This window comes from Caloenas nicobarica, chromosome 9 (assembly GCF_036013445.1).
Source record: "Caloenas nicobarica isolate bCalNic1 chromosome 9, bCalNic1.hap1, whole genome shotgun sequence".
Classification (NCBI taxonomy): Eukaryota; Metazoa; Chordata; class Aves; order Columbiformes; family Columbidae; genus Caloenas; species Caloenas nicobarica.
The window spans coordinates 18,078,057-18,215,870 of record NC_088253.1 but is presented as its reverse complement, the minus strand read 5'-3'; the positions used below and the strand labels follow the sequence as shown (position 1 = coordinate 18,215,870).

Sequence of the window (137,814 nt, the reverse complement as noted above, 5' to 3'; positions counted from 1 at the left end):
CTTTCTTCACCTTGCAAGCAGCTTCCATTATTTTTGGATACAGCCAGCTCACCCTGCATTTATTTAATTTCCCTTTTCTAAACAGACAGAAGTAATCCAGGAAAGCAGCGGTCACAAAACCAAACATCCGGTTCCACATCTCCATGTTACAAACCCTTGCAGCCTAACTGGTCCAGGGCAAGGGATGTTTGGGGCTGAAAGTGCATTTCCTGAATGTATTTAACATCCATACCGGATGCACTATAAAAAGCCAGATTTGTGCTGGTGAGGGACATGGGGGTGGTTGGAGGAGAATAACTTAAACACTTGGCTGTAATTAAAGCCAGGAGTACAAAACAACCCACCCAGTTCTCTCAGCAGGCTTTGCTAGAAAGGTCAGAAGCCCTTGGTTCCCAGGGATGTGATCGTTTCCCAGCCTTGCTATTGTGTCCCCTTGTGACACCCACGAGGCAGTGGTCTGTCAGCACTGAGTATGGGTTTGTTGGAAGGGTTTGGGGCTGATGCTCTATTCCAACCATGTTTCTGTTGTGCTCTTGGGTTGCGTTGGGCTCTCACCGATGCTCTCAGAGGTGTCAGATGTGATGAGGGGAATCTACTGGTTCCTTCTAATTTGCAGTAAAAAAAAAAAATATATGTGGAAGGCTCCCGAGATTCCAAATAAGCCCTCTACCCACCCCGCTAAGCCTTCTGTGTGGTTTAGGGCTCATTTTCTATCCATACCACCACTCCTGGGCCTTTCGGGGGGCAGCAAGAGTAGCTCCTGGCTGTAGGTAACATAACCTGATGGAGGATCAGTCAGTCCGTGGGCATCCCTGGAGCGCCGAGAGATGCTTTCTGCCCCCTCCCTGGGCCAGGTGCGACCTGTGAGCTGAGTCCATCCTCCTCTATGCTAGTCATCTTATTTTGCAACACCGTTTCATATTTGGGGGATGTTGAGGCAAATTAAATCCTCTGCACAACTTACTGCAGAATGACTGTGTGCGTGTACTTGTGTCTGTGTGACTTGAGACACGACAGGAGGGTTGAGCTACAGGCTGGGAAATACCTGCATGGATTTGTGCCCTTCGGCATGAGCAGCTGTGATCTGCCCATCGGTCCTTGACGCTTGTCAAAGCACAGTGCTGTTGCATATGGAACAGTGCTGCTCTGGCAGTCCTGAAAATGAAAAAAAAAAATGCAGTTGCTGAATCTTTTTTGAGATTTTCCTCTAGGCAGCTGTTTCTACACCGCCTGAACAGGAGCCAGAAATAAAAAGGGAGGGTTTTTTACTGGCTTTGTTCTTGCCTTTGCTTATTACCAAAACCATTTGCAATTAAACGTGGACTTGCTCACTCAGCCCAGCTGTTGTTTTTGTTTGATCCTGCCTGAAATTACAGTGGTGGATGTGTGACCTCCTAGGCCTTTTCATGCCTTATAGGCTGGTATAAACATAGGGTAAAATTTGCCTTTGAAGCGAACGGGCACCACTCCTACGGAGTTCAGGAGGCGCGGTGCTTGCCGACCCCCGGGCTGAGTTTGATCTGCGAGGCTTTGGACCTTGGTGCAAGACCCAGCAGGAAGAGGCACTGCAAGAAAGCTCTGACCCAGAGACACATACATGCCCTGAACAAAGAAAACAAGGTAAACTTGAGCCTGTTAGCTGTGGATGCTTTCCTCCCCTGGTCTACAGTAGAGCAGTTCACATGGACTGACCATTAAATGGTGTGAAAAGCTTCAGGCCTTTGCTTTTCGGAGTCATTTACTCAGCTGCTTGCTAGTGCTGGAGTAGAGGGGCTCCAGCAGGAAGACATCTCTCCATGGCTTCTGTCCCACCTTCAGGGTGCAGGAGGAATGGTCACAGTCTTCCTGGGAGGATATTGGTGGTGGGAGAACTTCAAACCTGTTTGCAGCATCCTGACCTGTTACTGTAATTTCTAAGCTAAGCTTCCTCTCCTGCCTGGTTACTCCTAGGAGCTGCTGTGTATCCAAAGCTTTTCCTTGCAAGAGATTCTCTTTCTGTGTGAGTTGGCTGGAGCTCATGGGATCCCTTTGCTGTCATGACCAAAACTGGTTACTTGAGATCTTAAACGGACAGTGATGAGACGGGCTCTCAGCTTCTGTAAACCTTCAGATGATTCAGAGCAAGTGCTGCAGCACTCGCATGCCTCCAGGGAGATGTTTCATTTCACAGCAATCCCACGGGCCTTTTTTATTCAGAAAGTGGGAATTTACAGTCCAGTTTCAGCTCAGCATCAACTGCAAGCGGTTACTTAACTAAACTCCTGCAGATTTTGCTTGCGTGGGCTGACCAAGGATGCAAATAAAGCAAGTAATTGAGACCTTTTGTGGATCTGGAGGTGGGGGTTTTTCCAATAGTCACTTAAGTAATGGAATAGCTCAGTTCTTGCTAGTGATTTCAAGGCTTCTCAGCTTTCTCCTGTGCTTCCCTTGCTGTGCTCCAGAGAGTGCTGTTTTCCCAGATGGAGAGATCCAGCCCCTTGCACCATAGCCAAATGTCTGGGTGTGAGTAGTACATGACATATTCTGTGTACAGGATGAACCAGCCAGGGGCAATATCCTTGTGCCCTAGAGCTAGTTTTACTTCTTTCCTATTCATACATCCTGGCTGTGAAAGATTAAATGTGGTGGTAGCTGTTCCAAGTGAGTAATTTCTCTTCAGGGCTTAGATCCTTTGTTTGTTTTATTTTTAATTATTCATTGTTAGTGTCTCTCTACTAGCTTATCTGTATCCATTCCTTGAATCAGCATGGTGACAAGGCTGGATGATTTTTTGGGGAATCTTGGTTTTATTTGCTAGGTGGACTGAAATGAATTACCCCATGGGGATCTGTGTGGAAAGGTGTTTGTATGTGCAGGGAAGGGGTGGTTTGTCATTAGGAAAAATGATGGCTGGTTCAGTATTGAAGAGAAGGGTTTCCATCACCCGTAGTAAGATGCTGATAGCTGCACACTTTGTAAAACGTGCCAAACTGCCTTATCCTCAGACCATCTGCCTCCCCTATGGAAGTTGATGTGGACTGAAGCTTCCAGTGTCACACAGAATCAGGCCCCTTCTCCAAAGAGTTCTTGCTCTTGAGCTTATGTGAAGCCTTTTCTGATAAGAAACAGAGCTCTGAGTGTGGGAAATTTTGTATCCACTCTCCCGGACTCCAACCAAAACGTGCACTAAACGTTCTTTCAAACGAGTCTCCCAGGAGCAATCCTTTCTTGTTCTCAAGCTAAATGAGTCAGTGCCTTCTGCCCCAGCCTCTGTTTTGCAATAGAAATGAATGAGATTTTTTAGCTCCATTCCATGCTTTCCTGTGGCCATGCTAGCGAGCGTGTGGTTGCTTTTGCTTGGGGCAATGGCATCTTATTGGAAAGAAATTTAGTGGAGCCTGTACAGCTCCGTGCCTTGCTTCAGTCCTCTGTCTTGATGTGGCTAAGCTGGATCCATGGGCTGGACTAACTGGGATCAGCTGTTCCTTTTTCTAGTCTTGTTGGAAGCTCAGCAGAATGGAATCTCAGCTATTTGAGGACTTATACTCTCTAAAGCATCTGTCTTATAAAATACAAACAACCCCAAACCAGTCTGGGGCCTTTGATAATTCCCCAATGAAAGCTGTGGGGCAATTTTCCCTTAGGGCAGTACAGGTTTTATGAGGCTTATTTTCATTTGCTTTCATCTCTTGGATCATGAACATTTCTCTTTCTCCCTCTGTGAAAATGATTGAGGAAATTAACTGCTAATGGAGAACAAAGCCAGCTGTATTTTTATTCCAGACCCCTTGCAAGGTTGCGAAGGGAAACCCCTGTATCTTCCCACGTCAGCCGTGGTCTGGTTGGAGTGAGAGGTGAGAGGGGCAGCCTCATTTTACGGTGGAGGTGGATGTTGAGAGCTCCTGTTCCCTGCTGTGCCACGGCTTGGGGGTGTGTCTATCAAGAAGATTTGTTTCCACTCCTGTCTTGTTTTGCTTTATAGTTCTTCTTTGCATATTAACTGAGCTGCACCATGTCCCTTGAGTGTCTCCCCCATAGCAGATGCTTGTGTTACATCCTCTTGCTTTCCCACACTCGTGTTCCTCCCTTTTTCTCACATCAAGGAACAAGTTCAGCTGAATCATTCTTCATAAAATATGAACCAGCTAAGTAAGGCTGGGGTGGCAGAGCAGAGCGATGCTCCCTGCTTTCAGGCAGCCTTGTTGCCCCAGGCTTTTCACATACTAGTGGCTTCATTCATGGAAAATCACATACTGGTGGCCTCTTTCATGGAAAATCAGCACACTAGTATTTTCCAGCACATTTGTTAGCCAAAACTTTGATCTGCACGCTAGGTTGTCAGCCTTGTGCAGGACTAGGCTCAGAAAGCGGGCATGCCCAGGCTGGCTGGCCTGATACCAAGATGTGAAGTCAAGCAATTAGGCTTACTTACCAACTAAAATGCTGGCTTTTTCCATTCCTCTTAAAGGAGATGTTGGTGTGACTCTAAGCTCTTGAAGAGTGTGTGGTCTCTCCTCAGAGCTCCAGCCTGTTTGGATGGCAACAGTCTCTGCAACTATTCTTGTTTGTTTCCAGAGAAAGCCCAAGAGAAGCTGAGGAAGTGTCTGCCCTGGCTATGGGGGTTTCCTGGGCTGGTTTCTGGCCATGGGGATAATTGGCATGACTGGGGTTTGCTTGGGCTATTGCTGTCCTGGCATGGAAGTGACAGAGCCTCCTTGGTTCTTGCACTCCCCTTACTTATTCCTGCCCAAAACTCTGAACTTTGAGTGAACTGGTACATGGGCCAAGCTGAAAGGGCACCTTAAACAAGCTCCAGACTGTCTCAGGCCCTCCAGGGTGCTCTAATCCAGTCTTCCAAGCCATGGAGTACTTTGATTTCCCTATCCGAGGAGCTTCAAAGCCTTCCAGATGCGTTGGGTTACAGCCCAGTCGGCTTTGCCCCGCAGCCGTTGCGCTCTTCAGATCGAGCGCGGTCCTTGGGGCGGCTGCAGCACCGAGGGACCCTCTGTGGAGGCAGATAACTGGTGTGGCGTTGGCAGCAGCTGCGCAGACATCCCTCCGGGTGCGCGAGGACGTGTGTGAGATGCTCCTATACCTGCTGAGGCAGGGAATGGAGGGAAGTGATTTATTTGAAGTTTTCTGTTGGAGACCACTGGTTTGTGTTGGTTTTTTTTTTTTCTGGGAATCTCAGGGGAAAATACATTTTTGTGCCCTCTCTTCTCATAGCATCTACTGTCGATTATCAGCAAATAACTGTGGATATCTGAGTTTGATCCGACCTTGTGTGGCAGCTTTGATGCCCGTTTGGGAACTCCTATTTCAGCACTGTTGCTGTAAGCCTCCAGGCAGCCAGTGGACAATACAGACGCCTGTTCATCGCCTGGCTTGAGAACAATGATGGCATTTCTTGAAGTAACAAGTCCTGGGCATGTGTAGGGTTGGATTGTAATGCTACTTTTTTTTTTTTTTTTTTTTTTTTCCTTTAAGCTGCAGGCTTGAGAGCAGCAGGCCAGATTGCAGCACCCGTGAGTGTAAGCGCAAACTTGCACCTTTTGGAAAATACTCACCAAAAGAATGCAAATGGCTGTTCTTTAGGTGCTTGCCTGCTTTGTCTTGTGGTTGAGTATGCATGTGCTGTGTGTCGCTCGTATATGTATGCTGGTGCCAGGTCGGTTGAGACGCTTGTTTGGCAGCAAGGAGAGGGTTAAAGCGAACCCGCAAAGGCTGGCTGATCGCAGCTCATGGCTTTCATAATGCAAAGCCAGTGGGAATTCAGCCGAAGGCTTCCTCTCCCCCTGCCCCCTTCCCCGCTGCAGACTGACCTTCCTGACTGCTCTGGAGCTGCAGCCCTGCCCGTACAGCTCGCACAGGGATGCTCTGCAAAAAAACAGCAGAAGCGTAAGCACATGAGAGATGAGATTATTAAACTTTTTTAGGAGAGCGTTGAAAAAGTAATTTTCCAGTGAGGTCGTGCTGTTTCCTTACACGGTGGCTGGTACGCAGCGCGCCTGCCTCTTCCTCTGGGACCTGCAGATTTCTCATTGCAAGACGGCTGAGGAAGCAGCTGGTACATACGATATCTCAAACTCTCTGGAGACTGGTATGCGGGGACGTCCTTGGCTTTGCTGTAGGCTCTGGATGACGCACAGCAGAGTCTCTTAGGCCAGAAAAACGTGAAGGTGGTTTGTACCGCACCCACACACTGACCTGTGCTGCAGCCAGGAAGGGTTCTTGTCATGGGCACCTTGCTACTGGGGTCTCCATCTCACCATATAATACCTGTTTTGCGTTAGAGGAGTGCTAAACAGACAATACAGCCCAGAGCCTTTTGTTGTACAGCGTTCGCTTTAAGGACGAGCACCATCACACTATTTTTCCTAATGTGTAAAATCCTTTCTACCTCCCTGCTGTTTGCCATAACCCTTTGGAAAGCTGGAAGGGCTCTCTGTTTCCTTTCCCGCTCACATGCGTGCACTCGCGAGCCTCGCCAGCACTGCTTGGCTGTTTGCACTGGGGAGAGGGTTTGGTTTTTTTTTTTCTACTTTCCCAAGACGAGTGTGTAGCATTTGTTTTGGAAACAAAACCACTTCTAGAGAATTACATAGGCTCTGCAAACAGATCAGTACAAAACAGGTCAGGCTGACTCTGAAGACTGTACAAGATAGCTGTCTCCTTCCTCGCTTTATGATTTCATGGCCGTTGCATTTAATGAGGGCTCTTAAGAAGCCTTTGAAGGAGTAGTCAGCTTTACTAGTCCTATAGGACAGTCAAGATGCTTACCAGCTTTCCACTGGTCAGTGCTGTGATTGCAGGGCGGAGTTTCAATCTTTTATGGGGGTGGAATATCTGCACTTGGGCAGATGAGTACTGTTTTTCACACTGACTTTTCTCCAAAGTCTTTGGGAATAAAGGTGTTGGTGAATATTAATAAGAAGTTGTTGGTTGTAGCTGTTGAGGGATACTACAGAGCTGTCTTCAGCTTCCTTTGTTATAAACAAATGTCTTCTGGAAAAAAAAAAAATTGCTTTTTGCCTCCTTCCTTTAGCACTAGTGAGCTGGATGGGAAGCAGGTAGCCCTGCGGTTACAAGGAGTGCTTTCCTGTCCCTGCACGGCACAGGGATGCTTCAGTCAGCTTTGATACCTTCTTCTTCCATGAACTGCCGTACCAGGTTGGTAGTTATTTGTGCTGTATTCTCCATAGCTGCTGAAGTCATCTTTAAAGAGTGTGGGACTCTGTCAGGTCTGAGAGCGCTTGGGAGGGACGGCATTGGCACCATAGACACCTGTGAACAAATAAATGAGTGTTGCCTTTGGCCATGGGGTTTCTGGGCACGCTTTGCCTTTAGGAGGCAATGAGATCATGTTGACAGGACTGAGAACATAAATCCATGCAGGCTTTGCCACAGGTTTTGGAAAACCTTGAGTGCAGTGTCGTGGGGCTTAAAACCCAGGCGGAAATTGGCACATTCCCTACATGCTCTTGTCTTTGTGCCAGAGCTTCTCCTTTGCTTGATATATGACAGGCTGGGAAGCGAAGTGGCTGGATATCAGGCATTGCAGTTGTGAAGTCTTCATTTTCTTTATCAAACTTACAAACAGAAGGGACCCTGGGACAGTCCTGGAAACTCCCAAGTCATTCTCCATCTACGATTCCCAAAGCAAACCCTGCAGTTATCTCCTTTCCCATTTGTGGTGCTTTTCTTCCCCTTTCCACACCTCCTGTGTTGCATTGTAGTGTTGATTGCCAGTTAACGTATCCCCACTCTGTGCTGGCTATAACTTTACTATAGGGCACAACCCTGAACCAGAAGCCTGGGAAGAAAAGCCAGAGCAGTTTTTCAGCAATCCTGTCCTCAGGCTGACAGGGAAGGCTTGGAGGGTGCCTGTGCATTTCTTGGTGGATTGGCTTCATGTTTTACAGCTAAGAATAGTGCACAGGAGGAAAAAAACTTTCACAACATACAGATTTATTGCCGCTACCTGCTCTGTAGGACAGATGGCTCGTGGAAGGAGATCTGAGCTGCTGCTGAGCCGCGTTGGGAGCTCTGAGAGCTCGTAGCTGGGGATTCAGTGGGGTGAATCCTAAACCTTGCTTATATTGGGATGGGGACTTCAGACAGCTTGTACGCTTTTCAACCAGTAAAAGTGCAGCGTCCCAAGTCACTCTAAAAGTAATTATTCAGAGTCAGAGCTGTGCCTCAAATGAGAGCTTTGAGCGCAGTCCGGTTTTGTCCACACTGTCAGACTAAACCATCGCAAACTTCTTGGCCTGACGCAGCTCTGGGCAGTACATATAGCTGCATTGGGAACACGACGCCTTTACAAACTCACCCTGGCCTCTTGCTGCTGTTGTGTTTTGGGTTTTTTTGAGAAGCAGTGAAAACAATGCAAACTCTCAGTGCCCTTTTTGGTTTTTTGCTTGGAGCTGTGCTTTGCAGGAGCAACTCCAGACTCTAGCATCATTCTCCAGGCAAGTTAAGCCAAAATAATGTTTTCATGACATATGTTGAAGGTATTGATACTGTAACTGGAATAGGTGAAAACGTTTGGGACCAACTGTCATGCTTGTGTACCCCCATGGAGATGCCCTTTGCCTGGTCCTCATCTCTGTGGTGGGGTTAATCCTGACCGTTAAATGGAGAAGTGAAGGCACCAGCAGGTTACCCGGGAAGTCTGGCAGCGGAGGTTTCCCACATCTGAGGCTGATCCTGAGCTTCTGGATTGCCTTTCTTGTAGCACTTGCTTTCCGTGCAGCCTTCGTGCCTGCTGGCTTAAATGCCGCTGGTTTTATGCGAACAGTCTGGTTGTACATGGAAAGAGGTTTTTAATTTAAAAAAAAATAATAATTATGAAAAAATACCCACACCAAAAAAAGCCTGAATTGGGCATGCCCGATGTGTCAGGCCTGCATTCAGCTCCAGCCTCTGCCTGGCTGCTGGAGCTGAAGGCCAGAAATGCTCATGAGTTCATCTGGCCTAAACTCTTGCATGACACGCTTCTCCCCAGCCACCCCTCTGCCAAACCAGCAGCCTTTGTTTGGCCTTTCTGGTAAAGGATTTTAGCTAATCTTGAGCTGAAGACTTCCATAAATGAAGAATCCTCTCCTTTCTATGTGGTTAATTAACTGCGGCAGCTAATTGTTGAACAAATTGTTTGAAACAGTTACAAATATGCCTGAATTTCCCAGAATACAGTAAATTGCTCGAGCTCTGCTTCTGTGGGTTTTAGTTAGATGTCACTAGGACACGGCTGTGTTTAATTCGGAGGAGTCTGCTGCTGCCCCTCTTGCTCTCCAGCTCTCTCTGGGTGCCCACCTCTGTATTTGAGGATGCACAGTGGCTGATTTGACACCTACGAGCCTGACCGAGGGCAAACTCTGGAACCATGTAGCAGTGATTCATCTTTCCTCCTCATACATGGAGATAAAAATCAGGATTCAGGATGGATGTCAGCTGTCTGGCTGATGTGTGAGTGAATCTGGCTTTGTACGTGCACCTTGAACTGAGAGTACGTGCACATGGTTTTTACTGTTTGTGGTAAACCTGAAAATGCAGATTGTGTTGGAGGAAGAGAGCCTTTTGGTTTTAAATATTCATACCAATATAACAGTGCTGTGGCTGTGACAATCTGGGAGCCTTGAAGCATTACCTCGGAGATTGCACTAAATGCCGTGGGGAATTCAGTGTTGTGCAAAACAAAAGAAAGGGCTTTGCAAAGTGATAACGTGCTTCAGATGCAGAAATAATGGACAAGATCCTCTTGGGTCCCCACAGGCTGTGGACTTGTGGGGCTGAAAATGGGAAAGGAAAGATTCAGACTGAGTCTTAGGAAGAGGCCCCTGACAAAGTATTTTATTAGCTGTGATTTGTGATGTAACTGAAAAGAAAGCAGCTGTCCAGAAACCCAGGCGCCTGTGGATTGATTGCTGTGGAGGAAGAGGTGAAGACCCTGTTCCTTGGAAATGCTGGAGGCATGGTGAGTTGGATGTGGTAGGTCGTCATCATCTCTAGAGCCTCGGATCAGAGAGTACCGAGTAGTTCTGCTGTGTGGTTCTTCGTCAGCTAATCAAGTTGAGCAGTCATCCAGAAGGCACAATAAGGGCTGAGAAACTTTTTAACGTAGCTTTCGGTGGTGTTCTCATCTCTCTGATCCTTTTAGGACCTCGAGCCGCATGCAGAGTTAATAGGCAGTGAGAACACGCTGAGTTTCTTGCGGGTGCCGTTGTCCTTTTCCCAGCAAGGGACCCATCACGTGGCTTGCAAATAAAGTAATGGGGCCCATGGAGCCCTGGGCTGACTCCACACAGAGCATACCTGCCACTGCTTGGAGGGCTTACTAGCAAAGGCAGAGCTTTGTGCGGGCCCAGCTATGCTGCTTCCAGATCCGAGCTGGCTTTGTGCCTTGCTGTGCCTGGTCTAATAAGCTCTCTCCGAATAGGATTTGCTGGGCCATGCCTGTTGAGGCACGCGGGCTGCGCAGCAGCGAGCAGAGGTCTGGTGCTTTGTCTGAGCTTTGCAGTCCCTCTTCCTCCCCTGTGGCTGTGAAGATGAGGAGCTGACTGTAGGATATTTTCTGCATCTTAACACCAGCTTTTACATTAACTGGTTGTAATAAATGCAGTCTACAACATAACTAGTAGTCGATGGTTATTTAATTTTTGCAGGCTGTTTCAGTGTAGGGTGTATAGCTATTGCTGGGAGAAATATTCCAAATATAGGCGTAATTGTTGATGAGAGAAGCAGAGGACAGCACAGCTCAGACTCATCTGGGCAAGGTGACACTGTGCAGGAGGGGACCCACCTTTTGTGCTGTGCCAGAGGGGTCTCAGCATCTGATGCATCACGTGTCGACATGAGTACATGGTCATGAGTTAGCATGCATGCATGCTACATACGCTGCCCTGTAGAGCTTGAGCACCTGTAGAGCACCTTAGCATGTTTAGTCAGTAAAGGAAGAACAAGTGTATAAAACTTCAGGGTAACTATCGTCATGTAAAAAATGCAAACTACACAAAGAGGCTGCAGGGGAGGGGATGGCAACCCAATCTTTTAATTCAACTGAAGGTTCACTTAATGTGGCGAGAGTAAATGAGAGGAAGTGATTTTTTTCTCTGCCAAGTCCATTATTTAAATACAAAGGCTTTTCCTGGCTACTCACAAACAGACAGTTTGCAGAGTGGTCCTGTGCATGACATTTCTTTCAGGCTGAGGCTTCACTGCAACATCAGCCAGAAGATCTGGCCACTGGCTGTTGTGATCCCGCTGTTCCTCTCACATCCATGCTTGTGTTGGATCTTCTTGCTGAGCTATTTTGAGGCACTCGGCTGAAACTAGCCTGACTGCCAGCGGCACATGCTAAAACAGCTCTGCAACAGCTGGGTGCTGAAGCCCACGTCAGGGAAGAAGTGGATGAGGTTGAAATTGTGAAGGAACTTCAGTCTTAAAGATCTTCGTCTTTCCCAAATGAGCTTGTTTCCCTGAGGTGGGCAAGATACACTGAGGAAGGATCATCTTACACTTGAACTTTAATCTTTCCCTACGTGTGTGCTCTTGGGCAGTGCTAGAGACGAGGTCCTGGATTAAACATAACCTTTGGACAGCGGATGACTTGCAGTATCTCCTGTTCTGAAAGCTGCTCTACAAGCATGTCTAGTAAGGTGACTATTAGGATAACATCATCATTTGTCATGTAGAGTTGCAAGAAAAAATATTTCCTGTCCCAGCAGAGCATTGCTGCAGTCACACATGTGCAACTGCTAATGCCCATGGTCTTTGCAGTCATAGCTCACTCAGACCTGCAACATTGTCATATAATTTTCTTCAGCTTTTTAATTAAACAGAGGCTTGAATTTCATATATTTCCATGTTTTTTCAAAGCTCTTATACTCACCTCTTTCCCCCCGCTTCAGCTTTCTCTGGTAGGTTGTAGCCTGCTGGAAAACACAGAACACATTGTGAAGCCCAAAGCAAAAGCTGACTCAGCGATCTTTCATATTTAGGCTGCCGCTGTTCACGGAACACGAGGTTAGCCTTAAAATACTTCTGCCAAAAAATACTGCTGCTGTAATGGAACTGATGCCCATTTTATTAGCTGTTGCTGCATCCTTTAACTTAGTTTTTTAAAGAATGTAGTCTACTACTGCCTTAACGCTCTGAGAAAGAGAGCTTTCTTAGGCTGGAATAATTCTGATTTTTCTATAAGAAGTATTTGGCATCTCTTCTCCGTATTTCATGAGAAAGGCTCTGTTCTAGGCACAGCTCATGTCGCTAGCTGTGGCTTTTATCCTCCAAGGATTTCACTGAAGTCCTGGGAGCTGCTGTGTGGAAGTGAACTGGCCTTGCTTATGATATGAATGGCAGCACATGGGCCTGTCTTTACAGTTGAGGCCCACCTGCGGTCCTGTAGATCAGGTCTTTCTCTCACCCATGGGGCTTCTCCATTCTTCATCTTTCCCACCATCCTTACTACCTGGAGCAGATCCGTTCGTGACCTTGGAGCAGACGAGCGTCAAGTCTTGGTCTGTACGCCCAAGTGTGATCTCGCTAATGTGTATGAAACTGGACGTGGACATGGCAGCAACGCGGGACTGGCCAGTGCAGTGAGGTGCTGCTATTAAGAGAAAAGCAAGTATCATCAAGTTCCTGCATTCTCCATAAAGCAATTGGTAACAACTTGGGGTGATATTCCAGGGACAGAGTGGGTTTTGAGAAGGGAGCTGGCTGGAGAGCAGGGCTTCACATGACAATGGTGGGAACTGTGGGTGTCTGTCGTTCCCGGAAATACACTCAAGTGCCCTTTTTCCACCAGGGAATTAAGAAGTTATGCAGACTCAGCCTATTTTCATTAATGGATTTAAAACAGGTTTTGGCAGAAGGCAGCCAAGCACATCAGGAATGGAACAGAAAATATTCTTCCTGAATCCAAGAGCCTGGAAAGTGCCTCTCACAGCATCTAAAGCAAGTGATAAATGCTGTTCTTGTTGTAATCTGAAATCTTTCTCTTTTCTCCCTCCCCGACATCCATCGTGTGTATGAGTGCATAGGCTATTTATTAGGAAATTTAAAGTCACAGGTATAGAACTATTGTGGAGTCACCCTAGGACTCCTGCGCTGGAGGAGGAACGTGTTGCATTGCAAGGTACTCACCAAAGCAGCTGAATTCAGTTTCTTGATTGCCTTGGCTGCAGCTCCAGGTACTTGTTCATATTTTTTCCTTTTAACCCTTATTTCTTCTCCAGTCTGATATGCATTTTTGACAGGTGGTTATTATTGCTGGAAGAGCTGACAGCTCTCGTAGTCTCAAGTGTTGCAGAAGTCCTGATGCCAGTTGTAGTGCACACAGATTGTCTTTGAATATTTGGAAAGAAAGGCTGTAGAAAACTTGTACTATATGAAGCTTATCTGCCCTGGTCCCAGAGCACCCATAGGATCACGGAGTGTCTTGGACATCAATGGGGAGCACTTCTAGTCATGAAAGCTGGAGCAAAGTGAGGCCAGTGACAGCTAGATCACTCCTTCTGTAGGTGTTTTCAGCATTTCCCTGGTTCTGTCTTCAGTGCTGTTCTCTAACCCTCCACATTTGGGGTGACTGCCCCTCCTCTCTCAGCTTGTCCTTCTCCCAGCCGGGCTTCCCCAGTGCCAGTGCACAGCCCTGGAGCTTTACATCAGTGACCCAGCTCCTGGGTTTGTTTTGCACAGCTGATGCCTCTTAAAAAATTAATCTTGTAAGTGGGTAATCTGTGACTTGTCCAAGTCCAAAGGAGAAGCTCATCAGCGTCAAATCCAGGCTGTCAATATGCAGATACCTTCCTCCTGTGCTGAAAGACTGTAGCGATGCTCATATGCTCAGGATGTCTCAGTTGAACCCTGTTCAAAGTTGGGACAACTCTACTGTACAGGCTGCCGTGGTACTTTGAGACTTGTTGATGAGAAGAAGAATATTCCACCATGATGGACGATGGGGCTTGTGGTGGAAAGCCCCATGTACAAGGTTTGAACAACTAACAAATACTAGGATGAAATTAATTCCATAAATTGCTCTATTTTTGACTCCCTAACATACAAAATTCTTTGTGGTTGTAGTTGCAGTTTGGCAGGGTCCTACCTCTTGCAACAAGGGGTCACTACTTCCATACAATGCTAGAGCTGGTTTATCGTATTTTTACTAAGCTGCAAAAAGTTGTTTTTCTAGCCTGCTGTGACTCTGCTTGCTTCCTCACCCTTAGACTCCATCTGTACACTTCAAAATAGTAGGAGGAAGAGGGCAGAGAAAGAACAAAGCCTCATAATACGAATGGAAGGAAACTAGGGAAATTCAGGAGGAAATGGACAGTGATAAATACAAAAAGATCCAGCTGGGCTGAATGCATGGGGTGTGAGCGCACAGGGATGCTGTCTGCTTGGCATTCAGAGCTCAAGACCTGCATTGTGGAGCTGAACTTTCCTTTGAGTCAGTGACCTATTCAGCCACCTAACAATATCCATTATGTACAGTCAGCTTGTTTATGCCCAGTGCTGGCGTTTTGTACCTTTTGTCATGTACAACTAAACAATATCCTACTTGCCAAGTGGCCAAGCCATGCTAGATTTTGCTGTGCAAGCGCTTGATGGTCAGCTTTCAGGAAGCACCTTGTTACTTAAAGATTTAAGAACGCAAACTATGATGACAAAATGCTCAAGGAGAATACCTGGTGATGAGAACACCGTTCTAGATTGATGGATAGCAAAAGTCTCTTTTCTTCGAAGGATGAGGTGGGGGGAAAGAGAGGTAGCAAGAGGTGGGTCCCTGCCTCTCTGGAATTGTAGTGATTAAATTGGCAGCCTGAAGAGGTGAGTCCAGAACAGCGCTTGGGCTTGGTGGCAGCGTGGGACCAGGCTGCCCTCGATGCTCGGGCATCGCTGCAGGGTGAGAGCAGCCAAGAGGCGAAACCCAAAGAGATGGGGAGAACATCTGCTGCGGAGGGGCAAGTGGTGCTGCTGCAGAATAGGTGGGCCTGTCAGCCCATGTGAGAGTTCCGCTTAGATTTGTTCTACAGCTGCAGAGAAACCAGCTGGCCCAGGTTTAGCAGCCAAGGGGATCCCCTGAGGGGCTTTGTACGTTCTCTGTGGAGTTCGGGGCAGCAGCTGTACAAGTGCTGAAGTGTCCTCTGCAGCGGAGATACCCCCTGCGACCTTGGGCAGCCCAGGGTTTTAGCCCTGTTACTTGGAAATGGCTCCCACCTCTGCTACACAACACAAGTTGTCAGATCACGTGGTGTTTCTGATGAACGTGAGAGGTGACGTACAGCTTTGGGGTTAGAAGGAATCACATACAGCACGACTTGACCTTAGCCTGCAGTTTTCTGCACCAGGCCATCATTCTCAGTTGAGGGAGGTGCTCCTTAACCCAGCCCACCAAGAAGCAACTATAAGCAGTGATTGAAAGAGCCAGAACTAGAAATAAGATGTGCATTTCGCGGTGAGAGCAATGTGGGCATTGGAGCAAGTCTGTGCAGGCGATGGTGCTTTCTCCTCCTATTTCAAGACAGGGAAGTGTTTTGGCAACTTGCTTGTTCTGTCTTATGCCCTTGTTTAACCATCGCTCATTCAGTTTACAGCCACTTTGCAGCTTTTAAGATCTTTCTTTAGGGGAAAAAATGAATTCTGCGCATTCAGGGAAACATCTGTCATCATTTGGAGCAGAAACTGTAGTTAACGCGGTCCCTGGAGTGTGTGGAAGAGCTCCAGTTCCTCACGGCCGTCATGCAGTCGTTTCTCGGAGAGCAGAGCTGGCTGTGAAAGGTGAAGGTGGTTTAGCAACATTGCCCGACATCTAGAAAAATCAAGCGGTGCCTCTTTGAAGCCTCAGACATGCGCACAGCACATAACACATGAGGAGTGTTTTAATTCATGTCCTCAGGAAATCGTGTTGCTTTGTAAGCTGAGCCATTTTAAATGTCTTAAGTTTGGCACCCTGAAAGCTGGGCTTTAGCAGGCACTTCTGGAAGATGTCAGCCTGAGCTGTATTTTCCTGACTCAGATGCTTGCAGTAAGAACTGAGGAATGGAGCATTTAAATAGGAAAAAAACCCAGAAGCTACAGTGCAGCTAGATAATGTCAATCTTGTAGTTGCTTTTAATATTCATTGGCAGGCACAGCGATCAAACTTTGTCAGTTTTAAGTTAAGCAACCCTTAGTCCTCGTCAGCTTCTGTCTCTGTACATGAAAGGGATGACTGAGCCCACAGCTGCTAAAAGCATCTCTCAATTACTTATATTTCACTAGGTATTTAAAGATTAGGTCGAGGCATAGAGGATGAAAGGGTTTTTTCTTTATCTTATAATAAGAAACTTATATTTGCAGATGTGAAAAAGACCTAAGACTGAAACATCTAATATGCTCCTCTCTTCCCCGGTGCTTCCTCCGAGTGGGGTGGGGGTAGGGTTGCATGTGCTGATCCTACAGGGAATAAAACCATGTCCCTCTTGGTTTGCTGCTTACCACAGCCTTGCTCTGCTTCCCAAAATTGATGGGTAAGGATGTGCTGTGCTGGAGTTCTCATGACATAGCCTTGTTTGCAATGCAGGAGACTGAGTAATGTACGTGGGAATTTAAGTGTACAATGCCTCGTATATTTAATTTGAACAACAAAGGGGAGGATGATCTCTCCTGTCTGCCTGTAATGCAAGAAGCAAGATTCCTGTAGTCACTTGCTTTTGCTGTCTTCAGTGACTATCAAACCCTTTTTGGGGAAAGGATGTCTTCATTGGTCTTGTGGTGCTCCAGCCCTTCAATCAAAAAATAACCATCCCTGAGATCTCTAGAAAATTATCTGGCAAGATCAGAGAGGACCAGATTAACATTATCCTAAACAAAACAAAAACAACAACACCACCACCACAAGAAATAAGCAGAGGAAAATAGTTTGGAGAAGGGCTTGCAGCTGTTTATATTTAAAAATGCAGGAATGGGGGAGAAAGCCATGGATCCCAGTGTAAAACAAAGCCAGCAGACTTCACGTCCCCTTTAAGGCAGAGATGTGTGGCAGGAGCAAAGATGCTCCCCTTGCTGTAGCCCCATGATCACAGAAATGAGGAGCGTACAGGCTGCATCCGCACCAGCGTGTGCTCGGGGGAAGGAGGTGAACGGTTCCCACACAACCTTCACAAGAGCAGCCTGAACCAGCATTTAATGTCCTCCTGCCAGTCCATCATCTTTACGCCAGCAGGCTGGAACAAGGAATGGAGTCGCTTCAAGGGAATTCGGTGATGAGCTGGTTGTGTGTGGCATCACAGACTTAACTGGTGTCTTGGGGTGCTTGCTTTGTTAATAGCTTAGCTGGATGTAAAAAGCTCTGAATTTGCGATCAGTAGATTCAAGGGTGTGGAGGAGAGCTGGGCACAGCAGGCCCAGCACCTTCTGTGTCACCAGATAGACGTGATGTGGGTGAGGGGGACATGGGGAGCTTCAGCCCAAGCCGAAGCTGCGGAGTGTGGGGTGGTGGAGGTGCCGAGCAGCCCGGGCACAGCGCTGCTTTGGGGACGCACGGTCCATCTCTGCATCCCGCTGGCGCGTTCCAAACCAGCTTGAGTTTTCCACATAGCTCTGCGAGGGAAACCCTGCTGCTGAAAGTGCCCTTTGTTATTTGTCTGATTTTTAATTTGGACTGTATACTACCTGTACGCGCAGCTTGGCTGAGAAAGCCTGGCCGTGCTGCGGAAGTGCCGGTAACTTAGTTGCGTGCCTAATCCAGATCAGGGATTTTCGTTGCTATGCCTTGATCCCTTTTGCTTTTTTAGCTTATCCAGTTGTAACAGCCTCAGGGCGCGAAGGCAAAAGTTCAAGGTGAGGAGGAGGTGATCCTGGTAGCTGTGGGTAGCCAGGAGCCAGTGCACATCCGCTCCCCTTAGCCCTGCCTCTGAGTTTGCTGTGAGACTTCATCCCTCTGTACTGCTGTTCTCTCCCCCCTCATTCACACCCATGGAGGGCTGAGGGGTTGTATCTGTTCTTTTCTGACGTGCAGCATCATTCCTTGTGATGGTTTAACTCTGAGAGTTAATATGTCTTGGTCACCCTTCCTGGTATAAACCAGCATCACCTGTAACTTTGGTCCCTCTGTGTTCGTGCCCCAGCAGTCCTTTGCTCCTCCTGAGTTTGAAAGAATTTCCTGGTGCTTCACACCTTCATCTCAACCAAATGTGCAAGGTCAGGAAGCCAGCAGGGAAATTCTGCCTCAAACTCAAAAAGCAGAGGAACCAGGTAAAATAAACACTCGCCTTATGAAGTGGTTACCTGGGATCGTACCAACGCAGACTTTCCCATCTGCTCTGTTCTCCACAGAGCTGGACGTGGCAGGGTCTGCTCAGGTAAGCATCACCCCACCTGGGAGATGTTCCTGTAGGATTTTGCTGTGAGGGAGAAGAAAACTGAAGGGGTTTTTTGTTCATAACAGAAGAATCCTGCTTCTAAGCTGTGCCTTTAGGCATTTATTTAAGTGGCAAGAGCTGTCAGTTTTTCTTCCGTCAGAATTTGTTCTTCTGTTGCCGCATTCAAGCGAGAGTATACTGTGAAAAATGGTCGTCTCTAGTGGCAGCTTCACTCCACAGCCTTTTGCCATTCAGAATTAGCCTTCTTTAGCTCTGCTGCTGAAAAGGGGCATTCAGGCAGTCTTGCTTTGCTTTTGTTACCTCTGTGCAGAGCCAGCATGGCAATGATAAGAGGAGAAAATAAGCTTCCATTTCTCCTTGCATGTTGTAACCAGACTGCCTATCAGGCTTTGGGCATCTTTGTGTTCTCCCCTCTCTTCAAGGCAGGAGAATAATTCAGAATCCCCAGGGTAGGTTTCAGCCTGCAGAGATGTTTGTGGTAACCCGCAAGCTAGGAGGAACCCTAATTTGACATGCAGACCTTTTTGTATTTCCTCTCTGCTGTGTCCAAGAGTTGTTTGTGCTGCAGCAGAGGAGTGTCTTTCTGAAATCTCTGGGGTTTCAGTTCTGTCCATACTGCTGTGCCAGTATTGACATCTTTCCTACCCTGCTTTTGCTCCTTCTTGGAGGATGGCACTAGTAACCCTGTTTTTCTGCAGCATGACCTTCCACTGCATCTCCTCCAGCACAGACGATTTTAGTGGGTCATTCACATGGTCCATGGTCATTCAGAGTCCACAGGCAGTTCAAGCCTTTAGTCTTCCTGCTGAAACTCTTAAGGGACTTGGTGAAGAGTACTGATTTGGTGGCATAAACCTTTCCATCAGACCCCAGGCTGGGTTGTGGACAACAGCTCTACTCTACTCTTAGCCAGCTAGCACAAGCCTCTTGTTGCAAATCCAGAGTCACCCAGTGTCACGTTGATTGATTGTGGGAGGGGGCGATGCTAGCTTTGAATGAACAGCCAAGTCTTAAAATATTTAGCAAATTTTCTTCCAAGTGTTTAAATCTTGGAGAAAAGCAATCAGGTAAGAACCTCAGCTTTTGAGCAAGGAAAAGAAAGTTTCTGGCTCTAATGGCTGGAAGGAAAGTACGGCCACTCTGGCTGGCTTAACCTCAGGCTTAGAAACTGGGGGCAAATTAATACTGTTTTCAGTTTTCTTACTTTTCTGCAATGCCTAGCTTTTAAGCAAACCTCGACTGGAGGGGGTGCGGGGGCTGACTCATGGCTTTTGAACACTGGGGTTGGCAGCTCTAGAAAAGAGCTCCCATGTGCTCTTGGTTACGCTGGTGTCCCGTGTGTCCATGAAATCTGGGTGTGTGCTCTGGTTTGCAGCGCTGCTTGTTACCAACATGTGGCTGGATGTAGGTGGCCTGCCCTCATCTGTAGTTTGGCTGGTGCTAATACATCAACACTATGCAAATCTGCCTTTAGTTAGCTGTTTCCTTTTCCCAGCTATATGACAGTGCATGTGGGGTTTTAGGTATTTAGGTCTGCAAGCGGAGTTGCTGTCGGAGGATTGTAATTCACCCTAGTTTAATTACAGGCTCAGAGACAAGGGTTTGTCTTGAAAAAAATGGGGTTTTTAATTTGGCTTCTGAGTCCATTCAGCCCCCCTCTAGTCTAAAAAAAAATGCTTATTATCAAGAATTTACTGTCCTGGTTGGGATAAAACTGCTGGGTGACTTTTAGATGCATCCCAGTCTTGCCAGTTAATGATGGGCTGAAAGAGTGTATCAACTGCCTTGATTTAATAGCAGAAGTGGAGGAAAGCTGATGGTGGTGCGTTTTTTTTTGTCTGCAGTGATCTTTAGCTCAGAGGAGCACATCTCTGCTAATTGACTATTAAACAAGATTGCTTGCTGAGGTGCACTGTCTTGCCATTTCAATCCTTTAAGGAATAAGTCTCTGATCAGCTGCACATAGAGCTCTTAAATGTAATCTGCCTAATGACTGGAGGGCTTTGACCTTCTGGTATTAAGGCGCCAATGTTTTGGGTTCTAAACCAAACCTTTGGGGTGGGGGGCCAAGCAGGGGTGTGTTTTTTTCTGAAATGGTAATGATCCAAACAACAAAGGCTGCTTTTTAATCTCGAAGTGAGACTTGGAAGCAGCACAGAGTCAGTCTAGAGATAAGTCTCTTTTAGCTCAAGATTTCTAGGATCGCACACAAGTTACTGCACGCCTGGACCACCGGTTAGACACCTACCTGGCCACAGATCCTTTGTCCCAGTTGCTGTGCATGCAAATAAAATGTGTTTGCATGTGTTTACCCAGTTTGGAAAAAAATCTGAGCCCTGAGGGATCTGAGCTTCCTTCTGTGTTATGAAATGGGCCACACTGAGAGGCAGCTGAAGCCAGGCTCGCTGCCTGCTTTGCAGGCTCCAGGACGGTTTTAGAGCCGTTGCACTTGGTGTTGGAGAACGGATGGTTAGTCCCGTGTCTTAGTGAGGATTCCCGCTGCCATTTTAAAGAGCTCTGCTGACAGATGCCAGAGGGAATCCCGGCCCAGGCCTGAAAGAGAGCAGCGGCTTGGAGTCAGAGTCCGAAAGGGCCAGGCGAAAGAAGGGGTGAGCTGCGAGCGGAGGCAGGCTGGCTCTTTCCCTTCTCAAATCCCGCTCTGGTTTGTTCGCCTAGGCCAGACTCTGGCACCATCCTCTGCAAGCGTGGATGCAGGGGAGGAATGTTTCTTGTCCTGGGAGGCTCGGGGCACCCTCCCCGCGATGTGGGAAGGGTGCGGATTGCTCAGATGCTTTCTGGTCCCGTTCTCCCCCACCCCAGTTGGTTGATACACATCATCCTAAAGCCTTAACATCATGTCGTGATTGACGCAGCAGGCTAGAAATGGGAAGGGGGATGAGACTCATGTTTGCTCTGCTGTTTCAGAGTAAATGCTGCAGGAGCAGTTGTTGGTATTTCATTGCTGGTATTAAACCTGGATGTGGGGGGAGAAGGCAGAATGTGGCTAACACAGAACACCTGCCTCTGACAGATGCCCAGACCTCTAGAGACCCTGCAGTAATTTTGTAAATCACAAGCAGGTTTTCAGCCTTCCCAGAAACTTGCATTTCTAAATGCTAACCACCGAATAGCCTAAATTACTGATCCGGCAGGTTAATCTATAAATCGACAGGCTTATAATAGCCGTTGGAGAGCAGCATTTAGTACATGGTATCTAGTTCAGTGCTGTCTGTCTCTTGTTATTCTGACCTGACAAATAATGCAGCCTCTTGTTTGTGTTGCAGTAAAATATATTGTAGGAAGGCCATTTAAATGGGGTCTTTCTGACCTGTCACACAGCATGTGTCTCTAGGAGAGAGGGCTTCAGCCTGCAGCAATGCTGCAAACAAAACGAGTGGGAGACTGAGTAACTGACGGTGCCTAGAGCTTCAAAATCTCGTCTGCCTGCTTTCCCTGCCTGCCTCTGCCTTTCTTGCACCAGACACTTCTAATCAGAGAATATTGAAGGTTTGTTGTATTGCTCATAATGAAACCTCAAAGCAAGGATCAGCTGTGGGAGCAGTAATTCCTGTTGTGACATGAAGTGAAAGTAAAGCTGCTCTGTGCTGCACGTCCCACTGAGACCAGTCAAGTTGCCACCTCTTTCTAAGGTGACATTACAGGATGTCTGTCTGCAGACTTTGGCCTTTTTTTTTCAGTAGGGAAGAGGAGAGAGGTGGTTTCCTTTGCAGCAGCAAGGGCAAAATAGGCTTTTAATAAAGCTTAAATTCTGCAGCTGCTGGCTAAGTTAAAAAAAGAAGTGCTGGCACTCTGTCCTCTGGGAGATGAACCTTTTCCAGCTCTCTGCCATGACCCAGGGATGCGAGCCATCCCTTATGGTCTCTTTTTCCTTTGTGCCGCTTTCTTGGATAAGAATAATGGGAGAGCTTCATCCCTTGGCAAAGCTTTACCCTGCGTGGGCTCTTCTGCTCACAGAGATGGTTTAGGTTGGGAATGGAAGGAAAAGTCTCAGAAGGAGAAGTGCTGTAGCAGAGGCAAACTGGAGGGGGCTGTCACTTTTTATCAGGTATAAATCCACTCCTCAAATCTCCAATTATAGATCCTGAGGATAACTAGAAATTCAAAAGCCAAGAGAGAAGAAAAAGAAACAGCTTTGTATATGATACAATAAACTTTTCCACCAAGGTGCACGTGTAGATCAGCTGAGCACTGCCAGAGATCTGAGAGCACATTATAGCCCAGTTACCCACAAGAGCAATTTATCCAAATATTACTGTGATTGAGGCAGATAAGGGAATTTTTTTCTTCCTGCAGAAAGTTTCATGCTGGTCTCCTGGGATGTTCAGTGACCTCCTTGCCGATTGCAGAGCCTGGTCCTGGCTCTGGAGAGCCCTGTAGCGTGGTTTGCAGGGGGATGCACAGCATGTGGCTGCTCCAGCTTCCTGATGAGCACAGGCTGGTTTAGGTGAACTTCAGTAAAATGAAGCGTTATTCGCACTTCTCCCCTGTTTATTCCTGCCTCTCGCCTCCCTTCAAATGTTTTTTTCTTCCCCTTTGTTAACAGTAGCCTTTGAAATGCATCGAAATTGTTTGCAGGCAGGTTCTCCACTGCAAACCACAAAATATTTTGGAACAGGTTGAGGCATCTGGTTGGACAGGAGAGAACTCTGAACACACTTGTAACTGGGTGCTTCACATCATTCAGCACAGTGCGGTACGTGTGTCGGAGTGTCCCTTTCCAGGGACAGCATGGTGGCCTTGACCCTTGCTGCAGTTGTCACAGATAAAGTTAAACAAAGGGAGGAGTTGTGCTATGGGTGAGACTCCATCTCTTCTCTTTCTTGCTGAGGAATCTTCTCCGGGAGCTGAGAGCAGACAGCGGGGTGGAGGACCTGTCTCTAGCAGTGTGGGTTCTGCAAGTTGTGAGGGCTTTCGCTAGTCCTCATCTGGGAGCGTCACCATGAGAAACTGGTGCTGGGGGAACAGAATTTGAAGCAAAGAGACAGAGAAACTTTCACCAGGAGATCTGATTTGTGATTAAAAAACAAACAAACCAAACCAGCTAGAGGGGTGACAAGGTTTAGAGGATTGCTCAATAGCTCAGGTCAAAGGCATTTTAGCTGGCCTGGAGCACATCACAAACAGCTGAAAACTGGTCTGGGCGGATACAGGAGAAAGGGGTATAGCCAAGAAAAGTCTTGAGTTGCCACAGCAGGGTGCAAAGAGCAGGAATTTTGTAGGTTTGTAGCTGGAAGGTCAGAAGCGGCTGCTTGGGCACCCCGGTCTGAGCTCTTACCTTCGCTGGGGTCGTGGCATTTCCCTGAGAATCCCTGCGAGCGCTTGCGGTTGAACTACAGCCCTCATTTTTGAAAGAGGCATCCACTCGCAATGGAAAGACTTACAATTTGGGATCCACCACATCCTTTGGGAAGCTGTTCCCATGGTTAATGCGTTTACTGTGTAACCGTTACTGTTCCCTGAAGGAGTCTGAATCCTCAGCTGGCAGCCTGCCTGCCTTGCTCAGCACTGCTGCAGAGCTCTCTGCCTCCTGAGACAAAAGTCTTGCTACAAAGGGACCAAATGACCTGCCAGGGGTCACGCAAGCTGTTTGGGAGAGCCGGAGACCTGAACTTCCAACCAGGAGTATGGGAGTGAGTTTTGTGAAGCGTTTGTGTGTTCATTCATTAGCAGCCCGCTGATCCTGTCTCCTCTCTGGATGATGTATGCCTTGCTGGTTTGCCCTCAGCAGCTGGTGGGTCACGCAGCATTTGAGAAACGACTCTGGCATCGTACCAAGCAGAGGCTGTGGGACGCTCACCAGCAAATTCCAGAGATGATATGTCATGAAAACCCTGGCCCTGCCATCCCTCTCTGCATGGGGGTGCTAGAGGTAGAGTGGTCCTCATATTTAGCAAGAGCTGTGGCTTTCCAAGCAGCTTTTGGTTGGTGGACATGAGCTGCAGAATCTGTTTGGGAGCCTCCTGCTTTGTGTGGGCGGAAGGGAAGCCTTGCTCCTGCCCCTTTGCCTGCCTCCAGCTGGAAGGAGACAACGGAGCTTGCGGCTGGGAGAAGTCAGCTGTTTCCATGTTCTTCCTCTGGGGATTATGAAATCTATTTCCAGTGAGGTGGGTCCCTGGGAAGAGGAAGGGCAGCTCTTCTAAGTGGCTGCTGCCAAAGCTGGAAGGCACTTGAAGTTAGCCTTGCCAGCCTCAGGCATTCAAAACACTTCAGTCAAGCCCTGGAAAAATAACCATGGGATAATCTTGGTTTCTCCTCTTACATACGTTTTGGGCTCTCTGCGCTGTCCTCTGGTTTGTTACTGAGATTCTTCTGCAGCCACCAGCCTTAAAAAATTGTCATTGAGAAGAAAAGCACATCCTTTCATCAGTTAACTTTTTATTGCCTGCTTTCTTGTGGGTGGGACTTCAGGTTTTATATCGCAAAGATCTTTTAGGGTATTTCTCTCCTTACCCCCTGAAATACCCTATTTGATCTGGATCATTTGGCCAGCTCTTAATCTGTGAAGGAACAATTTCATAGAAGGGAAGGTAATTGTGCTGGATACCCTGGTGATGTTACCCTTCCCAAAAACAATTAAATGTGATCAAACCCTCATTCTTGTTTTATGGCTGCATATAGCCGTGCCCAAATGTTTATAGTCCCCCATAGTCCCACATGCTGCCAAGCCAGGCTTTCTGCTGGAAGTTAATATATTATATTCATGCTATTTATTAAATTGCATGACACTGCAAAGCAACTGCTCCGCCAGGCTGTAGTGTGTTGCTCGTCATAGCAATGCATTTGTGCTCATTCACCCTTATTTTCCTGGGAAGTTTCCCCTGCCCTGAGCTGCTGAGCTTTGCAAACATTCGCCAGTGGAAGGCGGTGTATTTGTTTTCATCAGAACTATTCTTAAAGCTGTCAGATTAATTGCTGGGGCAGAAGGGAGGTCCCTCCCTACTTCTGTCCTGCCTTTCTCACCGCGTTTTGATCAAAGCCCGGCATTGATCTGGTACAGTGGGAAGCTAATCGGGACTAAATGCTGGGGCTGTCTGCAAGTCACAGGGACAGAGCCAGGGACTCTGCATTGCTGGAGGGGACACTGGGGGCTGTTTTCTCAAGAGGAGGCTGGTTTGGATGTGAGATCCTCCTTGCCTGGCACACGGTGCTGTCAAGAGCAACCTGGGAGTTGCACCAGCTGCTCCACCATCCGCGCTCATTCACTTTGAAATCCCGTTAGTGCTGGAACAATTCCATTAGCAGGACTTCTTAGGCGTGATTTGGAGCGGTTTCTCTGCCGATTAACACCAAGTCCGTGCACCAGTCTGGAGGGCTCGTCATCACCAAGACATTCCCTGCGTACCTCGGGGCTGCTCACAACTGAAATCCCGAACAAAAGATCTGCTGTTAGACAAAGGAGGAAGGAGTGAGCCTCTAAGAGAGGAAGAATTTCTCCTCTGTTTGCTGGCAATTTTTTTCTAACTATTCTTTTTTTAAGGATTGGTCACCAATTAATCCGTGTCGTTTTGCAGACAAAGCTGTCAATGTTTTTAAAGTCGCACAATGAAATAACTTTAGTGCCGTTGGTTCTAGTGGCTCTGAGTGTTCTCAAACAAATGCCTTTTAAGATAAAAATGGCCTGTGCTTGGTCCCAGCCCAGAGTTGTGGTCGTTATTGTTTTATTTGAAACGTCTCAACTGAACCCAATGAAGTCAGTGAGAGCTGCAAGTGTTTGCAAGTCAAGTCACGCTTATTTCTATGGCTAAATATGGGCGTAACGCAGGGTGTTACTCTCAAATACTCCAGCGTATGACCCAGGCTATAGCCCAGCAAGCACGATGTGCCACAGCTACCAACTTGCAGTAACTTCTGGCAGCTTTCAGGTCATCAGCCTGTTAGAGGTGGGTACCAAAAGCATCATGCCTTCTTTCTTTTATTTTTTGCTCTTGCTGCTGTTGGGGTGTGAGATGCCTCCCAACCACGCAGGAGCCTGAGCTCGATGGTAACTTGTTTATGTCTGCATTTTTGCTGATTTCTGTGCAATGGATCAGAAATGAGAATAGTAGAAGCAGGGCATCTTCCCCCACACATGTGCCCACACTGCGGACAGCTTTATAAAAGGCATTTCTTGCCACTTCTCAGTGGCAGCGCTAAGATAGCAAATTGAATATAGCCAACCACCTTGGAGTGGGGTAGGTGTTCTGTGCTGGTGTAGCAAAATCCATTTGAAACTGGCACATGTATTATCCCAAAATGTTTACAGCACTTAAGAACAACGTAAAATATATATGAAGAGCATGCATGATATTTGCCAGAAAACAGGATAAATGCAAGCAACACTTTGCAGGTTCAAATTAGTCTGTGTAGGAAGTTTCAGGAGTTCTGGTGCATGTAACGTAGTCCTTCAATGGCAGGAGCGGATCTGTTTTGCGTTGTGTGGATGTCCTGGGTGGAGGAGAGCTCACGTGAGGAGTTGCTGCAGCTTCCAGCTGGGAAGTGGCAACTCCGTCAGCGTTTGGCCGCAGCTGTGGTGCTGTGCTGAGTTAACGGGTGTAGCTTTGGCTGCTGACCAAGCCCCCAGTTACAGGTCCTTATCCATCAGCCAAGCATCAGACTGGGCTGGTTAGTGCTGGGTTGGAATCATTAACGTCTTCATAGAGCTGTAGCATTCAGATGACTTCTGATACTCTCAGTTAAGCTCCTGTTGAGCTCCATACGCAGATATTGTAATGTAATTGCCTGGCCCGCTGCAAATGCGCTCGGAGAGTCTGCTACTGACACAGCCTCCGCCTGTGCTCCGGGCTGGAGAGGAGCCAGAGCGAGCCGTGGTCTCTGCACAATGTCACACTGATTAGGAGGGTGCGAGATTTTTGTATTTGCTAAAATAGTTCTGCCAGTACAACCCAGAGGGCAGCTGCAGTTGTATGGGTACAGAGGGGCCTTATGCTGCTCTGAATTGTCCCCAGCGCTGGGGACAGGCAGCGATGCTGCTGGCAGCACCTTTATCCTACGGTAACAGCCTGTGCAAGGCGTGTGCTGCCCGGTTCCACAACTGCAACTTTATTTTGTTGACAACCACCCCATAGCAACTCAGTCTCAGAGGCCCAAGGAAAATATTTTACTTCCTCTGGCTGTTAGGAAGCAGGTTCTCCATGGCAGCAGTCCCTTCACAAAGGGTTCAGTCCTGCGCAGGAAACCCTGGTCCGTTCCCTAATGAGCCCTTCCTGCTGATAAGGGGACCTGCAGGTCAGGGGCTCGGCTGGAGCCAGCCAGCTCCCCGAGAACTGATGTGCTTCTTGGTGAGCGTGTCCTCCAGAGCCTGTAAAATGAGACTTCAGCCTGTGCTTCTCCACCAGGTCCTCCAGAGAGGTGGGTACAGACCTGGGTGCTCTGGCATGGGACCTGTTCGAGGAAAAGTAGCTCCAGTGGAGCTGGGCACCTGGGTTACTGCTGCTGTTCTCTGCTGTTCCTGAGCCAAAGCATCCCATCTCTCCCCTGCTCAGAAAATTTGCGTCTTGGTGTATGTGGAGACCCAGCTACAGTTTTATTCCTGGAATAACTACATTCGTGTTTGCAGTATTACTGTGTATTTACACCTGGGTTGTTCCCCAGTTTGGGGAACAGACTGGAGAACAAGGCGGTGCCACATCTGTGCTGTCCTGTTTTGGAGGAAGGCAGCCCTTGGGTCTGTTTTTCCAGCCCTGCGCTTCAGAAAGGCCTATCCAGCACGATCCATAACCTGGAGATGAGCATGAAGTCACTAACTGGAATCTCCGCTGGCACCTCGTGGCGTTGATGCCCTGCAAGCCCCTTCACCCCCTGCCACATCAGTTTTGCTGTTTGTAAGCTGGTACTGTGACACTTATTTCCCTCCTGAAGGTGAGGTGCGTTCTGCCGGAGCAAAGGAGCATTGCACAACTTGTGAAATCCCATGGAAACTTGCTGCACTGGATTAATAACAAATCCAGCAATAAAACAGTAGCTGGAATACCGGAGCATTGCCCTTTGGTGGGCTGTTGCTCACTGCTGCTGGGAGGTGGGAGTGATGTGTTTTTTCCCCGTGACAAATTTCTATTCCCCACGAACTATATTTAGACACAAATATATCCAGCATTATCGGTGCCTGTGGCAAGCTCTGCCACTGCCTGCAGCAGTCCTCCCCAGGGCAGCATCGCGCGTGCATTTAGTCTGTCGCATCTGCCCTTGCCTCTCCCCGCTGATGGAAACCGTGTCATCTCAGCCAGGCTTGGATTGCTGGGCTGTAACAGTCTGGCTGTCCTTGCCTGGCAGCACCTTTTATCTCCATCTTAAACTCTTTTCCATGTAGACGCTGGCTGTAGGAAGGCAGGCAGGTGTGTGGCAAGGAGAGCTATGGCTCTCGTTTCTTGAGAGGTGACACCTCTTCCATACGTGTCTGCCACCTTGCTTATCTTAACAATAGTTGTGCTTTGCGCTGTGATCCTGGATTAGCTCCTCAGCTCAGCAGAGTTGGTGTCAAAGACTTCCTATGAGTGGAGGGAAGCTGTGCGCATCAGTGTTCGTGGAGGGGTCTTCACCGTGAGACTGTCCTGAGGTCTCAGGAGGTTTGGGGTGACATGAGAAACCAGCAAGGACCTGGGGCTGGGCTTAGCTCTTCACATTTTGCTAGCTTGCATTGTAACAGCAGTGTTGGCAAAGCAACTTGGGGTCAACTTGGGCTGGCAAGCCTGAACAAAAGCCTGAGAAGAATTAACTCATGCCGTCAGCTCGAGTTAAAACCCACATTTCCTTGTTTGTCATAGCAAGTACTTCAGGCTGGCCCTGCTGCAGTCAGACCAGCCACCTTCTGCAGGGGTCATTGTACTTTCACCAGGAGCTGCTGCTGCCAGTGAAGCCCTCTGTGCTGTAGATAAAAATTTTCCTCGGACTGTTGGCAGGTTTGTAGGTAGGATAATTGCATTTTGCCAGCGTACCTGCATCTCTTGCTGCCTTTACCTGTAGTTGCCTGTGCTGTGTGTTCCATTGTTCCCTGTGGCACCGCCAAATGGGTTTTGCCCCAGTCGTGACCACGTTTCCACAGTGGTTTGTTGTGTGTCACTCTTCAGAGTGCGAGAGGTTTTGTGATCCTCATTGCAAAGATATGGGTTTATAACCCTGCCTCAGAGATCCCTGGACTGTTTCAGGCAGGTTCTATGGAGCTGGCACATGGTCTCTGCATCCATCCTCCTTGTACAATGTCTCACGTACATGCACATTTTTGTTTGAAGGGAGGACAGCAGGGCAGGTGATACATGGTGCACTGGTCAGGAATCTTCTACTTTATTAAAATGAAAGTATTTACTGGCTGCATCGGTTGCCCAGCTGTGGTTAGTTTGTATGAGAACCATTTCCTGCCGTTAAGGAAACTATTCAGCTTTACAGCAGTTCATGGCAGGAATAGATAGTACTATTTACACAATCTTAGGCTCTTCTCTTTGCTGAGCGGCAGAGCTTCTCACCTGCGTCCCTGCCATCAAAGTGCTTGGGGTGACAGGAGCAGAGCTGCTGTCACTGCCCTGCCAGCGAATATCGCAGGATCCAGTGGGGAAGGGAGCTGGGCAGGAGAGCCAGGGCTTGATCAGAGAATCATAGAACAGCTGGGTTGGAAGGGACCTTCCCAGCTCCCCCAGTGCCACCCCTGCCATGAGCAGGGACATCGTCACCAGCTCAGGTTGCTCAGAGCCCCGTCCAGCCCGGCCTGGGATGTCTCCAGGGATGGTTCATCCACCACCTCTCTGGGCAACCTCGGACAGTGTTTCACCACCCTCAGTGTAAAAAAATTTCTTCCTCATGTCCAGCCTGAATCTCCCTTCCTTTAGTTTAAAACCATCACCCCTTGTCTTATCCCAGCAGGCCCTGCTAAAAAAGTCTGTCCTCATCTTAATTATCAGCCCCTTTTAAGTATGGAAAGGCCACGCTAAGGTTTCCCTGGAGTCTTCTCTTCTCCAGGCTGAACAAACCCACCTCTCTCAGCCTGTCCTCCCAGCAGAGCTCTTCCAGCATTGGATCATTTTTGATGGTGAACGTGGTACTTTCAGGGCTGTGCAGCCTGAGATGCCACCTCTCTGCACTTGCTAGCATTTACTCATCAGCATCTTATTCCAACAGTGGGATCCGATGTGCTGCTCTGAGTTGCAGGGAGCCAGCAGGGAAGCAGTTTGTGTTAGAGCTTATGTTTGAGTTGGGTTCTTCTGCCTGAAGATTTGCAAAGCCGTTCAGCTGTGCTGAGAAACCTGCGAGTAGATATGTCCTGCTTGTCCTCTTGTGCCAGACAGCGTAAGCACCCGTGGCCATTGCATGGGTCTCATCATCTAATGCACAATGAAAGCTATCCATCCTGGTTCTGAACCTTCTTGAGAGTGGAGTTTTTAGGTTGTAGGTGTAACCTGCCTTTTTTCATGGTAAATGGTGATGGTGATTTCTTTGGTAACCTGTGTACAAAGCCTGGGGCAGGAGATACGGGTTCTTTCCTGGCCTTGGAAGATTTCCGTTGGTGAAATCATGTCATGTCTGTGAGTCCAGGTTTATTTCTGTGTGAAGAAAGGTTGCTCTGCAGTGCCTCTAGGATAGTCACCAGATGTTTTGGATGTATGCTGGATGGTGATAGAGTGCCGAGCACCAAATTGTCTCTGCTCTAGGAGGTGCAAAAGCCTGTGATAAGGTCAGAGAAGATGCCCTGCTCTGTTGTCTTGTCTCCCCACCATGTAGCTGCAGGGTGTACAGATGCCTTGGAAGAAACAGCATCATCTAAAAAAATGTCCTTCTTGGTCCAAGTCTTGTCACAAGATCCTCATTGACAAAACAGGTTTTATTAGCCACTTTGTTTAACAGGGGTCAGGGGCTGGATTTCATTAAGGAGAAACAAGCATCTCGCTCATGATTTGTTTACATCATTGACTGTCCTCTTAAGTGCATTTGCTCACATTATCTCCCCAAAATGTGACATAACAAGAAGGGAGGTGGAAGAGTGTTAGAGTGTTAACCGAGCATCAGTAACATCCTACTTTGTGTTCAGTGTTTGCTTCTGACAAATTGAGCCCTTCTTAAAAGAGTTGATAGGAAACAGAAGTAGGACCTTCCTGCTACAGAAGCTGTTGTTACCCACAACAAGGAGGATGATACAAGGCGGATGGAGAAGCAGCGCAGGGTTTGCGGTCTGCACGCTCCAACAGAGCAGCAGAGGGTTTGTGATGCCCAGGGGCGGAGGCGAGGCTGGAACTGGGGACACTGCTGGCTCCGTGATCCACACGTGGGTAAGTGTCCTTTGGGCACCCTTCAGTTGTTGGGGTCAGACAACACGAACTGTCACGGCCCCTCCTGCAGCCTGACCCTGCTGGTCCCCTGCTTCTGGCCAGCCGCTTGATCTTGTTTGGCCAGCTGGTTCAGGTTCAGCTGCTAAATTGTCTCCGCTGGTATTTCACGAAGACGGGAGGTACTTTGCCCACTGTTACTCTTCAACAGCTGCGGCATGGGTGTTGTGAGGCGGAGAGGCTGATTTGCAAAGACATCCGAGATCTGCTGTGGTGAGGGAAACATGAGAGCAAACAGGAGGAGCGGCGCAGAAGGACCAGCACAAAGCTCTGTCTTGGGGTAGCAGTAGTCATCTGCACGGATCGAGGAAGGAAAGAACCGGCTTGGCAGCAGCAGAGCAAACAGAAATCTGAGTGAATCACAGGCTCGACATGAGTCAATGCTGTCACACGGTTGTGAAAAAGGCACACGTCATAGGAGGCCGTGTGAGGAATTGCATGCTTTGCAAGGCATCTGAAGTATTCCTCCTGCTCCCGGGGCCGGTAAAGCCACGGCTGGAGCCTTTTCTTTCCCATTTTGGATGCTTCGTTTTGAGGAAGATGTGGGCCAATAGCAGAGTGTCCGGAGAGAGCAGCGAGAGTGGTCAGAGGGCTGGAAACCATGAGGAATGAGAAAAGCTTGAAAGGACCCAGGATTGTTTAGTCTAGGAAAGAGCAAGCTGAGCAGGGTGGGGAGGTGGATACAAAAAGCTTTCAAAGACATAAAAGGCTGCTGTGAAAAGTGAGGGAATAATCTGTTCTTAGTAGCTACTAGGAAGAAGATAAGTCATAGGCTGAGCAAGGAAATTTAGTCATTGGGGAAAACTTACATAAGTGAAAGGTCAGTGAAGTACTGAAACCTCTAGTGAGTGTGGGGTTGGTGTCAGGAGGCCTTTGGAGCACCCACCTTGGAACCCACCATCTCGGAACCCACCTTGCTTTGCCTGTCAGGATGCACTACGAGTCCTTTGTAGCCCTGTTCTATTGCTTGAAGATTATTTTCTAAAGCTTCTGATGAAGTTTTCCTCTTTGGAGGCAGGCACACATTTCCCAGATGCTGCCAACCCTCCTATGACAAGACAGCAGGGATTATGTGTGGCAGTGTCACTTTGTGGCTGGTAGAGCAGCAATTCTCCAAGGTGCTGGTGGGGCTGCAGGCTCGCACTGAGATGGGAGGAAACCTTGTTGTTGAGGACAGGAGCACAGAAAACGTTTGCTTGTGGTGGGACAGCAAGAGAGCCCTTGGCTGACTGTTTGTCCCTGTGTGTGACAGTGCCGGGTGATGCACAACCACGGTCCTTGTCCAGAAGACACCAGATGGATCCAGGGGAATCCCCCCGCCAAGGCAGAGCTTGCCAGCATGCTTATTTGCTGGTTCAGGGGCTGATTTGGGCCGTGCTTTCTAATTGTGAAAAGTAAGAACGTGTCTTTTGTGTCCTAAATAGGCGATTGTCCTGATTCTCATCCCCAGGATCCATTATGTCTTAGCAAATTACTTTCTCTCTTTTAAATGCCTTAGTGATTAAAGATGCCACAGCAGATACCCTTAATGAGTACAAAAAGGGTAATAATTCCTCTTGTTGGCACCGAATGCAATTAATCAGGCCCCTTTACTTGCTTTTTTTAAACAGATGAGGCATTTAAGGCCAAGCAAGTTTTTAATTGGACTTTAATGTCTCTCATTTACTTCATTTTGGCACAAGCATAGGAATTCCCACCCCCAGGTTTGCTGTTTGATTCGTTCAGGGTGATGAAAGGCTCAGCGCGGAGTGAAGGCTCAGCAGCAGACTGGAACACGTCCCTCAGCCCGTGGCCGGCTCCACCTCGCTGCCTGGCCCAAGCTGGTCCTGCTGCAGCAGCTCAGAATTGTCCAGGCAGGAGCAGAACCGGATCATCCAGCCCAGGGCCCACCTCCAGCACCGGGCTGACACCAGGTATTAGCAGTATTTTGGGAGTAGTTATCAACACGAGGGTGCAACATAGCCTGCACCATTTTGTTAGGTTCCATTGCCTTGAAGGGACTTGCAAGCGTTCCTGTGGCTATCTGGAAGCCCTCGCTGGAGGTCCGTTTTCATAACCTAGACTCTGTAGCTTCGAATGTGGAGTGAGTTGTATCTTTTAAGGGATATTTCTGAGATACATGGCCAAGAGGAGATACAGAGGCCTTGAGCAGTGTTACACGTGGATGTGTGCATGTAGAGGTGTATTTATGGATGTATTTATGCCAGGAATTCCCATGGGAGAAAAGATGCTTGATGACCAACCTTTGCCTAGCCTGCAGCCCCTACTCCCTGCTGTGAAGCCAACACCACCTCTCCTTCTACCTCTGGCCACGAACCACCTCTCCTTTCGTTCTCTTTGCTCATGGATACCCTTCCCAGTGGTTTGGGGATGGCAGTTATCTGTCAGCATGTCCCAGTCTGTGTTTCGTGCAGGGACATGTGCCACAGCCCTGCCGGGCCCGTTGGCCCCTGTCCCAGCTCAGCTCTTCCGCCCCGGCAGCTGACAGCACCAGGTTCAGCCGAAAAGCCGCCAGTCCTGGCGTGTGCCAGCCTGCCTCCGAGCCTGCATGTCGCTCTGTGGGGCAGGCACACCTCTAACACCTGAGGGAGATCCTGAAATGGCTTCAAGTGGGTTTTTCAGGTGCATGCTGTGTCTTTTGGAGAGTTGGACCTCTCTCTAGTACAGTGGTTGTCAGTCCAGGGATGCTGGTGAGCTGTGAGTGCCCTTGGACAGGTGAGATGGCTCTTACTGCATCAGGGTTCTTCGGCCCAAAAACCATTTAGAAGCCACAAAGGGACAAGATACAACACCTTCCATTTCTACATACCTGCTTCTCCCACTTCAAAGGTAGGCAGAACCATAAGCACAAGTGAGTCTGGGAAGTTAAATGTATTCAGAGAAATGTGTTATTGAATACCTTGTGTTAATTTAAACACCTTCTACCTGCCGGGCTGAGGGGAGAGGAGCATTGCCAGCTGGATCAGCCGTAGCCCTTCCCTAGATCTGTCTCAGAGCATCTTGCTAAAACCCAAGGCCTCCCAGTGCAGGGTATGGGGCTGCCATGCACGAGCACCGGGCTCTGCCTTCCAGGCGGCTCAGCAGGGACTGCCATAGGGGATGCTTGCCCAATTTTGTGTTTGGTTTTGCCTTCTTGTCCCTATCTCCTCTCCTTCCCCCGCTTGCAACTTGAACATGCATCTGATGCTGGGTTTGATGGTTGTGCAAGGCTCACATGCAGCCCTGGATAGCCAGATGTGGGAAGCAATCTCTCTGTTTTTATCTTGTGCTGAGAACGTCTTTGCACATTTTACCCCCTTGCACCACTTTGCTGCTACCTGCAGATAAGGATACTTGGAGCCATCCTGTCTTGAAAAATAAGGGAGAATTGGAGGCTGAGCGAGGATCAAGGTTTTGTTGCATGGTCGTGATGTGAGTGCTGTAGACGTCTTGATGAGACGTTCAGGGATAAAGGTGAATAAAAGAGCATCCAGCTTGCTCTGTGTCCCTGCAGAGTGAGAAGCGTGGGCTGCTGACACGTTCTCCAGCAGTGGGCAGGGACTGAACGAAATAGGAGAGCCAGGTCCAAGAATATTTCAGCTCCTCTGGCTGGGCACTATGAGGAGGGGCAGGCAGCTTTGTCCTGCAGCTATGGAGCCTGCCAAGATGCCCTTAATCCAGAGTTTGTAGCCCAAATATATCTATGTCAGGAACCTGCAAGTCCAAGTGACCATGACCAGCCATTGTTGCATTGAGAATCTTCTGGCTAAGGCTTACAAAGATGTCGTTTTCTTTGCTTTAATCCCATGTAAACTGCAGAATTATTTTCCTTTAGGGACTTGCAAATTATGGAAGCACAAACCATGCTAATGATCCGATAAGGACAACTTTGGATGGGTTCCCAAGAACGGCTGCCCCTGGGCAGGACGTGCTTGGAGAGAAGCGATGGAGAGCAGCCTGCCACGCTCACCTGGCTGCCCTCCTTGGGCCCCCCCAACCCAAATTCCTCCATCTCTCAGGAACGAGAATCATTTCCTCTCCGGCTTCTTGCAGAGGCAAGAGCCTTGCAGACCTGAAGTTATCTCTGGAATGTGTGTAAACACCGAGTTCAATGGGACGCTGTTTGCCCCCCTCTCCTGGGAGAGGTTAAGAAGGGGTTAATACGAGTTTGTTTTACGGGTTCTTAGCCCTGAGAATTGTCTTCCTCAGAGGGCAACCCGGCTGACCCGAGTCCCTGTGTGTGCATTTCCCAGCATAAAGGGGAGATTCAGGGGCCCCACCATGCGGGTGGGATTTTGGTTTTCTAAGAACAAGGAGATGAAAGTCCAAGGTGGTTTTCCTGCTGAACAGGGACCTGGGAGCTGGCGTGGGATCGCGGTGCACACACACTGGGACTCAACATGTTGCATGGTGTCACTAACAGGATTTAGGCAATCCTTGGGAAGAAATAAATTTGCAATCGGAAGCGTGAGGGTTAAATGCAGTTCTGGTGCTCCCATCTTCAAAGACTTTAAATGTAAGCAGGGGGACAAGACCTTAGAAATGACGTATGGGCTGGGACAAAATGCATTTCAGTGAGAGTCATAAAGAGCTCCATCTCTTCGTCAAAAAAAAAAAAAATCAGATGTAAGTTCATTATGGTGTACGAGTATGTTACTAATGAGACCTGCCTGGGCACCAAAGTACTCATAGGTTTAGAATAAGCAACAGCAACCAGAACCTAAAGCTAGAAAAAAATCGATTTGAAAACGGACATGTTCATACCAATGAAATGGTTAATTCCTGGATGTGTTGTCAGCACTGGTGACGCACTGAGGCTGGATCCCTTCCAGAAAACAACACTTTAAACTGAAGACAAAGAACCGGCTTAGCACGGAGGTGATCAGTGGAATGGCTTGGCCTGGTGTATACAAGAGGTCAAACTAGATGATTTAATGATCTCTCTTGGCCTGAAAGCTTTCTGTTCTCTTCAGAAGATAAATGAAAAAGCCCTTTCACAAAAAGCGAGCACTTGAGATATGTGTGTAATGAACTCTGCTGCTTCCTGGGGAACGGCGGAGCGGGATCCGCAGGCAGCGTGACCTTGCTGCCTGCAGGCTGCCTGAACTTGGTGGCCATCTGCTCGCTGGCTCCCCACCATCAAGGCCACCACTCTCGCGCGTGACTTTTCTCAGCTCTGTTTTTAATTGCTGAGCAGTGCTGTCTTCCTGCGCTTAAGTAACGTTTGCTCCCTTCTCTCCGTCAGGATGAAGAGGCCGAGCGGTATGAGCAGCCTCCTGGGGAAGATTGGCTCCAAAAAGCAGAAGATGAGCACACTGGAGAAATCTAAACTGGACTGGGAGAACTTCAAGGAGGAGGAGGGGATTGTGGAGGAGCTGGCGATCCATAACCGAGGGAAAGACGGGTAAGAGGGTCTTTGCCTGGTAGTCCAGCATTCCCCACCACTTCCTATATATGTAGGAACCCCTCGCTTGCTAGAGAGTTCAGCAAACCCACGGGATTTCTTAAGGGTTTGTTCTAGGGAGACCTAAAGCCAGTAGCTGCTGTAGGTATCACAAGGAGACAGGTAAGTCTGCAAGCACCTATCACTCCCTGCTAACAAACTTGTGAGTTCTTCAAGTCCAGCTGAAGTAGAGTCTGGCTGTGCTTTATCTTCTCTCCTGCTAGTGACACATGCAGCGGGAACCAGTCTAATGCAGCACTCCCATGAGGAAGCACAGTTGCCTTTGCCATGTTTTCTTTTTTTTTTCCTCCTAAAAAAAAAAAAGGTCTCTTATTGAGAGGTCTGGTTTTTGTTCTGTTCTTCAAATGACACTTTCCAGCTGCGTCCATCCTCCCTCCTCCTGCGTAAAGATGTATGCAAACCCAGAACAGCTGGCAAGGTGCATTAAAGATTATGGCAGCACTGGGCATTGATTGTGTGCATCAAGCAATGTTCACTCCAATGAAGTTAATGGAGGTATCGTAAAAGTAAATGGCAATGCTGTAAATAAAACAGAAAGTTAATAACATACACTGCAGGAAAGGATAATAAGATCAGAAGCGGTGTTTCCACTACAAGTGCTTTGCTAAGCTCTGGAAAAACGTAACCGGCTTACTGGACAGCTCATAAAATGTATTTTTATTGTAAGCTGTTCTTTGACTCTGCAGGAAAAACTCAGAGCTTCTGCATTCCAGCAGATTGGATTTTGTATTTCAAATAGCTCTTTTATAACTGTCGGTGTTTTCCAGTTTGCTCTTGCACCCTTCCACAACACCCCTTCTCCATCAGATCTGCCCTAATCTGTTTCTGGACACTGTAGGAGTGCTGGAGGGGGCAGACATTCCTCCGAGATCCCTGAAATCCAAGGAGGTGAGCGATTTACATTGTGTACAGGTGTGACAGAACACACATGCACCAGCTCATCACTGATGCTGTCTGCGGCACGGTGAATGTCATGGTCAGAGCCCCGTACACAAGGGTCTCCATTGAAAGACAGAGCCAAGGCAGATCCAGGCTGTGTGCCAGGCAGAGGAGGAAGAGGAGGGTCAGCTTCTCCCATGAAGCTCCATCAGGAGCTGCAGGCTGCTTTGGGAGAACCCACCTCCAGGGAAGGGTCCTCTTTCTGTCTGCGGCACCTGGCTGGTTTGTCCTGACGGGATGTGGTGTGTGAATGTGCCCCACGCAGATGTCCTGAGTGGCTGCCATGTATGATAATGGCTTTGGGCCTTCGCTGCTCCAGACTGGGCTGATGGTGGTAATACCACCGTTAAAAGCTGGACCATCTCCTGACGATTGCTGGGACATGCTGTTTCTTTCCACAGTTGGTGGAATCAGCCTGAATCAGGGTCCATCACTCTCAGCTGGACTGTACGCGCCCCAGACAGGCTGGGACAACCCCTGCGCCAGTGTTTCATGGCATCTCTTGTTTGTTCAAACGCAGTATGTCAACCTCTCTTGGTCAGTGCTGTTTCTCACCCTGTACAAGCAGGACAGCTCGCTCTTCACGCCTGGCAGACCTTTTCAGAGACGCTAATGTAATGGTCCTTGAAGGCTGAAGAAGGGATCAGCACATGGAAAAGATGAGCAAAGCAGAGCAGCAATTTTAAGAGCACATCTGTAAGCCTTGACGGCTTTGGGGTTTGCTGCCTGTCACATCCCAGGCTAGAAAATCTGCTGGGCTATTGGCAAGTGATTTTTGTCATTAATCCAAATGAGGAACATGATGCTGTGATAACTTTAGACACTCCTTACAAATCCGTTTCTGCTAGTCAGGCATGTAATGTGAGGGAATCGGCCGAGTATCTGCTCACTAGGAATTACATCCATAGAATCACAGAATCATTTTGGTTGGAAAAGACCCTCAAGTTCATCCAGTTCAACTGTAACGTTACTCAAGCATTACACTGTATCCCTAAGAACCTCATCTACATGTCTTTTAAACCCCTTCAGGGATGGTGACTCCACCGCTGCCCTGGGCAGCCTGTTCCACTGCTTCACAGGTAAGGGAAGGGTGAAGGGAGGAGCACCGATGGATGCACAGCACACTTCATTTCTGCTTGCAGGCCAGCTCTGCTCCTTTAATAATGCAGACTCTGCTCACCCTTCAGTGGGCAATCATTTACACCTCTCCATAAAAACCATAACGAGCAGTTGTTAACCCTTCAACCCAGGCAGGAGGGAGCGGGGTGCTGCCTTTATCCCTGATGCCAACGTGCGTTAGAAACCTCTGATCCCCGCCTGTCCTTCTTTGTAATTATAAACCCCTGACAAGGAAAGCCACAACCCACTCCTGGAAGCGTCTGCCCAACACTTGCCTGCGCCCTGCAGAGACCATCCTTGCATGTCTTGAGGAAGGCAGGAGGCATTTCTTTTTGCTCAGAAGGGAAGGCAGGCTGAATTTCTCTTTTCTTTGTGAAACCTTGCGGACGTTGGTATTCACAGCCGAGAGCTCCTTCTGCCTTGGACCTCCCCCACCCTTCTCCAGCAGCGTCTTGTGCTCGGTGGCGGGCTGAGCAACGGGGCACAGCATCCTTCTGCTGCTGATGCCAGTGATCAGCCCACCACAGCCTGGCCCTGGGATGCCAGGGGCAGAGGGGACACGTGCTGCCCTGTGGCTGTGTCTACCCTTGCCTCTGATTTTCTTCCCCTCATCGCCGTGCCCAGACAGCGATTTGTGTTTTCCCAGCAGCAGGATCTGGGCTTGTGCAGCCTGGTCATGTCAGATCCTGAGGGCCTGTCCTGGATTTGACAGGAGGGACTGAAGTAAGGAGCGGAGGCAGCTCTGCCCTTTGCTGTTGATCTCTCTGGTGTGCTTTATAAATGGAAATGTGTAGCGGCCTCTTAATTGGGCCACCTTTGTAGGGCAGACCCAGTGGGGGAGCAGACCCAGTGGGGAACAGCCCCGCTCTGGGTGCAGGGTGACTGATGGTGACTGGCAGGGGACAGGCAGCGCCGATGAAACCCTCCCCTGAGCAGTTTGCAGCTGCCCTTGTTAGCAGAAACAGCCTCTTCTCCCAACAAATTTCCCTTCCTCTGCTGTGGAACACAGCTGCCCTGTTTCCAGGCGGGCTGGTAATTTACAGGAAGGTATTGATTCAGGTAGCAAAGGTTATTTAGACAAGCACAGGATGGGTGTTTGTGCCATGCTCATGCACTTTGCACTGACGTTTGGCAGCACTTTGCTGCCGGCTCTGCAGAGCCAGGCTGGGAACCAGAGATGGGGCTCAAGCACAGGTTTTGGGGTGCAGGGGGACTTGTGCCGACCCTGCAGACCTGCTGCTTCCCTGCTGGTGTCCATCAGCGCCTCCAGCCTCCATGTGCATCCGTACAATCCAGCCGGGCTTGTTCCTGGGCTGTGGGCCCTATAAACCCCGGAGTGTGCACAGGTAGTGCCTTGCGGGGTCTGCGCTGGCCCCTGCGACGCTTTTCCGGGGCCAGCCAAGGACAATGCCGTGGGATAACGTCACAGTTCCTGTTCCATGCAGAGCTGCTGCCTGTGGTGGTGAGACCACATTCCTGGCTTATGATCCATATCGATCCCCCAGGAGCCAGTCCCTGCCTGCCAGAGAGGCACAACCACCACGGAGGAGGAGGAGGAGGAGGAAGGCACCAAACCCTTGCTGGGCTTGGGAGAAACATGTTGCGAAGGGGCTGAAGGAGCTTCAAGTTCGGTAGCTTGGGCTGCTGCCGCCCATGCAGTCAGGGTGTTCCCAGGCTACCAGCAGTAACCCCTGTCCCTCACCTTCCCGGCTGTGGTTGTGGTTGGTGTTTAGCAGCACAGGGGGAGGAAAACCCCACGCCCAGCAATATGATGGACTGTAACGTACAACATGACCCCCCTGGCTTCCTTCCCGTGTCCTCTCCGAGCCCGGTCGCAGGAGCCTGCTCGCGGGGACAGAGGGAAGCGACACTCCCCTGCCTGCCTTTCCTGAGCCGGTGTGGGGAGGGGGCCTCAGTGCACAGCCCCCCTCTGACAGCCATGGGCAGAGGGCTGGAAAAATCCCTCCTCGCAGCGAGCGTGTCGTCTGCATTACACCGGGCCCCTGCCCCTCGCAGCCGGTGGAGATAAGCTGTGACCCCGTTGTGTCAACGCGAGACAGGCTCAGGCTGCGATGGGAATGGGCTGCTCATCTGCTCGGCGACAGAGCTGGGGAGGAATCACTCGCTAAAATGAATTTGGATTAATTCGTTTCCAATGCCTGGGTAGGCAGGAGTGTCAGGGCTGTCCCTTGCAGCAAGGGTGGAGGCACCCTAGTCCCGGGAGCATCATTCAGCACCAGCTCGATGTCTGCAGACCTTGGCACCAAAGGCAGAGCAGCCCCCCTGCCCTAGGGGGACCATTGCTGGTGGTGGGAGGGGGCTTCAATCTTCCCACACAGTTGGGTCTTGGGCACCTTTGTGCACACTGCCAGCCGCCCAGGAGCCTGCAAAACCCGCAGAGCCTGCAATGCTCATCTCTCCTCTGGCTGCTGCAGCCTTCGGTCTTGCTTCTGAGCGGTGGGTGTCCCTGGTTTGCAGGCACCAGCTGCAGTGCAGGAAAAGCAGTGACCAACAGAAACCGAACACAGCGGCTCGTGCATATTGCGCCAGTGCCCGAGCATAATGACCTTGTCATGACAGCCGAGTGTTTGCCACCCTGGAACAAATGCAAAACAATTGTGATGATTCAATTACAGCTCCTGTTTTGAATTGCAATTTCACTCCCTCTGTAGGTTAATTAGTAGCACAGCCCCAGGCTATCTGTGGCAAGGGTTTGCAGCAAAGTACATTAAAATTCAGCTGCATGCCGTTAATGAGCGGCAAGGTGCTTTTCCAGGTGCAGGCATGCCTGCCTTCCTTGCAGCACTCAGGTGCTGAGAGGTAGAAGTAAATGGTGGTGGCTGGGAGCTGGTCTGTGGCTGGGAAACCCCTGGCCTGGATCCCTGAGCTGCTGCAGACTTGTTGAGTGAAGCTCTTTGGATCCCTAACGCTCCCTGTGCCCGTTACTGGTTTGTATGGTGGGCTGTGCTGCTGTGGTTGGGTTTGAGAGATGCTTTGTCAGGAGGTGTGTGGGTAAGGTCACCTGGGCAGCCAGGGAGGAACCTCAGAGCTGCCTCTCCTGCTGAGGACCTGCCCTGAGCCCCTTCACGTTGTTCGTGAAGGTCATTTCTCAGCTGTAAGAAAGGAGCTGGAACCAGAAGCAGCCAGCCCATGGCTCCAGCCTACGTGAACCCTTCACCCCAGACCTCTGCAAGTCCCCCAGGAGACACCCAGCAGGCTGTGGAGCAGTTTTGGTGTTCGTGGGAGATGCTCAGTGCAATGATCAGCTCATGGAAAGAGAGAGAGAGGGGCAGAGGATGCCTTCCCTCCCTGCACGTCCATTTGGGTGGGCTTTGCCCCGGGCTGGGGGCAACGCTGGTTGCTGCAGACACCACTTACAGTCTGTGCCTCTACCTCCCTGCAGGTACATTGAGAGGAAAGCATTCCTGGAGCGTGTGGATCACAGGCAGTTCGAAATCGAACGTGACATCAGACTGAGCAGGATGAAGCCCTGACGTGCCGGGGATGGCAGCGGGGGATCCTGTTCCTTTCTGTGCCCGAGCACTGGCTGGGGGTTGCCGGCCACTGCCAGACCACCAGGCACCAAAACCGTTCTCTACCCGAGACTCAGCCTGTATGTCTCGTCATGCAGGTTTTTCCTTTTACTGTAATAGTTTGGGGAGGGTATTTGTCAGTGGGCAGGGGGCACTTTGAGGGTTAAATGGTCCGGAAGGTGACAGAAGAAACCAGCATGATCCTGGCAGGCAGCTTTCCAAGGAGAAGAGATGGTGGCACTCATCCTTTGCCAGCCCTGGGTGCGTCTGGCGGCAGGAGGAGCCCCCAAGGCTGGGAGGGTGCTGGAGCCTGGGTTAAGGTTCAGCAGGTGTATTTGGTTGAGATAAAAGCTGCAAGAAGGTTCCATGGCTGCTATGCGTGCACAAGCCGTGGGATTTGGGGCTGGAGCCCTTCTCCCTGCTCTGCCAGCCCCGCAGTGCTCCCTGCCCCTCCGTGCTGCGCTCCTGCACGGACAAAGCCGAACTGTCTGTACTTGTTTGTGGGGTCTGATGATGCTGGGGGTGGAGGGGGGGAAGCAAGGCGATGAAGAAATCCTTCCTTGTTCACACTGTCAAGAAGATGGGAGCAGCTGCAGCAGGCAGGACGGGCCAGGATCCGAGCGTTTATGTGAATAAAGTATTCCATCCCAACACTCTTGCCTGCTGGCAGCGTGGTTTGTGTGGGAAGCAAAGGACAAAGAAATTAAGGGTCACATATAGTAATGAGTGTCTGACTGTGATCATGAAACTCCTGCTCAGAGGTGGCTGGTGTCTGCCTTGACAGCAGCCTGAGGGTCAGGGCAAGTGCTGGGGTTGTTTCCCTGCTGCACTACAGGGGCTGGCGGTGGGATTAAATCTGGAACTGGGGGATGATGGGGACAATGTCCTGCAGTAGCTGTGCTGCAGGAGTGAGGATACCCACCCAAGGCCTGGCCCTGCAGGGATATTCAGCAAGTGAAGCTGCCTGAGCGTGGGGCAAGTGGCCAGTGATACATGGTCACCTCAGCCACCCCCTGTGCTCTGGCCAGGTTCAAACCTCCCAAGGTTTGGCCTGTGCAGCAGAGAAGCTCCCCAGCCTTTACCCACAGGATGCTCCAAGCCCGCTTGGTGGGGCAGCCTGCGTAGGGGGGAAAGTGTCTCAAGCCCCACACGGGCTGCCCCACCAAGCGGGGGCGAGCGGGGCAAGTGATGCTGCTGCTGGCCCTTGCCCACAGCTCCGAGCGTGGTCTCAGCTTTAGGCTCACGTGTCGGCTGCTGAGTCAGCCCTTGCTCTGTGGCCGCGTTGCAGGATAGACGAGAACAAAACACCACGTGCTGGGGGGAGCCGCAGCCTTTGGCACCCTGTTATGTACAGAATCCGCTGCTATGGACCTGCTTAAACGAGCCTGAAATTGGACAGAAACAAAACAACGGGAGGGATGACACATTTTCATCTCCAAATGCTTCCAAGCCAGTTGCTGCTTTGGTTTTGGTTGCAAAAACCACTGGAGTCCGTGTGCAGGGCACCGTTGCAGGGAGGTTTCAGCTCGTTCCTGGGGCTGACGGTGAGCAGTGGGTGCTGCCCTGGTGGCCGGGCTGCTGGCCCGCTTGGGCGGGTGCAGAACCGTCCCTGGCTCCTCTCTCCTCCCCGTGTGCTGGGTCCTGCTCTGCTCGCAGGGTCCCTCCCAGCAGGGACCTAAGCTGGGCTTGGTTTGCAGCGGATCCTCGCTGACAGCAAGAGGCAAGCGGGGCTGGAGAGCTGGACCTGCTGTAAGGGCTGAGCCGACAGGAGGGGAAATGATTTGCCTTTTGCTGCACTTTGCTCTGCTGGGGCTGAGGAGGAGAGGAGGGAATATTGGGGATCTTCTCTGCCCTGTATCACCTCGTGACTGCACTTCTGAGTCCTTGCACACTGGATGGAAGTGGGGAAGGATGTGTCACCCCACACAGGTCAGGTCCCTGCAGCGTCTGGCTCCTTGGGACCTGCCGACCAAAATCCTTGCTGTGAGCTGGGCATCCCAGCTGCTGCTGGTGCTGCCGGCTGTGTCGGGCCCCCGATGCAGCTACATTCAAGGGCTTGTTCTGCTCCAGCAGCTCGGCAGCAGCTCGGGGTCTAGAAATGGAAGATAATTCTGTGAGTTGTGTTATAAGCAAGAGCTGAATGGAGATGCAGCAGGGGAAAATTTGGAGATCTCAAAGGTCAGAGGCACCAAACCCATTGCTACTCTTAAAAGCCTTAAAGAGCTCCAGGCTGTGTTCAGAGAGAGCTCTGCAGCAGCATCCAGCTCCAGACAGCTTGGGGGAAAGGCTTTGGATTTACACGCTCACTAATAATGTGTTGGTGGGATCTGGCCAGTGCAGCCTCCACTGGCACACTGGTAAATTGGGAAGATCGGTGATCCCAGTGTAAGGGATCCTGCCTGCCAGCGCAGCACTGCTTTCCAAAAGGACTCTGGCCTCTCTTCTCTGTGTTTTTTTCTTTTTTTTCCTTTCCTTCCCTTCAGCTGAGCAAATGTGGAAAGTTTTGAAATCTTGGAAGCAACCTGACCTGCTGGAAAAGTGCAGTTTAACGATGGTGGCTGAGAGCCGGGGCTCCCCTCTCTGCTGGGCTCCCCAGCCTGCGGCAGCGTGCCCGGCCCGGCCCGGCTGGACGACGCGGGGCTGCGGTGCCAGCTGCTGGCCCGGCAGGCTGGGCCGGGCTGGGCAGGACGGCCGGGAGGAGCTCCCAGCCTGGGGCTGGTTCCTGGCTTCCTCCACACGCGCTCCCAAGCGTCCCGCGTTTTTGCTTGGTTGGATCATGTATTCCTCGCCTCTCTTTCCTGAAGACGAGGAGTGATTTACAGGTCTCCAGAAAACACAGCTTGGCTGCTTAGGAAGGAAAAAAAAAAAAAAAGCCTAAACCCCACTCCGCTTGCTCTTTCCATTGCCCAGCTGCCTTCCCACGAAGGGGGGTGGCCCTGGTACCCACCAGCCCTCAGCATCCCCGCCAGCCCCAAGCTTTCTGGAAGGAGCAAACCTCCCAGCAGATGCGGGTCTCTCTTTCAAGACATTCCCACCTTGGGCTGTCTTCTCCAGGAAGCTCATGTATCCTTCATGGGTCAGAACCCACGCAGGGGTATTTGCTCGGGATAATTTTGACCCTTCAAGTTGTCCCTCATGGCCTGAGCATCACCTCACCCTGAGGAGCTCCCCCTTCCCCAGCTGCCTGAAGGGGCCCCTTGTGCGGCCGGGCCCCAAACAAGGCAGCGATTGTGTCTGTGTGCCCGGACAGTGGCGGCTTCTGCCACGTCCCGGCTGCGTCCAACCAGTGCCCGTGGGCTTGTCATTATTGAGCTGTTCGGTGGGGCTTGGGGAGGCTGTTCCGGGGCTGCGGGAATTGTAGACAGGGAGGCAATGTCGTGCATTTAAAGCTGCTTCAGCAACAGGGATCAGAGAATCATAGAATAGTTTGGGTTGGAAAGACCTTCAAAGCTCATCCATTCCAACCCCTGCCATGAGCAGGGACATCTTCACCAGCTCAGGTTGCTCAGAGCCCCGTCCAGCCTGGCCTGGGATGTCTCCAGGGATGGGGCATCCACCACCTCTCTGGGCAACCTGGGCCAGTGTTTCACCACCCTCAGTGTAAAAAATTTCTGCCTCATGTCCAGCCTGAATCTCCCCTCCTTTAGTTTTAAACCATCGCCCCTTGTCGTATTGCAACAGGCCCTGCTAAAAAGTCTGTCCCCATCTTTCTTACAGGCCCCTTTATCCCAGGGATGTGGGAATGGGAGGAGGTTGAGAGGTGGCTGCCCGGGGGGGGCATCCTGGGGGCTGCACTAAGGACCACGATGTGATCCGGGGCTGGTGGAGCTGCCATGGGGCAAAGCGTGATGCCGTGCTGGAGCTGGCAGGGAGAGAAGGAGGGAGCAGAGTGCGGCACTGGCCCCGGGAGGCCTCTCCCCACAGCCGTGGCAGCAGTTCCCCTGGGAACCAGGGTGGGGAAGACTTGATGCTCCAGAGGTGATGATGCTGGGGCACCACATCCTCGTCTCCAAGCTGCTGTTTTCAGCCTCTCCCACTACTTCTCCTTGCAGCAGTGGGGCTTGTGGCTGCGGCGGTGTGGGACTAACAGAGCGAGGGTCCCCACCCCAGGCATCCTGGTGCCGGTGGTGGGTGCTGGTACTGGCATTTGAGGTTCAGCCAGCAGTGGTGGCACAGCCCAGCTGTGGGCAAGGATCAGCGCCAGCCTTCGCTGGGAGATGAACAGAGCCGCTACTGTTGGGGCAGCCTGAGGCCCACACTCCACCTTGGCTTTTCTGGAGGCGAAGGCGATGCCCCACCATGCCGCTCTCTGGAAAGAGGTGCAGTCGCTTCTCCACAGATGAAAACCAACCCAACACCATGGGAAGGCATGGGGATAAATCCTCGTTTGTGATCCTGTTGGGTCCCGTGATATTACAAGGCAAGAGAAATGTCCTCATTATTTCCAGAATATTGAAGTCTAATAAATCCCATCCTGCCTTATAGGATTTATTTCTCCATTCATTGCTAGGAGACTCAGTCCCGTGTAATCCGATTGCTGCTCCAGGAGGCGGGAGGCTGTTTTCCGAAGCGCAGACCTGGTGGGGCCACAGGCAGGAGCAGGCAGCCCTGTCCAGAGCCACCGGTCCCCGCTGGGCATGGCTGCAGCCCTCAAGTGTCCCAGCGCCACCCCCTTCCCCAGGACGTCCTGCTGTCCTGGAGCTGTGCCCTGGCGTGAATTCACCGAAATGCATCCGTCCAACGGTTGGGGCATGGCTGGGCCAACGGGTTGTTAATCAGTAACTAGCCAATTAAGACGGCACGGCATGGCATTGCACAGCACATCCTGCTCCCCCAGTCCCACATACACCCACCATGCCCCCCCAACACCCCATTTGGGGTCCTCCGACAGCTCCCCATGCCATGACCCAGAGGGAGAAGCCAAGCCCGGCACAGAGCATCCCCGCGGACGCAGCGCAGCCTGCGCAGTGCGGAGCCGGCCGTACCTGGCTCACCGGACACAGGGGGACTCTCCCAAAGACAATGATGGACACATGAATATGGCTAGAAATTTCACTGCCAAAGTGTTTTCCATAGCAACCGTTGCTGGGGCAACATGCATCCCGAGCAGCATCCATCCCAAAATGCCCAGCCCTGCATCCGTCAGAGCCGGCGAAGAGCTGCGGTGCGGGGACGGTGGGGCCCTCGCCACCCCACTGCCAGCAGCACAGGGATGCTCCGGTTGCACCGCCCCGGCTCTGAGCATCCCCAGCGCTGCAGGGCCCCCGTAACGCTTCGCTTTTCATCTCCTTTTTGGCATTTCATTTTCTTGGAGGTGGGAGAAGCTGAAGGGAGACCTGTTGGTGCCTGTCGTGCCCCGGGCGCTCGACGGAAGCAGGGCGGGTGCAGGAGCTGTTGCCAGCTCAGGGCGCTCAGCAGATACAAGCAGTGATTTTGGCTCCGATGCACTGAAAATGGCTGGGATCGAGAATTGACAGGGATGCCTTAATCTGAGTGTTGCCACAGGAAGGGGGAAAAATAAAATCCCTGCTGCTTTGAAGTACCAAAGTGGGGAGCTCGGGCCCCTCAGCACCCGCCTGAAGATCTGTGGTGGCAGGTTCACCTTGGGGACACCCCAGGGATGCCAGGAGAGACCCTCGCTGGGCTCAGGGTCTCTGAAGCAAATGTAGGATCGGCTGCAGCAGTGAGAGAAGAGCCGGGGAGCTCGGAACCCATCCTGATGATGCCTGGAGGGCTCAGCCCCTGCGTTGTCACCGCTGTCACTACTGCCACCAGCAAGAGGAAACCGCAGTCCTCTGCCTGTGCCTGCTGGGGCAGCTGTGGTTTGTGGGCACAACCGCAACCCCTTCATCTGGATATCTCCTAGCCTTGGCCGTGCCTCAGTTTCCCCTTTCACAAGCAATGCACAGGGGAGCTCGGGCACCCTTCATGTGCTCCCTGCACATGCGTGTGCTTTGCACACTTGGTGAGCACCCCCATGTCCCATCTGCTCTGTCCATGCTCACACGCAGCCCCATGCTCCCCACTGCCTGTGCACTCGCAGCTTTTGCATGCTGCTGCACTGAGCCACGCTCGCTCGGTGAGCAGTGTGTGTCTGGACAGCTCGTGCACGTCCCCGCAGCTCGCGCGTGTCCTGCAGGTCGTGTGCCTCCATGCAGCTCATACATGTCCTGTAGCTCGTGCACGCCCATGCAGCTTGCACGGCTGGCAGATCACGCAGGGCCATGCACCTTACCATGTCCTGCAGCTCGTGCACGCCCATGCAGCTCACACGTCCCGCAGCTCACACGCCCGTGCAGGGAGCACACGTGCCTCCCACGAGGTTCCAGCTCGCAGGGAGCCCTGCAGCCGCCCTCCCAGTCTGCTCCCAGCTCTATGCAGATGCCGGCAGCACCAGAGCTGCAGGCAGGGACTGCGGCTCAGCGTGCAGCAGCATCAAGCCCGGGCTCGCCTGTTGTTGGGGCGCCTGTGGGCCACGTGGCCAGGCTGTTGGAACAGGCCGGGTGGGCAGTGTACCGGCTGCCGTGGCGTGCCGTGGCGTGCCACGATGTGCCAACACCCTGGAGCAGCACTCGGGCTGTTGAGACGTGCAGCTGAGGGAAAACAGACCAACGAGAGGGGAGCAGGGTTTAAATCCAAGAGGTTCATGCCTGATATCACCCCCAGATGGGACTGGGGTGACCACCCGGCCCCGCTGGGAAAAGTGAGAGGCTGTCCCCAACCTGTGCCAGCCCTGCTGCAGGCACACCAAACACAGCCTGGTACTCCCCCCGTGCCTGTTGCATACTTGTTATCCTTTGCATATCCTTTGCCCTTTGCATACCCATCACACATCCATTACACACCTTCTAACCTTTGCACACTCTTTGCACACCCATTGCTCTTTGCACATTCATTGCACACCCTTTATCCTTTGCAGACCCATTACATGCCCTTCATACCCCATCAGACACACTTTACCCTTTGCACACCCTTTGCACACTCATTATCCTCTGCGCACCCATTACACACACTTTGTACCCCTGTCACAGGCCCTTTACCCTTTGCACACTCATCCTCTGCGCACCCATTACACACCCTTTGTACCCTGGCCACAGACCCTTTACCCTTTGCACACTCTTTGCCCCCTTTACCCTTTTTACACCCATAACACACCTTTTGTGAGCCCTTTTCACACCCATTGCACACCCTTCATCCTTTGCAACTCCACCAGCCTTTGCACATCCGTTGCACCCCCGCTACCCTTCGCACCCCTTTACACCCCCGGTCCCGGTCCCGGTCCCGGTCCCGGTCCCGCCCACCCCCGCCCTGGCCCCGCCCCCGCCCCGCGCAGCCCCGCCCCCCTCCGGGCGGCGCAGCCAATGGGGGCTGGCGGGGCGGGGCCCGGGCGGGCACGGCGCTATAATGATCCCTACGGCGCCGCCGCCGCCGAGATCGCGCCGCCCGCCCGCCCCGCCGCCCCCGGCCCGGCCCCGGCCCCCGGCCGACCGGCGCTAGGGCCGGAGCAGCCCCGCGGGAAGATGAACTACTTGGTGAGCGGCCGCCGCGCGTGGGGGGCCGAGCGGGGATGGGGGGGCGGGGACCCTCCCCGCGGGGCCCGGGGGTTGGGGGGACACGCGTGGGCCCTCCCAGGCAGGACGGGGGGGCCCTGGGTAGCGGCTCACGGAGGGGCCCCACCGGCTTTCGCCCCGGCGTAGAGCAGGAGGATGGGGAAGGCCGCAGCCCCCCGCCTGGGCAGGGCCTCCCCGGGGCAGCCGAGCCCCCTGGTGTGACCTTGGCCCGGCCCCGCCGTGCGGGGGGCGGGGAGGCCTCGCCCCAGCCGCGACCCCCCCTGCCCGGCGGGCGACGGCGCTCCGGGACCCCCGGGGAGACCCACCGCGGCCACGGGGCTCCCCAGGCCCCGGTCTCCCTGCCGGCGGGGCGGGCGCCGGCCGCAGGCCGGGGATCCCGGCAGCAGCGGGCAGCCGAGCCCTCCGAGCCTGGCCGGGGCGGGAGAGCCGGCGGGTCCCGTCCCGCCATCCCGGCTGGTGGGGGGAGCCCACGGCTGGCTGCGGCCCGTCCCGCCGCCGCCATGGCATTGGTAAGTCCCGGTAGAGGCCAGGGAGCTCTGGCAGGTGCCTCCGTGCCGTGGCCCCGGCGAGATGTCGGGGCACGGCCCGTGTCCGCCGTGGGGATGTCCGGCGCTGTGGGCTGGAAGGGGCCTGGGCCCAGCGGCGGTTGGCGTGGGGATGGGGATGGCGATGGCCACGGCTGACTCACCGCCCTGGCACTTCCTCCCCAACGGCGGCGGGAAGGGGAGGGAAGGGCAGAGGAGGTCCCCCCGAAACCGGGGAGGCGGAAGGGACCAGCCCCTTCCTAGCACCACCTCCGGGAAGGATGGGTTGAACTCCAGCGGGGAAGGAAAAGGCGGCTGGAGCCGGGATATCCAGCCGCTGGGACCCGCTCAGCGAAGCCCCCCGGCCCGCAGGGTCGCGTCCTGGTGCCGAGCACCGTTCTCCACCGAGATGACTCCCCACCGGCCGGCGGGGCCCGGCTCACCGCCCCGGCGTGGGGCTCTCTTACAGAACGTTCTGGCCAAGGCGCTGTATGACAACGTGGCCGAGTCGCCGGACGAGCTTTCCTTCCGCAAGGGCGACATCATGACGGTGCTGGAACGCAACACGCAGGGGCTGGATGGCTGGTGGCTCTGCTCGCTCCATGGCCGTCAGGGCATCGTCCCCGGCAACCGCCTCAAGATCCTGGTGGGGATGTACGACAAGAAGCAGCAGCAGCAGCAAGCACCCGGCCCGGCGCAGGGGCAGGCACTGCCGCAGCCAGCAGTGCCCCAGCCAGCTCTGCCTTACCACCACCAAGGGGGCTACACCCCACTGTCACCTGCCTCGCAATACACACCCATGCACCCTCCTTATGCCCCGCAAGGGGACAACGTCTACCTGATGCCGGTCCCCAGCAAGGGACAGCAGGGTCTCTACCCGGGCTCAGCACCCATCGGACAGTTTCCATCTGCTCCAGCTAAGCAGCCGCCCGCCTACCCGAAGCAGACGCCGTCTCATGCGTTCCCCAGCCCTGGCCAGGAGATCTACCAGGTGCCCCCCTCCCTGGGCCAAGCGGCAGAGGCGTACCCCGGGGGCTCTGCCACCCCCCCCCAGGATGTCTACCAGGTTCCTCCCTCAGCCGGTCAGGCTCAGGACATCTACCAGGTGCCCCCATCATTGGACATGAGGAGCTGGGAAGGGCACAAGCCCCAGGGAAAGGTAGGACGGGGGGATGGGGAGGGGTGGCAGCATGTTTGTGGGGTGCTCTGTGACCCACGGTGGTGAGTGGGTGCCAGGGCTGTGAGGCTTTAGCTTATCTGCCCACCACTGTTTCTTGGAGCAAGAAGTCCTTGCACCCATTGCAAGGGGTGTGTGGGCATCCTCCCCCCTGTCCCTGGCAGGAGTGGGTGTGACACAGCGGTTACTGCAGTGGCTGAGGTGCCCTGCTTGGTGTGGGCTACCCAGCTTGGGGCTGGCACTGTGTTTGGTGCCTTGGTCCTCTTAGTCTCTTGCATGGGCTCTGCTGGTGTCACCAAGGGCACGGCAGCTGTGCCTGGGGCAGGCACGAGGTGCTGGTAACCCCAGAGCTGCTTGGGGTGCCCCTTGGTTGGACCATGCAGCTATGGAGGCAGCTGTGGTACCCAGCACAATGCTGAGATGTTTCCTTCCTCCTGGAGGTGCAGACAGGGGCAGGCAGCTGGTGCCAGCGTGTCCTGGCCATGCCAGGAAGCTTGCTGGTTGGGTTTGCCAGTGAGGCAAGGGTGAGCCACCAATTTGTCCCCAACATGGGGATCCCAGTGTGGTGGCCCTGTCCGGGGCAGCCTGATGGTTACTTCCCAGACACCAGGCTCCTCCTGGCTCTGCCTCTTCCCTGGCACGTCATCTTAGGGAAGGGGAGCGAGGTGCTTTCAGCATCGTGTTTTCCGGGAAGGCTACCCTGACTCACACCCCTGAGAAGGACCCAGTGAGGGATCGGGGGGGCCAGCTGCCAAATCATAGCCAGGGCACTGGGAGCATCCAAAAAGGAAGGACCTGCCCAGTACCTCTCCTGGTTGCTCAGCCCTTCTTGCCCCCTGGCACTGGCTCGGCAGAGTGCCATGACCCTCTGGGTTTGGTTATCCACTGCTCTTGTGTCCCCACGGTATGGCAACGTGGGCACCGAGCCGCGGGCAGGGATCTGCCAACGCCCGCAGGGCGTTGGCAGATCCCTGCCCGCGGCTCGGTGCCCAAATTGGCCGTTCCCTTCTGCACACCACGACCGTGCCGGCTGGGCTTTGTCTCTCACCGAGGCTCGCCGCTATAAATAACTGGTGATATCATCCCCCGTCACGGGGAGCAGCGTGCAGACCGGCCGGGGAGCGCCCTCCTGTGGGCACCGGTTTGCCCGGTGCCGCATGGTCTGGTACGGGATCCGGCACCTATCCCCTCTCCAGCCCCATCGCTGCGTTTTGAGGGGGGATGATGTGGGGTGGGAGGCATGCTGGGGATGCACGGCGGTGCCCACGTTGTTTCTTTTCCCCTTGTCAGGTGCTGGTACCCACCCGTGTGGGACAAGTCTACGTGTACGACTCCCCCAAGGGTGAGCAGGATGAGTACGATATCCCTCGCCACCTTCTCTCCGTGAGCTCCCAGGAGATCTATGATGTGCCGCCTGTCCGAGGGGGTGTCCCGAGCCAGTTCAGCCAGGAGGTGAGGCTGGGCAGGGGGTTGTTGCTGGCTCCATCCCCTGGCATGGGAAATGCTCTGGCACGGCCTGGAATGCAAATCTGGGCAAATTACACCCAAAGCTGGGCACGTTATAGGTCTCAGGGCTGTTTCTGGTGCCTTCATCCTTCCCAGTGAGTCCCTGGGAGGAGGTGGGCCCCCATGTTATCCCTGACACACCATCCTATGTCCTCCCTGTTCAGGTCTACGACACCCCCCCCATGGCAGTGAAGGGTCCCAATGGGCAAGACCCAGGGCAGGAGATCTACGACGTGCCCCCCAGCGTGGAGAAGAACCTGCACCAAACTGTAAGTGCTGCTGGGAAGCTCCCAGCTTCTCCACATAGGAAAAGACATATTTTACAGTGAGAACAATTATTCACTGGAACAACCTCCCCAGGGATGTGGTGGTGTCCTTGGCACTGGAGGCTTTCAAGAGGTGGGGGGACAGGGTGCTATATCATCTTATCTAGAGAATGAGGTTGGACCAGATGGTTTTTCCAGATCTGTTCCAATGTGGGCTGCTCTAGGATTTTGTGATTCCTGCCCTGAAGGGGATGTGGGAGGTTGGAGGTGCTGCAGCAGGGCTGTGGCAGCCCCCACAGGAGCAGGGGTGCCCATGGGGTGCATGACTCCCTCTTGTTGCACACCCAGCGCAGCCTCGAGTGCCTGAAGCTGGTGCTTAGGTGCACCACAGTACAGCGTAACCCACCTGCGTGTCCACGCGTGACCTGGGCTGGCTCTCCTGGTGACACTGACGGTGCTCGCCTCTGCCCTTGCAGGTGTACGACGTCCCCCCCTCGGTGAGCAAGGACGTGCCGGATGGCCCGGCACGGGAGGAGACCTATGACGTGCCCCCCGCCTTTGCCAAGCAGAAAGCCTTCGACCCCTCCCGCCACCCCCTCATCCTGGCCCAGCAGGAGCCCTACTTGCCTGAGGATGTCTACGACGTGCCACCGGTGGCTGGGAAAGGTGCCCCTGAGCTGCCGCTCTCCCATGAGATCTATGACGTGCCCCCCAGCCTCAAGAAGCTGGGGGGGTCAGCCTTCCCCTCCCAGGAGGTGTATGATGTGCCCCGTGACTTGCATGCTCCGGGCAAGGGCTCCCTGGACATGGAGGGCGAGTACATCTATGATGTTCCACCACAAGTGGACCGCGAGGCCAAGGGCACTGACACCAAGCGCCTCTCGGCCTCCAGCACGGGCAGCACCCGCAGCAACATCTCCACGTCCTCACTGGATGTGGTGCCCGTGAAGGAGCCGGCCAAGGGAGCCGGTAGGGAGTTCTCCCTGGACTTGGACGCTGCTATGGAGACGCTGGCCAAGCTCCAGCATGGTGTCGGCGGTGCCGTCTCCTACCTCATGTCCTTCATTGGTGCCAACTGGCGCAGCCCTGAGCACATGGAGGCCAATGCCGCCAGCATCCGCGGGGCGGCCGAGGGCGTCCGGACAGCCCTCCGGGACCTGCTGGAGTTTGCCCGGGGGGCGGTGGGTAATGCCGCCCAGGCCTCCGACCGTTCCCTCTACGCCAAGCTCAGCAAGCAGCTGCAGAAAATGGAGGAGGTCTACCAGGCCCTGGCGAGGCACGGCCAAGCGTTGGACGCTTGCCACTGGGCCCCAAGCGCCCTGGCTGGTGGCAAGCCAGGCACGGACGACCTGGAGCACTTTGTCATGCACTCGCGCGGCGTGCCCGATGACACCAAGCAGTTGGCCTCCTTCCTGCACGGCAATGCCTCCCTCCTCTTCAAACGGACAAAGCCGGCGGTGGAGAGTGGCGGCCACGGGCCCCCTCACCCCTCCGACAAGACCAGTAGCATCCAGTCCCGGCCCCTGCCCTCCCCACCCAAGCTGCTGGCCCAGGAGTCGCCTGACGGGCCCTACGAAAACAGCGAGAGCGGCTGGATGGAGGATTACGACTACGTCCATCTCCAGGTGGGCGCAGGCACGGAGACTGCTCCTCATGGGTGGGTTTTGTGCTGGTGGCTCCCCGGCACAGGGGCAGCTCTGACTGTGGCGGTGCTTCTGCCACCCTCCAGCCTGAGGACTGTGGGGACGAGGGGTGTCCCAGGGCAGGCAGGGGCTCGCTTCTGGCAAGGCTGGTGTTGCTGACCCTCATGTCACCCCCTTCCTCCCTTCAGGGCAAGGAGGAGTTTGAGAAGACCCAGAAGGAGCTGTTGGAGAAAGGCAACATCATCCGGCAGAGCAAGGACCAGCTGGAGCACCAGCAGGTAATGAAACTGTGGTGGGCAGCAGGGGTTTGGGTCTTGCTCCCCTTGTACACCCTGCCACCCATCTGGACCATGGTCTCCTCTTGCGTGGCTGTCCTCATGGTGGGTTCTGGCTCACCCCTCATGCCAGCAGAGAGGAACACTGGTGCCTTGCTCCTGGAGAGGAGCCTGGCATGGCTGTCATGGAGCTGGCACTGTCTCTTGCTGATTTTCCTGGGGCACAGCTGTCACACAGGACCAGGGGCCATGGCCACCCATGCTGGTGGCTCCATGGAGGGGAGTGGGGCTGGCTCGATGGCCGTCCTCCCTCATGTCTGTCCCTCCCGCAGCTGAAGCAGTTCGAGCGGCTAGAGCAGGAGGTGACGCGCCCCATCGACAACGACCTGTCCAACTGGAGCCCCCCCCAGCACTACGGCCCAGCGCGGGGTGGGGGGACCCTGTGTCCCGCCGACCGCCAGCTCCTCCTCTTCTATCTGGAGCAGTGCGAGGCCAACCTCACCACGCTCACCAATGCCGTCGACGCCTTCTTCACCGCTGTCAGCACCAACCAGCCCCCCAAGATCTTCGTAGCCCACAGCAAGTTTGTCATCCTCAGTGCCCACAAGCTCGTCTTCATTGGGGACACACTGTCTCGCCAGGCCAAGGCCCAGGATGTCCAGCACAAGGTGATGCACTACAGCAACCTCCTCTGTGAGATGCTCAAGGAGATCGTGGTGACCACCAAGGCGGCCGCCCTCCACTACCCTTCTCCTGCCGCCTCTAAAGACATGATGGAGCGTGTCAAGGACCTTGCCAACAGCACGCAGCAGTTCAAGATGGTGCTGGGCCAGCTGGCAGCCATGTAATGGCCTGAGGCTGCTGTCCCCTCCCCATGGCCCCTACTCTGTCCCCAGACATGCATCCCCCTCCACGAGAGCCCTCTCCGCCCGGTGTAAGCGGACATGTACATAGAGACTCCTATGCGTACCGGGGGCTGAGGCTCTGCTGGTAGTGGGGTGAGGGGCTGTGGCCATCATCTCTGTTCCTCTTCTTCTAAGGATTGATTTTGGAGCTGTCCCCTTCATGAAGCAAAGCTGGGAGGTGGATTCGTGCCCGTTCCCTCCTTCCTGTCCTCTCTCCATACAAAACCAGCCTGGAGGCCGTGGGGCCATGTCCCTGTTGAATCAAGACAGGGATACGCCTGGTGATTTGGGGTGATGCTGTGGCTGCTGCACTCTCGGGGGGACTCCCGCCCAGTCTCTGGTGGCCAGTAGATTTTAATGGTGTGGAAGCTACCCCTCATAGTGGCGGTGGGGCAGGGATGGGTTGCCCTGTCCCCCTGTGCACTGGGGGCTGTGGATAAGGGTCCCCAGGGGATGGGGGGTGATGGGGGACTAAGGGGCAGGAGGAGCCTGACCTGGGTGTTCTCACGTCTTGCGTTTTGCTGCTCTACCAGCTCCAGCTGAATCACAAACTGAAATTGGTGCCTTTTGAATGCAGGGGAAGCTTCTGCTGGTTCCTGGAGCTACAGAGTTGCAGCCCTGTGCCCTCCCTGTCCCCCCAGACTCAGCCCCCTGTCCCCCCAGCAGCATAAAGATTTGCCTAGAAACCCCCATCATCTCCTGGGTGTCTGTGTGTGCATGCTGTGGGGAGGGACCCCCTGGGGAGGGGCTGGTGTATCCTGTCTTAGAAGAAAAAGGCTGAGAGAGCTGGGTCTGTTCTGGAGAAAAGCAGGCTGAGAGGGGATCTTATTTATGCTGATCTCAAGGGTGGGTGTCAAGAGGATGGACCAGGCTCTTTTCAGTGGTGCGCAACAACAGGATGAGGGGCAATGAGCAAAGACTGAAACATGGGAGGTTCGATCTGAATACGAGGAGAAACTTCTTTACTCTGAGGGTGCCAGAGCCCTGGAACAGGCTGCCCAGAGAGGTTGTGGAGTTTCCTTCTCTGGAGACATTCAAAACCCACCTGGATGCGTTCCTGTGTGATCTGCTCTGGTGAACCTGCTTTAGCAGGTGAGTTAAACTAGGTGATCTCCAGAGGTCCCTTCTAACCCCAACCATCCTGTGATTCTGTCCCCCCAAAAGACACAGTGCATGGAGTCTGCAGGTGCAAAGGAGTGTGTTGGGTGTCCCTGTCCCACAGGGGTGGGGCTGGGGGGGTTTGGGGAACAAGGACAGCGTAGTGTGGTTACCCCAGCCCTGGCTCCTGGGGGCTGCCACCCTCCCGCACTGACTGGTTGCTGGTGCCCCCTCAGAGCACTTTGCCGGGGTTCATGAGGTTGTGCGGGTCCAGCGCAGCCTGGATGCAGCCTAGGGTGTCCAGCCCCCTCTCATCCTCTGTCCCTGGGCATCTGTCCCTTGTCCATGGGTGCCACCATGGCTCCCCAACCCTAGGCACCTTGTCTCTGTTATTATCACCATCCCTATGCTGCCTGTTGCTGCTGCTCGGCCTGGCTGTGCCAGAAGCCAAGGAGCTCCAGGAGGAGCATGGGTGCTGCTGGCAGCACCAGCCTGTTGAAGTGGCCACAGGCACCCACCATCACCTCGTCCATGTGCTGGGACCACGGCAATCCCAGCACTGCTGCACCTTTGGCCCCATGGGCACACCCAGCACCCCCGGTGCTCCCAGCACTACAGATGTTCTCAGCACCCCGAGTGCTGCCACCCCCAGCTCAGGGCTCCTCAGCTGCTCCCCGGTGTCCCAGTGTGAGGGCAGGAGGGTCTGGCCTGGGTGTCCCCGGTTCCCCCGTGTCCCTGCCTGGTCCCACCTGGGAGCAGCAGCTCTGGTGCTCCAGGGCCCCCCAGCAACCACCGCAGGGCCATGCTGGGGACCAAGCGCCCTGCCTGTCCCCTCCCGCCACCGACACTGCCACCAGCACGTTAAGGTGGCTCCAGCTGTTGGGGCTGCAAGGCTGGGACACGGGTCCCCTCCCCGCCAGGGGTTTCTGTGCTCTGGCACCCGTGCCAGGGTCCCCATGCCTGGCCAGGTGTCCCACACCTCAATAGGTGTCACCACACCTGGCCTTGTCCCTGCATGTCCACACGCCTGACCAGGTGTCTCCATACCTGACCTTGTTCCCACATGCCCACCCAGGTGTCCTCATGCCAGGCCACATGACCCAGTGCCTGACCATGTGTCCTACTCCCCAGCCAGGTGTCCCATGGGAGGCCACATGTCCCCACATCTGGTGTACGACTGGGTATCTGTGAGCCTGCTCAGGTGTCCCTGCACCTGGCCATGTGCCCCTGCCTTGCTCTGGTGTCCCCAGGGGAGCCCACATGTCCCCAAACCACCTGCCCTCCTTGGTCAGGGGTCACCAAGCTCAGCCGGTTATTCCCATGCTTGGTCTGTGTCCCTCCACCTGGACAGGTGCCCCTGATCCCAAGGTCCTTCTAACCTCAATCACCGCATGATCTGGTGACAGCCCACTACATACACCAGACCAAGGAGCACGATGAAGCCAGCACTTAGACCCCACCAGTGCAGACCCACAGCCCCAGCCAAGGCCACCAGCTCCAGGTGCTGCGCTCCCAGGCCTCATCCGGGCACCGTGCCGGGTGCCACGCTATCTCCCAAGGCTGTGGCAGCAGGGTCAGTGGTGGGTATAAGAGGTGCTGAGCCCCAGGCAGGGTCTGTTCCCACAAGCAACAATGGCTCTGCTGTGGCTGCTGAGCTGCCTGGTGCTGGTGGACTCTGCCCGTGCCACCCTCTCCCTGGAGAGTGCGTGGGGCCATGGGGCTCAGCGGGTGGGCGAGGGAGGTTGACGGGACGGGGGGAACATGGGGCTGGGGTGGCCGGAGCCTTCGTCCCACGGCTGCCTGTGCCCCGCAGGCTGCGGTGTGCCCACCATTGCACCCATCATCCGTGGCTACAACCGCATCGTTAATGGAGAGCCGGCGGTGCCAGGGTCCTGGCCATGGCAGGTGTCCCTCCAGGTGAGTGGCTGCATGGGGCTGGGTGCTGGGCTGGGTGCTTGGGTCAGTGGCCAGGCACACAGCATCCCAGCGGTGGTGCCAGCGATGCCGGGAGCTGATGGCAGCTCTCCCCACTAGCGCAACAATGGCTTCCACTTCTGCGGTGGGTCACTGATCAGTGAGAACTGGGTGGTCACTGCTGCACACTGCGGCGTCAGGTAGGCACCAGCTCTGCTGCCAGCAGCCTGGGGCTGGGCACAGGGTCCCCCCATCCCTGTGTGCCATGCTCAGTGCCTATCTGTGCCCAGGACCACCGACACCGTGGTGGTGGGTGCGTACGACCAGGACTCACCTTCCCCTGATGAGCAGAGGCTGACCATCGAGAAGGTACCACCGGCGTAGGGGCCATGTGCCTGTGGGGTCCCACAGCCACCACAAGGAGCCCTGGTGTCTAGGTCCCCCTTGTCCTGGGGTCGGGTCCCCAGGGGCTCCCTGGTCCCCTTATCCTGAGAGTCAGGTCCCCTGGGGTGTGCATGGTGCCCCATATCCCTGGGCTTGGGTGTCCTGGGTTCTCTCTGCTCTCCCTCATCCCAGGGGTTGGGACCCCACCCCAGAACCCCCAAGGGATGGGGATTAAGAGCCCAGGGTTGACATCAGTCCCTGTGGTTGACGTGACCTGGGGGTGTTGCTGTTCCTCAGTGCCCCTGTGCTGGGAGATGCCCTGTGGGGCCCTGAGCAGCCCCAAAATCCCTGGCCATCAGCAACCTGGGGTGGGATATGGGCTCCTTGCTGGCCCTGTTGTCTGGAATGTTGGGGTCTGTCCCTTGCTCCCTGGCAGCTGTTGGTGCTGGGGTTGTCACCTCCTTTCTGCGGGCACCTCAGGCAGGGATTTGGGGTTTGCTACCCTGGGGGTCCCCTTGAGTCCCTGTTGGTGTCCCTGGTCCCTGTTGGTTCCTAGTGTGTCTCTGCCACCCATCCGTCCCCAGGGATGAGGTTTCCTCCCCCACCAGTCCAGCACATAGGGGCTGGTCCCTGTGAATCACTGCTGTGTTTCCCTGCTCCCCTCTGCCCCAGGGACTGGGATCTGCATCCCAGGGACCCTATCAGCCCAGGACCCACAGGGCAATTCCCTGGGATCCCCATCACTTCCCAGGGTTATTGTCAGTCTCTGGGGTCCCCATCAATCCCCACAGTCCCTGTAGATTCCCCAGTGCCCTGGCCAGGGATGTGGGCACTGGGAGTGTTGCCACCTGCGCCAGGTCTTCAAGAACCCCAAGTTCAGCATACTGACCATCCGCAACGACATCACCCTGATCAAATTGGCCACCCCTGCCCGGCAGTCTGCCACTGTGTCACCTGTCTGCCTGCCCCAGGCCACCGAAGACTTCCCAGGGGGCACGACCTGTGTCACCACTGGCTGGGGGCTCACTGACCCCAATGGTACCACAACTTCCTGTTCCCATCCCCACCCCCATCCCTGTCCTCATCTGCATGCTCATCCTCATCTTCATCTTCATCTCTATCCTCACAACCATCCTCATCCCCAAACCCCATCCTAATACTCATTCCCAATCCCCATACCTGATATATACCCATCCTCATCCCAATCCCTGTCCTCATCCTCCTCTTCATCTCTGTCCCCATCCCCACCTCAACCCCCGTCCCCCTCCCCATCCCTGGGGCCCCTGGGGTTCTGTGGGTACTGATGCCACCCCACTCGCCCATAGCCTCGGCGACACCGGCGGTGCTGCAGCAGGTGGCCCTGCCCCTGCTCACCAACCAGCAGTGCAAGCTGTACTGGGGGTTCCGCATCAGCGATGTGATGGTGTGTGCCGGTGCTGATGGTGCCTCCTCCTGCAATGTAAGTGCCCCCAGCCCCTCCCCGCCCCTGCTCCCCCCTTGTCCCCAGCCCCTGCCCTCACCAGCTGCCTGCAGGGTGACTCGGGGGGCCCACTCGTGTGTCAGAAGGACGGCGTCTGGACCCTGGTGGGCATCGTCTCCTGGGGCAGCAGCACCTGCAGCCCCAACGTGCCCGCTGTCTATGCCCGTGTCACCGAGCTCCGCTCCTGGATTGACTCCATCCTGGCGGCCAACTGAGGCCGGCAATAAATACCGTCACCCCCACCACGCTGCCTCCTTGCTGCGGCACCAAGGCGGGTTGGAGCGGGAGGTCTGGGGTAGCTGGATGGCTGGAGGACGCATGGCTAGGGACAGGGGCATGCAGTGGGCATGAGGACATTTTTCCAGGCATGGGGACACCTGGCCAGCATGGCTGGAGGCATGGGGACACCTGGCTGGGTGGGGACACCTGGCCAGGGGGTGGGGGCATGTGACCTGGCATGGTGACACATGGGTGGACATGTGGAGACAAGGTCAGGTATGGATGCACCCGGCTGAGTGTGGGGACACCTGGATAGACATGGTGGACAAAGGCAGTTACAGTGACACCTGGTCGGGTGTGTGGACACGTTGGGACAAGGTCAGAGGTGTGGTGACACCTGGCCAGGCACGGGTGCCGGAGCACAGAAACCCCCGGCAGGGAGGGGACCCGTGTCCCAGCCCCGCGGCCCCGACAGCCGGAGCCACCTTAACGTGGCGGTGCCGGCGGGACGGGACGGGGCGGGCCCGCGGGGGGGCAGCGTCCCCGTCCCGGGCGCTCGGTCCCCAGCATGGCCCTGCGGCGGGTGCTGGGGGTCGGAGGGGCCCTAGGGCGCCGGAGCTGCTGCTCCCAGGTGGGACCGGGCGGGGACACGGGGAGCTGGGGGTGGGCGCGGAGGGCCGGGGACCCTGGCATGGGTGGGGGTCCTGGGCCCCCCGCGCCGGACCCTCCTGCCCTTGCCTTGACCGGGATCTCACGCCCGCCGCAGCACCCGCTGCCCCCTGACTTCGTGGAAGCCCTGAGAGCCGTGGTCGGGGGCCCCAACGTCTCCACGGCCATGGCGGTGCGGGAGCAGCACGGCCACGACGAGTCCATGCACGCGTGGGTGCCCGGGAGGGGGAGGAAGGGGCTGGGGAGAGGAAGGGTCCTGGGGAGAGGAATGGCCGTGGGGAAGGGAAGGGTCCCGGGGAGAGGAAGGGTGCGGGGCGGAGAACAGTCACGGGACGGGGGAGGAGGCTGGGGAGAGGAAGAGAGTGGGGAGGTGAAGGCTCCGGGGAGATGAAGACTCCAGGGAGAGGAAGGGTCTGGGAAGCTCCCCGGGGCAGCGGTGCCACCATGTCCCCCAGCTGTGCCCCCCCGGACGCCGTGGTGTGGCCCCAGGCGGTGGGGCAGGTGCAGGATCTGGCAGCGCTCTGCCACCGCTGCCGCGTGCCCATGGTGCCCTTTGGCACTGGCACCGGCCTGGAGGGCGGCGTCAACGCCGTGCAGGTACCGGGACCACCCAACACCCTGACACCCTCGCACCCCCTGCCCACACCCTGCCCAGGGCTTCTCAGTGCCTGGCCATGCCCAGCCACACTGGTGTCCCCATGCCAGGGTGGCGTCTGCTTCGACCTGAGCCGCATGGATGCCATCACGGAGCTGAGCCTTGAGGACTTCTCGGTGGCGGTGGAGCCCGGCGTCACCCGCAAGGCCCTCAACAGCCACCTGCGTGGCACCGGGCTCTGGTTCCCTGTCGGTACCGTGGGTGCTGGGACGCCAGGGAACAGCCAGGGAACCCTGGGCTGGAGGTGGCAGCACTGGGAGCGCTGGGAGCGCCTGTGGTGCTGGGGGTGCCGGGAGCACTGGGGGTACTGGGTGTGCCCATGGGGCCAAGGGTGCTGGGGTCCCGGGGTGCACCAGAGGTGCTCATGGGGCTGGGGCTGCTGTGGTCCCAAGAGTGCTGGGTTCCCCTGGGGGTGTCCAAGGGCCTGGGGTGCTGGGGTCAGAGGAGTGCTGAGGTGCCCCTGGGGTGGCGTGTTACCAGAGGTGCTGGGAGGCCCCTTGGGTGTTCTGTTGTCCCAGGGGTGCTGGGGTCCCCATAGTGGGCACACTGGGGCTGCCATGGGGACAGGCTCCCAGGGCGCTGGCTGGGTGCAGTGCAGGGTCCTGTGGGGATGTCCTGTGGCCACGTCCCCGTGCCAGACACCCATCCCATCCCCAACCTTGCCCCCTACCCTTACCCACCCCTGCAGACCCCGGGGCAGACGCCTCGCTGTGCGGCATGGCGGCCACGGGCGCGTCAGGCACCAACGCCGTGCGCTACGGCACCATGCGGCCCAACATCCTCAACCTGCGTGTGGTGCTACCAGATGGGCGCCTGCTCCACACCGCTGGCCCCGGGCGCCAGCCCAGGTGGGCACGGGGGGCCGGGCCGGGCTGGGCGAGGGGCTGCCTGGGCACCCGCTCACCAGCCCTGTGCAGGAAGCGGGCGGCCGGCTACGACCTGACGTCCCTCTTCGTGGGCTCTGAGGGCACCCTGGGCTTCCTGACGCAGGCCACGCTGCGCCTGCACCCCCTGCCCGAGGCCACCGCTGCCACCATTGCCACCTTCCCCAGCGTGCGGGCGGCTGTGGACTGCACCGTCCAGGTGCTGCAGGCTGCCGTGCCTGTGGGTCGCATCGGTGGGTGCCGGGGGCTGGTGGTGGGACTGGCCAGGGATCCAGGGTCAGCATGGGTGCCCAGTGCTACCTCCTTTTGCCCAGAGTTCCTGGATGAGGTGATGGTAGGTGCCTGTGGCCGCTTCAGCCGGCTGGAGCTGCCAGAAGCGCCCATGCTTCTCCTGGAGCTCCACGGCTCCCGGCACAGCCTGGCCGAGCAGCAGCGGCAGGCGGGTAGGGATGGCATCGGCACAGGGACCAGGGGATTGGTGGTCCCAGAGCCAGGGATGGGTGCTTGGGCTAGGGGGGGCTGCTGGGGTGCCCCAAGGACAAGTACTCAGGGATGGGATGGGGTGACCGGGGTGTTCAGGTGTGAAGGACAGTGCTGGGGGACCATGATATGGTTCTGGGGCAAGGCATGGGTGCCCAGGGCGAGGGACTGGAGGACCTTGGGGTCACCAGGGACAGGGGGACCACTATCCTGGGGGGGTCCTGTGGATGTGGATGGGTGCTCATATACAGGGAATGGGGGGGACCAGGGATGTCCTGGGATGAGGGATGGGTGCGCAGGAGCAGGGACAGCGGTGTCCTGGGATGTGGGATGGATACCCAGGATAGGTACTGGGGGTCTGGGTGCCTGGGGCTGCTGTGGGTCCCGGCCAGGCCCCGTTCCAGGGCTCTTGGCTGCCAGCAGAGGAGATTGTGCGGCTGAATGGTGGCTCCGGCCTGGCCTGGGCGGAGGAGCCGGAGGAGCGTGGGCGGCTCTGGGACATGCGCCATAGTGCCTGGTACGCTGCCCTGGCCCTGCGGCCCGGCTGCCAGGTGAGGGACCGGCACAGGGACGGGGACAATGGCGGCAGCATCCTGTGGAGCTGCGGGCACCATGGCTCTGCCCTCCCCAGGGCTACTCCACAGATGTCTGCGTGCCCATCTCCCGCCTGCCCGATGTGGTGGTGGAGACCAAGAGGGACCTGCAGGACTCCAGCCTCACCGGTCAGCGGGGCAGAGGCTCGGTTGGGCGGCTACTGTCCTCCCTGCCGTCCCCCACCTGACTCACAGCTCCGCAGGCCCCATGGTGGGACACGTGGGTGATGGCAACTTCCACTGCATCCTCGTCTTCAACCGCCAGGACCCAGCCGAGGCGCAGCGCATCCACGCCTTCACCCAGCGCCTGGGCAGGTGGGGACAGGAAAACCCTGGGGGGACAGGGGTGGACAGACAGATGTCCCTGTCCCACCCCCTGGCCCCCCCATGCAGGCGGGCGCTGGCGGCAGGGGGCACCTGCACCGGGGAGCACGGCGTGGGGCTGGGCAAGCGGGCGCTGCTGCTGGAGGAGCTGGGCCAGGAGGGGCTGGACACTCTGCGGTGCATCAAGGCTGCGCTGGACCCCCACAACCTCATGAACCCCGGCAAGGTGCTCTGAGGGGGCACCGGCACCCCACCAGCGGGGGGGGGCAGCCCCCCAGAGTCAGGGCTGGAGTGACCAGAGTTCCCTGTCCTTGTTCTCCCAAACTCCCCGTCCCCATCCCCGTGGCTTGAGGATCCCAAATAAACTCCTTTGCACCCACAGCCTTCATGCACCATGATGTCTTTTGAGGGGGACAGGACACCCCAGCCCCTCCCTGGGGTCCCTGTCCCAAGCAGTGCACACACGCACTCCCAAAGGTTGGGGATCCGGGCGGGGGGAGCCCACTTTAGCTGCTTCCCCAGAGCTGCAGTGCTGGGGGTGCGGGGCTGGGAGCCCCCGGGATCTGCCGAGCACCACCACAGCCATCCCCACGCCAAGGCGGGCATGGGGACGGGGCAGTGGCACCCCCCAGGCATCACCTGCTTCACCAAGAAAACCAGTGAAATAAAATAACAGTGAATATTTTATTGAACATTGTTTTAATACCATATCAAAACACCTTGACTAATGAAGGAAGCTCCCCCCAAGCTCTGAACTCAGTTTTTTTCCCCCCATGTTTTTTTTTTTTAATATATAAATACAGAAAGGTTTCCCGCAGGGGCACGGCCACCGGCAGGGGAGGTCTCACCAACGAAAACGCACCCGCCGCGCCGGGAGGGGATGGGGATGGGCTGGGGGGGGTCACTGCCATGAACCGACTCCATCTTGGCACCTCCGGCAAAGCCACCCCCAAGGGCCACAGGGGGCCTTGCCCTGTACCCTCCTCAAAAGGGTTTGACTCAAAGGCGATGGAAAGAAAGAGGGGAGGGCAGTTTTGGCAAGAGGAGCCCGGCGAGGGGGGGCAGGAGGGGGCGGCGGGGATGCTGCAGCTCTCCAGTCTCTGAGTGGTTATAGCTGAGTTAAAGAGTGACCAGTCTGTAAACATCACCGGGGCAGGGAAGCTCAAATCGAAGAACACGCCAGTCAACACGAAGCTTCAGTTGAGTTTTTTTTGTTTTTTGTCAGTTTTCTCTTTTTTTTTTTCTTTTTTTCTTTTTTTTCCTCATTGTAAACACTTGAAAGACAGACCCCCATGGCTCGGCAGGGGGGAGCAGTGGCCCCGCTCCTGGCGTGGGGCAGAGTCCCAGTCTCAATGCTGCCAGGGCTGGGGTGGAGATCTCCAAAAGGGAGACGGGAGAGAGGAGAAAATTCCCGTTTAGTCAGTGCAAAAAAACCGAGCAGAGCCCCCGGGTGAGTCCGGGTGGGAGGTGTGGGGGTTGCCGGTGAGAAATGCCATGTGCTCCGTTTGGCCGGCTGTCCCCCGGCAGCTTTCCCCTTTCGTTTTGGGGAGAAAAGCCAAACATCATGGCAGGGTTTTGGCCCAGGGCGTCCCCGGGACCTCCCTGGCAGGCAGAGCTCTCCTGGTGACCAGCGGCTGTGGAGGGGAGAGCAGGTCGCTCCGCTTTTCTCACACTGTCTTCTCCTGGATGTTTCTTCTTTCTTTCTAAATCTTTTAAATTAAAAAAAACAACAACAACAAAAAAAAACCCCAAACAACAAAACAAATAATAATAAAATAAAATAAAAAAAATTTGCTGTTGTCCCAAGTGGATTCAAGTTTCTGGGTTTTATTTTTGTCTTCTTGAGGAAATTTAAAGTCAGCCCAAAACTCCAGGTGGGGCGGGGGGGATGGGGAGAGGAGGTACAGCAGGTATAGCAAGGTGCCCTGCAAAGGCAGAGAGAGATGATGCCAGGTGAGGAGCAGGAACCATGGACAACCCATCCCACCCCCTCCTGGCCCTGGATTTAAGCCCCCCAGGGTTAAATTCCAGGTGAACAGCCTGCCACAGGCTCACCTTAGAGAGAAGTCAGCAAGCACGCCCGGCGGGTCAATCAGAAGGATGCTCCGGGCACGATCTGTTCACTTCAAACCATGAGTCTATACAGCTGGAGAGAGGAGAGTGCGTCACCACCGTGCTGCCGAGCCTCGGGATGTCCCCAGCTGTCCCCCCGCCACCTGCCTTGCCGTATCCGCTTGCCCCCTGTGCCCGGGCGGTACCTTTTGTGATAAATGCAGAGGCAGGGCAGCCTGGCTATCGTATCCCCCTGCAGCAGCTCCTCCAGGCAGATCACACACTCGCCGGCATCCTTGGTCAGCACGTCATCTGGGAGGGGAGGAGAGGGCAGCGGTGAGACACAGCCCATCGTAGTGTCCCCAGGACGGAGGGGAACCCATGGCCACCTTGGCAGAGGCAGCTGGGATCACAGAAACACAGAATCACAGAACGGTTGGCTTGGAAGGGACCTCTGGAGATCATCTGGTCCAACCCACCTGCTAAAGCAGGGTCACCAGAGCAGATCACACAGGGTCACGTCCAGGCGGGTTTTGAATGTCTCCAGAGGAGGAGATTCCCCAGCCTCTCTGGGCAGCCTGTTCCAGGGCTCTGGCAGCCTCAAAGTAAAGAAGTTTCTCCTCACATTTAGTTGGAACTTCCTGTGTTTTTGTCTGTGCTTGTTGCCTCTCATCCTATTGTTGGGCACCAATGAAACGAGCCTGGTCTCATCCTCTTGACACCCACCCTTGAGATATTTCTAAGCACTGATAAGATCCCCTCTCAGCTTCTCTTCTCCGGGCTGAAAAGGGATGGGCAGCTGAGTGGCAGCAGCACCAGCAAACACTGGCATGAGGCTCAGGTGGAGGCACAGGGGGAGAAAATGGGCAGGGGCAGCTACAGTGAACACACCTCCTACCCCTGGCTTTCAAAAAAGCAGCGTTGAGGAGGGGGTGAGCACTGCTCTCCCATGAGAGGTCAGGAGAGAGGATGGGAGATGCAGGAGCTTGCAGACCAGTGCTCAGCCCAGTAAACCCGATTGCCAGTGAAGAGGGGAGGAAGGCAATGACCCTTCGGAGGGGCAGCCCAGGAGGACACGTCCGCAGCCCCAGACAGGCAGGATGCCCGGCCAGGATGGCTCCCTCGGGCACAGCACCCCATGGTGAGGAACACAGGGAGGGAGCTGTGATCCAAAGGGTTCCAAGGCAAAAAGCAGCGGGTTGGAGCCATGCTGGGGGAGCGGAGCAGGGACAGTGAGCTGCACCGCTCCACTGGAGCACAGCCCTCTTGGCAAGCCAAGCTGAGCTGCCTGCCCGTGCAGCCTGCGGCAAGTATCTCTCCAGCCTGCCCGGAGCCATCCCAAGCCAGCAGGACGCCGTGTTCCCCGCACAGCCTGGCTATGGGCCCTTACCGTTATAAGAGAGGCGAGGTTTGCTCAGACACATGATAAAGTGCATTTCCATCTCGTCAGAAGCCACGGATTTGGAGCAAATGGGGCACTTGAAACCTGGAGGGAGAGAGGAGAGATGAGTCCTTAGTGAGGGGAGGAGAAGAGCCCATCCCACATCCCAGGGTGTCCCTGAGGCCATGGTGGGGCATGGCAGCCCCTCACCTGCTGCCTGCATGGTGGCACGCACCCCACGCAGCGCCCGCCTCGCACCCACTCATCCTGTGCCGGCTGCCAGCAGTGCCGGCGTGGGGGACAGCCACCCGACGGGGGACAGCCACCCGAGCCGCCGTGCCGGCCGTCCCCACTGCGCAGAGGGCACGGAGAGCGTGCCAAGGCAGCGGACACGTGGCCATCAGCTGCTGCCGGGCCTTAAAGGGCGAGGAGCAGCCTGGGGCACGCAGCACCCCAGGGCTGGCGAGCGCAGGGGCACGTCCCCACACCAGGACGGTGCTGTCCCGCTGCCGTGGTTTGGCCCCGCACAGCTGAGCCAGAAGGGCTCAGGAGGAAGGTTTTCCTGCAGGGCCACAGCAGAGGATGGGCAGGCTGGAGCTGTGAGACTGAATCGATGTTTTCTCCAGCTTTTTGCAGGAGTGAAGTGAGGGCTTGACCCTCCAATGCCGGCCAACAGCTCCAGCAGCAGGTGGACCCCACAGGCTGACATTCCAGCTTGACCTTGGCCTTGCCCTGACACCTGGACCTGCCTGGTGACTCAGACTCTTGGGTGAAGCTGTTCGTGATGTCCAGACCTGCTCTGCATACTTCCTTAGGCAGGAAGATGGGGCCCAGCTGATGCCAGGGTATCACACCAGTGTCACCACCTGCTCGAGCCACGCAGACCACCACCGCATCGTCCCCAGCGCCATTGAGCGAAGCTGCCCTAGACCCAGGTTTCCAAGTCTCAAACTTCCAGGGATCAAATCCCCAACCAGCCCTGCAGGTCACCCGCCCGGTGCTCCTTGCAGTTCCACCACAACCAGCTTGAGGCCGCGCGGTTCATCACTGCCCAGCACAGCGGGGATCAAGCCGATGCAGCCCAACACGTGCGTGCCACCACCGTCACCATGGGTTTGCACTAGAATATCTAGCAATTCCCTGACTGCAGAGAGGGAGAGGGTAATTTAAGGACCTGTCTTCTAAAAGCAGATCAGGTTTGACTGCAGTGCCGCTTAAGAGCTTTCTTCATATATATGCAAAGGCTGCTCAGGAAAGAAGAGAAAAGGAATGTACACAAACTATCTAAGGATGAATCAGGTTCATTTACCACCACGTGGATGTGGCAAGGGCATTTTTTTGCTTCTTGGAAGGGAGAAAGTGCAGGTGGCTTTAACACGAGGCAGCTCAGACCTCTGCTGTGCAAACAGCCAGAATAACTGCTCAACACCTGAACACCCTCTCATTAGTAGTGCTCATAAATACAGATTACTTCCAGCAATCCAGATGAGGGTCTAGGACAGGGACAACAACTTCTGCCCCTCCAGAGGGCGGTTATTTCCCAGAAGGACACGGCAAGGACAAATGTCATGGATGATGGGGAGACTCACTCTAAAGGGACCTGCTAAACCAAGGAGCCCTTGAGCCCAGCAGCCCCTCTGGCAGGGTGTCAGGCTGGCCCCCAGTGTGCCATCGCAGGGACACATCCCTGCCCCAGCCAGGCCGAGCTGTGGGGTCTCTGCTGCGAATCTGGTCCCATTTGCACCAAGCCCCAACCGAATGGGCAGCGCCGGCAGCCGGAGCCTCGCAGGCAGCAGCACCAATCTGCCTTCTCCTCTCCAGCCTAATTTTACTCCTGACCGATTTATATCTTGTGGCAGCAGTGCCCATTAGCTGAAATAGTTGCGTGGTTTTTTTTTTCTTCTCCCAAGTGTTTACCCGCCCAGCGTATTTATAGAGCGGGCTCAGATAGCCTCCCAGCCTGCAAGACCCAACTAGTCTCCCCTTGAGAGACACCGTCCCCGTCAGCCTGCCTGCTCCTGTCCCCATCTGAACCGATCCTGCCTAAAAACACAGATAGTCTGCCAGCACCGCAGGCTTCAGTCCCTACCGGGGAAGCTCTGGGGACTGGTTTCCAGCAGTGAGCCCCTGGCACGGGGTGGCTGCGAAGGGCTCCCTTCAGAAATGGTGTTTGAGCTGTGAACGTGATGTCAGGGCAAGACAGTTGCAGAGGTTTGGTACCATTCCCTGTGCACTACACGGGAAGACCTCGTTTTCTCCAGTCCCCCCTTTTTTCTATGCCAATGTGTTATTTTAAACAGCTGACCCAGATCTGCTGGCTCCAGCAGCACCCAAAGGGACGCTACAAGACACACAACAGGAGCAAAGGGAGAGGGCCCAGGATGAATCTTGATCTGTGGCTGCCCGGGCACAACCATCGGCAAAGAAGCGGGAGCCAAGGAAAGAGCAGGGCCCTTTGCAGGCTGTGGTGAGTGGCTGTTGCCATATCTCCAGGCCTCTTTGCTAGCTGGGGTAGCTTTAGCACATATATAAATAGCCAGCATGAACACCCATCACGCTCCTTGGTGCTCCCTGGGCAGGTGGCTGGGGGACGGGGACCCCCAGCACCACCACGGCCCTGTGGCAAGGACACAGGGACATTGTGCAGAGAGAGGGACTCGTCTGGAACCTCAGCATGTGCAGGGCGTGCTCCAGCCACAGACACCGGTTGCCGCATGGGTCCCGGGGCCGAGCCATGCACAGAAGCAAACACACGTTCCTGGCTATGCATTTTGCAAGATAGAGGGGGCAGGGGGTGGAAAAAAGAAGAAAATGCAATTGCATAAATTCCTGGGTCTGAGTGGGACTGAGGAGCTGTTGTAGAAGGGCCCCCCGGGCAGGGGGCTGCCCCGCACCCCAGCTGTCGGCACAAATACTTGGCATTGCAAGAGCAACTGCTGGCACTGGAGCTGCGGGGAGCCCATCACCAGGGGGACCGGGGAGGCAGGGAAGGGGATCAGGCTCCCTCACCCCATCTCTGGGTGACCTCTGGGGGAAAGTGGTGGACGGAAAAATCACTGAGGCCAGAGAACAGGCAGCACCCGACAGCGGCAGGCACCGAGCCCTGCGCTTCAGAGCATCCCTGCGGGGTTCGGGCGGGTGCCGGGGCCCGGAGCTGGTCCCACAGATGAAAGGGCTGCTCTTCATGGAGTTGGCCTCTTCCAGGCCATGGTATTTTCCACATTCCCCGAAATCCCCGTTAATTTATCCTGCCTAAGCTGCCAGCCCAAGCGATGCAGGAGATTACATTTTGACAGCTGCTCATGGAAAATTCAGCTCCCTCCTCCTCGAACTCTTTCCGCCCTCCTCCCATATGCCTAAAAAAAGAGCGAGAGGAAGGGCCCAGCTATTCCTCCTTGCCTGAGCCTCCCACACCCCTGGGGAGGCTGGAGGGATGCTCCAGGGAAAGGCCATGGATGCCTCCTCCTTCCCAAGGCACCCAGAGCAGCTGGCGATGCTCCTGCCAGTGGCACATTCAACCCGAAGCCAGCGCCATCACCGCAAGCAGAGCTGCGCAGGCAGGAACCAGCTCTTGCCAGGAGCGAGCGAGGAAGAGGAGGGTGCTGTGGGAAGCAGGCTGGCCTGGAAAGGCAGGTCAGATCCAGAGCTGGACTCTTGTATCCTGCAGCAGACTTTGAGAAATCCAAGGGCTTTCCAGGGCTGCGAGACGCATGTTGCCAGGTCATCTCATCTCTCTGATGGCTTGATCTAGAAACCAGGAGCAAGCAGTGCTGGTGCTCTCTGGGGGCTACTGCCCTCTGAGTATTTTTAGGAAGGTTAAATGGTTAATTTTAGAGAGCTGCGCAAAGCAGAGCTGGGTACCTCTGAAAATCTCCAGCAGGTCCTATGCAAGCTGAAAAAGCCCCATGGTTAACCCTCACGGTGCCAAAAGCACCACCACACAGGCTGCTGGGGCTTTGGTGGTGGTTGGGGGGGTTAAGACACCTTTCCAACCCATCTGTAAATATCTCAAACACAGCTGCTTCTGCAGCTGGGACAGGAAATTCCCAGCACTTGTGTCTACCCCACAGCAAGCAGCATTCAGGTCCTGGACCCTGCTACCACAAGAGGATAAACCAGGAGTGGCTACACAAAACTCCCTAAAATGTGCCCACCCAGGACAGGTCACTCCCCCAGTGCCCAACCACCCCACAGGACACCCCGAGCACCAGGGACTCAGGGGTAAGCCCCTGATGTCCATGGGAGGTCTGGAAACCTCAGCTGCACAGCCCATCTCTGTGTCTCCAGAGAGCATTCTGGGTGCCCAGCCAAGGGAGACAGCTTGCAACAGGTGAGGATGCATCCAAACATGAGATAAATACAGCAAATATTTGGTGCAAGCACACAGCTGAAGTAGAGTCCTGGTGCGTCTTCCTTGCCAAGCAAACCCTGAGCATCACATCTCCTTCTGCGGCTTCCCTGACATTGCTGGCTGAATCGGCACCAGGTGGAAGCTCAAAGAGAGGGATCATCTTAAAAAGTCCTCCCACTCCCTTGCCCCTCGTGAGCTCAGCCCCAAGAGGGAAGGGATTGCAGAAGAGTCACCCTCCTCACCAGCCAAGTGAAGGGAACCTGCAGAGTAGAGATATTCAGATCCAGCATCTCCTGGAAAATAAACTTCCTACAGGCTTAAAGCAGCCTCATTTTTTGAAAGTGACTGTCACAGGACAGCACGTTGGAGATGGCACATGGTGGGCACAGAGCATGTCGCCAGCACTTGGGCACTGCAGTGACCTGCCAGCTGAGGACCTCCATGGGTGTCCTCTTCTGAGAGCATCACCCACGGTATAAGGATGCTACACCAGCCTCTGAGCGATGCAGCTGGTGATGCCGCCTCGCTCTGGGGCCAGGAGGCAGCTCACAGCTGCACCAAGGACCTGTCCCACCGAGGACCATGCTCCCTCTGCCAGCAAGATGCTCACTTTGAGTGCTTGGAGGCCAAGGCACCCAGCAGGATCAGGCCTGAACCCACCTCCCCTTGCAGAAGGAAACAGCATCAGCTGCACGGGAAGATGCAGGAGCCGGAGCCTGACACGGCCCCACGGCAGGACACAAGGCGCCAGGCGAACACCGCAATGGTGCTCGGCTATTGTGCAGCACAAGGGCTGACACGAGCGGGGACACGTAGGCAGGAAGGAGTAAAGCACATAAGCAGCCTCATTTGCCGGCTCCAAAAAAGGGCCCTACCAGCGTCCTTCCTCCTGATTCAAGGCTGCGGGAAAGTGGGGAAAGCATAAAGGACAGGTCCAGGCTGGAAAGAAGACATCCTGCCTTCCTGGGGGTGGAGGGGAGGCAGGGCTGGGGGATGCCAGCGTACCAGCCCCAGACAAGCCAGGCAGTGGGGACATGGCTGGGCTGGGACATCTCTGGACAGTGACACTTGGAGAGAAACCCAACGGTGATGGTTGCCTCAGCAAAGGGACAATCCTGCTCCATCCCCAACCCATCTCATCCCACCGTTTCCTTGCTGATCAAATCAGTTCAGCTGGCTGAGCTGAGAGAAAATAAACTCTTGTAACATGAAGCAGCACCCCAAAAAGAAGCCACTCCCGTGCAATGCCTAAGAAAAGCTGTCCCTGGTTCATGATGGCTCCTGGCAAAGCCACCACGCTGCAGGTGTTTGCTGGCGTGTTGGCCACATGCCAGCCAAGGGTGGCAGGGACGTGCCATCGACTATGAAGCTGCCCAAGGTCAGCAATGCCATAATGCTTGAGGCATCGGGTTTTGGAGACAGCTCTGCCCACTCCCCCTGCTCTCAAGCTGCAAAGAGGAGGTAGATGCAGCAGCAAGGAAAAGGCATTGGTGCTCCAGGTGGATGTGGGGAAGCCACTGGGACCAGGGGGATGCAGGATGCGAAGCAGAGGGGCTGGGTGGTGTCACATCGGAGCAGCCCAGGGCTGGCTTGCTGCAAGTCAGGAGGCAAAGATATTTTATTTTTTTTAGCCAGCTGGTTTCTTATGGAGGTGGTGAGGGAGGACGGGAAGAAGCAGAACAGATTGCAATACCCGGACTGAGGAAAGCCAGAGAGTTGGGAAGGGGCAGGAGACGTGAGAGAGGGAGCCCCACAGACAGAAACTTTTGCTCCAGAGCACCCAAACCCATCAAGCCTCAGCAGACAGACACACTAAAGCCCTACAAGACACCTCCAGCACAGCCCATGGACACTGAGAAGTGGGAGGGAAAAGAGGCCTGGCTATACAGTCACAGGGACATCCAGAGCCACCCTCCTCGCACAGCCACCCTCAGGGAAGATGTGCAAACAGCCTCTGCACCCCAAGCACCCTCCCTGCCTGTCACTGTTGGAGTGTTGCCTCTTTCATGGCTGCAATTGTGATTTTTGAACAAAAGTACCTACACTACAGGTACAGAGCATCTCCCTCCTATAGCCCAGCCTGTGCTGCAGAGTCAGTTCCCCTAGACCTGGAAGAAAAAGGCCACCTCCCAGGGTCACCCTGCCTTCCAGCTAGTCCCTATTTACTGCAGAAACACTTCCCCAACTGCTGGGAACAGGCTTCATAAGGAAGAACGTGTAGCCCAAAGCTAATTTTAGCATCCTGGAAAACAGCAAAGTTAAGCAGAAGGGTCCTGGGTGACAGCCCAGCGAAGGCATTAACACCTTAGACTCCTGCCGTGTGGCTGTTATGGCTTGAATTTACTGAGTTACAAGCTCATTTAGGGCCCTTGCTAGTCACAAAACCAGCCTGGGGTTATCTCGTTGTGCAGAAGAGCTGCAGGGATGCCCTGGAGCTGTGTCCCCAACTCTCAGGCGACGCTCAGGGTTCCAAATTCACTGCCCGGAGAGGAGAGGGATCCTGCAGGCATGCCTGGGAATTTCCAAAGGCTTTGCCGGCACACCTCCTTTTTCCTCCCAAATATTTCTTGTGTGAAGCAGAAAGCCTGACTGCAAGCCCTGCTGTGGGCAGCAATCACCCACAAGATGCACAGAGCCAACAAAGCAACTGAGAGGTCCCAGGTGCCAAAATGAAGGAGTGCGGGGGATCCTCCAGCAGCACGACAGGACGCAGAGACTGGGAAATCAAAGCCAAAAGGGAGAGAGTCGGATGCTTCGGCTTGGCAGGGGCTGGGAGGGAGCAGCGAGGAAACGTCACATCGGGGTGAGTCACTTCTGACTAAGCCATCCGTTGGGGAGGCACCCACGGAGTCCCCACCATCGGGTTCCAGCCACCGCCGAGCTGCCAGAGGAACTCCTGCTTTTGGAAAGGCTTAAGCACAAAAGCCTGACCCAAGCCACTCCCAAACACAACCGACCTGGCGGGATGAAGTGGCAGCTCCCAGGCTAGCCCTCTCCTGACCCCTGGGTTATTCCACAGGAGAAAAGTCATGCCTTGATGATGCTGAGACTCTATCACACCTCAGCTGATCTTGCTGGGAGGATGAAGGGACACTCCAGAGACACACGATGACATGCCTCAGCATCACGATGCTAGCAGGAGGATCAGAGCCCAGCACTGATCTCACGCATGCCCTCCTGCTGGGAAGCAATCCCACCCGGCTCCTGGGACACTTTCTCCCTGGGCATCCCACGGCAGCATTGCACAAACAGAGCAGTGGAGGATCTCCCATGGCATGTCGTGCCTGAGTCACGGGGGCAGGAGTTACTGGGACAACTGGTTTTCATTAGTGTAAGATCCCTGGGGTGCGTGGGAAGGACAGAGCGCCGCTTTTCAGGGTAGAGAAAGGGCAATTTTTACGTAGTGGGCAGCAAACACAGCACGAAAGGCACATGGAGCTATGCCCACAGGCAGTACATGACGGGGAAACACCAGTTCACACTGGTTGTTTCTGCAAGAAGAAAGACACCAGTGGAAAAAAATCCAAGGGAGGAGCACACAGCAGAACGAGCCGTAAGCTGACCTGCCCCTTGCGCGGTAGGAAGATGTGTGACAGTGAGCATCTCCCTGCTCCCCAAGAGTGTTCGCGATGGCTGAGGGACGCCCGGTGAATGAATCCAGGCTACTGGGACAGCAGGAAGGGAAAAACGGGGTGCAGAGCTGCAGGATGATCACACACCTCTGCCATGCAGGGTGCGGTAGGATGCTCGACAGCACTGAGCTGCCTGGCCAGGCAGCATGAGCTCCCATTCTCCGGGCACAGCCACCCCAAAGACCAGCTGCAGGGTGCTGTCTGCTTCATACCTGTCCACGGGAAACAGAAAGAAGACATCCACAACCACCCTTGGAAGGGAAAAATTCAGGCAAATGGCAGACTTCAAGGGCTATGAAATCTATGTTGCAATAAATAAGCAGATGGGCAGTAGCATCAAAGCAACAAGATCCATGTAGGGATAACGGGAATGCTGAGGCAACTCAGACAGGGTGCTGAGCCTCACCTCGTCCCACTCAGCACCAGCTGAACAGAAGCCTGGCCCCAAAACTGACCTCAACCCATTTGACTTGATTTCCCTGCAGACGGTAATTTAAGCCATCTGGCTAGAGCTGAATCCTGCCTCATTCTCTCCAGCTACAGATGTATAGGCCTTGGATGGATGGATGGATTGAAATGTGGATCTGATTCCCCTGCAGCACTTCCAACAAAACGCACCTCCATCACGTTGCAGGGAGAGCTCCCAAATGAATTACTGCAATTACTCCAGCTGCAGGAGAAACTGCAGGTTTTCCCTCACCGGCAACAAAGATTTCTCCAAAAAACAATCCCCGAAATTCCCACCACGGTAAGCTGTAACACAATTGTCTGGGATGCGAAGGGCAGAGCCCCCGACACCACCAAGCTGAGCCATGATCAGAGAAACACGCAGCCACAGCGAAAGCTGAAGGGAGAACGAAATCAGTCGCCTTTCAAGTCAGCAACAGGCAAAGAGGCACAGAGGACGTGGAAACTCTAATGCCAAAAGCTGCAGCCTGGGGGGAAATAAAATGCTGGGCAGGGATGTGGGGCAGGGAAAGCATCACTCAGTTCTCTTGTCTGACTGCTGCTTTCCTTCTCTTGCATTGCAGGCAGCTGGCCTCTAAAAATACCCGCTGTTGTCACGCCGTCTGCCTGCTAGGGCCAGGAAACAGCTCTGAGCAGCTTTCAGTTCAATTCTTCATCTGTGCCCTTGTGCTGCCCTTTGCCAGGGCCCATCCCAGCCCCATTTCTGGGCCTGGTAGGTGACAGTCCCTCGGGAACTGTGTCCATAACCCAACACAGCCTCAACAAGCCGAGGGTGCTCAGTGGGAATATACAGCCTTGGGAAATGTCTGCTAGCATTGCTAAAACTAGCAAAAGGGTAACTATTTCCACTGTGTCTCTCTGCTTCTCTACAAAGCACCACAAGACCACTGCACAAGGCTCATGGTCTTGTTTCCACTCCGTTGATGGGAGGCTCACAGCTGCACGAGTGTGCACGAGAGCAGAGAGCCGGGAACTCCCCGAGCTAATGCGGCCCATGCCCTCCCGAGCGGCACAACATCGCAGCTGCCCCGGGGGCCAACCTGCTGCCGACACTAGCTGGTTAAGCTCCATGGGGAAGGAGAGAAGAGTCAGCTCCACCTTGGAGGAGCACAGCAGCCTCTCCAGCAGCCAGACACCATCCCTGCTGGCAAAATACACCTTGTACCAAACACCTCCAGCTGCCCACAGACCCACAACCAGCACCTGGGGAAGGGCAATGCCAGCACAGAGTGATGCATTTGCTCAAGCTCAGCCAGCCACATGCAGCACAAACCTGGCAGGACGCATGCACGGGCAGCACCGATGGACCCAGCCCCGTGCCGGCAGCACAGACATCAACAGCAAGGACCTGCCGGCTCCCCAGCTCTCCCTGCCACCCTCCTCAAACCGTGCAGGACCCACAGTGAGGCAGAAAGCTAAACCACACCACGAGAAAAGCGGCCCTTGCCCCTTGTCCCCCACTTCTCCACCCCTCTCCCCTACCCGCAGCCTGGCAGGGCAGGAAACCCGCCAGCAGCTGGGCTCTGCCCACGGGAAACGTTGTGCAGCAGCACAAGAAGAGGCCCCAGGCCCGCAGAGCTTCCTGCAGCTGCACCTCCCCACTGTCCCCACCAGAAAGCAACGAGCAAAAGTAGCGCCCGACAGGGATAGCAGCAGCATCCCCCGGGGGAGACCCAAACCCCCAACAGGTTCACCCACATTTGAAAACTGCTCAGTGGGACTGGTGCAGGTGAGACATCTAAGGCCCAATTTTAACCACTCTGGCTCTATTCGAAATAAGAAATGGGTCTGCCTCTCCAGAGAGAGGCTTGTACTCCAATGCACAGCCAGAGCAGGCAAATAAACCACTCTGCACCACAGCCTGTTGCTTTACTGTATCACTTGTGAGCCTTTACAATTTCAGTTTTCAAGGGAAGCAGGAGAAAGCTAGGTCACATTTACTCAACCCCAAGTATGTGGCACATTTGGGGTTTTGGTGTACCAGCAGCAGAGGCAATGAGACATGCCTGGTGGCTGCCCACCGGCTGGCTGGGGTGCCATGGGACCGGCTCCTGCAGAGGGAATTCATTCAGGCAAAGAGCTCTTTGCTGGCTGTCTGATTTGTCACACGAGAGATTACATCGGAGGGAAAAAAGCTTTTTTTTTTTTTTTTTTTTTTCCCCCAGAGTGGGTTTTTCTCCCTCCCCGCATTTCTCTTGAAATTAATTTTCAGCATTTAGCAGCATTTTCCCATGACTCTCCGCAGCTCACTTGGCCGGGCGCCAGCCCTGGTACCACTCCTCCACCAAAGATGCCTGCATCTGATTGATCCTCTGGCCAGCAAACGAGAGCAAGCGAGAGGATAGGAGCCCTAATAGCACATTAATAAATAAGAGATGCCTTTACGGTTATTCCAGTCACTGAAACAAACATCTCAGCAAAACAAACCAGCATGGGATAAACTTACGTCACGGGCCGGGAAGACAATCCTGGCTGGTAAGTGGGTCAGCCCTGGGAGCATGAGAGCATCATTCTCAGCATCTCTGGAACGTACGTGTGCAGAGCAGGGAGAGGGCACCCCGGCTCCCTGGTGCTGATTTGTGCACAGGTCCAGAGAGGAGCGAGCCCAGCCAAGCCAATTAGCACATGCAGCAATTAGTGCGTCACTCCAGGGCAAGGCGGCTGAGAGATTTCAGAGGGCACCGGAGTGGCAAGGCAGCGCAGTGACAGCCTGCGCTAGCTCTCACTGTGGGGACTGAAGATAACTCCTGCTGCCGCCGGCTTCTCACGCACAACGCCAACGTTGTCACACTCAAACTTCATCTCCAGGCTGTGGGGCTGGGACACAGTGAAGCTGCCCTCGAGTCTCCCATCTTCTGATATCTGGTACTTTGTTCTTCCAAGGTAGCTGCTGCTCTTCCCCCGGCCCTGGGGGTATGCTGTCTTGTGGCCAGCTCGGAGAAGGTAGACGCAGAAGATCAACCTCTTCAGACCTGGAGAGTCCAATGGCTGAATATCTCTGACCCGGGGAGTCATTGGGACCATTCCTGTGCCACCTCCGCAGGCCTGGCAATGCTGCAGGTTCCAGACCCGGCTGTCAGGCAGACACCAGCACCAAACCCACAAGAAGATGGTTTGAGGATGGTCTCCTTTGGAAATTTCCACTGACAAAACCAGATTCAACAATGGCAAGTTCCTGCAGGCCTTGGGGTGCCCTTCCCCTGGCCTAGTCCCTGTGGAGGGGGGAGGGAAGCACGTATGATGTCTGCATGTTGAAAAGTTGGTGGCAGGAAAGTCAGTGCTGGAAAGTGGACTCCCTCCAGCAGCTTGCTGGCTAGCCAGCTAGAATTAAGCCTAGCTTAAGCCTTTGGTGTAGAGATTACAATGTCAGGGCAAGCTCGGGAATGAGGATTGCCAAGCACCATTGAGAAAAGGCTCAGGACTTGAAGCTGTTGGAGCATAGCAAGGACATGCCACAGACTTGCCTCTTCCCAGCTGGGCAGAGATCGGGGCTGCCCAACCCAGGTGTTCACACACGCTTTCAGTTTATCCTCCAACAAGCAATCCCTACTTCACATTCCAGATTCCAGAGCTGGATCAAAGAGCACCTCCAGCTTGTTTCACTCTCTAACCCTGCCTGGAGAAGGACCCAGCCCAGCACCCTGGCTGCCATCTCTGCACCGCACACCCCTCTCCCCCAGGCTGGGCCCTCCTGCTGCTGAGAACACGGCAGCTCACTTGGCAAAGGAGACCTCCCGACCTTGCTGCTGCCAGCAGCCAGGACAAACAGGTTGTTCCATCAGCGCACGGAAAGCCTGGGACATTCCTGACGGCACCACACAGAAGGATGAGCTAGGCATTTCCTTGGGCAGACAAGGAGACGTGGATTTATTAGAGCTTCAAACACTCAAGGGCTTTAGGTGATGAGGGGGATTTCCAGATAAACTTTAAGCTACTTACAGCCTCTGCAAACTCCCTGAGATCCTTTGATGAAGATGAATAACATGAGTGATAGTAAGAGAACCACACAAAGCTGGAGACATACAGCATTAAACCACATCTCCTTTTTCTCCCTTCTTCCCACTAGCCTTGGCTTTTCCAAGAAGTCCTAAGGGTCTGAAGCTACAGAGAAAGGGTGGTCAAGTGCTACAAGCAAACTCCAAAGTTGCAAAAGATGTTTTGTCATTTTCCACCCGTGTAGGCAAGGAAACAGATCTCAGAAACCCTGGGCGGACAGGGAAATCCCAGAGCAGGTTCCGGTGGTGCTGGAGCAGTTACATTGCTCGCAGGGATGGCAGACGTGCCTGGGAAAATCCCTGTGAAGAAATGGGACCCACTTACCCCCAGAGGTCCTGTCCCCTCAGAGCAATGGAACAAGCTCCACCACAAAGGTCAGAGCCCCCTCACCCACCCTGTTTGAAAGGTGCATTTAGGCTTTGCTACTCATCAGAGCAGCAGGTCTTCACCCCTGGCCCTGCAAGGACCCGAGGCCATCGATACGTAACTGCTTGTGCTGTCCCCGCGCTCTGGCAGCCGTGACACAGCCTGGAGGATTTGACAGCAGGTTCTCCTCGCCAACCGTTGCGACCCACAACACCTTGCACTGATGCTGCAGCATACGCTGGCCCTGGGGACCACTTTGAAACTCCCTCTGCACAGACTTCCCAGCACAGCCCTTCTCTCTACCTCCCCCGGCATGCCTGGCTCTTCTGCAAGCCTCTGACTGCAGAGAGGGGAAGGAGTGACACCAGCCAGGGAGAAGAGCTCAGACCACCCCAGCTCACTCCTTGGGGTCCCCACTAATGGACCAGATGAGCCATGAAGCAGCGGAGAAGCCCACAAAATCAGCATCGCAGATAAAGGGAGCAGCGAGGCGCCAAGCCTATCTGCGTGCTCCCGTTATCACTGACATGCTGCCGCAACGACAGCACCTTATCACCAGTGTTAAGCCAGGGCTTCTCGCTGTCCCACTGGGGTTCCCACAGCACCCAGGTCACACTTTGAGGCTCCTGGCACTTCCCCCAAACTCAAGTACTCCTGGAAGACCAAGCCCATGAACACAACCTTCCTCACATGCTGAGATCAGCACCACACGTGTCTCCAGCCTGCACAGAGGCAGGAGAAAAGAGGCAGGCAGGGCAAGGATCCACTCTCCAGACCTGTTAGCCACAGTTTGGGGGGCTCTTCTCCTTGAGGCAGTACAGCAACTCAGGCAGACCCCTGAGATCCCCAGGCACATGTCCTGCTGCATGGGTTCGGTGCATCAGCGGGTCCCCTCATCCCCACCCTTGAGCCATCCTTCAGAAGGAGCAGGGACAGTCACCAGCAGCAATGTCAAGGCTCCTCTCCATTCATCCGAGTGATGCCACTTCAGCACTTTCCAGCGGCTGATGGAGTGGCTCAGCGCCGCGAGGAGTGGGTCGATGGGGAGGCAGCAGGGAAGCAGCGAGTAGCTCCTGACTGCCCTGCTGCAGGTTAACCAGCTGCAATGGGAGACTAGCAGGAATTTTAGCAATCTTGAGGTGGCTTACTTCCCCTTCCCCTTGGTCTCCAAATCCTCCATTAACCTCTTACACTAAGAGGAAGAATGCAAAAGTTTAATGAGCTCTGTTGAGTTTTCAGAATGGTTTTTAAGCATCCTCCACTCCTTTCACTATTAATTAGCAACAAGAAAGAACCACCACCAGGAGAGTCTTGGGCACAGAGTGAACGGCTCTCACTGCTGCCCGCGCGTGCTTTGGCACAGCTCAAATGCTCTCAGAGGGCCCCAAAAGAGGCATCAGAGAAACCCAGCTCTTGCAGCACTTCCCGCAGCTCACACTGCAATCTTCCAAGGACACTGGGTTTAACTTAACATCACACTCACGCGAGTGGCCAGAAAAAGCTTACTCCGTGGTGCAGATGGTTTATTTTTGTGAACAGGTTTTTTGCCTCTCAATGTTATAGTTTGAGAACTATCATCTAACGTAACCCATAATCTCTGACCGACCACCTCTATGCACAGATTAGCTGTAACTAAACCCTCCCTGCCCCAGCATCAGGCACAGCAGAAGGCCCCACGGTACTCATTCACACAGAGACTTGTGGAATATCTGGAAGGATGCTGCACCTTAGTTTCTTTCTGTGTTTAAAAACCAGAGCGGTGGCACAGTCTGCACAAGGTCACAGAGCAAAAAAGTTTGCAGAAGCGTTCGTCCTCAGGTCCAGTGCCACACACCAGCCAGCCCTCTCCATCTGCCAGGGTGGACTGCAGGCGCCCAGCTTATCCGGATCAATAGGAACTGGGCCCAGGGCGTTCTGCCACTGTGGATGCAATGCAAGACACAGCTTTGATCTAACTGAGAAAAGGAGCCCCTAAAAACTGGGTAAAGGGGAAAAATCCCGAGATGGGAGTAGGAAAATGGGCCCCATGAGCCTCGTTTTGCACTTTGCTCTTGTCCACTGGTTCAGTCTCAAGCCTTCCTGAAAATGAGACATTGTCCCAAGGCGTATTATGAAATTCCCAGACCACGTCATGCAAGGAGAACATTTACACCATCTGCAAGTGGGGCGGGTGGGAGAGAAATCCCAGACTATTCCAGGAAACGCAAGGAGACATCCCTGACATGACTTCCCCTCTAGCCAGGAGGGGAAGGGAGGACCTCCCACCTCGCTCCCTCTACCCAGCCAAAACTAGGTCAGTGACACAGCCCTGCTCACAGCCAGAGCTCCTCTCCAGACACCAAGACACACAGAAGGGTCCAGCCACGAGGGTTAGGATGGGGGGCAACCGTGCCCCCTCCCTTAGCGTGACACATTTCCTGCAAAAGAGCCCAGCCAGCTCCCTGGCCCTGTTAAAGAGGCAGGCAGTTCCTCCTCTGCTTCCTCCCAGCACAGCAACAGTGCCAGCTGGCTTAGACGAGAAAACCCGCTTCAGCCTCTCCCTGGCCCTTTATCAGACGAAACAAGGAAAAAAAATTCCCACACCTCACTTTCAAAGGCTTCCTCTGCCCCTTTCCAAGTTTCTAAGGCATGGGAACCACTACACCTGACCGGCACCCCTACAAACAGTTTCAGAAGAAGCACAAGGAGCCCGGCCTGGTCTTCAAAACCAAGGGCTCAAGCTACAGCACCACTTTCCCCAGAGTCCAGGGGGAGAGGGGGTGCCACATCTCCTGCTTCACATCCCAGAGCTAAAACATTTCCCTTCTCAAAAGCCTCCTCCCTCCACAGCCCCTTCCGACCTTGACACAGATGCCAGCCCCACTGTTCACCCACCCATCCGCACCAGGGCGGGGATGGGGGTCCCGCCTTCGGGCTTGGCACAACAGGGCTTGACCAGCCGGCCAAGTGGGGCACAGCCCCCCCTTCCCACTCCCTCCCTGTTGCCGGATGAACCGAGCCCATCACCACCCCCGGGTACCCACCGCGGGAGGGGAGGGCTCCGGCGAGCCGGTACTCACCGCTGTGCGAGCTGAACCACCGCGGTGCGATGTGGAGGGGCAGCGCGTCGGCCAGCGAGGCCCTGGCGCCCAGGTACAGCATCCCGTCTCTATGGTGACCGCCTCCCGTCTCCTGGTAACCGTTGCCATGGGCGTACGTGGAGTCGGAGCCCGGACCGCCGCCGCCACCGCCGCTGCCCGGGGCCCGCTCGGCCTCCCCCGCCGCTCGCGCCGCCGCCGCGTACAGCCCGAAGGGGACGGCGCCGGCCGCCGCCGGGTCCATGCCCATCCCGGCCACCGAGCTGACGGAGCGGCTGCGCAGCCCCATGGCGCCGCCGCCGCCGCCCGCCCGGTAATGGCCGAAGGGGGGCGGCCCCCCCCCTCCTCCCGGCGGCGGCACGGCGCTGTCATCCGTCGACACCCCCGGGAAGGGGCCCCGCGAACGGGTCGCCGTGCTCTGCTTGCCCCCCATGTGGGCACCGCCGGGCCGGAGGGAGCCGAGCGACAGCCCCCCGCGGGGAACGGGGCCGCGCCGCCCCCGCCGCCGCTGGGAAGCGAGAGGGGGCGGAAGGAAGCGGGGGGGCGCGGGGAGCTACGGGAGAAAACCCATCCCCGCCCCAGGCATCCTCCCCCCGCTGGGCCCGCAGGGGCGAGGGCGCCCCGAGTCCGCCGCCGCCGTCACCCCCGGCGGGGGCCGCCGAGGGCTCCGGGGCCGCGGAGCGGGGGGTGGGGAGCGGGACAGCGGGGGAGGAGGGGGAAGGGTGGAGGGGGGGCGCCGGCCGGGTCGCTCCGCCCGCCTCGCTCCTGCCCGGGGCGCGGCCGGCAGCCGGGCGACGATCAGCTGCGGCCCATGGGGCGGCGGGGGGCGGCGGGGGCGGCCCGCCCCGCTCCGCTGCGCTGCGCCGGGCACGGCCTCGCTGCCGGCCGCCGCCAGCCGCCTGGGTGCTCGGCGCCGCGCCGGAGACAATAGAGGCCGGCAGCACGCATGCTCCCGCCCCCGGCCCCCCCGGCCCGCCGCCTTTAACCCCTGCGCTGCTGCCGGCCGCCGCGGCCCGGGCCTGCCCTCGTCGCCGCCGCGGTCTGCGGGTCACCGAGACGCCGCTCCCCGGGCGGACGAGCGCTGCCCCGCGGAGCGCAGGCCTCGGCCCCCCAACTTCCACGCTCCCCGCTCCGCAAGGGCCTGCAGCGGGGCCGTCACTTCCCGCAGGCCGCCTCAGCGAGCCCCTCCGGGGAGGCCGGGCCCACGCGGGCCCCGCTGCGGCGCCCAGGCCGCCAGGCCCCGCCGGCCCCTCGGGACACGCTGCCCCCGCGGCGCCGGGGGGCGCACGGGCCCGGACTACAATTCCCAGCCGCCCCCGCGCGGTGCCCCGCCGTGCGCATGCGTGCTGCGCCGGCCCCTCCCCTGCCCGGCTGGCGTCGGGGGTTGCTGGGGCGGCCCAAGATGGCGGCGCGCTGGAGCAGCGAGAATGTGGTGGTGGAGTTCCGCGACGCCCAGGTCGGGGGGGCCGCCGCCGCTGCCGGGGGACTGCCGCTCCGAGCGGCCCTCGGGGCGCCGTCCCGGGCGGGCCCGGCCGTTCCCGTGAGGAGCGGGAGGGGGGCCCGGCCTGGGCGGCCCCGCGGGGCCTCTCGCCGGCTGCGGACGGGGCTGAGCCGGTCTCGGGGCTGTTTGCGCGGTGTTAATGTCTTAATTCACGAGACGTTTTATTTCTCATCTTAATTAGAGCTTGGAAGTTTTTTGAAACTGTATTGGCAGGCCTAATAGAAGATGTTGCCGCTTCCCACACGTATTTCCTCGTTTTTCCGTTGACACCGTTATAGCTACTTTCGCAGCTATGATATAGATTGTTCAGTATTGCTCGATTAGTAGGAAAAGCAGGCTAGATTATTTTATAAATAGCAAAAAGGTCAGGTTTTGGTTTTGAAGTTGCTGGCTACAGGAGAACTCCCCTCAGCTTGCTTATGTGCTTTCATAGAAGCTATTCTAAGAAATGTGTTTTTTTAAGACATCGGCAGTTGCTTAGCAAGGTTGAATATAGTGGGTGAACTATGAATGACTTCAGTAGGAAACCCAGGAAGATTAAAAAAAAGAAGTAGTTCTAGAAACTCTCTTATTTTCTAGTTTGTCCTCTTGTGCAGGAGCAATGTCTGCTTGGCATTCATCGTTGCGAACAGGGGCACTGACTCCCGTGTGCTACGTCCAGCCTGCCCTCTGTAAGCTAACAAAGCTTTTCACTTTTACACTCAAAACCTTTCTGTCAGTTGTGTTTTTCCTCCTGGAAAAAACGTTAAAGCAGGCTTGTCTGCTATTGAAGGTTTGCTCTCAGGAAAAGCGGTAATGAGATACAAAGGTATGTCTTCCTAGATCAGGGATTCAAATTGCATCTGGCTCAGGAGTTATGCGGTCTCATGATTTAGTTGCTTATTCATAATGACTGGTGTGTGGGAGCGGAGGGGGCAGAGAACAGGTGTTCCCATCCTCTTCTGCAGCAGTTGGTTTCAATCTCGCTCTTGTGCAGGCGTGTACTGTAATAGAGAGGTTAACCACTGGTATCTCAGTCGCTTCAGTTTACTCCGGTGTGATCTTTCTAGGGCTGCTCTGACCCGCTTGCTTTCTCATATGAAACCAGAGAGCTTCAGTGGCTGGGCTGCTAGACTGCTGCTTCAGGCTAAACTCATTTATATATTCGTGCTCGAGTTTTTTTTTAGGAGTCTGCACAAACATTTTCACAGATGGGAAACCTGAGCTTGAGAAATGGAAACACCTGGGCTGTAATTATTTTGTGTCAGGCTGGAGCTCTGCCTGTAGGCCACACTGTCTCCAAAATCCCTGCTTCAAAACCAACTTAAATGGAAACAAGAGTCAAAAGAGTGGGCAGCTGTTGCATTTGTAGCCTGTACACGATGCAAGCACTGCAGTTGTCTTCGCTCACCATGCTGGAGTGCGTTGTGTGGAAACTACAGTACCCAACCTGTAACACTTTAGAAGATCTCTGGGTATTTTGGGGCTGGTATTGCCTACAAACATCTTCTTTCTGTACAATCTGGCAGAGGTGGCAGTCTCTGTACTCTTCTGATTTAAACGTGACCCGTAGGCTCTTGGCAGGCTGCCCGTGCTATCAAAAGGAGAGTGAAATGCCACATGCCCAACGGTGGAATAGTGCCATTGGTAGCAACTCAGTGTGTAGTCAGCTGTGGAGGGAACTGGTCTTTCTTGCTCAGAGTTTGCAACTCTTGAAAACCAGCATAACCTCAGCAAATCAGGTTGGTCTGTTGCCTTTCAGGCGGAGAAAATTAAGCTAGATTCAGAACTAATGTAAGTTCAGACATGAAAAGGTGTTTTCCTCTGCCCGCCTAGCAGAAATCAAGTGAAATGCCAAAGTTAGATGTTTGAAGTCTGAGAAAATGCTGCCTGGGCTGTGGGCTCAGAGCTGGTTTTCAGATGCGCGGTGCTCCTGCTGTGCTTATTCATGTAATTGTTACTCGTAAACAGCAATTCTGGCTGTCCTGATTGTTGTTTTAGGATGAAAACTGCTTTCAGGTTGGTTTGTTCGGTTGCAGCTCCTCCCTTCTGGAAGGTTGTGCTGTGAAGACTGACACACCAGTGTAACAAGCACATTAAATGACAGCTGGTTTTGGTTTTTGTTATTTTTTTTCTTTTTCCCCTGTTGCCTAGATAAAACTGTTTATTGCTGTAAGACAGCTTCATTTGTGACCCACCAGAGTAGCAGCCTGACACGTGAAGCTTTTTACTTCATTCTAATTACTCATTACATTTTATGATGTGCCTGGAAAAACAGTTTACTAATGTTATTAAAAAAAAAAAGAAAAGGATTTATGAGATGCTGGTGCCAAAGCCAGAAGAAATAAACTCGTATGTGAAATTATCAATCACTTTAAATTGACTTTTTTTTTCTGTCTTGAGGAAAGATGGCCACAGCTGTGTGTAATATGTCAGCTGACTTGCTCTTCATCATATGAGAAAGTTCTGGTTGTTGTAATCACTTTACTGATCCTAATTTTAATTCCTCACAAGTGAAATATGTATCATCTGGGAAAACTTCCTTTACCTGCTTGCTTTTAGTAACCCACTTCGTTGTTTTGCAAGGTGCTGTCGAATTGAGGAAGCTGGAATTATTTCTTTACTGTTTAGAGACTTTAACACTGGCTTATTTACAGCATTAGTTTTAGGACTAGGAAAACCATGCCAGAAGACTGGATTTGTTACCTAGGAAAAAGCAGTGAAAGCATGTCATTCCCGGAGCAGCAAAAGTGGTAAAACTTGGCTTGGTTGGGGTGTAGATGTCGGCCTGGGGTTTGCTGTGGACTTCTGTGAAACTCTGCAGGCGTCTGTAGCTCTTTTCCATGTGGACTCTTGGTCTCTAGTGAAGAATGAGCCCATGATGCTGTTTTTCCCTTAGTTGGGCCACTTGCAAGCAGGGGATGGGGCCCTGGTTGAAAAAAAACCCTGCGTTTTTGTGGTGGTTATTCTCCTGTCAAGTTGATTGCAAAGGAGTGGGATTGCCGTATGATCTGTCTCATCTTAGTGATGCTTATGAGTAGTAGCTCTGGGACATCCTGAAGTCTTGCTACATCCACGTTGAGCGCACTTAGCAGAATCCTGAACAGAAGCAGAGACATCCTGACCCTTCAGAGAGGTAGCTTTGAAGATGACAGCTGTTAGTTTGAAGAATGTGGGGCATATTCTGATTTTGTACTGCAAATGCTAAAAACTGCTTTGAAGTTATATCTGTGTTTATGGGCTGAACTGTTCAGCTTTCTGAGTAACATTTTCCTTTATTCTCTTGGCAATTAAATGAGATGATCATCCGATTCCATTCTGAATGAAAAGAGGGGAAGACAATGTTCCAACAGTCTATTTTTTTTTTTCTTATAGCACTTAAGTTATCTCTTAGCCTTCTTTACAAGCAATGCCAAAGTAAATTCTGATGCCTTTTAGCCATCTCTCATTTTTGGAGACCAGCCATACGTAAATGGTTGCATTTCTGTCTCCCAGTACATATATAATTAAATCTGGCCCTGCAATGGAAGAGAGAGAGATTGAGAAAGCTCCTGGGCAGGAGCAGAGGCTGATTAATACGGATTATTAGAGATTGCTGATTGAAAGGCTGCAGCTCTGATTGCTGTAGCAGGGAAAAGGGAGCAAGGTCTCAGTGCTTCTAGTGGTGTCTGCCAGGTCTTGTCTTCAGTTTATTCTAACAAAGGTGTTTTCTGTGTGCTATCCTGCATCCCAAAATCAGCCACTACACCTATCCGTGCTGCTTTAAGTGGACATTTCTTCCACCATCCCTGACAGATATCGGCCTTGACTCTTACCATACCAGTTCATGCCTTGAAGATGAGCTGGCAGGTTCTCCTGAACTCCTCCCCAGAGCTGTGTGTTTGACTGCAAAGCTGACCTGACAGCTGTAATTTAGTTTTGTTCTCTGTTTCTCTTTAACAGGCGACTGCAATGTCAGTGGATTGCCTGGGACAGCACGCAGTACTCTCGGGGTGAGTGTGACAGTCCCCATTAGAAATGTGTGACAGTCATTTCCACCAGCCAAATCAGCAACCTTCAGGTTGACCTCAGTTGAAGGGCTGATGTATTGTTTCAGAAAGGTGCAGCTGGATTGTGTTCAAGGCTTGATCAAAAGGATTCTGGGTCACATTTCCAATGGGATACAGAGTGGAAAGCCAGCAACAGCAGCACAATAACATAGTACCTTTCCTGATGCGTACTTTCCCAAATCCACTTGTGAGAGGTGGAGCATCTGCTTGAAATACGCATTAAATCATTTCCTTAAGATGAAATTTGCCCCACGTATTCCCATGGAGTATTTGGGCAGAGGAGCTGAGCTCTCTGACCTGCTCTGCTGCTGGTTCAATGCAGGATGATACTCAGTAAGAGCAGTAGGTGCCACAGATTCCAAACTGCCAGAGCTCCCAGGAGGGCTTGGTGTTATGTAGCCACCTCCAGGGCAAGTCTTCAAACACCTCAGCAGTTGCCTGCCCAGCTGCTGCCTTTCAGTTCTAACCGCTATTCCTGTCCCACCGCACCGATTAGGATGTTCACTTCAAATTCAGGATCATGTGGGTGCAGCCGACCTTGGAGAAAACAGGTCCTTTGATACAATTCGGAGGCCCACTTGCCTCTATGTAAACCCTTAGTCCAGCAGCCCTGCACAGGAATAACCAGCTCAGTAGCTGGTTTGGGTTTAATTTGGTGCCTCTTCCTCCTTACACCTGCTCAGTTTCACATCTTGCTTGTTTGGGTTGACGGTGAGCTGGAGATGGCCCACCTGCAATTCAACATCAGTTCCATGGACCTCTGCTTGTCAGGCTTCTCCTGCATGCTCAGCAGCCCTTCAGGATTTGCCTCTGTTATTTTAAAGCTCTGTGAGAGCCTCAGAGGGCTCAGCATCTTTACTCTTTGTAGTAGGGAGCCATGAGGAGTCTGGTCTGGAAAGGCAGCAAAGATGTTCTTTGTATTTCTTCTCTTGGGAAAATTCAGAACGCTCAGAGCAGCTGTATGCTTGCTACACAGCTGACATATGTGATGCTGGTGTGATTAATTATATATGATTCAATATGTTTTGGTGCTGGCCTTCTATTAGAGTTCAGCTGGCTCGCAGTTATTTCTGGACGGTTTATCTTGCTTGTAAGATGAATCACGCTGTAGAGGGAAGGATACCTTGCTGAGTTTTGTGGAGAGTTGGCCACGTCCAGCAGAATGTATGAGCTCAGGTTTAACGTCACGTTTATACATCTCTGCAGCATATAGGCTTAGTTCAGGTAAGGAATATAACCAGATCAGTGCGGTGCTGTGTCCACCCACATTAATATACTGCTGCAGCTGAGCTAGGTCTGTGCAGTATTCGTACTGTCTGTGGGACCAAGCCCTCCCAGACAGTGAGTGTGGAAACACCCAGCCAAGTAGAATCATCATCTGTTTGTCAAGGCTCATTTACTCTCAGAGCAACCTCTCCAGACTGATGCTAGCTTCTGGGAAGCTGTTGTGTTCTACTCCCAGCCCTGTGCCACCTCGGCTCTGCTGCATTAGGCCAGCAAGGCCTATTTGGATGCGTTTGCACCGTTTCCCAGCACTTTTTGTATCCTAGTTATCTGGGGTTTTCTGTGGTTTGAGCTACCCGTTACGTTTGCAAATCCAGTCTAATTTCAATGTGTCTTTTCATATATTTTTTTTAGATGTAGCCCTTTTTGAGGTATGTGGTCAAGTGTAGCATTGTCAGGAGCAGTATTTTCATCTGTCTTGTCAAATGCTTCTCTTCTTTGGTCTTCTAGGCACAAGACTGTGAGCTCTGTGTGAGCTTGGGGTTTTGAGATCAGTCCTGTGCGATACAGCCTCTTTGTGTGTCTTGCAGCCGCCGTTTCCTCTACATCGTCAACCTGGATGCACCAAATGAGGGTCATCGAAAGATCTCCCGACAGAGCAAGTGGGACATCGGGGCAGTGCAGTGGAACCCACATGACAGCTACGCATACTACTTTGCTGCTTCGGTAAGTTCGCTCCTTTAAAAGCTGTAGCTCGTCATCTTCCCCGGTCTTTCATGGGTTGACTTGTTCAGCCTTGGAAGTCTGTATGGAGCTGGCACAGACATGCCCCTGCAAGTCGCATTGCAAGATCAAGGCCTAACTCCGATTTACTGCCAGGGAGGTATTTGGCTTGATGGTCTCAGTTATTGGTTGGTCAGTGTTGAATCCAGTTTTGCTTGTGTGTCTTTTATAAAACACCTTGCCAAATAAATCAGGCATCCAAACAGTCGTTTTCTGGAGAAAAAAGGGTATATGTGCTCTCTTTCTAACTTCCATTCTGTTATGAGATTTGCGTATTTACTGGATTTCTTGCTCTGTGCAGTTTTGTTTTCACCTCCCTGCCTTCCTGGTGGGATGTGGTGCACCAGGCAGTCTGTAAATAGCATAGGTCAATACTGGCTCACCACTGTAACAGCCTAGGTTTGCAGATGGGCAGGGACCGACTCAGCGAGGAGTTCTTATTCAGTGCATGGAGAAGTAAATTGACTGCTCTGAAGAAGCAGTAGTGGCCATCTGAGACTTGAGCGCAGTTTTTAGCTCTCATCTTTACTCAGTCTATCATGCTCTGTAGCTTGTTCATCCAGAGCCCCAAGCTTCTGCTAGCAGCAGTCTTTGCCATCGACCACAGCGCTGCAGCAATCAGCGCTAGCGGGGTGCAAACTGTTCTCATGGTGAGGTGCCTTTGTTGCCATGTTGCTCTGCTTTTGCAGTTTGAGAGTCCTGGAACAGCTTGGGGTGGAGAGACTTCATCTATTTTTTTTTTTGAGACTTAACTGAAGGTGGTTTCCTGGGATTTTTGTTTCTTTTACTTCCTGGACTGGCTGCAATTGAAATGAAAGGCAGTCTTAAAAGTGGATTGGTGTTGTCAGGCTTTGCTTGTTTGCTCTCTGACATCCCCCAGCCTGTGTCCTCCCAGCTCTGGTACAAGAATGACATCTTAAAGGTGCCTTCAGCAGCTGTCTGCTTCTGAATGAAGAGTTAGTAAAACTTGCAAAAAGGTGTCCTCCAGTGTCACTTCTGGATACAGTCTGTGAAAATCAAAGCCAGATAAGTAAATGCGCTGTGCAAGCCACAAGTAGAACAGGAAAGCTTCTTTTCAAACACACTCTGAAGGCAATATCCAGGGATGGGTTAATTCTGATCTGAGCAGGACCCTGCTGCAAAGGGGAGCTGCACCTGTCCCACCTCCTGTCTATTCCTGCACTGAGCAGACACAGGAACCTGTCTTGTTCCAGACTGAAACTAGGTGTATCTGGAATCAAACCTTTCTGCTCCCATTTATAAATGAAGATGCGAAGATGCTCTGGTGGTTTAGGCGTAGTTGCTGACACACATCAGGTGAGGAATCTGGAAGATGAGATTGGGCAGCTTCTCTGGTTTGAGTCAGAAACACCTTCTTTCCAGCCATCTCACAGTTGACTGGCATTTTGGTGCTGATGCAGCACAGCCCTGTCCTAGAACTAGAATTTAGCCTGTCTTGTTTAGAAGTGGAAAGCAGATTTACTGCATTTGCTGAGGTCTATGTGTCCCAGGTCAGGTCTGGAGGCAGTATGGATGTCACAGAATCACAGATTAGTTTGGGTTGGAAGGGACTTTAAAAGCTCATCCAGTCCAACCCCTGCCATGAGCAGGGACATCTTCACCCAGATCAGGTTGCTCAGAGCTGTGTCCAGCCTGGCCTAGGATGTCTCCAGGGATGGAGCATCTACCATCTTTCTGGGCAACCTGGGCCAGTGTTTCACCACCTGCAGTGTAAAACATTTCTTCCTCATGTTTAGTCTGAATCTCTCCTTCTTTAGTTTAAAACCATAACAAGAATGTGTTTGAGGGCCATACCTGAAGGGGCAAAGATGTGTTGAGGAGCTGGGTCTCTTTAGCTTGGAGAAGAGAAGACTGAGGGGCGACCTCATTAATGTTTTTAAATATATAAAGGGTGGGTGTCACGAGGATGGAGCCAGGCTCTTCTCAGTGACAACCAACAGTAAGACAAGGGGTAATGGGTTCAAGCTGGAACACAAGAGGTTCCACTTAAATTTGAGAAGAAACTTCTTCTCAGTGAGGGTAACAGAACACTGGAACAGGCTGCCCAGGGAGGTTGTGGAGTCTCCTTCTCTGGAGATATTCAAAACCCGCCTGGACACCTTCCTGTGTAACCTCATCTGGGTGTTCCTGCTCTGGCAGGGGGATTGGACTAGATGATCTTTTGAGGTCCCTTCCAATCCCTGACATTCTGTGATTCTGTGAAATCAGCTTGGGTCCAGCACTGTGAAGATGCGATTTGCTACTTCTGGACTCAAGCTGGCTGTCAGTCCGCTGTTGAGCTCGTCATATGTTCAGGTGTACACGCAAGGGGTGTAGACTGCCCTGAGGGTCCTACTCTCTGCATCCTTGTGAGTGGAAAGGGAGGGCAAAAAGCTGCTGTCCTGTTTGCCAATAGCTTCACCTTGTTTGCAGTGCTATTAATTGGAAATGGTGCTGGCAGAGGGAAAGTTTGTCCTTTTGTTTGGATAAGGGCTTCTTATTTTTTTAGTTTCTTTCCAGAAAAGCTGAAACATGTCTTCTTGCTGTGTTTGGCTGTGTCTGCCCTCTGGCTCAAGCACATTTCTGAGAACTCCTAAGCTGTCGTTTCAGAAATGCCATTCTTTTCCATCTTAGACCCTTGTTACTTCTTTTGTGTGGTCACAAATGCTTGAATGAGAGGGTGATGAAATTGTTGGAAGTGTATACTGATACTTAACACAAGAAGCACATTTTTTAGAAAATCATGCTGGAAGAAGCTGTCGTTCTCCCACACCTGGTGCTACAGGCAACACTTTCCATGTGAGATGCCCCACTAAGAGTCTGAGAAACTTCTAGTGATCCTTATCTTGTAGCATCAACTCTGGAGTCCCAGGCAAATCCCGCTGGGTAATTTTACTCTCTCCTCTTAAATCCTTCTATCAGTGAGAAACATGCAAGGAGTTTTCCTTGCCTCAAGCTCTTGTGCAGCCCTGCTGTGAGCCATTAGAGAAATGCCATATTATTGCTGAGCTGGGAGGAGACCTTCCATTTCAGGGAGGGCCGGAGTGTTTTATCTTTGCAAGTTCAAATTCATATCAAACAGCTTTGGGGTAAAACAACAACAACAACAAACCAAACCAACCAACCAAACAAAAAAAAACCCCACAAAAAAACTCCAGCAAAAAAACCCACCACCACCACAAAAACGTGTCACAAAAAATTTAGAATAAGTATTTTCTCTATGGTCTTTTTCCCTTGTTGACCTGTAAGTTTGAAAACAAAGGGCTAATGAACATCACATTTTGAAGTCATGTTATTTCTGTTTTTGTAAAATCAACGGAAATTTTCAGCCGTGGCCCAAAACTCACTGTGCTTGGTGCTATAAATGCACCCAAAAAGGCAATTCCTGCCCAAGAAGGATTAGAGTTGTCCTGGGTTAGAGTGAACCTTGACTAAGGCAGAACATGAACTTAAAGCACAATAACTAGTTTCAAGTAAATTTGTGTGTGGCTGCATTTGGGGGAGGATTTATTCCTGGAATGAGTGAAAAAGCCCTGAATAATGTTGTCATTGATTCATCTGGTTTGCTCCTGTGGTTTACAGTTAGTGATAAGCACTTAAGGCTTTTTTTTTTTTTCCTGTGCTGACAAGGATGGAAGTACCCTTGAGGAGGTGACCTTGAAGCCACTAGACTGTATTGTTTGTGTTTGGCAATGGCCCTGATTATCCCAGAAGGGAGTCGAGGGAGAATTTAGGAGGTCCAGTGGTGATCCATCATCCCCCTCACTGAAGACTCCAGTTGTGAATCCGAACAGACTGGCTGGGTATTCCTTCAGAGGGAATTTGGCTGCCTGTTGCCTGCAGTTACAGCACGTTGTTAGGAAATAAAAGCTCCAAGAACATAATTTCATGGAAACATTTTGCAATGTGATTTTTTTTTTTTTTTTCCCCTCCCATTCTTGTTTATCTCTCTTGTTAAGTGAGTGTAATTAAAGTGTAAGCTTTTGGGAGTCCTTGCAATCTGTAGGTTTATCTTTGCTCTCCTGCTTTGGGCAAGGACTTTGTTAATCACAGTGTGACTCATTGGTAACTGAGGTTGTTCCAAGAGAAGGGAACCTGGTTCTGACACACGGATCCCTGTCCTGCCTTGTTTGTCTGACACTGTCTCCTTTCTTCCATCTGATTTCAGAGCAATCAGCGAGTTGACCTGTATAAGTGGAAGGAAGGTAATGGTGAAGTTTGCACATCGCTGCAAGGACACACACGTGTGATCAGGTGAGGAGCAAGTGATGCTGCAGACTGTTGGGTGGAGAATGATGGGTTGTTTCATGGAAAGTGAATATTTTGGTTCTGGCCTTGCTCAGGCTCTGTTCTGAGACAGTTCTTACTCCCTTTGCTGGACTATACTGTCTGCCCGTCTGTCCTGCCTTCCCATTTGGAGATGACATCAGATGTGAAGCTGCTCATCCTCTCATGGCTCCTCACAGTGTATCAACTTAGCCTTTGATGGCTCAAGTGTCATTGCCTTAGGCTGCTGTCCTTGTGAACAGCAGCCATCATCTGGGAAACAGAGAGCAGCATGTTTGTTAAATTGAATCCCAGCCATGTTTCTGTGTGATAGCAGCTTAATTAAAGCAGGTAATCCCAAAGATCAAGTTCGCAGCTTGTTATGGTGGTGCAGAGGAGATTTCTGCCTCTGTTTCTCGGTGTGTATTTTAGTGCTGGGCTGTAAATGCAGATGCAAGATGGTTTTTACTCCAGCTCCTGACTGTGGAAGGTAATCGCATCCCTTGAAATGGCCGACTGGAGGCTGGTTGTGTCCCAGTTGCACTCGGTGATCCCAACAGGGTGGCATCTCAGAGTGAGGGGTTGATGCTAAGAATGTGTGGTAACTGGGGACTCGCTGAGACAGCGTCCCTTTTCCTGCGGAGGAAAGAGCACTCGCACGATAGCTGTAAAGTTCAGGGCTAGGAGGATGCTTCACTGGAATTTACTTAGAAGCATTTCATTGCTTCTTGGAATTTACTTAGAGAAATGATTAAGATCTTGCTTTTTACTTTAAAAGTTTCAGTAGATGTCATGGAGTGGCCATGAATAGGTTGGAGAAATGTACTGGGTGCTTGTGAGAAGTTGATGCAAACCGTGTGTGCTTTTCTTTGCTGAACTACTATGATTTTGCATTTGCAGCGACTTGGACTGGGCCGTGTTTGAGCCAGACCTGCTGGTCACCAGTTCTGTGGACACATACATCTACATTTGGGACATCAAGTAAGAATCAGTATGTTTCTGCACAGCAGGGAAATCGCTGGACTCCTTTCCATAATTAGCAGCTTTCAGGGTGAAGCACGCACTGATCGGTGCTGCTCTTCAGCTGTGCTTGCAGGGGCTCCATCTGCTTCCCATAATCTCAAAACTGACTTGTGTTCCCCTACTTTCAAGCCAGTTCAGAGGCAACGAAGGGCAGCAGAGTGGTACAGTTATGCCACGGTTGTGCTCCTGATTGGAAAAAAATACAGACTGGCTTCACTCCCTGCCCCCTTCAGATCTTTTCTCAGGAGCTTTTCCTGGAAGCCAAGGGTGTTCCTCAACCTGTTCGGATTTTTTTAATTGAATGAACGAGCACCATTTTGTGATCCTGCAGCCGTTTTCCACTGCATTCAGTGATTGTTGCTGATTCTCCCTCAGTGGTGGGAAGAGTGGCAGTGGTATTCAGGAACCTTTTCCTGTTCACGCCTTCCCTTGCTTCCTGGTGCTTTCTATCATGAGTAATTTCAGACTAACAGATCTTTCCAAACCCACCAGTATTAAAAGCCCACATTTTACACCTGAGAAGCAAAGAGCTGGTGCTGGGACTGCTGCGTTCTCTTGCTGGCTGTACAGCAGCTCTTTATGACCCTCGGCAAGTCACTTTGTTCCTCTCTGTCTCCTTTGCTCCATTATAATAGGAGGATAATTATATAACCCCACTGTACCAGGCTACCCTGAGGCTTGTTTAGCTCCTATGAAGCACTTAGATCGCTGGTTAAATGGTGCTTGAGAATGGCAATGTATTATTAATGTGTAATTAAAAGACATAGAGAGACAATAACTGCTGGTTGTGTTTTCCTGTGATACTATCTTAGTGCCAAGCAAAAAATAGAATTCTCTGAAGGTTGTTACCAGAAGCCCTGCTTTAACTCTGTTGTGCCTTTCCATCGTTTTGTATCTGTGTGTATCACTTGTCCAGAAACACTTGCTGAGGCAGGCTCTGACTACATCCCCCTTGTGCTACTGGGGTCTCTGAGCTCGCTGGGGCAGTGAGGTCCTGGGGCTGCTGGTCTCCAGCAATGAACGTCCTGCTGAAGTAGCTGTCCCTTATGACACCCTAAGGAGGTAGCCCTGCAGTAAGGGTAGCTGGAAATTCCCTGCTTTATGTTTCATACAAAATCACTTTTTGTTTAGGTGAAGATTCTTAGAGGGAGAAGTGCGGTCTGTTTCAGAAAATGTTCTGCTTTTCAGCAAACACAAAAATTGTAGACAATGTTGCTTATTTTCACTGGTGTTTTTCATGAAAGGGCAGGTGAATTCCTGAGGAGCGAATTATTGCCTTGATCCATGTCCTGGCTGCTAGGAGTTGTCATGGTGCTGCACTGGCTTCTACCACCACAAAATTTGGTCTGTAGAGTCCATGCACAGCTGGGTTTATTTCCTCTAATTTTGTTGTTACATGCTAGACATGAAGTCTGTGCTCTGAAGTCACTGCTCCATCTGCCTTGAATTGAGGTCTGCAAAGGCTTGACAAACACATCAGTTGCTTTTGTCGGGTTTTTCCACAGCTCTGTTTGTCCCTTTTAATCCTCCTGGGAAAGGCTGTTTTGTTGTTTCCTGCAGCAACACTGTGAGCCCTGTGTTTCCTTGCCTGCCCAATTGCAACATGCCACTATTTGCACATATTTCTCCTCCCTCTAGTCCCCTCCAACTCCATCCTATGTCCTAAACTTGCTGCTGTATGTGGTGACAAGCCAGAATGGCTGTTGTCCTCCAGCTGGTCACCTCTTTCTCTTTTCCATTTAACGTGATGTATTTTGGTGAGCAGAAGGCATGTTAGCTCCCAAGAGGCAGCAATAAAGTTAGTCCTGGAATAGCAGGGAGCTCATTGAGGAGGCTGGACCCGCTGGGCTATGCTGTGAGTGCTCACATTTGCTGTTTTGTGTTTCAGAGACACCAGGAAACCTACAGTCTCGCTCTCTGCTGTCGGTAAGTATGGGATGTGTGTGATATAGGCTTGTTTAATACCTACATTTACTGTCATGTGTGCCTCTGCTGTTATTTGTCCCTCCCTTCATACTCTGAGGCTGAACATGGCAGAGTATGGAAGTGCTACCACGTGTGATTGTCCGGTGTAGTAGCAGCCTGAGAAGCTCCAGTTCACAGCTCCTTTTAGAAGAGCAGAATTCAGAAGGGATGTGGAGCCCTAGGGGGTTCTCAGACCTGAGGGCAACTTGGACTGGCTGTCCTAAAATTGCTGGACAGTCACATGGCACTTGTGCCTTCTAGATATGAGTAGCTTCTTCCCTGCTTAACCACCCTGCTGCTCTGCTTGTCCTGTGTTGCCCACCTGTAATTTCTTCATGTCCTTTTATGTTTGATTGAATCAGCTGAGAAACTAAATCGCACCCCAGGCAGTGGCGTTGAATGCTGCCGACTGCCAGCCTGTCCTCCGACTTACGGAGGGGCTGGGTACATTAACCGGCTGGATCTGCTTCCTTGGGGCACCTTCAGTGTGCAGGCAGCTGCAGTGGTGACACAAAGGTGCTCTCTTAGCACTGCGCTTGATCTGGAAAGGTACTTGTCACGGCTGCTGGCAGTGCAACTGTCAAGTTGCCTGTAATAGCGCCTGTTGGCAGGTGCTGCATGTCAGTCCTCACCGACTGTGTGCTGGAACCGGGTAAAGTGTGGATGACAAGCAAAACGTCCTTTTCCTGAGTTATGTTCCCAGTACTACAGCAGTCCTTGTAACACGGATCTCTTATGCTCTGCTGCTTAGATCTCCTTAGGCTCCACATCTGCAGCGGCTCCCCCTTCCTTCCCAGCCAGCAAACCTCTACCACAGTGGTACAGAATCCTTACTGAATTAGAGAGAAGCAGCATTCAGTTCTGGTGCCCGGACTGGGGTTTCATGGGTCAGCTGAGCCAGCCCAGCAGCTGGCTCCTCAGAAAGCTTCCTCCCGTGCCCCTTTCTCTTTAGTGCTGGTCCAGGCATTTGTGTGCCCTTCAGTGAGTGGATCAAATCAATCAACTGGCAGCCTATTTGCAGCCTTTTTTCCCCTGGACTAGCATTTTGCCAGGTTGTCAGGATGAATCTGCTCACTGAGCAGCAGGAGGTGGGTAGTGAAGGTGGGGAATAGCAGTAGGCTGTAATCCATTTAGCTTTCTCATGGACCTCACCTTTCTGATCGCTTAAAATGTTTTGAAAATACTGGCAGAATAAGGATGAACATAATTTTTTATTTTTTTTACAGTATCTGAACAATCCACATCAACAGAAGCTGTATTTTGCTTCTTATTAGAAACAACCAACCAACTTCTGATTTTAGGCCCTTGACTGAGTCCCTTGTGATGTCACATAATCATATCTGGACCCTCATCCAGTTTCTTTACAATGCCATTGATGTCTTTGACTTCTGTGGTGTATTTTAACAGCTGGGCCTTCAGATCTACCCAGTGATGACTCTACCTCCAGCTGGCCAGACATGAGGTCCACCTGCACTGCAGCCTTCTCCTACATCTGTATTTTAATAATAGATCAATAACACCGATTCCCTGTATAGTGTTGGATAATATAGTGTTAGGGAGATAAATCAATCCTTGAGCACCTGGAAGCAGCTTGAATGAAAACAGAAGGGATTTGGGAGCGGGGGATCTCTAAGCATGTAATGGGAACACTCTTTCTTTGAGTTATTCAGGACACAAAAGCTAAGCTGAGGAATCAGGAGTTAGTGATTTTCATGAAGAGCAGCTTTAAGCCCAGGTCAGGGGCCTACTGTGCCATTTACTTTTTGTTTGTTTGTTTTGACCTGCTCTGTTTGTGCTGCAGCTGGAGCTTCCCAGGTGAAATGGAACAAGAAAAATGCCAACTGTTTAGCAACAAGCCATGATGGGGATGTCCGAATATGGGACAAAAGGGTAAGTTGAGGGGTTTTGGAGCAGTCTTTGCGTATTCCTCCCTACCCAATACAGACATCCCTCTGGTCACAGACGAATATTGAAAAAAAATATATTACTTCCCCCCAAATCTCTCTCTTGCGGGTTGATTTAAAGTAGAGAGACATGGGAGCCCACAAGCCTGAAGAGAGCATGTAGATAGCCTTCTTCCCCAGAAATTATGTTCATTAACATTTTGCTTTTGATCTCTAGTACTTAACTGTTTTACCAAGTGTGAAGTGTGGTTCAGGGCTGCGCTTGGTGACTGGAATTCGCCACACCTTCGCAGGACCTTTCCTTCAACTACTTTTGCTGAGCTATTTACCTTTCCTCAGCAGGAGGGTGTTCTACCTCTTCCACCCTTGTTAAAGTGTCTCTTTTTATGCCAAAAGACTAGACCAAATTTCAGGAGCCCCGTGCTGAGTTGGAAAATGTCTCTCCTTGCAGAAACCCAGCACTGCAGTAGAGTACTTGGCAGCTCATCTCTCTAAAATCCACGGTCTGGATTGGCATCCTGACAATGAGTACACGCTGGCCACTTCCAGCCAGGACAACTCTGTCAGGGTAGGTGTAGTGTCTGAGACTTGTGCTTGGGAGATGTCGGGGTGGTGGAGCAGATCCCTTTCTGCTGCTGCTGTAGTCTTGGGCAGTGCTTGCCGTTGGCAAGATCTGGATCCTTATTATTTGATTTCTGGCAGCCTGCGTGTGTTGAGCCAGGAGTGCATTTACAGAACGGGCAGAGAAGTCATTACAGGATGGGTGCACATATGTTTGCCACATATCTGTGGTGGTTTGGGCAGTACTGAAGCTGAAAACAACTGCCTCTGCCTGTTGCTTGCCAGAATGGAGCTGGCCACACATACTAGAAGAGCCTTCTCCCCAAAATGCAGCGTTGCCAGCCTCAAGCTGATTACAGCAACTTGAGGGGAGCCATGCTCCATCCCCTGGGGTTCCCAGACTCGTGTTGAATTGGGTTATCAATAAGAAACTGCCTGTGAGCATTGCTATGCAGGGCCTTTTACTTGAGGGGAAATAGTGTGCTTTGTATGTCAGCCAAATAGAGTTCATTCACATTTAGCTAAGCTCTGAGGCAAGTGCAATTGATGTGTATTCTAGCAAAGCGAAAGGTTAGATACTTCATTACAAAGTGAGCAGTAACAGCAGGGTAGGCCTGCCTCCAGTCTGGACTGGCACATTGGCTGGGAGCCTGCAGGGTACCTTGTAGCTCTGAAAGCCCAAGTAGGCTGCCTGTCTCCCTGCTCTAATTACTCAAGCTATGATCACTGTGAATGTGACCTCAAGTCACTCATTGTCTAAGGGATGCTGCCAGATGCTGATAGCTTGATATTTGTCCTTTGGGGCCATCTCTGCTGTTAATGAATGGGATTACTAATGATGCTGTGGGCACTCTGGCAAGTTTTTCACTCTGGTATATCTGCAAGCCACATGGAAGACTGCAGCCCGACAGTATAGCCAGCTGACTCCTGCCTTTGTTTGTGTTTGTTTTAAGTTCTGGGATTACCGTCAGCCTCGGAAGTACCTCAATATCCTTCCCTGCCAGGTTCCTGTCTGGAAGGCAAGATACACGGTGAGTGAGAAACTCCCACCAGCCCTACTTGTGCTGCGAGAGCAAATGCACAAAGAGACATTAAATAAAGAAGAACTGCTGAAGGGCTTCTCACCAGTTCTACTGCTAGACATGATTACATTTATTTTTAAAATCCCTCTTGGTGCTTAAAAGGCCCAGAAAAGCAATGTCGTGATGGGGCACTCAGGAGAAGGAATGACAAGCAGTGTGAGATCCCACTCTTCGGCATCGTCCTCCTGAGGGGCAAAAACCCAGGTGCAGGTGGTTGGTTCTAGGAGCAAGAGGCTCAGAAAATGGATGCTGCTCTCACTGTCTTGTTTTTCCACTCAGCTCCAGTATTGGTACCTGTTACACAGAGCAATGCAACAATCTGCTGCCCTCACCGAGTGCCTCATTTACTTCCAAGGTTTCCAAGTGTGCCACAGTGGGCTCTTACAGCATATCAAATCCAAGAACTGTTGCCTTTTATAGAGCAAGCACTCACCTGTGTGAAGCTAAGGCTCTTAACATCCATCGTATCCGTTCTCTTCCCCAGACATCTGAATGTGGCCTGAAGCCAGTGCTGTGCCTTGAATCTTTGATCCCCTTTCCCTGTCCCCATGGTGGGGGGTGTAGGTCTGGGTTTCAGTGTTCCTCTGAGCAGCTGCTGGGGCTCAGTCCCTACATAGCAGTTCTTGCAGCTCTAGGCAAATTGCAGTAAAGATCCCATGGGAAAAATGAAGGGAGAAATGTCTCCAGCCTCACAGCTGAAAAGTGAAGAAGCAGTGGAAAGAAAACTTAAGTGAGCTGCATTGAATATCTCAAAGTGTACTACATCTTTTCCCTTGTAAGACACTGTTTTTGCACAGCAGTTGCCTTCAACTCATCCCTAGTTTTAGACCTGGTTCTGTTTTGTGCTCAGCTCCTTTAAAACCCATGTGTTTCAAGCATGATAACAGCAGCATGGGAGTATAACTCCCTGAGGCTAACTGGAAGGGTGTTTCTCTCTCAAGCCTTTCAGCAATGGGCTGGTGACAGTGATGGTCCCCCAGCTCCGTCGGGAGAACAGTCTCCTTCTCTGGAACGTCTTTGACTTGAACACGCCTGTCCACACTTTTGTGGGACATGACGACGTCGTGCTGGAGTTTCAGTGGAGGAAGCAGAAAGAAGGTGAGTTCGGGGCTGGATGTGCATGCTCCCTTGCACTGTGGCTGTTGGCTAGCCACGGTGTGGATGCCTGGCTCCTGGATACAATGCTTGTGCTATTGGCGTTTGACTCTTGCTTTTCTTTGGAGTAGCTCCGACCTGCTTTCCTGCCCCCCCTCAAGCTACAGCCGTTTTGTACTTGGTTTACAGCAGTGCCCACAGAGCATTGCCCTGTTGTTTCCGTGCTAAAAAAGCAAATGCACTGAATGCTTAGTGGGTCAGCGGTGACTCTAATTGCTTCCACTCTCCTGTTAGTCTAGTTTTAAATGAATCTTTCATTATAAATTATACGAACCGTTAGATGGGTGCGTGAGTGCAGGCGCTGTCCCCCTGCTCAGAGCTGCAGGCTGACCTGTTAACCCCTTGCATCTCTGCCTGGATCAGCAGCCTCTAGCGTGTCCCAGACCACAAAACCAGCAAACCTCCCTTATGTGTGTGCTGGCAAAGACAGGGGAGGGAGAGTGTGGAATAGAGAGGCTCCTGTTAGAGTTCAATCCTGACTAAATTTTCTGGAGTAGGCAGCTAAATATAGGAGATTCCATATGAGAGGCTGGATCACCACACAGAGCACAGCTTTGTTTCCAGCACCTCAGCTGCCATCGACCAAACAAGCACGTCTGACTTTGGTGTCACTCATGGTACTGCTTTGCAGTGCCATGTAAAAGTTCTGGTCCAACCCTCTTGATACCAGCTGTTGGGGCAATTCAGTTAAGTCACCTTCTTCTCTACAATTTGCTTTTCCTCTTTTAAAAAGAGGAAAGCGGCATAGAACCGTATTAGGATCCAGATGTGCAATCTAAGACAGCTTGTCTGTGAACATTCAAGCAGGCTGGAACCACAGTTGTGTTGTCTTAGCTGAGTTAATAGATATATATCCAAGGCTGGAAGTCATGCGCATCTTCAGCAACATAAATCAGTCGTACAAGCGTTCCAAGTCTGTTTCAGTGTAGAGACTACCAAGATAGTGCAAATCTCCTTCCATAGAGTCTGCTGTGCTGTATTTAGACAGCACTGTGCCTCAGCAGAGGGGTGTAGGAAGCAGCTGTGCAGCAGCAAATTCCTAAATGCAGCAGCTGTTTGACAGGGGAAACTTAATCTGTATCACTAGGCCTAAATATGGACATAAATAAGCCGGTGTACCTTTATCTGTGGACAGATAGTATGTGGCTAGATGTATTTCATTACAGCCTGAACTTGTCTTGGCATCATCCAAGTCTCAGAATGAAAAAGGGGGAGGGTAGAACCAGCTTCTCTTAGCTTAGAAATGTTTTAAAACACCTGCATCTTGAAACAGATATGGTGAACTAAAAGATATTTTGATTTTACAGTTATTGTAAAAAATAAGTCCATTTTTGAACTATATTATTTCTTCTGTTTAAGTAAGTGTTGTAGTAGGGCTTGTTCATTCCTAGTTGGAAATCTCAAATCACATTCATTATACTTACTTTGTGCTTTTCACTTGTACGTTATACCCCACGTAGAGGTTTAACCGTGGTGCAGGCAGACATAAAGGCCGATGCGCAAAGGTCTGTTCAAAGTGAAATAAGGCTCATTCTGCCTTCCAGCTTAGTACCTTATCCATTGGATCTCCTTGCTTGAATCTGTTTACGCTAAGTGCAGGGCCGAGATGGTCTCTGTTTTCAGCGGGGTCTTTAAATTGTTTGTGTCCTTTTTAGGTTCTAAAGACTACCAGCTGGTTACGTGGTCCCGTGATCAGACTCTGCGGATGTGGCGGATTGACTCTCAGCTGCAGAGGGTACGTAAACACTTTTGCTCTTGAACTTGTGAGAGTTTTTTTGCAGGCTGGGTTCACCTCCCTTTCCTTGCACTCCCAGTCACTCCTCTGATACCCTAAAGCTGCAAACGCAGCAGCCAGCTGCCACTTCACTTTCCTCTTCAGCTTCAACCCAGAAGCATCCCCGAAGAGACCTGTGATAAAGCCTCTCTGTGTCTCAAAAGCTTCTGTGGAAATGCAAGGCTGCTTTGTTGTTCAAGAGTAAGCGTAGAAGTTGTTCGGGAAAGGTGGAGATCAGTTACTGCTTGCATTGCCTCTGAAGATGCCACCTCCATGGCTGCAAGACTGTGTAACTCTTTCTTGGCGTTTTAGGTATCAGGTAAATGTAGGGATTGTGCCCTCCACTTCCTCCCCTTGCTCCCATTGCCTCTTAGCCTGGTGCAGGCAGTGTGAATCCTGTTGTTCTGCTGTCTGGCAGCAGTTGCAAATTGCTGGTGCAATTACTAGTAGAGCTGTGCTGGGTCAGACCAGAGGTTCATATGGCCATGATGGCCCATATTGCCCTGTCTCATCTTCAGCTGTGGATGTCTTGGAAGAGGATAAGAACAAGGCAAGTATGGAGTGATGTTTCTCTCAAATGCCCTCCCAAGCCTCCTGCAGTTTGCATCTTAAGGGCGTATTGGTTCTGATGTCTTTGTATTTGACAGCGCTTGATTAATTTAACTTCTCTAGTCTTGTTCTTTTTTCGCACCTGTGTAAATTTTTGTCACCTTAAACATCCTATGAACAAGAAGTTTCATGGCTTTTCTGCATGCTGTGTGGAAAAAGCTCCGTTCATTTGTTTATTTTGCAACCTGCTAGTGTCATGACATTGGAGATGAAAAGAGCGGGCATCTTGTCTGTGCCACTCACAGTTCTGTAGCCCTCCATCATATCCCTCTTCAGCTGCCTCCTTTTTCAAGTCAAAAGGTCTTGATTTACTTCATCCCTTGTTCGAGAACTTTGATTGTCCTTTTGCCTTTCATGAGCTTTTTCTAGTTCTACTATATGCTTGTTGGGATTGGGATCTGAGCTTTGTTCTTTCCAAAGAATTCCCAGTGCTCATTTTGGTTTTTAAATTGTTGGGCGTAATTCCATGAAAACATCAGCTCAGTGTGGCCTCTACGTCTTGTTCCCTCAGTCAGCTTGAACTTGCCATTTTTCCCCTATATGCATTGCTTTATATTTGTCTGAACTGAAGTTCGTCTTTCATTTTAATACAGTTAACTCCTGTAAGGCCCTTCTGTGATTGTTTGCAGTCAGCCACTCTTGTTACTACCATGAATAACTTGGTGGCATCAGCAAACCTGGTCATGTCACTATTCACCTCCTGTTCCAGGTTTTTAATGAATATTTGAGAAGCATGTGTTCCCAGCACAGATCCTGCAGGAGTCCTGCAGGTCTGTAACAAACCTTCTCTGTGAAAAATGACCCTTTACTCCTACCTGATATATTTGTGAAAATTTCATTTCTTTCCTGTCTTTAAACCAATTGTTCATCCATGTCAGAGCATTTACTTTTCCTCTGCTGGCTCCCTCTTTTTTGTCTTTCTCTGGATCAAACTATACACATGATGGCATGTTACTGGTGACCAATTCTGTAATTTGCTACATTGCACCTTTATCCTTTTTCTTCCCTGTGTTTCTTCTCTTCATCTTTCCTATTTTCTTGCGCATAACTTAAAATACAAGTTTTCATGGTCTCTTTTTGATACAGGATCTAGAGCACTTGGGCCCCTAGTACGTACCTGGTTCTCTAGATCCTACTGGAGTGTAAATACCAAAAGCAGAAGGTGTGCTATTATTTTATCCAATATAAAAATGAAACCAGTTTTGACAAATTAATCCAAGGACTTAAAGTCATATCAGCTTTAGTTTTGATTAAAGTAAAACCTCTGTTACTTAGACTAGCCATGTCAACTAAGTGGCTTTGTAAGTGAGCTGAAGATTTGGCCAGGCTGTCTGAGCTTACAGAGCTGAGGATGCTGGCAAGTGGAAGATGACCTGTCTTTGTCACAGAAACAATATTGAGGATTTAGTCATGACTGTTGCATGGACGGATCTACCTGGAAAATCCAGCTCCCTGGAGAAACGAGTTGTTTAGTGGTGGCTCTTTCCCCAGCGTGGTTTCTGTTGTGCAGCATTTGGGTGTGTTTGTTCTTTTCAGCTGTGCGCTAATGATATCCTGGATGGAGTTGAGGACCTTATCGATGGGATTTCTCATCTGCCAGAGCCAGACAAGACCCTTCACCCCCAGGACTCTGAGCCCCAGCATAACTCTGGGCATGGGGATGAGGAAGGTGAGACAAGTGATGGATCGTGGAACATCAAACAGCAGCTCTCTTTGTATTGGGAAGATGTTGCATCACACTATAAGAATATAACGTTGTACGCAAAGCACAAACTGGTGCTGTTTCAAAGATTAACAGATTCCCCGACACTAGAGGTTTCTGAGGATGGTCCTACCAAATTTTTTTTTCCTTTAGCGCAGTAATGTCATTCCAACTGTAAAATGGAGCTCTGCTAGTAGCATTTAATTGAATTGTCTTTAGGTTATGGTTGTGGCTTCCTGAGAAGAATAAGGTAAATGGAAAGACAGTTCCAGCTCTTAAGGTAGTTCAGTTTAGGCTGAGAGGTGAGCCCAGAGAAGAGGGGAGCATTTGGGTAAAGCACTCTGACACAAGCAGTTTACATCACAGCACTTCTGCTGGGATCACTGCGTGAACTGGTCTAATACGGAGGTGTTTGCTGGTGTCTTTTCCCATCCACCAGAAGTAGCACAGAGAGAGCTCATGCAGTTTTGTTCACCAGGTACTGATGGGAGGTGGCTGAAGGCTGGCAGAGCCCAGGGAGAAGGATGGTGCTTCTGACTTCTGAGTACCAGATGGGTGGATGGACTTTAACAGAAAGCATTGATTTGGCTTTATGGAAGAGAAGGCAAACAAGGAAGGAATACCAAGGAGCATTTGTTTGGTTAAGGCTCTGGCCAGGTTAAGCATTCAGGGTGTTAGTGTTCGAAGAGTTTAAGTACCAGAATAGAAGAGATTGCCACAGCTAAGACCCATGGTGATGGTTTGCATGTGAAAAAAACTGTCTAAAGAGGTTTCTGTGTCTAATACTGAGCAAGAAGAATCGGGTGCTCCCATGTCTTTGTGTTACCTTGGGTTTAAATTCACAGGTCCTTTCTGTATTGTAGTGGGGTCCTGCCATGGATCCCCGTGTGAGAGTCTTACTGGGAAGCAATTTGATTCTCCTTTTGACTTGCCAGCAAACTGGAGAGAAGCGGAGGAAGTGGTCTGATGTCTGTCCTCTGAATAAAGGAGCCAGCTGTGAGGTCCTTGAGGGAAGTCATCTCTTCCTAAACTGGAAGTTTCCTGCCCAGCAAATCCCAGTGAATTTCCTCCCTTCCACCTAGCCTGGGCGGCAGCAGAACATGTTTCTAGAAGCTGTCAGCACCTCTGTCTGCATGATGGTTTTATAATGGTAGAAAGAGCCCCGGTTACCTGTGCTCCCTGTGAGCTGTACTTCGTGGGGAACCACAGCTTCTCTCGCTCCAGCTGGGAGCATTCAGTGTTCTCATTCTGGCTGCCCGACCTCTCTTTTTCCACAGGAGAGAGTTAAATCTTTCACTGTCACATTCGTACATGGTTTCTGTGTGGGTCTGGCTTTGGCTCAGATTGTTAAGGTTTCCCCTGTGGGCAGAGGGAATGCAAATGGCTTTTCTGTAGCAGGGTAGGTTTTGCTGCAAATACCATGCCTGCAGGATCAATGCACAACCAAGTCTCTAGGTAGGAATTTCAGGTTCCTTCTAGCCTAAAAGCTATTGTGGACTGCTGATGTTTCACCCTGGAGGTGGCTGCATTTCAGCTGCAGACAAAGCTCCATGTTATATTAGTAAAGCACCTTGGGGGATCTTTGAAGAAAACAGCGCTCTGCAGATAAAGCAGAAAACCCACCAGCTGTGTCTTCAGTGTGCAGCTCTCCGCACTGGCTGCTGCCTATAAAGGATCTTTAGGAATCTAGACAAATATGTGAGCTTTGGGGGATTAGAAACTGATTGGAAGGGAATGGGAGGAGAAGACAAAAGGAGGGTGTTGCCCGTATCGGGAACCTCAGAGATGGCTTTTCAGTAAGCTATGTGGTGTCCTGAGCTAGAAATAATTATCTTTGCTGAGAGCCACTGATCTTCCTTTAATCCCCTTTTCAGCTTCCTTTTGTGAAGTGTATCTAAGCACTATAATAAAATCACAAACAGGTATGAGCAGCTGAGCATCCTACCTATCCAAATTCAGCAACCCACTTGGCAGCAGTAAAACCAGATATATTTGTCCCAGCAGCAAAATCAGCAAGTTTTAGGCAAATACCTATAAAAAGACAGCTTTTTGCATTTCTTTTCATTTATTTATTTGCTAGGAATAGTCTGTGGAATATGATATTGCAATACAAGAGTCACAGCTGAATAATCGTGACTTCTCTTGTGTCCTTGGAACTATCATAAAAAAATGCATTTGATCTTCTTACGAAGTGGTGGTGCCACAGCAAAACCCCCTTCAGAAGGAGCTGCCCCTGTCCTAATGGGAATACATAGCAAGAGTCGAGGCAAAAGCCAGGCATGACCATGGGCAGAGACCAATTCTTATGAAAGTCAGTCAAGTTTGTTATCTTAACCATAATTCCTTGTGTCCTGTAGTGCTTGCCTTCAGGAGTTATTGTCCTCCTGAAAACTGTCGAGGGTGGAACTGGACAGCTAGACTCAGCACTTAGATGATTCTTCAAAGACCATTAAAGCACCACAGTGCTTGGCAATGTTAAATGCACATGTCTGCTACAAATGAATTAAGCCTCTCATAGGGCCAGAAATACCCTGTTCTCTCTCCCAAAGCCTTATTACACTTTGGAAGCGCTTTCTGAAAGCCAAGAGTGCTGAGATGTGAGTCCCAAGACCAGAGCTCCTCCTGGAGACTGCTTTGGCAGCAGTTCTTCCCCTCTGAACTGAGAGGCTCCAGTTCAGCTCTTTGTGACTCTGGCCATTCTGTATAGCGAGGAGAAAGGGTCTCAAATGAGTAGAGACAGACCATTTAGGGCTGTACAAGGTACAGGCAGCTTCTGTAACCTTCCTGGGAAACCTGTGTGCAGGCAGGTTTTTTTTTTTTTGAAGAGCACAGCTCAGAAGCCTGCTTCTAAACAACAGCTGAGACCCTCTAGCTCACAGGTCTTTTCCAGGTAAAATTCATACCTCTGCATGTTGGAAGAGCAGAGGGAAGCCTGCTGTCTTGGCTGCCTCTTGACATTGCATGTCAAACGTCTGTTACAGCGTGTCTCAACCCGTTCTCCATTTTTCCTGTCAGCCTTAAAAGAAGATTTTCTGAATGACCCCCTGGTGGGAAAGAAAACGGACCAGCTGGGGCTGCCTCAAACACTGCAGCAGGAGTTTTCACTGATCAACGTGCAGATCCGAAATGTCAATGTGGAGGTAAAGAGTTTCCTTTTGCTGGCTTGTTAGGAGGGGATGCGGGCGACCTGGCTCATCGGAGCTTTTTGAGGGGAACCTTCTTTGCTGCAGTGACTACTGTCTGTAAACAAGGTTTATTTTGAGCTGCAGAGATCCTTTTGGCCAGGGGTAGTAGGAAAGAGGATAATCCCAGACACTGGGAGTGAGAGAAATATTTCAGCACTGGCACTGCTCCCGAGAAGGCTGGACGATGTTTTTCTCTTTGCCTAGTGTGAAAAGTGACTTGTTGCGCTACATGCAGCTGATCTCATTTCAGCTGTTTCTGAACCCCATCTGCTGAGCCCTCCTTGTCTACACACTCTCCCTCAGTTTTGGGATCTCCCTTGCATGCCGAATGCTCCTCTGGAGGCACAGCAATGTGCTGGGATGGGAGGTGTGAGGCAGCTGCTTGTCTCCTTTCCCCACCCTGGTAGTTCCACAGCTCCTGGCATGATCCTGAGGTAGTTTAGTGGCACAGTGGTATATGATCTTGGATGGTGCCTGGGCCTGGAGCTCTCCGTGCAGTGGGCTGAGGAGCAGAGCCTGATTTGGGCCCAGCCTGGGCTGGCTGTGGTCTCCAGATGCTGGGATGCTGGACTGGCAGTCTGCGGGTACAAGCTGAGTCTGTCTGTATCTGCCTGAGGTTTTTTGCTGTCACTGTGTTTGCTGCCCTCAAGAGTAGCATGACTTCGTCTTCTGTGTGTGTAGAAGAATCAACCTCTCAGCATGAATTTAAGCCACTAGAAGTTTAAAGGTCCTTGGAGATCTAACTACAGAGCAATTGCTTTTCCTCACGCAGATGGATGCAGTGAGTCGCAGCTGTACGGTGTCGGTGCACTGTGGCAACCACAGAGTCAGGATGCTAGTGATGTTCCCTGTCCAGTATCCCAATAACGCTGCACCGTCCTTCCAGTTCATCAACCCGACCTCGATCACCGCCTCCATGAAGGCAAAGCTGCTGAAGGTGTGTGGGGACTGTACACTGTCTTTATAAATATACAAATGCTGGATGCTTGATGTCTAGATTATTGACACAGTAAAACATCTGACCTTGCTGAACCAGTTGTCACTTCAAACTGATACCTTGTGGAGCTCCTAGGATGAGGTTTTTGTTGGACTTGCAGCCCAGTATTTGCCTTCCTCCACTTTTTGAATGTGTGTTCTGCACTGCTACTGTATTTCTGTGTGATGCATGTTGTGTAAGGATCCCTGGCATCCATCTCCTCATGCAGTTGTCCCCAACTTCATAATAGACAAAATGACCAGCTAAGCATCCAGCTGCAGAAAGATAATATTTTTTGAGCTGGGGTGTTGCTTCCTGCTCTCCTCCACAAACTGTTTGAAAAGTGAGGGGACTTTTTACATGGGTCCTGCTAATTCCAGACGAGGTGTTTGGTCATCTGGTGTAGGAAGTCCTATTGCTAATGAAATCTCTTGCCCAGCAGCAAGTAGATGAATCAATTCGGGTTCCTTCCTGGAAAAAAAAAAAGAAAAAAAACTGATTCAATTTGCCACAAACTGGTATGGAACTTGTGGGCTACAGCAGTGTAGAAGCCCAAATCCTGGTTCAGAGCATACTGAACCTATGTGAACCTTGAGTGCTCTGATCAAAGCTCACAGCTGTTCCTCAAAGCAGACAGCACACCAATGGGTCAGTGTGGCTCCAGTGAATGCTACAGGATGTCTTTGGCACCTTAACCTCTTAGCTGCTCTGTAGACAAAAAAGGATGTGAGGAAGGTGTGTATGTAACCATGATTCAAGCTGCATCTTGTATGTATTCCAGATACTGAAAGACACTTCTCTGCAGAAAGTGAAGCGGAACCAGAGCTGCCTGGAGCCCTGCCTGCGTCAGCTGGTCTCCTGGCTGGAGTCTGTTGTGGTATGGAGAACTGCGTGGGCTTTCTGCCCTAGTTTGTTGTCTTCTCCCACATCCCACACTTCTGACTCTGCAGTGAGAGTCTGGCCTCATTAGCCATGTAAACAGACCCCTGTGACTGGCCGCTACATTTGTGTAAGCACTTCTGGTTAATGTTGAAGAAGATGGAACGGATGATTAGATGTGTTTTATTTCTGAAAATCAGGCCCTGAAGGTTTGCCGCTTTGGGGAACTCTGCATGTCACTGATACTCAGGTTAGCAGGAATGACTTGGGAGCTGGAGCATCTTAGTGGTGCCTGGTACTTCCCAGCTCTGAGTGTATCTCACCGAGTGCCAGGGCATGGTTATCATCTGTGAGAGAAGATAAGAGGCCTCAGGGAGCTGATGGATTCATTCTTGTCTGAAAGGCAGTGGCATTTGTCTTCACCTCCTCAGCTCTAGTCTAAGATCCTGCTAGTCCTATTCTAGGATCTTTGTTTTCTTCCCTTAAAAAAAAAATCTGGGAAAGTCTGTTTTTTCTGAAGCCTTGTGCTAGGGTTTTGTAGACGTAATACTGCAGATAAATCCAAGTCACTCTGCCCTTAGCTGAGAGAGATGTGATACCTACTCAGCATCCCAGTGTCAGGTATTAGGTCTGTGTGGGCGAAGTGTACTGGAGTGGGTGCTTTAGCATCCAGGAAAAGAATGGAGAGTCTCCTCAGGTTTCTTTTGCAAGAGTTTTTGTTTATTCATCACAAATAAAGGGCTTTTTTTTATAGGGCAAGGCTTAATTCTACTTGGTTTCAGTAGGAATGTTGTAAGAGTGGGGATTTTCTCCATTGTATGGAAATCTGATGACTCAAGCCAGGCACTGCTGACTTTAAAGAATTTCTTTAAAGCTAAGCTGTAGTACTTTTTATCCAGATAAATGCAGATTTCTGCCAAAATTCCTACGGATAGGCCTGAGGTCCCCCAGTATTTCACACCACCTGCGTTCCTCACTTCCAGACTCCCAATCTGCATTTGACCCCCCCTCAATTGTGCGATATTCCTATTTAAGGAGACTTTGTCTCACTTGCATCATTGAGGTTATCAGGTTTAGCTCAGCTCCCTGTGTTGACAGTCATATCCAGAGTCCGAAGGTCAGATTTTCTGTCGACTTTCCCATTGTTTCACCCCAAGTTGAACTCCATATTTCAACATGGATGTGGTGAGAAGGAAATCTGTGGACAAGCAGCCAGAGAAGTTGTTCCATCAAAGGTAAATGTGCCTGCAAGTGCCTTTGCAGCAGAGCAGTAACCATGGTCTGTGCTGGATCTGCTCTGGCTCAAAGGCAGAGCACCTTCTGTGAGGCTCCTTGGCACCACGATCTCCTGTGCTCCAGCTGGGTTTCCTTCCTGTGGCAGCAGGAGTGTGACCTTGAGTAACTTCTGTTTCAGAACCAAGAGGACAGCACGTCCAGCAATCCCTACGCTTTGTCCAACTCGGTAACACCCCCCTTGCCCACGTTCGCCCGGGTCTCCAATGCCTATGGCTCCTACCAGGACTCTAACATCCCATTTCCACGGACCTCTGGAGCCAGGTTCTGTGGTGCAGGTTAGCCCCATCGCTGATATGTTACAACAGCTCCCCGGGGAACAGTCCTCTTAATATCTTGGGGAACACTTGCCTCTGAACAAGACAAGGCTTTGGTCACTGCCATGCAATGAGTAAGAAATGGTATTAAAGTAGCAATGTGATAAATTTACAGACAATGAAACTAGTTAGCAACTGTTTGCAGCTGGTGGTGCATGTGGGATTTTAGGATTTGGAAATGTAGGACTTGCGACGTGCCAGAGGCATTGACAGACCTCTCTTTTACAAAAGACAGGGAATAGCTGTTTTCCTTGCCTAGTTCTCTCCTACCAGCATCAAACTGTTGGACATATTCCGATGCTCAGTCTTCCCAAAGTTCCAGTCATTTGGGGTTGAACTTACTCCTTGCTGAAGCAATATTCGTGTTACTAACCATTTTTTTTCTCATTCTGCACACTTTCCGTTGTCTGAAATAGCTTTCCCAAGATTATTGGGAAACTTTTCCTAAATGGTAGATGAGGTACAATCATGTCCAGGTTTCAAGGAAAGTGTACAGTGCAAAGATCGTCCACAACAGATTTCACTCAGACCTTAACCTATTTTTTAAGTTCCACTGAGCTGTTTCAGATGCAAGCATACCTCCTCCAAACCCGACTGCATCCCAGTTTGAGTATGTTTTGAAAACTGCTTTTCATACAGGCATCACCAACTTCCCAGCGAAAGTAAAACAGTAGTATTGCATTGAATACACTCAGGGAAGCCTGGTGAACATCACATTGCCTCTGAGATGACAAGTTCAGGTGAAAAGTTAAAACTTGAGTTATGTATTTGCTCATTTTCTTTTGCTGTCTTTTCTCTAACCTCTGTAAGCCACTTGAGTCGATGCTTTAAAGACAATCATCTCAACCAAACATGCTCTTTAATGGGCTTGCAGGGAATGTATTTGGGTTAAGAAAATGAGATTATCTACTTGTAATTTACAAGTGCTCAGTGTGGTAGATAGGCAGCCAGCCCCCTGACTCTACCTTAAACAACCAGATTTCCCTGTGTAAAGCACCCTTGGGTAACCTCCTCCTCCTTGTGTGATCTTTATGCTGTATCCTGTTTCTTCAGGGTACCTGGTGTACTTCACGAGACCCATGACCATGCACCGTGCAGTGTCCCCAACGGAGCCCACACCCCGGTGAGTACCCTGTGTCACATCGGAGGTGTGCTGCTGTCGCGGGCAGGAGAAAATCCTACCCTTCACTGGAGCTACTGACCCTCAGAAAGCACTGACCTCTAGTGCTCGCTGTGCCCTCGACACAGAGAGGCTGGTCCCTTATGTCACTGACCCTCAGCCGAGACACCTTCCTTCAAGAACACCTGAAACATTGCTCACATCTTGGTTTGTGGAGATGTCAGTGTGAGCCTCCAGGGCATTGTGGTGGGTGAAAGCTCCTGAAATTGTGATTCTTTGCTTCCAGATCCCTGTCAGCCTTGTCAGCATACCATAGTGGCCTCATTACTCCCATGAAGATCCGCACGGAGACTCCAGGAAATCTGCGTTTGTACAGTGGGAGTCCGACACGCAGCGAGAAGGAGCAGGTCTCCATTAGCTCCTTCTACTACAAAGAGAGGGTAAGTACCAGACCAAAATGCCTTTACTAACACTTCAGTTTTTGTGATCTGTATTTTTTTCATATAGCTGTAAGCATTGCTAGTAACAGAAGCTTCATGTTCCTCTCAAGAAGGCATCTTTTTTACAGGCAGCCCTGTAAAAATGTCAAATGGATTTATGCCCTATTAGTATCTTCTTTACTGATCCTCTCTAGCATTTGACCTGCTTATTTTGATATCTCTCTACACTGACCATCACAGCTTCCTTCAGTGCATTACACTGTCTCCCTTTGCATTATGTAGGGTTACAATCTCACACTTAACAAGTTGTAGTTTCCAGATAAGTATGTGTAGGCAGCTCTGTTTTTCTTGGAACTCCCTGATGTATATTACTGCAAAGGGTTGTGGCTCTCTGCAGCTTACTGACAACCTCTCCTGGATCAATGGGGTATATTTGGTTATTTCTGTTACAGGTATCTCTTTCAGGGATATGTGCCCCTTTGGATTTTTTTTTTTTTTTTTAAACAAAATTCATTCCTACGTGATTCTCCAACATTCTTTCAATCCACATACTTCTGGTTCAGGTGCAGGTCTTGCTGTTGTTGCTGTTAACAAGCAAGGCTTTGAAGGAGAGTAGGATTGTTTCCTTTGGGGATGTAGTGGGTGAGGAAGACCCGTTAGTAATTGTAGGGTGGCCCTAGGGTAGTTCTGAAGCAGCCGAGGGCACAGTCTGTCTGGAGCAGATGCTGTGGGAGTAATAGACCATGCAGCTTGCTCAGAAACAAACTCTGTGCTTCAACAGGGGGTGAAGTGGCTTGGAAAAATACAGTAAACTTCCATCGAGAGCCTGAGAATTCAGGGTGTTTGAGTAGTTTGCCTGCTGTCCGTGCTGAGGGACACACCTGCTGCAGCAGTGGAGAGCTCCCAGGTGCCCCAAGGAAAGCCAAGAGCTCTCTGCACTCTGCTGCAGAAGAGCTTGGGTTCTTCTGTCCCAGGAGCAGAGCGAAAGTCAGAGCGTTGAGCTCTCATCCTTCCTGGGCACTGAAAGAGGCTTTAATTTTCCAGTAGTGCTGGACGTGACAGCTGCTCCCACTGGAACTGTGTCCTGCTTACGTGATGCAAGTTAGTCATTGCACTGACCAGCCATGGGATGAGCCTCTGTCCCCACTGCAAGCTTTGCCTCCAGAAGACTCTCGGAGTCCCTGTTTGTTTTTTTTTTTCCCCAGACAAACTTCTTTTTGCCGAGAAGAGAAAATGGTGCTGCCTGGTACAAGAATTACAGCCTGTTCTAGTCTTTGCAGGAGAATTTATTTAAAGAGCTACCCCTGTCCTCTGCAGTGTGCTTGTTTCTGGCACACAGCTCTCTAAGATGACAGACAAGGCTAAAAATAACATGTGGAAGCAGCTTGGTGCAATTTCATGTGACCTGTCTCCCCAGCCCTTGTATTGATGGTAACAAGATTTTCATCAGGGGGGAAAAAAAAATCAAGAGAACAAAGAATGTGTGTAGCCATGTCTGCTGAAAGCCAGAGAAAATTCCTGTGTTCCCCGTCCCCCTGTCAAGTTATCTCCTCACACACTGGGTTGGAAGAAGTGTAAGAACCCTAGCAGGGAGCTAGCACAAATGTTCTTACAGATAAAATAGCTTGAAAACAAAAAAACCCTTCAGCAAAGGTTTTCTGATTCTTTAGGAGTTGATGTCATGGCCTCTGTTAGATCAATGCTACATATTTTTATGTCATTGTGAGAATTTTAAAAACCCTGGCCTCTGAGTTTAGTTAGTTCCCTGCTCTAAAGCTTGAATTTTATATTTGCATTAAACAAAGATTGAAATTCTGTGTGTTAAATTCTCATGTTACATAACAGCCCCCAAACTGAATTTGTCAGTGATAACCAGGTATTTAAATCCCATGTAACAATGACTGGCATCGCTGCCATTAGCAAACAGATGGAATTTGCCCATTGCTAGACAGGAAATATATTGTGTTCCAAGAAAGGCAGGGGAGCTGCTGAACCCAACAGTGAACAAAAATGAAACTAAATCTGGCACTGAGCCTTTCTGTGCTCATTTTAGTGTTAATATATATATTTACATACAGACATACATATATATATCTTTCTTGCTTTTTATTCACGCATGCACGCTTCTCCTTTCTTCCTCCCTCTTTTTCACTCCTCAAAAAAACCCACTAAAGAATAGTAGTCAGCAGAAAGGAGGAGCTGTATCTGTACCATGGCAATGCCATCAGTGTTTCAAGCCTGGATTTCTCTTAAAGCGGGTGCATGACTCTGGTTTTCTCCCCCCAGTTAGAAGGTCATGCCAGTGGGAACCTGGAGACAGCTCAGCCCCGCCTGAGGGACAGCTGTACGCAGGGGTGATGAGATGACAGCGGTGTCCTCGTGCTTCCCATTGGGGACTTTGGTAGGACTGGGAAGCTGCTGTTTCTCAGGTCATCCCTGAGGTCATCTCCTGCCCACAGAGCCCTCGGGCTCACAGCACCGGAGCGCAGGCTGGCAGCAGCGGCTGCTCACAGGAGAGTGGCACTTTCTGGGGGCACCGAGGTTAGTTTTGCTGCTTCTCCACTAGACCCAATTTCCTTCAACTAAACCTTTTCTCCTCGTGAAGCCTGGTGGAGGAACCTGTAGCACAAGGCTGTGGTCGTCTTCTCTTTCTGTGGGGCCCTGCACTCAGCCTCACCTCTCGGCTCCCTGACTGCAGAGTTCTCCCAACAGTGAGGGGCAAGGGAAGGTAGATGCTGAAGGCATGGCTAATGGTCCTGACTGCCTATCATCAGCCAGAAAGAGGTGTAAAATATATTGCACACAACATAACCCTTTTTATTGTATTGACTCTTACAGAACTAGAACAGAAATTTCTTTTTCAAGTGAGTGCACGGTAATGTGCTTTGAGAGATTCCGTTTATTGTTGCTATAATACTGCTTTGAGTACTTAATGAAATGTCTGCAAGTTCATAATGAATGCCTGCTTTGGAGCTATTCTGCATAGTCAATCGGTGAATTTGATTGCTCACTCAGCCTGAATGAGTTCCTCAACCCATCATGACAATTTCCATATGGCACTGCCAAGTAGCAGAGTCCCTACATCCCTTCTAATATCCTTACATGTGGCTTTTGTTATTTTAAAATGAAAGTGAACAGTTACAGCAGGTTCCAGTCAATGAAGTCCTGGAAGATGCTGGATGTTAAAGGGATATCTGAGTAAGCAGGAATGTTTATTTAGCTCCCTGCAGATCTCTGTGCCATGGCACTTAGACAGCTGTGTTAAAAATGATGCAGTTTACACTTAGCTGCCTTCCTCTTCAGCCAGGAGGAGTAAAACTGGTTAGAGTAGGAACCTGGCATGTGGGGAACTAGGGCATTGTCCTCTGCTCTGCTGTCAATTCATGGTATGAATAAGGTCACTTGAAGCAGTTCAGTGCTTCTTGCAGTAACACAACTCTATGTGGAACACTTTATTCAGATTTGTGGTTGCTGAAGTCTTCCACAGAGGCTGGTGTGGGGCACAGACACAGCAGCCCTCGCTTTGCCAGTGCCGTAGGTAACGTTGTATAATACAATTGTGTGTGGATGAAAGTGGGGATCATGGTTTGCAACTGTTCATTGTGTAACAGAACCATTGGGAACAGTATCTTTTACTCTGCTGGTTCAGGGCACTTTTCATTTCAGTTTGTTTACCTTTGTCTTTAATTTTCTTGGTGTCTTTCTTCCCTTTTCCTGGGTATAACGTTTTCACATACAGATGTCTCCTCGCTCTGCCCGGCGACGTTGGTCCATACAAGCAATTAACGACTTCCCGGTACTGTGTGCTGTGCTAATACTGTCCTTGATATAACCCTGTCTTCTGCCCAAGGGCCCAAGAATAAAATGCCACCTGCCTGCCTTTGAGTAACCTGCACACAGGTGGGGAACTCGCACTCCACACAGGGCCTAGGGCTTCAGTAAGAGTGAACGCACATGTAAGCGCTCAGGAGCAGACACTAGTTTGCAGGGTACGAATCCTGACCTACCAGATGCCTGTTTTACCTGGCCAAGCAGTCAGGAAAGGATGCCAAGGGGTAGTTTGAAGTGTAAGAAAGGATCAGCCTCTAAGAAACAGAGAGTGTCCACTGCAGAGGAGCTCAATGATTATTATGCATCATCAGCCAGCAGCTGAGACTGACATTAGAACACCTCATTTCTGAAAAGGTGAAGTCTTGCGGGAGAGTGGGGATCACTTAAGAGCTGCGGAAGAAATGAAGTGGTTGAGTTGCTGACAACGACCTGTCATCTCATTAAAATGAGCTCCCTATTCTCAGTGCAATGCACCATAAAGTCTTATTTCCTGGAGCAATAAGTAGAATTTCTCCTTAATTTGTGAATCTCCCAGCCCTTGGAATTGCACCACCCTGCATTCAGCTCGAGTGGTTGCACTTCCAGCCTCCTCCTGGCACCTGCCCTTCTGAGACGGCTTTGACAGTCCTTTCCATTAGTCAGGTCCACATGTCCCTCACATGAACGTCGTTCATGTGAACATCTTGATGATATCAGTGTAGCTCAAGCTGTGCTGTAATTTTGGGCAATTACTATCTCGTCACTGATCTGCCCAGCATAGGCAAAGCTTGGAAAACTCAATTTCAATTTAAAGATGATCTCTTCAGATCTTTCTTAATGTCTGTGTGAACAACTGGTTTGTTTTTTTTTTTTTTACAGCTGCTGTCCTTCATGCTGTCTCTTCATAAGACAGCAAGGAATAAAATAGGATCCTATAACACCTAATTTAACTTGGTGTAATAAGGTCAAGCCTTCCTAATTACAACAGATCTAAGACTATACTAGCAAATAATAGGTGAAAGAAACCAGAAGTAATTTACTTGACTCCATCAAGGCTTTTTGCAAAGAGCTAGTAAAGAAATGTGAGCAGTGGAGGCAAGAAACGAATTTCTGTATTGGATCAGGAACAGTCTGAAAGGAAGAAGTAAAACCAAGCAAGGAACCTGCCAGCTTGTGGTGTGGTAGATCGTGGTGCACAAAGGGCCACAGTTTAATTCCCTTACCACTGGCTTGGAAAGAAGAGCAAGTAGCAATGTGATAAAGTTATAATTTTGTGTAACGTATACTTAAAAATGATACATGGATTAGTCCAAACCTTGAAGGATTGATTGTATTTGTGGATAGCCTTTAGAACAGGCCAGTCACGCTCTCCAATGTGGGCTGTAGTGCCCAAGGCGAAGCTGCAAGCATGCATGGAGAGAGGTGTGGATTATTTCTGCAGACCAGGTGCTTCCTTCTGGAAGGATTGCTCAGCATTGCTCAAGGTGCACAGGGAAGCGGGAGCTTAGCAAGCCTAGAAGAAGGAATAATTCTTCATTCTTTCTAGGTAATGGCTAGCCTCTGCTTCAGCAGTACCTGCACTTCAGGGCAGATGCCAGCTATTCATTGATGGAAGCGATAAAGAAATATTCCTGCTGTGGAGCGCTTGATTCAAAAGTGCCTCAGATTTTTTAGCCCCTTTGTGGAAGCTGCCTGGTACTGTGGGAGATGCTAGAAATAGTAAATGTTGATTATTTTGAAGAGAAAATCCAGGCAGTGGTGCATGACATCCATGGGGGAGTTAACCTGTAGGCAGTTGTTCAGAATAAAAGACTGTAGCTTTCTGCAGAGAGGCAGCAATTTTAAAATTTTATTCAAAAATAATAATACTAGAAGCAACTTGAACCTGACTTGGAGCACATTTAACACTTTATTTTGTAAACATTGCAGCTTAATCTTCAGCATCAAGTCTGTTCCCTTCTGCCCACAACCTTTCCCTTTGCCCCACGAACACCAGTTTATACTACGAACCCCAAAATTTTACATATGCTTATGCAAAACAGGCACTTTACATTTCACGATGGTACTTAGAGCACTGCCTCAACAGGATCCAGAGACACACACCTGACTGTGCAGCATCCTTTCCAGCAGGCACGCAGCATTTTGTAACTACTTCTGCTGAGTATGCAGTGATGATGGTGGTTGCTACGAAGCAGTTGGTGGCTTATTCTTGGGCCGTCTGTTTCTACATGTAACCCATTTACTGCCATCGTTATCACCTCAGATTGCAGCAAATTACAGCCTTGGGTATGGTAGTGCAGGTGCAGGCTGGCTTTTTAAGTCATTATTCAGTGGCTGTTCCCCGCTGTCACCTCCAACTCCATGATTGTCATAAATGCTCTGGTTTCTCTCCTTCTCGTGCTCCGAGGAACTGATGAGTCTTAATTTGCTGTCACTGTAGCTATTTTCTTTCTTTTCTTCCTCTCCTTAAGCTCTCAGGAGCAGCTGAGTAGATGCAGTTCTCCTTGGCGTGGATTCTAGACTGCAGAAGGAGCTAGAAATATAGAGGGCAGAGCAGAAGACCTGTGTCTTTGACCTTCAGCTGTCAATTGTTAGCTTGGTGCATGCATGTTGATTTTTGCTTCAGCTCCAACCGTTGTGTTCCCCGCTCCCCTCCTGTGCTTCAGCCCCTAGGAAGAGATGTGTTTTCTGTTCTACCCTAATGCCCATGAGCCTCGGTGACAACTTTTGATAGCACCATAGTGGGAGCTTCTCCTGGAAGAAGAGGTGAAGCAGAAGGGAGAAAGGAACCTGGTGGTGGGAGCCTTGGCCAGGCAGACCCAAGCTAGAGCTCTCCTTGTCCCTAGTAATCCCTATTAAAAGTGCTCAAATACTGCCTGGTGGAGAGCTACTCCTGTAATTAATGCCAGCAATTATTTGGTTCAAAGTAGAGCTTCTGCTGTCAGTGATAATGAGCTCTACCACATCCATGATGGTTCTCATACTTCTGATTGTAGTTTTTCTCTAACACTTTTTTGCTGTAGCTAAGGCAAACCTGAATTGTAAAAAGCAGTAATTTTTAATGGTGACTGTACATGTGGCTTTATTATTTTCTTCTATTACAACTTGAGAGGCAGAAATAGTGATCATGGAAGTGTAGTACTGTCAGGGCATATGGTCGTTGACTGACTCTGCTCCTGGAGCTGCACCAGTAAAGAATTAGGGCTTCCTGTTTTGCCAGTACAATAGGGCAGTGCCAGGAGGAAGAAAACAGGACGATTTCATTGCGAGTCAAAGTTTTCAGGGGGTTCTGATACATTTAATGTCTTCACGTGTCCGGTGATATGCTAACAGCAAGCAGAGGAAACCATTCATGGGATCTCTTTTCCATTCTCATCCTCATTTGTTGTCCTTCTCAAAAAAAAAAAAAAGTGACCGAATTACCTGTGGAAAGTGATATGTGTTGTCCATGTTTCTAGTCTTTGAAATGCCTGTTGGGATGCTTCTTCAGTCTGCTCTTGCAGCGGGCAGGAGCAGGTTGAATCTGTTCCCGATGACAGGGCAGAGAAGCTGCCTCGATCAGAGGGAGCTCTCCATCGGCTGCAGGTCCTGGGGGCAGCTGGCTTACAGATGGTCGAGAGGTGGCAAGTTCCTCTCCAAATTACCTGCCAAGCTCTAGAAGCCCTTGGTGACAGACCTGCAGAATGTGGTTCTGTGTCTGCAAGCCTGGGTTCAAACACCTGCTCCAAAACGGCACAAAGAACAGCTTTTGTTGTGGGAAGCCTGGTAGCCCTTGCAGGACAGTGCCTGAGCTCTTGCCCTAATGGCATGTCATTGTGCTGGGGCTCCCAAGCTTTGCTCAGTTCTTGGTTTTGGCAGCATCAGCAGCTCCTTGCTGCACGTAGTAGGTGGCACTTGGCTGCCCTGACAAGGAATGAGGTTCCAGGTGCTGCTGTTATTTGGGAACCTTGTTGAAATACAGTCCATATCCTTCAGCACAGAGGGGGTAGCTCTGGTTTTAGGTGTTGTCAAAAGAGGTGTAGTCTGCCTGCTGGCAAGAGAGCCCGACCTGATCAAGACAGTTCCTTGATTAGGAACTGATGGCCTGAAGAGAGTTTGGTCTCCCACCTGTCCACGTTCTGGCCACCTACCATTACATAGCTCTTCTCAGCTTCAGAGTGACACAGCAGATAAATCCTGCAGGCAAGTTCTCGTTGGGTGAATTAAGACTGGCGGGGATGTGGCAGAGAGCAGAGTCGTGCCCTGGTCAGCCAGATTTTCCATAGTGATGAACACTGACAGCCCCGTTTCCTCTAGCATTTGACACCCCTGAATACTGGGCAGCATGAACATTCTGGTTGCCCAGAGATGTGGTGGGTGCCCCATCCCTGGAGACATCCCAGGCCAGGCTGGATGGGACTCTGAGCAACCTGATCTGGGTGAAGATGTCCCTGCTCATGGCAGGGGTTGGACTGGATGAGCTTTGAAGGTCCCTTCCAACCCAAACTATTCTGTGATTCTATGAGTCCCTTCTTTTTACTCTGGGGAGCGGTGGAAGACCAGGGGAACTGATGATGCTCTGTCATGTGGACATCACTGCAAAAATCCACCTTCAAGTCTGAAACATCTCGTTCACTTACTGTCAGGCCTGTGCTTGAGCCTCTGAGCCTCAGTCACCCAGTGCCCAGAGTGACTTCAGGAGCACATCCTCACATCCTTTGTGCTTCTCATGGCATGTGCCAGCAGCATGTTCAGCACAGCCAGACCTCTCAGCACATTGGCCTAAGCTTGGGCCATGCAGGCATTGAGAGAGGAATTAATTTCTTAAGGTTATTTTTTTTTTTTAAGGGCATTTAATGTCTGCGATAAGCCTGCCCAGGTTCTCACGGGATTGTATGATTGCGGTCAAAGGCATTTTGGCACCCCAGCCGTCCCAGAACTGGCCCAGCAGCCACAATAAGAGGTGACCTCGCTTGCAGGTCCAGGTCCTGCCCTTCCTGTAGCCCAGCCTGCTCTTTAGGAGCACTGATGTGTTGCCTGTGTGAGCTCTGCCTGCCCTGCAGAGCCATCAGCACAGGGATGCTTTGCTGGCCCCTTCAAAGGGGCTGTTCAACTTTGGATAGGGGTTCAGGAAGCCACCACAAGTGCCTCAGGAGAGCCTCCATAACTCAGCATGACCAAGAGACACTTCTGCACAGGAGCATCGCCTCTGTGTGTCAGTGAGGGAACACGCCAGAGGGGAGCAGCATTGCAAAGCATCTTTATCCTTTGCCGCACGTAGGAACCCTGTGTAGCAGCCAGTGCTTCCCTTGGTAGAACTCCAGTGCCTTCTGCCTGCACATCCTCATCCCTCTTCCTTGAGCGAGGAGCTGGAAGAGGCCAGGGTACCAGCCAAATACTCTGTGGTGTTTTCTCCAGCCCAGATGGCTTGATGCAGCTTGACATTGAGGTGGCCTCTGGGTCTGGTACAGGAAGTATTTGGGAAAATTGGCTTCTTGTTTTTGTTGCCTTGTGTTGATTCCTCTCCTTTCTTCTCCCTCACCACCTTATGTCCTGAGCCAGCTGTAAGTAGCTGTGAGCATGTTATCTAAGGAGCCTTGCTAGGAAAACTTGAGCCCTGCTTTATCATCTGCCAGTTGTTTGTTTGAAGCTGTTGATAAAGCAGGAGGCGGGAGCCCTGTCCTGGCGCTAAACAGGGCTGTACTCAAACACGGAGAGACCAAAAGAGACAGTCTGGAGCCACCAGGTTGCCCCGAAGCTGCCTCCCACATATCTCTGTGCTGATGTTGGCTGAAGTCAGCGGTGGTCTGTGTGCAGAGGGTTCCCAGACCAGACCTCAAATGAGAATTGAATCATCCTCCTGCCAAACCTGCCCAGGTTTGATTGGCATCCTGATGCCGATTTGTTCTCTTATTGGCTTTTACAGGGGAACTCACAAAATACTTTTTGAGTGAGTTTGACCTTGAGCTCGCTGCCTTGATCTGCGTTTCACTTCCTACAGATGGAGATGCTTGTTCTCCTGGGCATGTCATGGATGTTTTGCAGGGTAACACAGAGCCTTCTGAAAGGCAGGTTTGGGTGCTGCTTGCATTGTTCCTGACCCTAGCGCTTTGTTCCCTGGCCCAAGAAGCCTGCTGTCCTTTCCACTAACATGTTGCCGTTTGTCCTGCAGAAATCAAGGAGGTGGAAAAGCAAACGAGAGGGGACAGATGCCAACAACCGCCCCATCAAAGCTGCCGGGAAAGTTATTATCCAAGATATTTCCTGCTTGCTGCCTGTCCACAAGCTGCTGGGCGAGCTCTACATGTGAGTATGTACGGGCTGACATCCTTTCCCAAATGAGAGCAGCTGTCTTTGGCATTGCTGTGCTTTAATCCTGACATCAGCCAGCACTGATCTTTGAATGTTTCTGTGCCTTCTTCCTCTGTTCTTGCCTTGCTGCTTTTTTGTGGTATCTCTCTGTCTGTGAGAGGGAACTTGTCACCTATAAATCCAAAAAGTGTGATGGAAGAAATTTGCGATGGGGTATTGTATACAGAATTCGAACTGTTGCTCCAATGTCATCACTGCAAATCATAGAATGGTTTGAGTTGGAAGGGACCTTTAAAGATAGTCTAGTACCAACCCCCCTGCCCTGGCAGGGACATCTTCTACTGGACCAGGTTGCTCAAAGCCCCATCCAGCCTGGCCTTGGACACTCCCAGGGATGGGGCATCCACAACTTCTCTGGGCAACCTGTGCCAGGGCCTCGCCACCCTCATGGGGAAGAATTTCTTCCTTATATCTGATCTAATCTCCTCTCTTTCAGTTTAAAGCCATTACTCCTTGTCTTATCACTACATGCTCTGGTAAGAAGTCCCTCTCCAGCTTTCTTGTAGGTCCCCTTCAGGTACTAGAAGACCTCAATAAGGTCTCCCCGGAGCCTTCTCTTCTCCAGGCTGAACAACCCCAACTCTCTCAGCCTGTTGTCCTAGCAGAGATGCTCCAGCCCTCTGATCGTTTCTGTGGCCCATTTTTGTGTAGTCCGATATCTCCTTGGAAATGGTACTTCTTCGTATCAATCCCAGCTGGTTTGGAGCTGGACTTGATGTGCAGCATGTTAGTGAAGATGAATAGTGGGAGAAGGACGGCCGTGACCCTTGAAAAACAGAGAAGGAAGGGATGGAATCCTGGCTATGCTTGCAGGCTCGTATTGATGAGGAGGTTCTGGGCTACTCGCTGCTGCCAAGAATACCTTCCCCTCCTCTCTCCCCACCTTCATAGGTGATGTGCCAACCAGTGCTGAGCTGTCTCCTTTCTTTTTAGATTGAATGTGAATAATATCCAGGAGACTTGCCAGAAGAATGCTGCCTCGGCGTTGGCTGTGGGACGGAGGGATCTTGTACAGGTATTATGCTGTGCTACCCTCAAATGGCTTGTGCTGTCACCTTGGTACCCCAACAGCCACCTGGGTTCTGCAGTTGTTCTGGGAGTCTCTGGTTGGTGAACCAAGGCCTGTGGAACAGCCGCAGAGGTGGTCTCTACCTCATTGACTCTTGGCATCGAGAGATTCCTTCCCCGGGCTGCAAGCAGATTGTTTTACGCTCTTTGCCAAACTGAGGGAAGCACATTTTTCAGGGAATTCCTGCAGGCAAAGCAAGGAATGCAGCCTACTTTTGAGTCAGTAAATGGAGTAACTGTGCGCACAGTTGCCTAGCTGCTGTCAGCATTTTGGCCGGTGATTTTGTCTTATGCAATCGATCCCGTTGTTCGGTATTCATCTGCGCTGGCAATGGGTGCTGACTGCAGCTCGCTTCTCCCCACAAGAGTCTCAGCCCAAGGACCCAGCCCCAGAACTAGTAATAGGAGAAAAATGGCTATTGTGGCCCAACCTTTTCCTTGTGATTAGTCCATCACAACAGGCAGAACATTTAACAGGACTCAGGAGTGCCTGAAAGCGACAGGAGCAGGCTGGCACTGCCAGAGCAGCCTGTGCACCTCTCCTGAGCATTTGGCTCTTCCTAGACCTGAGCAGGGAACACGTGTAGGTTTACCTGGTCTCAGCAGAAGCAAACTCAGGCTGTTTTCTTGCTTCTTGGTGGGTTCTGCTAGACCAGGAGAGAGAAAGTAGGTCTAGTTCCCCTTTGTCTGTGCTTCGTCTGGCTATCTGGTTTTCCTGTGTTAGACCAGAGCTCAGGTGGAATAACTTCAGCAGCAAGATTTCACTGAGATACCTCTTGTTTCTTGCTTGTTTTTCTCTCTCCCTTGTAAGTCCAGCCTGTATCACAGTTTGCCTTGCTCCTAGCAGACATGGAGGCTTGAGCTGCAGGTGATGTGAGATGTGCTCTGCAGCAGTGTAGGAAGCAGTATCTTTCCTGTTTCCGTTCTGTACTCATACTCAGCCCTGTCCTTGTTTCAGTTTCTCTCTGGTTTCAGAGTGAGCAGCTGTGGGATTACTGTTCCTGGCTGTTTTTTGTACTTGGAGCACTTGTTTTTTTCTTTACTTTTCTGTGTTGACAGTTCTCTGATTTCTGCTGTCTTTCCAGTACTGTGCTCCTTTTCCTTTCCTGCTCTTTTTTCATGCCAAACTAGGAGCTTTGCTTTTCCCTGGAATATTCTAATTGCCCCATTTTAAAAGGCACAGCAGAAAAAACATTCCTAGATTAGTGATGTGGAGACTGAAAATGTGGAACTGTTTTCAGAGTAGAGGATGCTAAATGAAGGAGAAATTTCACACGAAATAGTTAAACTGTTGGAACAGAAATGGCAAACTGTATTTGTGTCTGTGCCGAGCCATGCTAGGAGAACAGAGGTGTTCAGTAACACGCATGGCTAATCAAAAGATACTTTTCATGCAAATAATGATTCACCAGTAAACTTTCTGCCACCAGACATCTCCGAACCCAAAAACTATATCAAATTTAGACCCTTTGAGGCTTGTAAATAGAAAATGCACTAACAGGTCTGATAAGCAACCCTGACAGATCTGTTAGACTATAGACTATTCTTCCTCAAAGTTTAACCCAAAGCAAATGGAACAGGGAGAGCTTTGGGTCTGTGTCACTCTGTATATTTTTTGTGACATGGAGGCTGAAACTGCTCCCTGCTGCCAGGATTTTAAAAAAAAAATTTCATTATTATCTGTCTGTGAGTGAATTTGTGTACACCTATGCCCTGGGAGTGTGGTTATTTCTAATTGTAGCTTTGATGCTCTTCCTTCCTGTCTGCCAGGTTTGGTCACTGGCTATGGTAGCCACTGATCTCTGTCTTGGACCAAAGTCTGACCCAGATTTGGAGATACCTTGGGCACAACATCCATTTGGACGTCAATTACTGGAGTCCTTGTAGGTGTCTGAATGCCGGGGGGGTTCTGGGGAATGGTTGCTGAAGCAAAGCCCTCCATAACTATGTACTTTGTAACGCATCATTTCAGAGTTGGAGGACTTACTGCCACAGCTTTTTTCCCCTCTCAAGCCTGATACATGAAGAAGGGAAGCTGCAAGTGTGTTTATGACATACAGGAGGCAGTATTTGGCCTCCCACCAAGCACCCAGGTCTTGGTTGACATTGAGCAATAGGCCGGGCGCAGTTGGAGCTCTGCTTTCCAGCACGCCCGCAGCGCCTGACTTGGCGATTTTGGTTTTCTGCTCCCCACCTACTAAACGAGTGTGTTGCTGCAGTTGGTTTGTTCACCTTCAAATTCCCTGTTGCCATGCAGCATTGCTGGGCAATCATTCCTCTGGTCCCAAAGCCAAGTGTGAGCTGCAAGTGTCCACCTGCCAGTGAATCTGTTCAGGAGGGGACATAACTGATAGTATCTGTCGATACACCCTGTTTGGAGGCCCAGGATTTGTGTGGTGTACTTTGCAAGCTGTTGCTTGACCAAGCTTTTTCCTGCTCTGTGGCAGGGGAGGACAGGTAGTTCTTCATCACTCTGAGTCTTCAGAGCAATCCAGAAACTTCAGAACCATCCAGAAAACCTGTGGTGGGGTATTCCCTTGTGATATAAATGCAGGATGCTTGCTTGTAGAGGGTTTTGTCAAAAAGACAGTGTGGCTGGGGGTGAGTCTAATGGCTCCAGCTTTACATCCAATTAAAATCAGTTCTGTGGACCTTGTTTCTGAAGCTGTACGAACTTGGGATAATAAGGCCATGAGTACTTCTGGATTCCCAGAGCTCCCATCCTTCTCCTGCCTGTTAGGCCACAAGTGTTTCCAGAGGGAGGACTTGGCTCTTCAAAGGTGTGATGGAAAAGACAACCCAGTCCTGCAGAGCGCAGATGCCTCCTCTGGGCAGTGATATGACCCAGATCAATTTATGCAACAGGCTCGAAATTAGTTGCCCTGGAGTCTTGATACTTTTCCCACTGAACTCTGCCCAATCTCATACTGTCTCTTTCATTTCCCAGGCTGGCTCATTACTCACAGCTCCACGATGTGCAGACCCTGGCCATGCTGTGCAGCGTGTTTGAAGCCCAATCTAGGCTCCAGGGATGCCCAAACTCCTATGGCCCCTTTCCTCAGCGTGCCTCCAACCTGGCCTCTCACAGCCGATACGTATGAGCACCATTTCTTTCCTGTTTGTCCTGGTTATCTTTGACCATCTCTCATGTAGATGACACGATTTCCTCTCCTTTCCCTCTCAACAGCCAAGCTTTACTTCCTCTGGCTCCTGTTCCAGCATGTCAGATCCTGGACTTGGCACCGGAGGCTGGAGCATAGGTGAGTTAGACTAGATGATCTCCAGATGTCCCTTCCAACCCCAACCAGTCTGTGATTCTGTGTATTGAGCCCTGGGTAGTAAACAGAGGAATCTGTCTCCCTTCTGGCCTGGGTTTTAGATGGCTCTCTTGGTGAGGAAAGAAGCGAGTTAGTACTGTCTGTAATTGCAGATGTGCTCTGCCAGAGCAGCTTTCCAGGGTTTGGCCAACGTGATGTGACTCCATGGCTGGAAGTGAGCAGGGCTCGCAGTCACCATGTCGATGCTCCCTCAGTCCTGCCCCTTCTGACTTCTGTAGCATATTGCCTGACCAGGAGAAACTGTTTACAAACACCCTAGGCATACCAAGCTAGGCCCCTGGATCACAGGTTAGCCAAGAGCTCCCACTGATGCCTTTTTCCAGTTGGAGACAATTACAAACCAGTTTGTACCATTTTGCTTCCAGCCTGGCCATATCAAGCACATGGGGTGACTGCCTCGTTGCTGCCTGGTGCCGTCAGCTTTCTACAGCCCTGGCGCTTTGCACAATTTGAGGCTGTTGTCTGTGCCTACTCCTCCTGGTAATTTCCTTGTCCTTCATGTGCCTGGAGATGGTTCCCAGGATTAGCTGCTCCATCACCTTCCCAGGGATGGAGGTGAGGCTGACTGGCCTGTGGTTCCCTGGGTCCTTCTTGCCTTTTTTGAAGACAGGAATGACATTTGCTTTCCTCCAGTCTTCAAACACCTCTCCCAGTCACCACAGTCGTTCAACCATTATCGTGAGTGACCTCATAGTGTCATCAGCAAGCTGGTTCCACAGGGTTCAGGGGGAAAAGCGATGCTGTGCTTTCACCCGTCACCGACGAACAGCAGCAGTCAGGAATGCTGGATTCTCAGTGGTGTGAATGCCTATGGCCACAAGGACATTTTCTGTTCAAAGACAAATCACCCCTAAGGGCTCCAGTGTCAGAGTTGCAGTTGTTGGCTGATTCCAAGCGATATACATGACCTGGGGCAGCATCAGCCCTGTTAGCACCAAAGCTGTGACTTTTCAGTGAGATATCAAGGCATCCGTGACATGGGAAGAGTGGAGAATGGGTGTTAACGGAGTTGGTGTTATCTTGTAGCGGTTATTAGCAGCCTTCTCCCTGCCCCTGGGGCAGCACCTGACATACAGAGGCCCTTTCACGTAACTGCAGCCCTGGTGATGACAGTCCTCCCTGCCCAGGGAAGAGGAGCCTGGCCTGACAGGGAGGACATTCCCAAGCAAACTCCATGGGATTGATTGTCTGGATACTTTTTGTCTAAAGTGGAAGGTAAAAGGGGTTCCTCCATATTAGATTTCACTGCCTCGTGATCCACATTTCCATCCTGTCACCAGAAATGCAGTAAAAGCACTTGACAAGTCGAGCTTGGCACGTAGCTTTCTAAGGCAGGGCAGTGTTTGTAGGAATGCAAAAGGTGATACGACCATGTCGTAGAGAGGAGACTGGAGTGTGTGGACATGTAGTCTTTCATGTCTCCTTCCCCACCCCAGTTTTGTGGAGGTTGTGCTCATGAGCTCTGAGCTACCCTCACAGCCTTTTGATGCTTGCAGCAAACAAAGACACGGAGCAGGCGTCCACTCCCTGGTGCGAGTCTTCTCCGGATGACTTCCGCTATGGAAACCTAATGTATCCCGATCACCGCGAACGTGAGAAAGACCAGCATGAGAAAAACAAAAGGTAGGTTATGGCATGCCTTGGGGGTCTTCAGGGACGCATGACTCTGTGCCCAGGTCAGGTAGAACTCTATAGCCAGCTCTCTGTTCGTGCTGTGAAGTAGCACGCCTGCTCCTAGACCCTTTCATTCAGGTAGTTGCTTGAAGAAGCTTCATACTGCAGATCAGCTCTGCTGAGATTGCATATGATACATCTGTAAGTGGCCCCAGATGGTGGTCCACCCATTCTTCACCCCCTCGAGCGTAGCATTGCATTCAGCAATGTTTCAGCAAGACATGGGAAGTAATCTGCTGCTCTTCTAGGAGTACAAGCTGGTGGCATAGCCATCACTGGGAAGAGAATTGCAAACAGTCTGAGAGTCAACCAGGTGGATAACAACCCTGTTTGTTCCTCTAGGCTCCTGGATCCTGCCAACACTCAGCAATTCGATGACTTCAAGAAGTGCTATGGAGAAATCCTTTATCGCTGGGGCCTGCGAGAGAAGCGGGCTGAGGTTCTGAAGTTTGTCTCTTGTCCTCCTGATCCTCACAAAGGAATTGGTGAGTCCTGGCTTTGGTCTGCTCCTGCTGCCCGGGCAGAGTCACAGCTGTGCCTCAGGGACTTGGGAACCTGCGGTCAGCAGGTGGGTGAAAAGTGTCCATCGTTCTGCCCAGAGGTTTGCTCTGCCAGTGAGTGGTTTTAGCTCCTTCACAGCTCTGGGTGGAGATGAGGCTTACAGATGTTGGCCCAAGGGTTTTGTAGACTGTAATGTCTCTCCAGCGAAGCTGGAAATGTATATACTGCTACACAAGTAATGTCGAGCTATTTGTGCTAATGGCTGTTCTATATTTCCTCTGAACAAGAGCCCAGACATGCACTGTCTGAATGTCTGATTCTGGGCTGAAGTTTCCTTGTAGTGCATGCATAAAATTGCCACATCTCTAACTGTAGGTGAACTAGCCAAGAAATAGGCAAATAGGACATTTCTCCTAGAGTATTTTCAGCAGTGCAGCTGCCCAGAATTGCCGCTTAAGGACAGCTGCTGAAATGTCTTCGCGCTAAGCCTCTGGGAGGAGAGGAGCGGGTGAGAGATGCCAGAGATGCAGCAGTTGCTTGCTCAGCTCTTGATAGCGTCTCACCTTGTCACCAGGGGCAGCTCCAGGGGAGTAACTGGAGTGAAAATCGGTGACTTTGACCACTGCTGTTGCCCCTTCATGACTAATAGTCATGACACTGATACTGTGCACATCGAGTGTGCTCTGCGCTCACTCCGTGATGAGAAACAAAGGCCGTTCTCGTTTGCTCTTGGTTACACTTCATAGTGATGTGAGGCAGATGAGGCCAGCGGGAAGTCTTCACCTCCGTAGCATGTGTCAGCGTGTCCCGAGCTAAAAATCTGAGATACATTCCCAGCCAACAGCTGTTTAGCCATCAGGGAAAACCAGGGGCCAGTGTGTGCCCTGGCATGCTGATTGCCTGTGTCTTTGCTCCTGCACAGAGACCAAACTGAGACCTGTACGACACACTGTCCTCCCGCTTTGCGGCAGGATCCCTCGTGGGCTGACTGGAGTCAGACCTCCTGGGCAGTGGGTTCGGGGGGCTCGGCTGTCAAGCAGAGGGCTGCACACAGGGCTGCTTTGTCCATGATTCTGCCAGCACTGATTTGTCTTTCTCTCGATTTCTTTCCTCCCCCCAGAGTTTGGCGTGTACTGCAGCCACTGCCGCAGCGAGGTGCGCGGCACCCAGTGTGCAATCTGCAAGGGCTTCACCTTCCAGTGCGCTATCTGCCATGTGGCAGTGCGAGGCTCCTCGAATTTCTGCCTGACCTGCGGACATGGAGGCCACACCAGCCATATGATGGAGTGGTTTCGCACCCAGGAGGTTTGCCCCACGGGCTGCGGATGCCACTGCCTGCTCGAGAGCACCTTCTGAGCAGTGGTGGCAGCAGGACGCCCCGAACTGGATTTAATATTTAATTCCCAAGCCATTTGAGTTCTGCTCCACAGTGTCTGGAGGAGATGCTACAGGGAGCTGAAGCAGGATGTCCTGGCGGTGCGCTGCAGTGACATTTACAAGTGCTTCCAGTGTTCCTACACTTTCCAGGTTGCTTTCAGACTGATTTGACCAAACTCCCTGTGTCCATTGCTGGCGATGGATTCCAGACCAGAAAAATTGCTCTCACCTGCAGAAGAGTGTGTGAATATTGACCAGTCTCCGTTGGGATGAGATGTCAAAAAGCTCCTTTGGAAAGTGCTCCCCTGGCAGAGCCAAACTCACTCCAGCGACGTAGTGTCTTGCCAGGTGCCTCCTGACAGGGGCTCAAAGTGAGCAAAATAGTCATTTTGCACAGTTAAAGCAGAAATAATTTGCAAGTAACAGTGAGTTCTAGAGGTGAACTGTAAACTGTGCTTGAAGAGCAAATAGTCCATGGGACTGTGCTCAAAGTTGCTTTTGGAAGCACCAGGGTCCTTGTTTTGAATGGCTGTTTACATCGTTTAGATTATCCCATAAAGCAAAAGAATGAAACCCTGTTTTTCAGGATTACTTCCTAAATAGCTTCCTGCTCCCTGGTCAGTACGTGTGCCTGGTGTGACAAGCCCAGCCGTGCACCAGAGGTCACTGGGATTAGTTCCTTTCTTCCAGCAGTTTTAGTACCATTAGTCTTAAGGTGTCTCCCTCTTCTGCTCTGACCGGGTGATATAATGCACTTTAACTTGCCTGTTCCTGCCTTGTCGGTGACAAATCCTGATGACTGGGAAAGGCATCTGCCTTTGGAGTTTGGGATCCACACGGTGTTTCCATGAATGGTGGCATCTGAAGGTGTTTCAGAAAGCCTTTGCTTCCTTACTGAGAAAACTGAAGGAGGACACTTGCTCCATGCCAGTTCCTTCGGCTGTTTTCTCCAGGGTCTTTGGAGGGAATCAATGAATAATTTGAGATTTGCTGCTGATGCACTTGAGTAATGAGGCTCCTGAGCCAGGGAGGCAGCAATTTCTAGGGGAAAAAGCGTTTCGCAAGGGTGATGGGATTCACAGAGGCAAAAGGTTTGTGCCTTTTCTCCCTGTGGAGTTTCATTTGGAGAATGTACTGGATCAATCAATCTGTTTGGGGCTGTGCCTGCTGGGCGCTCCCATCCCAGGGATGCTGCTGTGCGGTTGTGTACACAGCTTGTGCCTCTCCTGAGCAGGCTTCAGCCTGAGCTTTGGTTTTGGGCAAACGCATGGTCAGGGATTAGCCCGCTGGCGTTACCCCACGGCGGCACTGATCCCTTCCTCCGCGCTTGCCTGCTGAGCATGACCACGGGCTGTGCCCACTCCCAACCTCTGCGCTAACTCAGGCTGCGCGATCCTGCTGTGGGATGAACAGATGGTGTATCTTAAACATTAAAACATTAAAATTATTTTTTTAAGTGCTGTTCTGACATAACTTGGTGTCACTATGCTAGTTCTCCCTCTCCCAGCGTTGCACCTCACAGCCCTCTCCCTGCACACCAAAGTGGGGGTCCCTCTCTGGACACCTGTGCCCGATGGCAGCAGAGCCCTGCGGTAGCTGGGGGGTCCCCCACCCCTGGCTCTCGCAGCAGCTGCCTTAGTGCAGGGACGATGTGACGGCGTGGGGCACCGCGATGTCACACTGGCCTGGGAACTGCCCACAGGGCATGATGTGCCTCTTGCGAAAATGAAGTGGGGTGGTGTCTGAGCTCCCAGCGAACCAAACCCCACATCCTGCGGTTTGGGGCAGCCCCAGGCAGTGTCTGTGCCCCCAAGAGAGCAGGCAGGTGCGGTGGGTGCTGCAATGGGTGCTGCTGTGTTTGCCGCACCGGCCCTTGGGCAAGGGTGCTCTCTGCCGGGAGCCGCGGGGAGGAGAGGGCTCCCGCCCTCCACCTTCCTACGTGACAGCCATTCAACTCGGAAGTATTTTCATTTCCATACTTGAGTGTGCTTGTAGGTTGGAAGGAAAAAGAGGCTTGTTATTTAAAGATGACGGACCAACAGATTGCAGTATTTATGTGTGTTATTACAGTCCATTACAGACTATCTCCGCAGTATCTGAATATCTCCAAGTTGGAGAGCGGCTGGTACTTCAGAGGAAGGCGGAAAAGCACTTACTGTGGCTGTTTGTGCAACCCTGCAAAGGTAGGTGGAATTTCTTCTCAGACGCTGCGGGCATTTGTCTCACACCCTGCAGCGTGTGTGGTGGCGGCTTTGGGAGCGGTCTTGCTGAATGCAGAACTGGCTATTGCAAGGAAACAAGAATGGCTGATCTCACCTGCCTGGAGCTTTGAGAGAAGAGAAATGCATTGCAGTCGTTTTGCTCAGTGACCCCTGTCTGGAATAAATTATCAGAAATGGAGCGTGCTGCTGCGCTGGTGACACACACCAGCCCCTTCATCTGCTCTGCCCCTCTACTGCTTGTCCTCTTAACCACTTGCTTTTTGGCATAACTTAGTATAATTGCAAAAAGTTCCCAAATCTGGCCAAATCTCACTCTGAATCTCAGACTTTAGAGAAGGGAGCAGTGGCAGGGCTGGGAGAGGAGGCCAGCGCTCTTTGGGCTCTTGGCACAGAACACGCCAGTGTGCACCAAACCAGCCCTGGTGCTGCTGCTGTGGTCAAACCAGGCACATCAAATAGAGCATCCCTGAAGGACAGTGCTGTAGCCCATGGTTGGTTCTGCGTGCCGGGTGCAGGGTGACCCCTTTATGAGTTCTGCTGGTGCAGGAACTAGGGTCATGGAATTAAACTGGCTGCTCGACACGAGGCAGGAGTTTGCTCTTCTCATGCCGCGTGGGAAGAGTGTGAAACCACTTGCCTTGGGGTATCACCTGTGCCACGACTTTGCCAGTGCTCCAGGAGTAACTGGGCACTTCCAGGGAGGGAATCTCCATCCCGGACCCCCACCTGGAGAGCCCTGCCTGTGCATCCCCAACCAGCAGCGCTGGGCAGGTGCTGCACCTCACGCCTGCTCTTGCACCCTGCCCGTGGCTCTGGCCTCTGCAGAGGAGGGTTCCAAGCACAAGGGACTTTTGGTCTGATACTGAGCAGCTACTTCGGCAAGGCTTGCTTCAGCTGCCTGCTAAGCACATCCCCAGGGCTGTTGCAGCTGCATCCATGCTGGCTCTCCCAAGGATGGCTGGAAGAGAAAGCTCCCATGCCAGCCCACGCTGTGCCCTCGAGGTCACTGACAGCTTTTTAAAACCTTTTTGGGCTCTCCAAAGCTAGCGGAGGTGTAAGGAGTGTGGGGTGCCTTCCCTGTCCTCACTGG

The 137,814-nt window shown here is 52.0% G+C and overlaps 6 protein-coding genes across 12 annotated transcripts in view; 5 read left to right on the top strand and 1 right to left on the bottom strand.

The window, feature by feature from the left end:
• The window catches only part of CFDP1 (craniofacial development protein 1), a 64,067-nt gene extending 20,708 nt beyond the window's left edge, over window positions 1–43,359 (top strand). The window contains exons 6-7 of the mRNA XM_065640922.1: window positions 36,897–37,055; window positions 42,577–43,359. Coding sequence (XP_065496994.1) covers window positions 36,897–37,055; window positions 42,577–42,667 — 250 coding nt within the window. The 3' untranslated portion in view covers window positions 42,668–43,359. The remainder of the gene's footprint in view (window positions 1–36,896; window positions 37,056–42,576) is intronic.
• Window positions 43,360–50,120: 6,761 nt separating this feature from the next.
• On the top strand, window positions 50,121–57,535 carry BCAR1 (BCAR1 scaffold protein, Cas family member). 2 transcript variants are annotated; one of them, XM_065640909.1, is made up of 7 exons: window positions 50,121–50,238; window positions 51,271–51,960; window positions 53,269–53,430; window positions 53,649–53,753; window positions 54,227–55,375; window positions 55,582–55,671; window positions 56,001–57,525. In XM_065640909.1, the coding sequence occupies exons 1-7, from the start codon at window positions 50,227–50,229 to the stop codon at window positions 56,514–56,516; spliced, it is 2,724 nt and encodes a 907-aa protein (XP_065496981.1). In that variant the 5' UTR covers window positions 50,121–50,226; the 3' UTR covers window positions 56,517–57,525. The 2 variants fall into 2 exon arrangements, with proteins under 2 accessions (XP_065496981.1, XP_065496980.1); XM_065640908.1 differs by lacking the exon at window positions 50,121–50,238 and having other exon boundaries at window positions 50,833–51,960; window positions 56,001–57,535.
• A 71-nt stretch (window positions 57,536–57,606) lies between these two features.
• On the top strand, window positions 57,607–61,673 carry LOC135991999 (chymotrypsinogen B-like). The gene is made up of 7 exons (XM_065640911.1): window positions 57,607–57,665; window positions 59,485–59,588; window positions 59,706–59,785; window positions 59,876–59,954; window positions 60,827–61,007; window positions 61,295–61,428; window positions 61,503–61,673. Exons 1-7 carry the CDS (start codon window positions 57,623–57,625, stop codon window positions 61,662–61,664), a joined length of 783 nt encoding a protein of 260 aa, XP_065496983.1. The 5' UTR covers window positions 57,607–57,622; the 3' UTR covers window positions 61,665–61,673.
• Window positions 61,674–62,191: 518 nt separating this feature from the next.
• Window positions 62,192–65,647, top strand: LDHD (lactate dehydrogenase D). 4 transcript variants are annotated; one of them, XM_065641232.1, is made up of 11 exons: window positions 62,192–62,299; window positions 62,435–62,547; window positions 62,793–62,934; window positions 63,043–63,184; window positions 63,681–63,840; window positions 63,910–64,109; window positions 64,191–64,319; window positions 64,780–64,907; window positions 64,988–65,078; window positions 65,153–65,264; window positions 65,343–65,647. In XM_065641232.1, exons 1-11 carry the CDS (start codon window positions 62,237–62,239, stop codon window positions 65,506–65,508), a joined length of 1,446 nt encoding a protein of 481 aa, XP_065497304.1. In that variant the 5' UTR covers window positions 62,192–62,236; the 3' UTR covers window positions 65,509–65,647. The 4 variants fall into 4 exon arrangements, with proteins under 4 accessions (XP_065497304.1, XP_065497302.1, XP_065497305.1 ...); XM_065641230.1 differs by having other exon boundaries at window positions 64,777–64,907; XM_065641233.1 differs by lacking the exon at window positions 64,191–64,319.
• A 291-nt stretch (window positions 65,648–65,938) lies between these two features.
• Window positions 65,939–85,509, bottom strand: ZNRF1 (zinc and ring finger 1). Its single transcript, XM_065641176.1, has 5 exons — window positions 84,579–85,509; window positions 68,716–68,811; window positions 67,532–67,637; window positions 67,329–67,419; window positions 65,939–67,198 (listed from the first exon to the last, which is right to left on the bottom strand). Exons 1-4 carry the CDS (start codon window positions 85,027–85,029, stop codon window positions 67,362–67,364), a joined length of 711 nt encoding a protein of 236 aa, XP_065497248.1. The 5' UTR covers window positions 85,030–85,509; the 3' UTR covers window positions 65,939–67,198; window positions 67,329–67,361.
• A 468-nt stretch (window positions 85,510–85,977) lies between these two features.
• Window positions 85,978–135,963, top strand: WDR59 (WD repeat domain 59). 3 transcript variants are annotated; one of them, XM_065640594.1, is made up of 27 exons: window positions 85,978–86,052; window positions 90,019–90,068; window positions 91,940–92,075; window positions 96,301–96,386; window positions 97,299–97,379; window positions 99,310–99,347; window positions 101,188–101,276; window positions 101,742–101,858; window positions 102,805–102,882; window positions 103,875–104,031; window positions 105,744–105,823; window positions 108,008–108,140; window positions 111,189–111,313; window positions 112,131–112,295; window positions 113,116–113,211; window positions 114,628–114,784; window positions 115,877–115,946; window positions 116,230–116,383; window positions 120,123–120,179; window positions 126,345–126,478; window positions 127,478–127,559; window positions 129,383–129,495; window positions 130,560–130,707; window positions 130,800–130,872; window positions 132,447–132,573; window positions 132,967–133,109; window positions 134,246–135,963. In XM_065640594.1, exons 1-27 carry the CDS (start codon window positions 85,999–86,001, stop codon window positions 134,479–134,481), a joined length of 2,979 nt encoding a protein of 992 aa, XP_065496666.1. In that variant the 5' UTR covers window positions 85,978–85,998; the 3' UTR covers window positions 134,482–135,963. The 3 variants fall into 3 exon arrangements, with proteins under 3 accessions (XP_065496666.1, XP_065496667.1, XP_065496668.1); XM_065640595.1 differs by lacking the exon at window positions 120,123–120,179; XM_065640596.1 differs by lacking the exons at window positions 114,628–114,784; window positions 120,123–120,179; window positions 126,345–126,478; ... (5 more) ...; window positions 132,967–133,109; window positions 134,246–135,963 and having other exon boundaries at window positions 116,230–116,316.
• Window positions 135,964–137,814: the final 1,851 nt, after the last annotated feature.

Bases quoted from the DNA above. Each gene is read 5' to 3' on its own strand.
- BCAR1 (XM_065640908.1), top strand. From the start codon at position 50,848: ATGTCGGGGCACGGCCCGTGTCCGCCGTGGGGATGTCCGGCGCTGTGG. The intron at 53,431-53,648 runs GTGAGGCTGGGC...CTCCCTGTTCAG, and splicing joins CGAGCCAGTTCAGCCAGGAG to GTCTACGACACCCCCCCCAT. The intron at 55,376-55,581 runs GTGGGCGCAGGC...TCCTCCCTTCAG, and splicing joins ACGACTACGTCCATCTCCAG to GGCAAGGAGGAGTTTGAGAA.
- LOC135991999 (XM_065640911.1), top strand. From the start codon at position 57,623: ATGCGTTCCTGTGTGATCTGCTCTGGTGAACCTGCTTTAGCAG. The intron at 57,666-59,484 runs GTGAGTTAAACT...TGTGCCCCGCAG, and splicing joins TGGTGAACCTGCTTTAGCAG to GCTGCGGTGTGCCCACCATT. The intron at 61,429-61,502 runs GTAAGTGCCCCC...AGCTGCCTGCAG, and splicing joins ATGGTGCCTCCTCCTGCAAT to GGTGACTCGGGGGGCCCACT.
- LDHD (XM_065641229.1), top strand. From the start codon at position 62,237: ATGGCCCTGCGGCGGGTGCTGGGGGTCGGAGGGGCCCTAGGGCGCCGG. The intron at 64,908-64,987 runs GTGAGGGACCGG...TGCCCTCCCCAG, and splicing joins CCCTGCGGCCCGGCTGCCAG to GGCTACTCCACAGATGTCTG. The intron at 65,265-65,342 runs GTGGGGACAGGA...CCCCCCATGCAG, and splicing joins TTCACCCAGCGCCTGGGCAG to GCGGGCGCTGGCGGCAGGGG.
- ZNRF1 (XM_065641176.1), bottom strand. From the start codon at position 85,029: ATGGGGGGCAAGCAGAGCACGGCGACCCGTTCGCGGGGCCCCTTCCCG. The intron at 67,638-68,715 runs GTAAGGGCCCAT...CTCCCCTCCCAG, and splicing joins ACCTCGCCTCTCTTATAACG to ATGACGTGCTGACCAAGGAT. The intron at 67,420-67,531 runs GTACCGCCCGGG...TCCTCTCTCCAG, and splicing joins CTCTGCATTTATCACAAAAG to CTGTATAGACTCATGGTTTG.
- WDR59 (XM_065640594.1), top strand. From the start codon at position 85,999: ATGGCGGCGCGCTGGAGCAGCGAGAATGTGGTGGTGGAGTTCCGCGAC. The intron at 116,384-120,122 runs GTAAGTACCAGA...TTTCACATACAG, and splicing joins CCTTCTACTACAAAGAGAGG to ATGTCTCCTCGCTCTGCCCG. The intron at 133,110-134,245 runs GTGAGTCCTGGC...TCCTCCCCCCAG, and splicing joins TGATCCTCACAAAGGAATTG to AGTTTGGCGTGTACTGCAGC.